We start from the raw sequence: 121,896 nt of genomic DNA on the forward strand, positions 1-121,896 counted from the left end.
CATCGGTTGACGAACAATTTATATTATTTCATTTCAAATGTTCCTTATTTTTACAAGCAGCCGCACAGTCTACGGGAAACGAACCTGCCTCTTACCCTGAGTCCTTGGACTCGATTCCCGGCCTGATGAGGTCCACTGAGGCTACGTTAGAATGACTGAGGAGCTATCTGACGGTGAGAAAGCCAAGAATAATGACCGAGAGGGTTCGTTATGCTGACAAGTCACCTCGTAATCAGCAGGCCTTTAGGCTCAGCAGTGGTCGCTTGGCAGGCACTGGTTGTTTAATTCTAGTTTAGATTCGAGGTATTTTACTCGTAAAAGGGATAGATTTGGAGTTAATCTATTGAACCCAAAATTATCTGGGTGAGGACATCCACGGTATCCACTCTCTGTTGTAAAATGCAACTAAAAGGGGAGACCAGGTGCTCGGAATTTGAAAACGTAGGTAGGTGACCACGGCTCCTCTGACAGAGTATGGCATGCTTCCACTTACTTGTGCCAGGCTCCTCACTTTCATATTTCCTATCCGACCTCCCTTGGTCAACTCTTGCTCTTTTCTGACCCCGACGGTATTACTGTAGGTTTGCGAGGCCTAGGGAGTCCTTCACTTCCACGCCCTTCGTGGCCCTTCCCTTTCTTCAATCTTCGAAGTGTAGGACGTTTTCGAGGATGATTGCCCAGTTGTACTTCATCTTAAAACAGTAATCATCACCACCATAGAACTACAAACCACTGCAATGAGTTCTAATATTGAAATAAGGAGTTTACGGGCCCGTCTGCATATATGTTCTTCTTTTACGTGTGAGGAATCTGTTCCGACAGTTTGGCCTACCTTTTTATTTTTATTTTTTATTCTTTCTTGGGTGTGACCTCCGAAGAGGCCTGGTACAAATCTTTCGAGTTGACGCCGTGTAGGTGACCTGCGCGTCTATGATGATGGGGCCCTACCTGTGATGAATTCTAATGATGAATACGGCATACACATCCAGCCCTCGAGCTATCGGAATTAACCAATGAAGGTTAAAATCCCCGACCCGGCCGGGAATCGTACCCGGGACTCTCTGGACCAAAGGCCAGCACGCCAAGTATTTAGCCATGGAGCCGGACACCTTATTGTTGCGTGCTGTATTTAAGAGCAATACGAGAAACAGTTCAGTTCTCAAGACCATAACACAGGGCAAGTTAGAGCCCGCACAGTGTTTGAGTGAGGTGTACCAGTACACGCACACAACTGTTGATAATTGTGTCTGTCTCAAGCCCGTTATATCAATCAGCAACAACAACAAAGAAACCAGCTCAATATTCGCCTCCTTGAGTAAGCGGCGTCGAAATGATCTTGTTAACCTTGGGAACACTACCTCTTCTCTGTACGTTCGAGCTGGCCGGAGGGCTAAGGAGTGGCTGTAACCACGCGATGCGTGTACTGCGGGCTCGAGTGGTCTTGCCCAACATTTATGCAGAATATTGTTAAATGGTCCGCCTCTGTGGTGTAGTGGTTAGCGTGATTAGCTGCCACCCCCGGAGGCCCGGGTTCGATTCCCGGCTCTGCCACGAAATTTGAAAAGTGGTACGAGGGCTGGAACGGGGTCCACTCAGCCTCGGGAGGTCAACTGAGTAGAGGTGGGTTCGATTCCCACCTTAGCCATCCTGGAAGTGGTTTTCCGTGGTTTCCCACTTCTCCTCCAGGCGAATGCCGGGATGGTACCTAAATTAAGGCCACGGCCGCTTCCTTCCCTATTCCTTGCCTATCCCTTCCAATCTTCCCATCCCTCCACAAGGCCCCTGTTCAGCATAGCAGGTGAGGCCGCCTGGGCGAGGTACTGGTCATTCTCCCCAGTTGTATCCCCGACCAAGAGTCTGAAGCTCCAGGACACTGCCCTTGAGGCGGTAGAGGTGGGATCCCTCGCTGTGTCCGAGGGAAAAGCCGACCCTGGAGGGTAAACAGATGATGATGATGATGATGATGATGATATTGTTAAATGAAGCAAGTCATTTTCCCAGGTTAGGACAGATAACGCTCGAAAAAACGAATTATACAAGCTGAGAGTAGAGATGGCGAGGGAAACTGCTGTTAGATTCAGACTGATTACCAAAAGTAAATACAACAACCGAGTGACTTGGCCGGCTCCTGCCTCCCGGCTGGGTTGCGGATTTTAACCTTAGCAGGTTATTTCCACTGGCTCGAGGACTGGCTGTGTGTATGTGTCATTCTTAATTAGAAAATAAAAAGGGAAAGAATGAGAAATAATAAGGAAAACAACAGTAATTCGAAAGAAAGTACTTTTTTTAAGTTATCGTCGCGCAGCTGTGAGCTTGCATTCGGGGAAATAGTGGGTTCGAATCCCACCGTCCGCAGACCTGAAGATAGCTTTTCTCGAAATCCACACAAGACTGTACATTAATTAAGGCCTCGGCCGCTACTTTAAAACTCTCAACCCTTTCCCATCTTCCCAATATGTAGTGCGACAGTAAACAAGTAACAAACATCCAACACAACAACTTTTTTCTTCTTCTTCGTTTAGGCCTACGATAGACCACGTGGTTCTTAACTCTAGTGAGCTTTTTTTCTTCTTCTTAGCCCAGTATTGCTTCATTCTAGCGCTATGGATGTCTTTTCTTTCGTGATTCCATTTCACTCCTACTCCTGGACGCAGTGATTTAGCTGTTAGTGGCTGGAGAGTCAGATGACTTGATAAACTTTCTGAACTTATCTTCTTCTTCTTAATCTCCTTACCCTCCAGGGTTGGTTTTCCCCTCGGACACAGCGAGGGATCCCACCTCTTCCGCCTCAAGGGCAGTCTCCTGGAGTGTGAGACATTGGGTCGGGGGATACAACTGGGGAGGATGACCAGTACCTCGTCCAGGCAGCCTCACCTGCCATGCTGAATAGGGGCCTTGGTCGAGGGTGGGAAGATTGGAAGGGATAGACAAGGAAGAGGGAAGGAAGCAGCCGTGGCCTTAAGTTAGGTACCATCCCGGCATTTGCTTGGAGGAGAAGTGGGAAACCACGGAAAACCACTTCCAGGATGGCTGAGTTGGGAATCGAACCCACCTCTACTCAGTTGACCTCCAGAGGCTGAGTGGACCCCGTTCCAGCCCTCGTACCACTTTTCAAATTTCGTGGCAGAGCCGGGAATCGAACCCGGGATTCCGGGGGTGGCAGCTAGTCACACTAACCACTACACCACAGAGGCGGACTCTGAACTTATCTCGGTTGTAAATGTCAATGTGATCAATGTTTAGGTATTGTAGGCCTTTCCGAACTAAATTCGTCCATTTGGCATTTGTTGCTTTCCCTCTAGATATAGTGTTGAAGATCCTTGAAGTGAGTCTCTGGCTGTCCATCCTGACTACGTGACCATAAAAAATTAGTCTTCTGTTTCTCATAGCTGTTGTAATGCTCTCTACTGTATTTTACTGTACAGTTCCTTGTCGTGCCTGATGTTGTAGCCATCTCCTTTAATGGGACCCATAATCCTTCTGAGGATCTTTCACTCTTTCAGTTCCAGTTTTCTGAGTTGTCCTTTACGGATCGTGTTTAGGCATTTTGAGGCGTACAATACAGATGGTCTTACTACGGTGCTATAGTGTCTAAGATTCAAGAAGAGGGATTTAGACATGTATATATTCTTACAGTCCGCCTCTGTGGTGTAGTGGTTAGTGTGATTAGCTGCCACCCCCGGAGGACCGGGTTCGATTCCCGGCTCTGTCACGAAATTTGAAAAGTGATACGAGGGCTGAAACGGGGTCCACTCAGCTTCGGGAGGTCAACCGAGTAGAGGTGGGTTCGATTCCCACCTCAGCCATCCTGGAAGTGGTTTTCCGTGGTTTCACACTTCTTCTCCAGGGAAATGCCGGGATGGTACCTAAGTTAAGGCCACGGCCGCTTCCTTCCCTCTTCCTTGTCTATCCCTTCCAATCTTCCCATCCCCCACCAAGGCCCCTGTTCAGCATAGCAGGTGAGGCCGCCTCGGCGAGGTACTGGTCACCCTGCCCAGTTGTATCACCGACCCAATGTCTCACGCTCCAAGAGACTGCCCTTGAGGTGGTAGAGGTGGGATCCCTCGCTGAGTCCGAGGGAAAAACCGACCCTGGAGAGTAAACAGATTAAGTAAGTATAGATTCTTACAAAGATGATAAGTTCTTTCTAATTTAGTGCTTCTACTCTTCATTGCAAGGTCGTCATTAATATTTGGGATTATCCAATCTCCAAGATATTTGAATGAGTTGGCCTTTTTTATTATACAAAAGACAATAATTTTGAAATGATCAATGAAAGAATAAATACTATTTGGCTGCGTGGTTTGAGTGTGTAGTATTATGAGCTTGCATTCGGTATCTAGTGGGTCTGGGTTCCACCATCATTAACTGTGAAGATGATGGTGCCTTAATGGAGACCACCCAACGTCACCATAAGTAGGTGAGACGTGAAAGAAATAGCAACACATGAAAGCGTGTTCCCTTTCATATTCCGTACACACATGTCAATGTTGCCAGGTCTACAAATAAAAAAATTAGGTCGATTGTAGGGTACGTAAAAAATTCGGGAGTTTTAATAAAAATGTCGGTAGTTTCTCGAGCACTGAAATGTTATGATATAACTAAGTTAAAGAATGCAACAGTCATTTGAAGTTATTATGAGAAAAATATACAATTTCACTCACCCGTACTCCTTGGCCACTCTATGCTTCTTCTTCTATTTCTCTTTCTCTTTCTCCCCTAATTTCCTGTAGATGTAGTTATTCATCAGGCGTAGAAGTGTGTGCCAATTCTGAAGTCGTAGAAGGATGTACGTATATTTGTATTCTACATGCGGGTCGGTGATTTCACTCCGAATGAAGCAGTCAAGCGTGAGTTTTGAGTTCAATAAGAGGGGAGAGATTACGTAATTCGGGGAAGTGAATGCGGGGAAGTACCTAAAGAGCGATGTTATCGGTAAAACGTCACGCAGTGAGACGAGGAAAGAGTTTTTCTGGCACATTTGCACCATTAATCATTTTCCTTTTAAATTTGGATTAGAAGAAATTTCGGTATTGTTTTTGTTTTTTCAGGTTTTCTGGTATGTTGCAAACAAATCGGAAAATCTCCTGAAATTTCGGGAGACCTAGTAACACTGACACAGGGTCTAAATCTCAACCGCCATCACACAACAGCGGCGCGCCGAAAGGCTAATTAACCGTCACTCCCCCTCCCATTCAATAAGGTTACCTTCCACTGAAACAACAGCCAAACAAAGTGACCTGATCTTGCTCCGGAAATCCACCTCGACCTCTATAGACATTGATGTCTTCCAACATCTATCACTTATTTACTGCTCAGTTCAGATAGACCAAGGAGTTACCCTTTTCCCGCCTTTCGCCCGTACTTCTGCCTTTCAGAAGGGTTCTTATTGGTGCTCCACAAAGCTATGGAACTCGCTATCAGGGGATGTCAAGAACTTGCGTCTTCCAAAATATCAGTTGCACATAAAGGAACTATCTTACTTCTTCTTCTTAATCTGTTTATCCTCCAGGGTCGGTTTTTCTCCTCGGACTCAGCGATGGATCCCACCTCTACCACCTCAAGAGCAGTGTCCTGGAGCTTCAGACTTTGGGTCGGGGGATACAACTGGGGAGAATGACCAGTACCTCGCCCAGGCGGTCTCACCTGCTATGCTGAACAGGGCCCTTGTGGAGGGATGGGAAGATTGGATGGGACAGGCATGGAAGAGGGAAGGAAGCGGCCGTGGCCGTAAGTTAGGTACCATCCCGGCATTAGCCTGGAGGAGAAGTGGGAAACCACGGAGAACCACTTCGAGGATGGCTGAGCTGGGAATCGAACCCACCTCTACTCAGTTGACCTCCCGAGACTTTTCAAATTTCGTGGCCGAGCCGGTAATCGAACCCGGACCTCCGGGGGTGGCAGCTAATCACGCTAACCACTACACCACAGAGGCGCACAACTATCTTACACTTAACAATATGCACAGTCCTTTACTACTACCGCTTGTCCCACACCCGTGGGGTTGCGGGTGCGAGCTATTCGCTGGCCCTATCTTACGACCGGATGACCTGTGTCGAGGCATGTAATCACTATTCCGTGTTTTCTGTGGTGGTTGGTACCGTGGTGTGTTGTCTGAATATGAGAGGAAAGTTTTAAGACAAACACAAATACCCAGTCCCCGAGCCAGAAGAATTAATCAGACGCTATTAAGACCTCAGCGCTGCCCGTTCAACAAAGGAGTCGGATGACCATATATATTTTAATGCTATAAAGCTAATTAGAACTTTAAATAATAAGAGCTAAAATATACAACTAACGTTTAAGACAAAAAACTATGAAACAACTGCCTGTCCATCTCTGTAGGCACGAGTTCGATTCCCGGCTCTGCCACGAAATCTGAAACTTGGTACGAGGACCGGAACGAGCTTCATTCAGCCTGGAGAGGTAAAGTAAGTAGAGATGGGTTCGATTTCCACCTCAGCCATCCTCGAAGTGCCTTTCTGTGGTTTCCCAATTCTCCTCCAGGCAAATGCCCGGATGCTACCTAACTTAGGGCCACGGCTACTTCCTTCCCTCTTCCTTGCCTATCCCTTCCAATCGTCCCGTACCCCACAAGGCCCCTGTTCAGCATAGCAGGTGAGGCCGCCTAGGCGAGATACTGGTCATTCTCCCCAGTTGTATCCCCCGACCCAGAGTCTCACGCTCCAGGACACTGCTCTTGAGGTGGTAGAGGTGTGATCCCTCGCTGAGTCCGAGAGAAAACCCGACCATGGAGGATAAAAAGATAAACAAGAAGAAGGAGAAAAAGAATAAGTAAATTCACCGTATTATGATATAAATCACTGTATGCAACAGCCACTTAAGTAATATGTTTACGTTACTCTTTTTGAAATTCCATGAACATCTCAGTCGTAGCGTAAAATATCTCTGTCCGTGGGAGCTGCGTAAATAAATATCGTGTTTTCCTGTGTACAGTAGAACACTTTCAATGAGGGAATATCACACATAGCTGTGGCTGGACGGAGGGGAATGTTACAATGTACTGCTTCACTTTCGGAGACATATACTGGAAACAAGAGAAGCTTCCGCAGCTCAGGTGGCAGCGCGCCGGCCTCTCACCGGTGGGTTCCGTGGTTCAAATGCCGGTCACTCCATGTGAGATTTGTGCTGGACAAAGCGGACAAAGCCCCAGAGGAGTGCGGCAGGCTCCGGCAGCCGGCACAATTCCTATCCTCGCCGCTGGATGGGGCCTTCGTTCATTCTATTCCTGACACAGTCACTGACTGGAAACAGGCTGTGGATTTTTGTTTTCGCTGAAAGCAAGTATGGAAGGGATGTCCCATTGCTTAGCTATTAACAGAAATTAAGTCATCATAGCTATTTCCTGGGATAGAAACCCGTGATCACAGGATTGGATTCGCATTGAAGGGGCCAGATCAGTCTGGAGATCAAAATCGATATTTTAGTCATTTTGGCGAAGAAATTTTGATGGCTGAAATTAAAAGGATTGAGTTTCTTCTTTCCTGCCACGAACTTATTCCGTTGAATTAAAACAATTTATCACTTTGAGATCCATGGCTAAATGGTTAGCGTGCTGGCCTTTGGTCACAGGGGTCCCGGGTTCGATTCCCGGCAAGGTCGGGAAATTTAATCATCATTGGTTAATTTCCCTGGCATGGGGGCTGGGTGTATGTGTCGTCTTCATCATCATTTCATTCTCATCACGACGCGCAGGTCGCCTACGGGAGTCAAATCGAAAGACCTGCACCTGGTGAGCCGAACATGTCCTCGGACACTCCCGGCACTAAAAGCCATACGCCATTTCATTTCATTTCATCACTTTGAGAATGTTTTGTGTGCCAGCCTGTATACAGCAGTAATGGGCGTAGTGTCTGCTTTCCTTTCAATTTCCCACCAATTATAATTTTATACATTATTCCCATCTTCTCCCATAAATTTCTGTCAACTATAACAAAATTTGTATGGTATATGTATCAGAGCTATATTAGGAAACCTGTGTGTGAAATTTTTGATTGCAGAATTTTTTCAAGTAATAGGGATCTTTGATCCGAAATTTTACAACATAAATATTTACACGAACTTTTGTACAAATATAAATTGGGTACAGAAAAATGAATACACAGTACTCTTAAAATGGCCATCCTGATTTGTGGAAGTTACCAAAAAACATACAATCTGGAAGGCGGAGGGGGATTGGGTATGGACCCTTATGGGTGGGAGGCGATAGAATAACATCCACCATGTCCCCTACCTGTCGTAAGAGGTGACTAAAAAGGAGGTCAGTGGAAAGATTACTAAAGCGCCTTAATTAAGGCACAATCCCAGCATTTGCGTGGTGTGACAGGGCTGACGAAAGTGGGGTTCGAATCCACCATCTCCCGAATGCAATCTAACAGCTGCGCGACTGTAGCCGTACGCCCAACTCGCTCGGTAGAAGAGAGAGAGAGAGAGACTCAGAATTTTTTTAAACTGTGAAAATGAAGATGAGCATGAGAGAAGAAGGTGGAGTGAGATCTAGGTACTGCCAAAGAACAGAGTTCATCTCAGGGGAGTGAAGGGCCATCCTCCCACATGCTCACCGTCGTAGGCTGTAGCAACGATATGGACACTTGGTTCTCAAGTGACAACATTCAAAAACAGCCGTGTAAGCTAAGGTTTGCTTTACCAGTACCTGTTAATCAAAGTACGTTAAAACATATGACTCTGGTCATGACATCACACCTTCCCGCCCAGTCAGTGTTTTCTACGTCGTGAGACTGTGGAGGTCAACATTGTTAACATACGACTTTCTCGTCAGAGGCCAGACCTTCTTCAGAGAAATCGTAAAATACAGGCCATTACTGTACCAAACTCACGAAGAAGTCTTCTGAACTCATGCTGCCATGTCCCACTCGGATGCTAGGTCTTCCGAGGATTTGCAGCACTGGCAAAGTGAGGTTCTGTTCACCTCAGAGGATAGGTGAGATCTGCCGTTCCAAGCGGACAGTCTGGACGTAAACAGATAGTTTTACCTAATGCATGGATTTTCACGAAACTTCGTGGGAATTTCAACTAAATAAAAGTACGGATATCACGAAAATGTATAGCATATACTTCTTCTTCTGCGTGAATGGGCCACTTAGGACCACGCGAAATCAACATTTATTGAGATTTCCTCCTTGCCCAATAGTTCTTCATTTTCATCGGCTGTTCTAACTTGTGTTCCTCCGACCAAGTACGTCGTGTTTGGTTCCTTCTCGTCTTCCTCAAATCCCCTTGTGTGAACAATTTCCCTGATTATATTTCTATCATGCAGATTTGAGGATCCTAATTCAGTGAAGTCTTTCTCTACTTGCTTACCGAGCTCGATAGCTGCAGTCGCTTAAGTGCGGCCAGTATCCAGTATTCGGGAGATAGTAGGTTCGAACCCCACTGTCGGCAGCCCTGAAGATAGTTTTCCGTGGTTTCCCATTTTCACACCAGGCAAATGCTGGGGGCTGTACCTTAATTAAGGCCACGGCCGCTTCCTTCCCAGTCCTAGCCCTTTCCTTTCTCATCGTCGCCATAAGACCTATCTTTGTCGGTGCGACGTAAAGCCAATAGAAAAAAAAAACTACTTGCTTAGCGTTTTGATCCCGTACGTTTGATATGTAAACATTTGTATATTCGATAAATAAGTCTGTTGTTATTCATTCTTCCCAAATGGATTATAAAATGAATTTGTCACAGTCTAATTGTATCAGTAAGTTCAAATATTTTAAGTATATTTCTGAGTTGGGTTTGGGGTAATGTATTCCATTTTTAATTCTTGGCGCTAAAATTTTTCTCATGATTTTCCATTACATGATCCCTAACTGTTCCTTTAAATGTTTTTGATGTCAATTGAGCGTTTCTGAAGCATGAAGAGCTTCATGTTTCATCACTGTTCAGTAATGACGAATTTTACTGTTCCACGAGAAGCATTTTTTGATATAAACATTTCCATTTTCTGAATTCTTGAAGCTAATGATTTATTTTCATTGCCATTTTCAGTAATCCATTCACCTAGGCACTTAAATTATTTTACTCTTGCAATTTTATTAATATCAATGATAAGTTCAGGTGGAGCAGTTTTGATATTTGTCATAAATTTAGTTTTTCATATGAGATTTTAAGTCATGCTTTTGTTGCTTGCTCTTCCAGTACAGCAGTCTGTGCATCAGAGATGTCTTTGGCAATTAATGACACATCATCAGCAAACGCTAGACAGTCTGGTCCTAGTCGCTGACATGGTGCATCTGCTTTTCTCCACTCTCTGACAACGTTTTCAAGAGCACAGTTAAACAGTAAATGGGAGAGCCCATTACATTGACGTGCACCTGTGTTTATTTCAAAATCATCACCACATCCACCCATTTTTTTTTTCAGTCAGTGTATCCTGACGACTGTTATATACTTTTTTCCAAGAATGATGTTTTGAAATTTTTAATTTCTTTTCATGAAATTCATTTGATATATTAATGGAAATTGTAATTAGATAGATGATACTTCTTTTAAAAACATTGGGTATTGATTTTTATGTTCATAATTTATATAAGGAGATATGTTGTACTAAAGTTTCTGTAATGTTTATCTTCTAAAAATTTGGATCAAAGATCCCTACTACTTGAAAAATTCTGCAATCAAAAATTTCACACGTTTCCTAATATATCTGTGATACATATACCATACAAATTTTGTTACAGTTGACAGAATATTATGGGAGAAAATGGGAATAATATGTAACATTATAATTAGTGGGAAAATTAAAGCATCAAACAGTAAGGAAAGAATTTCCAGTATGGTCAAGTGTCATTATCAAACAGTGCGGAAAGTAATTCCAGTATGGTAAAGTGTCATTATCAAACAGTGCGGAAAGTAATTCCAGTATGATAACGTGTCATTATCAAACAGTGCGGAAAGTAATGCCATTGTGGTAAAGTGTCATTATCAAACAGTGCGGAAAGTAATTTCAGTACGGTAAAGTGTCATTATCAAACAGTGCGGAAAGTAATTCCAGTATGGTAAAGTGTCATCATCAGACAGTTCGGAAAGTAATTCCAGTATGGTAAAGTGTCATTATCAAACAGTGCGGAGAGTAATGCCAGTATGGTCAAGTGTCATTACCAAACAGTGCGGAAAGTAATTCCAGTATGGTAAAGTGTCATCATCAGACAGTGCGGAAAGTAATTCCAGTACGGTAAAGTGTCATTATCAAACAGTGCGGAAAGTAATTACAGTACGGTAAAGTGTCATTATCAAACAGTGCGGAAAGTATTTCCAGTATGATAAAGTGTCATTATCAAACAGTGCGGAAAGTAATTCCAGTATGGTCAAGTGTCATTGTCAAACAGTGCGGAAAGTAATTACAGCACGGTAAAGTGTCATTATAAAACAGTGCGGAAAGTAATTCCAGTATGGTAAAGTGTCATCATCAGACAGTGCGGAAAGTAATTCCAGTATGGTAAAGTGTAATCATCAGACAGTATGGAAAGTAATTCTAGTATGGTCAAGTGTCATTATCAGACAGTACGGAAAGTAATTTCACTATGGTCAAGTGTCATTATCAAACAGTGCGGAAAGTAATTACAATACGGTAAAGTGTCATTATCAAACAGTGCGGAAAGTAATTCCAGTATGGTAAAGTGTCATCATCAGACAGTGCGGAAAGTAATTCCATTATGGTAAAGTGTCATTATTGAACAGTGTGGAAAGTAATTACAGTACGGTAAAGTGTCATTATCAAACAGTGCGGAAAGTAATTCCAGTATGGTAAAGTGTCATTATCAGACAGAGCGGAAAGTAATTCCAGTATGGTAAAGTGTCATTATCAAACAGTGCGGAGAGTAATTTCAGTATGATAAAGTGTCATTATCAAACAGTGCGGAAAGTAATTGCACTACGGTAAAGTGACATTATCAAACAGTGCGGAGAGTAATTCCAGTAAGATCAAATGTCATTATCAAACAGTGCGGAAAGTAATTCCAGTATGGTCAAGTGTCATTATCAAACAGTGCGGAAAGTAATTCTATTATGGTAAAGTGTCATTATCAAACAGTGCGGAAAGTAATTCCAGTATGATAAAGTGTCATTATCAAACAGTGCGGAAAGTAATTCCAGTATGATAACGTGTCATTATCAAACAGTGCGGAAAGTAATGCCATTGTGGTAAAGTGTCATTATCAAACAGTGCGGAAAGTAATTTCAGTACGGTAAAGTGTCATTATCAAACAGTGCGGGAAGGAGGCTATTACGTCATCGTATGACATAAAAGTAATTGACAGTACTACTGGAGGCAGTAGGTGCATTGATGTCAGAACAGCAATTCAGTCGTTCCTAAAGTAATTCCAGGGGAAGCAATTCTATTGTAAGGATTATTAAACGTACACTGGTATCTAGAAATTTCAGAATATCATATGTGGATGATAGTTTGAAGTCACCTTTACCGTTCAACTATTTGTCCTAATGCTTGTCTATACCTCCACATTGAAAGACAGTGGTTGCTGGTTGAAACTCCTCCACAGCATCAGGAACCGCTTGATCAGCGGTGAAACATTCTTCAGGACGCTCTTGTTGAAAACTTCATTTTTCGATAGGATCAACCGTTTGTTCGTTATTTTACTTGATGTAGGGCAAAAACTGTCCAAGTGTATGACATACCCCTGTAAAGTAGTTCGAAACAGTAAAATATATCAACATCAAAAGCATCCCTTGTGTGACTCGGGATTCCAAGCTGCACTTTACCAAATTTCATACAAATCGGTTTTGTATTTTCGTGCGTATGTAGAACAAACAAACAAAATCTTATTTGGATTAATACTATGGCGTCTGACCATGTAACTGTCACATCACGATTACTGTGACCAGTTATACAGAAATGTAACAATGGGTAGCCTGACTGAATACATTGTACTTGCTGTAATGTGTGCGCGAACTTACAGAGGTCCAGTGTGCAAGAAGTTTGGAAGCAACTGGTTTAAGGTAACATCGGCCACCGGTCGACCTCTCAAATGTTTTGCCAGTATTTTGCCGGAGCCCGCTTTCTATTGCTGGTTTAACATCAATGTAACACGTCAAAGGTTTTCGGCAACGGAACGATGGGAAAGGGTGAGGATTGGGGAGATAGCGGGAGTGATCTTCCAAACCTCATGGCGCAACAGCTCCGCTGCTCAGCCCGATGGACTACAGATTACGAGGTGTCATGTGGTCGGCGCGACGAATGCTCTCGGCCGTTATTCTTGGCTTTCTCGCCCGGAGCCGCTATCTCACCGTCAGATAGCTCCTCAATTGTAATCTCGAACGCTAAGTGGACTTCGAACCAGTCCTCTGACCCAGATAAAAGAAACCCTGACCTGGCCGCGGATCAAATCCACAGCCTACGGGTAAGAGGCAGGCAAGCTACCCGTACATCATGGGGCCCGCTTATTTATGGTACAGTCCCAGCATTTCCCTAGTGTGAAAATGGTAATCCACGGAAAACAATCTTCAGGGCAGCCGAAAATGAGATTTGAATCCAAGACCTTCGGGATGCAAGCTCACAGCCCCGCGCCTCTAACCGCACGGCCAAGTCGCCCGGTAAGTGCAGATGCGGACTGGATGAGGATGTTACTTTGTATATCCGTACAGGGCTCTAGTCATGGTAGTACTAGTAGTGATTATTCTTTAAGGGAAAGAGACACAAATGAGAGGGAGAAACGGTCGAGTTCGGACACTTCGCAGAATAAGAGTATCAGTAAAAACGGGTACTAAGGTCTCTAAACTAAAATACAATCCCAGGCTTCACAAACTAGGTCAGATAGGAAATGTGGAAGTGGAGCGGCAGGTACAGTTGAGCGGAAGCAATATCAGATTCCAAAGATCGGTGTCTAAGGGGTTACCACATTCAGTCACCTTTTAGTACAAATAGGGCATATACTAGGATGTGTTCCATCCACAGAACAATATGTACCTACTTCTTCGCATAAAATGTATGGCACAGACGGGAATCGAACCCGAACAAAATGCCAACGGGAGAGAGGTTTGAAGGTACTACTAAAAGTTACAGGAGAGCTAGCGTAGCGTTTTTTTGTTAACACAGGAAAGATGTTATTCTAGAACAGGAAACGAGAAAGCAGAGATGTGATAAACAAGCTGCACCTGAACTGCTGTGACTGCGCAATGGAACGGAGCGGCTCAGGGTTCAAACTGCTGGCGTTGCACACTCAGCGGAGAAACTACTTACACGCCAAGTATCCTGTTGTGGACAGGATGTTGGTTCAAGGCGACATGAGTGGCACTTCTCATGACAAATAATGCATACTACAGATTGCAATCCTCTGCGAGTCCACAACCCTATACCTCCAAGTACTCTAGGTCAGTTGAATCACTTCTGCACCTCTTATCTTTAAATTATTAAAATTGAGTCTAATGATCATCATTTCCGTCTGCCTGTGTTTGTCTTACCCTTCATGACCAAGTCTCTCATTCTCGTCGCACAATTGTAGGAACGAGCGAGGAAACAAAGCGCGTGCTCGTTATTCTTCAAAACAAACGTTCGTATTCTATCCGGCAAGGTCAGAACTAGAGCAGTATAGGGACATGTAACGCTGCCATTCCTTATTCACCACGGAGTGGCCAGAAGTCACGGGAAGGGTGTCCCATAAGAAAATGTGCCATGTATGATCCCTGAGCGTTGCGCTAGCTGCGGCGTAGCTGAGCAGACTGTCACAGACACCTGTGTCGTGAAGATGGCAACAGACTTTGAACGTGGGATGATCACCGGCGCACGGCGCATGGGTCATAGCGTTGTGGAGATTACACGCGAATTGGAGTTTCCGAGGTCAACAATGTCGAGGGTGGATTTACAATATAGCAGAGAGAATGTTACCATCCGCGTAAACCGCCGGACGGGAAGACCACAGGTGTTTAAAGAACGAACATCACTTCGCCTCCGCAGAACCATACTGGGCGCTCAACGGACTACTGTGAGTCAGATCACCGCCCACTTGAATGTTAGGAGTCAGGAACTCATTTTTACCAGGACTGTAAGGAGGCAACTTCACCGCATAGAGTTCACCAGCCGACGACCAACTCGTGTCCCTTTGCTGACACCTCGACCCAAAGCTCAACGACGTGCATGGGCCCGCAAACATCGACAATAGACCATGGAACAGTGGCGGCGTGTGGTATGGTCCGATGGATCCCGGCTTCAGTTGTATCGAGCTAATGGACGCGTGAGAGTGTGGCGTATGCCCCATGAAGTTATGGATCCTGCGTGTCAACAAGGTTGTGTCCAGCCAGGAGGTGGCTCAGTTCTGGTCTGGGCGGCGTTCTCATGGTCGTAATTAGTCCTCATTATCTGACTGCAGGGAGCGGTGAAAGGTGCACGTTATGTGGACATTCTTTCAGAACATCTCCATCCCTTTCTGGTCCTAGAGTACCCTGATGGAGATGCCATGTTTCAAAGGGGCAATGCGCCATATCACTGCTCAGCGGTGGCACGCAGGTGGTTTTAGGAGCACTCCAGTAGAGTTACGACCATTTATGGGATGCTGTTGATACTGGTGTACACTCCATGAATCTCACGCCAAATACACAATACCAACTGTGGGTAGCAGTGCAAGATGCCTGGGTCCAGACCTCGCAGAACAATTCCAACACCTTGTAGAGTCGATATCTCGCCGTATAGCTGCCGTTTTGAGGGCTGGCGGAGGAGCAACTCGTTATTAACATCACATTCAGGGTCTTCCCATGACTTTTGGCCATTCAGGGTATTCCAGCATATGATGGTTTATTAGTTAAGAAAACCATGCACCATGTACCGCAGAAAATAAGGGAGCCCGAATAACGGTGTTATAAAGCGATGGTATACGCAGGAACAAGAACAGTTCAGTCCGAATATTTGGCCGAGTACACCCGTCGCATTATATTCACTGACTGGCCAAAATTAAACCCAGTCTAAACTAGTTTGTGCAGGTGGATGGGGAATCAGTGAAGCACATTCATCAGTGATTTAACACTTATGCGCTCGCTTAAGTGCTTAGCCATTCTGGTATATTTACACAACTTATTAGAAGGTAGGTCGGTGATCTCTGAGTATGCATATGCGAATTCATCGTGATGAAGCTTTTCTGTGACCTTTTGTCTACTGTTTCAACGCAGATGTAGCTCCTTGTACGGATCGTCCACAACAGTATGTTGAAATTGACGAGACGTCAGCAGCGTAAATTGTGTCAAATCAAATACATGCACGCGTTAGCTAAGGTCATATTGGTATTAGCAGTATCCGGCTCCATGGCTAAATGGTTAGCGAGCTGGACTTTGGTCCAGAGGGTCCGGGCTTCGATTCCCGGCCAGGTCGGGGATTTTAATCTTCATTGGTTCATTCCAATGGCACGGGGCTGGGTGTTCGTGCTGTCTCCAACCTCCCTGCAACTCACAAACCACACACAACACTATTATCCACCACAAAAACATGCAGTTACCTACATATGGCAGATGCCGCCCATCCTCATCGAAGGGTCTGCCTTACAAGGACCGCACGCAGTTAGAAATAGCCCCACGAAATTAGTAGTAGTAGTAGTAGTAGTAGTAGTAGTAAGGGCGTGATTAACTCGGTTGCTTAGCTCCTGACTTCCCAACTGGAAGGCGAAGTTCGAATCGCGATCCATCTCGGGTTGAGAAATTCTTCTCAAAAAATACATGGCATCAGGAAGGACACTCGGCCCTAAACCCTGGCCAAAACCAAAATGAGCTTCATTGGTTCCAGTGACCCCAGAAATATCTGGGATAAGCTGAATAAATTATTATTATTATTATTATTATTATTATTATTATTATTATTATTATTATTATTATTATTATTATTATTATTATTATTATTATTATTATTATTATTATTAAAGTGCCACAATGATTCTCCATCTCCAGAATTATCCATTATGTTACCTGTTGCTCTCAATAATACAGACAGGTTAGAACATATCATACCGAGCTCGGTAGCTGCAGTCGCTTAAGTGCGGCCAGTACCCAGTATTCGGGAGATAGTGTGTTCGAGCCCCACTGTCGGTAGCCCTGAAGATGGTTTTCTGTGGTTTCCCAATTTCACACGTTAAATAAGGCCACGGCAACCTCCTTCCCATTCCTAGCCCTTTCCTGTCTCATAGTCGCCATAAGACCTGTCTGTATCGGTGTGACGTAAAGCAACTTGCAAAAAAATAAGTACATATCTTATTTGAGTTATACACATCCTACAGTTTGTATATAAAGTCCTTGTTGTCTATATCAGGGTTTCCACGTGTCTGAGAACCCCTCAGTCACAGAAAATAATTCAGAATTCAGTGAACAAGGAATAGAAGTTTGTAATGTTACCTTGTTTGATTGTATTCGTATACTGTAGGGCTAATACATTTCTTAAAAATTTCAATTTTGATAGTCTCAAAAATGTAAATTTTCGTTTATGAGCTTAACAAATTCTCCAATCTTTCTTGAAGAATTTGGTGTATCAGTTATTGTGCTGAAGTTATATCTGAGGCAATAAAATTAGTTTTGAACATAACTCTGCACACTGAATATCATTCGATGCCAGCTACCACCAGTCAAACATTCCTTTTGGACTTTCCGTAAGTCATACTTTTTAACTTTGTGTATTTTTTCCTCAGAAGCTATCACATCAATGTATTTGAAACTTGGTAATCTCTTAGACACTGTATAGATCTGCTTGAGGAAGTAAATTTAATCAGATATCTTGATTAGTTCACGGAGGTCAGCTTGAAGAGCACTGAAAATTTTACCGAAATTTTTTGCTTTTAACTAGGAAATACAAGTAATAATTTCTCAACTCCTGCCAACAATAGGATAATAATTTTACTTCAGCCGCTCAAAAAATATTTAAATATTATTCACGCAAAGTTTATTGCGTTTGGTTTGAGTATTTTATCAGAAAGAGGTAGATAAATAGAGTGAATTTTTAATAATTTTTTAAAATATTATTTTTATAATGTTCCTTCTGATACATAATATTAAACATGGAAGCTTCATATTCTACCCAAATAGTGATTAATGCATTCTGAATATATCTTTTTTTATTTTTTGCTAGTTGCTTTACGTCGCACCGACACAGACAGGTCTTACGGCGACGATGGGACAGGCAAAGGCTAGGAATGGGAAGGAAGCGGCCATGGCCTTAATTAAGGTACAGCCCCAGCATTTGCCTGGTGTGAAAATGGGAAACCACGGAAAACCATTTTCAGGGCTGCCGACGGTGGGGTTTGAACCTACTATCTCCCGAATACTGGATACTTCTGAATATATCAAAAGCTTATTAGTAGTATAATTGGATGGTTCTGCGGCACCTCCGCCGCCGCACGCCTCCGCCCGCCTCCTCCTCCGCCGCCGCCTCCGCCGCCCGCGGGAAATTTGAATTTTGGCGGGAAATTTGAATTTTGGCGCGAGATTTGAATTTGTAAACAAAGCCACGTGCTTTTTGACAGCTGTCATCGACAACAACGCATCGCTAACCTCACTGCTGCCATCTTGACGGGCCTAAACCTCACTAGTGCCAACTTAACCTAACTAGAATGAGGTAAACAAAGCCACGTGTTTTTTGACAGCCACGTGCTTTTTGACAGACAACAACGCATCGCTAACCTCAGTACTGCCATCTTGACGGGCCTAAACCTCAGTAGTGCCAACTTAACCTCACTAGCATGAGGTAAACAAAGCCACGTGCTTTTTGACAGCCACGTGCTTTTTGACAGATTTGTAAACAAAGCCACGTGCTTTTTGACAGCTGTCATCGACAACATCGCATCGCTAACCTCAGTACTGCCATCTTGACGGGCCTAAACCTTAGTGGTACCAACTTAACCTAACTAGCATGAGGTAAACAAAGCCACGTGCTTTTTGACAGCTGTCATCCGCCATCTTTAAACCACAGAGCACTGTGCTGCCCTCTTGCGTCACCTGTCATCGGCAGTGCTGCCATCTTGACGGGCCTAAACCTTAGTGCTACCAACTTAACCTCACTAGCTCGAGATAGACAAATCCACGTGCTTTTTGACAGCCACGTGCTTTTTTGATAGCTGTCATCCGCCATCTTTAATCTATAGAGCACAGTGCTGCCCTCTTTAGCTACTTACCTTTGAAATGTGGTGGCGGATAATTTGAAAAATGCTTTTCGACAAGCAGCCATCTTTAATCCAGAGAGAACAGTGCTACCCTCTATGTGGTGGCGGCAAATTGAAAAATTCTACGTGCTCTTGTTTGAAAACAAACTCACGTGCTTTTTTGACAGCTGTCATCTGCCATCTTTAATCTATAGAGCACAGTGCTGCCCTCTTTAGTTTGAAATGTGGTGGCGGTAAATTCCACGTGCTCTTGTTTGGAAACACGGCCATGTGCTTTTTTGACAGCTGTCATCCGCCATCTTTAATCAACAGAGCACCGTGCTGCTATCATGCGGGCAATTTCATCACCTATCACCCGCCATCTTTAATCTACAGAACACCGTGCTGCCCTCTTTATGGCTACTACCTTAAGCATGTAGTAGCGGGCAATTTGAAAAGTTCTGTTAGCTATCATCCACCATCTTTAATCAAGAGAGCACCGTGCTGCCATCTTTAGCTAGATACCTTTGAAATGTGGTGGCGGCAAATTGAAAAATTCCACGTGCTCTTGTTTGGAAACAAACTCACGTGCTTTTTTGTCAGCTACCATCCGCCATCTTTAATCAACAGAGCATAGTGCTGCCCTCTTTAGTTTGAAATGTGGTGGCGGCAAATTCCACATGCTCTTGTTTGGTAAACATAGCCACGTGCTTTTTTGACAGCTGTCATCCGCCATCTTTAATCCAGAGAGCACCGTGCTGCCCTCTTTATCGTAGTAGATGTAAATTCGTCACCTGTCATACGCAGTGCTGCTATCTTTAGCTAGATACCTTTGAAATGTGGTGGTGGATAATTTAAAAAGGAAAATTCTTCAGCAGTCCTCTCTCGACGCTAATTGCATAAGATGGCGGCTATACATGACTCCTTAAGTGTGCTTACGCAAGATGGCTGCTATACACAGGTTCTTATGTGACGCCCTTGGGATGCTTGCTCAAGATGGCGGTTATACAAGGCTCCTTATGAGACGCCCTAGTGATGCTTGCGCAAGATGGCGGTTGCTCTTATGAGGCGGCTTAAGGGTCCTTGCACAAGATGGCTAGAGACGCCCTAAGGATGCTTGCGCAAGATGGCGGACACAAGATGGCGGCTATACACGTCTCCTTATGAGACGCCTTAAGGGTGCTTGCGCGAGATGGTTGCTACTCTTAGCTTAGAGGCTAACGTGTCGTGATAGTTCGATTCATTAAATTTAGGGCTTAAATGCAAAATGTTAAATATATCGAAAACGGTGCACCGTAGAGCAAAACGGACAAAATTTTTCTGCCTAATACCTAGGTTCGCAGTATGAGGAACAAGAAAATCATAGTCTAATAATGGGATCAACGGTTCGGTTCCTACTTAGGCCCTTTGGCATTTGCTCTGTTTTAGCTTGTATTGAAGCGAGTCTTCGTAACATGATCAGGTCTAGCTATGGTAGAGAGTATAACGTACCGTGCAGGTTCGATTCATTAAATTTGGAGGCTTAAATGCAAAATGTTAAATATCTCGAAAACGATGCATCGTAGAGCAAAACGGACAAAATTTTTCCGCCTAATACGTAGGTTCGTAGTATCAGGAACAAGAAAAAACATAGTCTAATGATGAGATCAACGGTTCGATTCCTACTTAAGCCCTTTGCCATTCGCAGCTATCTATTTCTACAAGATGGTGGCTGCTCTTATGAGAAACAAGATGCCTTGAGACGTCCTAGGGATGCTTACGCAAGATGGCAGACACAAAATGGTGACTATACATAGCTCCTTATGAGACGGCCTAGGGGTGCTCGCACAAGATGGCGGCTACTCTTATGAAGAAAGCTAGCTTAGAGGCTACTGCGCAAGATAACAGGTGCTGTTATGCATGTGGTGGAGGGCAATTTGAAATTCTATGTGCTTAATCAAAAGAGCACCCTGCTGCCCTCTTTAGCTGAAATGTGGTGGTGGATAATTTGAAAAATTCCTTTGACAGCTATCATCTTTAAAAACAATGGCGACTATACATAGGCTGTTAAGGTCTTATCATTCTCCTCCTCCTCCTCCTCCTCCTCTTCCCCCTCCGCCTTCTCTACCTCCTCCTCCGCCTCTTATGTCAAGGCATAGCTTTATATCGAACAAGTTTAAACCTGCATCGCGAAGGCAAGCGTGTGCAGCGATAACATTATTGTGCATGTTTAGACTTTCGAAACATAAGAAGAGTAGAATCAAACGCTGTACTCGATACGACATGTGATCAGAACATTGATTGATGCGTTCAGAAAAACAAAATAAGTGATCAAGACTAGAATCGAACAATGTACTCAATACATCATGTGTTTAGAATATGTCAGGGGATACGCTTGTTCTAAGAAGATCAGATTGAAACATAACAAGACTAGAATAGAACACTGTAATCGATGTTGTTAACTTCAACATGTGATCAGAACATTGATTGATGTGTTCAGAACACAAAATAAGTGATCATGACTAGAATCGAACACTGTACTCGATACAACATGTGATCAGAACATTGATCGATGTGTTCAGAACACGAAATAAGTGATCAAGACTAGAATCGAACACCGTACTCAATACAACATGTGTTTAGAACATGTTAGGGGGTACCCTTGTTCTAAGAAGATCAGAATGAAACATAACAAGACTAGAATCGAACACTGTAATCGATGTTGTTAACCTCAACATATGATCAGAACATTGTTTGATGTGTTCAGAGCAAAAGTACAATTTTGATGATTTGCGCAGCTAACTCGCTCGGTAAACGATATAGCCAAAGTATATCTTCAAATTATTTACCTTCCATCATTCGTCTTGTGTGTAAAAATCAGTCGAACAAGTTATCGCATAAACATGGCTGAAAAAAATCGTGATAGGGTATGGAACCCAGGGGTTACATCTTATCAGAAGGGCAAAAAGGATGAAAGGACTCTTCCTCCTCCTTACCGCACATTCCTTGGCTAAAGGGCTAATGGGCTAAAGGGCTAATGGGCTAAAGGGCTAATGGGCTAAAGGGCTAAAGGTGCAACAACCTCATCGATCGCTATCAGCAAGAACGCTTGTACTTTGTTAAGTGTAGAAAATTAATCTTTATTGGTAAATGGTTTTATGTTCAGAACAAGGAATGGAACCTAGGGGTTACGTCTTACCTAATAAAATCCCCGAGGTGCGATGAGTTACGTTTTTCGAACTAGTGTTTGGAACACTGAACTTTTCAAGATGGCAAGAGTGAGGTTAGCAATGTTCTGTTGTTGGATTTTAAATTCCGCGCTACAACATGCATAAGGTGGCAGCCCTTGAGGTTTACTCCCGTAAAGATGGCAAGAGTGAGGTTAGCAATGTTCCGTTGTTGGATTTTTAAAATTCCCCGCTATAACATGCAAAAGGTGGCAGCCTTGAGGTTTACCGCCGTAAAGATGGCAGCAGTGAGGTTAGCGACGCTCCATTGTCCTTCAAAGTGAGGTTAGGGTTCGTCAAGAAGACAGCTGTCAAAAAAGCACGTGGCTATGTTTACCAAACAAGAGCACGTGGTCGTGACGTCACGGTCACGTAGTATGCTGCCTCAGCATGCAAAGTTCAATGTCTACACCTACGTAGTTAACACTCTGCTATGTTCACAAGATTTTTATACATCACTATTCTTTATGCTTTAAGTTCATTCACATAGGCTATGCTAAGATAGCAGCACAAACACATGCGAACTTTGTACATTCTAATGGAATAAGTTTAGTACTGTGTGCGTCATGGATACATGATGTGTGCACGCATTTAATCTTGACTATACGTAATGCTACTGCTTTGTTTACAAGATTTTTATACATTGCTATTCTTTATGCTTTAAGTTCGTGCACGCACAAGCGATACTCGTACGCTCTAGCAGGAGAAGTTTAGTACGATATTCGATACATACATTATCGATAGGTGATGTGTACACGCTTTAGAACATAGCTCATCTTTATGCTTTAAGTTCGTGCAAATGGGTTAGGGATACACAAAAGCGATTGCTACATGCTCTAGCGGAAGAAGTCTAGTACGATAGTAGATGCATGTAAAATCGATAGGTTATGCTAAGATAGCAGCACACTTACATGATTTTAGCACAATCTAGTGGGAAAAGTTTAGTATGATAGTCGTTTCGTGCAAAATCATTAGGTAATGTATAAACGCTTCGAAACAAGGCTATTCTTTGTACTTTAAGTTCATGCGTACAGGTTATGCTAAGATAGCGGCACAATCTAGCGCAAGAAGTTTAGTACGAGAGTCGATGTATGTAAAATCGATAAGTAATGAGTACACGCTTTAAAACATGGTTATTCTTCGTACTTTCAGTTCATGCATCTTAGTTATGCTAAGATAGCAGCACAATCTAGCGGAAGAAGTTTAGTACGATATTTGTTGCATGCAAATCGATAGGTGATGTGTACACACTTTGAAACATGGCTATTCTTTTTACTTTAAGGTCATGCGTATAGGTTATGCTAGGATAGCAGCACAATCTAGCGGGAGGAGATTAGTACGAGAGTCAATGCATGCAAAATCCATAGGTAATGTGTACATGCTTTGAAACATGGCTATTCTTTGTACTTTTAAGTTCATGTGTATAAGTTATGCTAAGATGCCAGCACAATCTAGCGGAAGAAGTTTAGTACGAGAGTCAATGCATGCAAAATCGATAGGTAATGTGTACACGCTTTGAAACATGGCTATTCTTTGTACTTTAAGTTCATGCGTACAGGTTATGCTAAGATAACAGCACAACCTAGCGGAAGAAGTTTAGTACAATATTTGTTGCATGCAAAGTCGATAGGTAATGTGTACACACTTTGAAACATGGCTATTCTCTTTACTTTAAGGTCATGCGTATTGGTTATGCTAAGATAGCAGCACGATCTAGCGGAAGGAGTTTAGTATGAGAGTCAATACATGCAAATTCGATAGTTGATGTGTACACGCTTTGAAACATGGCTATTCTTTGTACTTTTAAGTTCATGTGTATAAGTTATGCTAAGATACCAGCACAATCTAGCGGACGAAGTTCAGTACGAGATTCGATGCATGCAAAATCGATAGGTGATGTGTACACACCTTTTTACTTTAAGGTCATGCGTATAGGTTGTGTTAAGATAGCAGCACAATCTAGCGGAAGGAGTTTAGTACGATATTTGATGCATGCAAAATCAATAAGTAATGTGTACACGCTTTGAAACATGGCTATTCTTTCTACTTTTAAGTTCATGTGTATAAGTTTTGCTAAGATAGCAGTACAATCTAGAGGAAGAAGTTTAGTACGATATTTGTTGCATGCAAAATCAATAAGTAATGTGTACACGCTTTGAGACATAGCTATTCTCTGTACTTTAAGTTCATGCGTATAAGTTATGCTAAGATAGCAGCACAATCTACCTGCAGAAGTTTAGTACGAGAGTCGATACATGCAAAGTCGATAGGTAATGTGTACACGCTTTAAAACATGGTTATTCTTCGTACTTTCAGTTCATGCATCTTAGTCATGCTAAGATAGCAGCACAATCTAGCGGAAGAAGTTTAGTACGAGAGTCGATGCGTGCAAAATCGATAGGTAATGTGTACACGCTTTGAAACATGGCTATTCATTGTACTTTAAAGTCATGCTAAGATAGCAGCACGATCTAGCGGTTGAAGTTTAGTTCGATGGTCGATGTATGTAAAATCGATAGGTGATGTGTACACGCTTTGAAACATAGCAATTCATACTGCTGCTCTGTTCCCAAGACTTTTAAGAATAGCTAATCCTAATGCTGCTCTTAGCGACGTCGAGCTAAGGATTGATTACGTGACCGTGACGTCACGACCACGTGCTCTTGTTTGGTAAACATAGCCACGTGCTTTTTTGACAGCTGTCTTCTTGACGAACCCTAACCTCACTTTGAAGGACAATGGAGCGTCGCTAACCTCACTGCTGCCATCTTTACGGCGGTAAACCTCAAGGCTGCCACCTTTTGCATGTTATAGCGGGGAATTTTAAAAATCCAACAACGGAACATTGCTAACCTCACTCTTGCCATCTTTACGGGAGTAAACCTCAAGGGCTGCCACCTTATGCATGTTGTAGCGCGGAATTTAAAATCCAACAACAGAACATTGCTAACCTCACTCTTGCCATCTTGAAAAGTTCAGTGTTCCAAACACTAGTTCGAAAAACGTAACTCATCGCACCTCGGAGATTTTATTAGGTAAGACGTAACCCCTAGGTTCCATTCCTTGTTCTGAACATAAAACCATTTACCAATAAAGATTAATTTTCTACACTTAACAAAGTACAAGCGTTCTTGCTGATAGCGATCGATGAGGTTGTTGCACCTTTAGCCCTTTAGCCCTTTAGCCCATTAGCCCTTTAGCCCTTTAGCCCATTAGCCCTTTAGCCCATTAGCCCTTTAGCCAAGGAATGTGCGGTAAGGAGGAGGAAGAGTCCTTTCATCCTTTTTGCCCTTCTGATAAGATGTAACCCCTGGGTTCCATACCCTTTCACGATTTTTTTTCAGCCATGTTTATGCGATAACTTGTTCGACTGATTTTTACACACAAGACGAATGATGGAAGGTAAATAATTTGAAGATATACTTTGGCTATATCGTTTACCGAGCGAGTTAGCTGCGCAAATCATCAAAATTGTACTTTTGCTCTGAACACATCAAACAATGTTCTGATCATATGTTGAGGTTAACAACATCGATTACAGTGTTCGATTCTAGTCTTGTTATGTTTCATTCTGATCTTCTTAGAACAAGGGTACCCCCTAACATGTTCTAAACACATGTTGTATTGAGTACAGTGTTCGATTCTAGTCTTGATCACTTATTTCGTGTTCTGAACACATCGATCAATGTTCTGATCACATGTTGTATCGAGTACAGTGTTCGATTCTAGTCATGATCACTTATTTTGTGTTCTGAACACATCAATCAATGTTCTGATCACATGTTGAAGTTAACAACATCGATTACAGTGTTCTATTCTAGTCTTGTTATGTTTCAATCTGATCTTCTTAGAACAAGCGTATCCCCTGACATATTCTAAACACATGATGTATTGAGTACATTGTTCGATTCTAGTCTTGATCACTTATTTTGTTTTCTGAACGCATCAATCAATGTTCTGATCACATGTCGTATCGAGTACAGCGTTTGATTCTACTCTTCTTATGTTTCGAAAGTCTAAACATGCACAATAATGTTATCGCTGCACACGCTTGCCTTCGCGATGCAGGTTTAAACTTGTTCGATATAAAGCTATGCCTTGACATAAGAGGCGGAGGAGGAGGTAGAGAAGGAGGAGGAGGAGGAGGGGAGGAGGAGGAGGAGGAGGAGGAGGAGGAGGAGAATGATAAGGCCTTAACAGCCTATGTATAGTCGCCTTTGTTTAAAGATGATAGCTGTCAAAAGAATTTTTCAAATTATCCACCACCACATTTCAGCTAAAGAGGGCAGCAGGGTGCTCTGTTGATTAAGCACATAGAATTTCAAATTGCCCTCCACCACATGCATAACAGCAGCTGTTATCTTGCGCAGTAGCCTCTAAGCTAGCTTTCTTCATAAGAGTAGCCGCCATCTTGTGCGAGCACCCCTAGGCCGTCTCATAAGGAGCTATGTATAGTCACCATTTTGTGTCTGCCATCTTGCGTAAGCATCCCTAGGACGTCTCAAGGCATCTTGTTTCTCATAAGAGCAGCCACCATCTTGTAGAAATAGATAGCTGCGAATGGCAAAGGGCTTAAGTAGGAATCGAACCGTTGATCTCATCATTAGACTATGTTTTTTCTTGTTCCTGATACTACGAACCTACGTATTAGGCGGAAAAATTTTGTCCGTTTTGCTCTACGATGCATCGTTTTCGAGATATTTAACATTTTGCATTTAAGCCTCCAAATTTAATGAATCGAACCTGCACGGTACGTTATACTCTCTACCATAGCTAGACCTGATCATGTTACGAAGACTCGCTTCAATACAAGCTAAAACAGAGCAAATGCCAAAGGGCCTAAGTAGGAACCGAACCGTTGATCCCATCATTAGACTATGATTTTCTTGTTCCTCATACTGCGAACCTAGGTATTAGGCAGAAAAATTTTGTCCGTTTTGCTCTACGGTGCACCGTTTTCGATATATTTAACATTTTGCATTTAAGCCCTAAATTTAATGAATCGAACTATCACGACACGTTAGCCTCTAAGCTAAGAGTAGCAACCATCTCGCGCAAGCACCCTTAAGGCGTCTCATAAGGAGACGTGTATAGCCGCCATCTTGTGTCCGCCATCTTGCGCAAGCATCCTTAGGGCGTCTCTAGCCATCTTGTGCAAGGACCCTTAAGCCGCCTCATAAGAGCAACCGCCATCTTGCGCAAGCATCACTAGGGCGTCTCATAAGGAGCCTTGTATAACCGCCATCTTGCGCAAGCATCCCAAGGGCGTCACATAAGAACCTGTGTATAGCAGCCATCTTGCGTAAGCACACTTAAGGAGTCATGTATAGCCGCCATCTTATGCAATTAGCGTCGAGAGAGGACTGCTGAAGAATTTTTCTTTTTAAATTATCCACCACCACATTTCAAAGGTATCTAGCTAAAGATAGCAGCACTGCGTATGACAGGTGACGAATTTACATCTACTACGATAAAGAGGGCAGCACGGTGCTCTCTGGATTAAAGATGGCGGATGACAGCTGTCAAAAAAGCACGTGGCTATGTTTACCAAACAAGAGCATGTGGAATTTGCCGCCACCACATTTCAAACTAAAGAGGGCAGCACTATGCTCTGTTGATTAAAGATGGCGGATGGTAGCTGACAAAAAAGCACGTGAGTTTGTTTCCAAACAAGAGCACGTGGAATTTTTCAATTTGCCGCCACCACATTTCAAAGGTATCTAGCTAAAGATGGCAGCACGGTGCTCTCTTGATTAAAGATGGTGGATGATAGCTAACAGAACTTTTCAAATTGCCCGCTACTACATGCTTAAGGTAGTAGCCATAAAGAGGGCAGCACGGTGTTCTGTAGATTAAAGATGGCGGGTGATAGGTGATGAAATTGCCCGCATGATAGCAGCACGGTGCTCTGTTGATTAAAGATGGCGGATGACAGCTGTCAAAAAAGCACATGGCTTTGTTTCCAAACAAGAGCACGTGGAATTTACCGCCACCACATTTCAAACGAAAGAGGGCAGCACTGTGCTCTATAGATTAAAGATGGCAGATGACAGCTGTCAAAAAAGCACGTGAGTTTGTTTTCAAACAAGAGCACGTAGAATTTTTCAATTTGCCGCCACCACATAGAGGGTAGCACTGTTCTCTCTGGATTAAAGATGGCTGCTTGTCGAAAAGCATTTTTCAAATTATCCGCCACCACATTTCAAAGGTAAGTAGCTAAAGAGGGCAGCACTGTGCTCTATAGATTAAAGATGGCGGATGACAGCTATCAAAAAAGCACGTGGCTGTCAAAAAGCACGTGGATTTGTTTATCTCGAGCTAGTGAGGTTAAGTTGGTAGCACTAAGGTTTAGGCCCGTCAAGATGGCAGCACTGCCGATGACAGGTGACGCAAGAGGGCAGCACAGTGCTCTGTGGTTTAAAGATGGCGGATGACAGCTGTCAAAAAGCACGTGGCTTTGTTTACCTCATGCTAGTTAGGTTAAGTTGGTACCACTAAGGTTTAGGCCCGTCAAGATGGCAGTACTGAGGTTAGCGATGCGATGTTGTCGATGACAGCTGTCAAAAAGCACGTGGCTTTGTTTACAAATCTGTCAAAAAGCACGTGGCTGTCAAAAAGCACGTGGCTTTGTTTACCTCATGCTAGTGAGGTTAAGTTGGCACTACTGAGGTTTAGGCCCGTCAAGATGGCAGTACTGAGGTTAGCGATGCGTTGTTGTCTGTCAAACAGCACGTGGCTGTCAAAAAACACGTGGCTTTGTTTACCTCATGCTAGTTAGGTTAAGTTGGCACTAGTGAGGTTTAGGCCCGTCAAGATGGCAGCAGTGAGGTTAGCGATGCGTTGTTGTCGATGACAGCTGTCAAAAAGCACGTGGCTTTGTTTACAAATTCAAATCTCGCGCCAAAATTCAAATTTCCCGCCAAAATTCAAATTTCCCGCGGGCGGCGGCGGCGGAGGTGCCGCAGAACCATCCAATTATACTACTCTTATTCAAGGAAATATCTCTTTTAATTTTTTAGATATGTAACAAAACATCGGAAGTTACATTTTTCTATCGTGTCATACTTCCCGGTTCCCGTAACTTCATGTATATATATACTTTATATATGCATAGAAATTAATGTGATACTTGGCTAACAATGACAACAATCTGGATCTCAAAAGTCACTTGGTGCAGTCGTTGGATCAATGAGATGGACGGTGCTGTTTTCCAAAGACCAAGCGTTTAACAAGCGAACTCACCCGAACCGAAGATCAGTCTCAACATTAGTTCCGTTTCTGTACTTTGTTTTCATTTATGTGAGAGCAGGAAAGGTACACTCACACAGGTATGTTGTCATGAAAGGCATTAAGTGCAGTGTTTCCTTCCTAGAAATTGTAGGGTATAGGGGATATCAAGGATCCAAAAGTCGATCACAGACGTGGAGTTGCATTACAAGGTCTTCACAAGATTCTGCCAACCTGTACCATTTATCGACAAAGAATTCCATATACTGCATGTACGTTGCACAGAAGTGAAGACATATATTCCTAAAATTAGAATAATGATCTATGAATTGTCTGTGTACAATAAAAATTCACTCTTAAAAATACCTAAACCCAAACCAAACTCCATGGCACTACAGCTCTTGAAGGTCCTTGGCCTACCAAGCGACCGCTACTCAGCCTGAAGGCCTGCAGATTACGAGGTGTCTTGTGGTCAGCACGGTGAATCCTCTCGGCCGTTATTCTTGGCTTTCTAGACCGGGGCCGCTATCTCACCGTCAGATAGCTCCTCAATTCTAAGCACGTAGGCTGAGTGGACTTCCAACCAGCCCTCAGGTCTAGGTAAAAATCCCTGACCTGGCCGGGAATCGAACCCGGGGCCTCCGGGTAAGAGGCAGGCACGCTACACCTACATCACGGGGCCAGCCTCCAAATACCTACAAGGCCTGATTTGTGGGTGGTCAAAGCGTCCCAAATGTTTATTCCCACATTTTTTCATGGTTCCAGCATATGTAAAATTGCGAGAAAAAAATAGTTCCGATTCGTTGACATCACTATAAAAATACGTTTAGTTTCCAAATGATACCGGGCGATTTGTCCGTGCACTTAGGGGCGCACAGCTGTGATCTTGCAACCGGGAGATTGTGGGTTCGAACCCCATTGTCGGCAGCCCTGAAGATGGTTTTCCGTGTATTTCCATTTTCACACCAAGCAAATGCTGGGGCTGTTTCTTAATTAAGGCCACGGCAGCTTCCTTCTCACTCCTAAGCCTTTCCTAACCATCGTCGCCGTAATAAGACCTATCTGTGTCGGTGCAACGTAAAGCAAACTGTAAAAAAAAAAAAAAAAAAAGTTTCCAAACATTCGTTTCCAAATAATTTGGCCAGGAAAGGGTTAAAGCCACGGTCGCTTGCTTGCCTCTTCCTTGCCTATCCCTTCGAATCTTCGTATCCCCCACAGAGGCCCTGTTCAGCATAGCAGGTGAGACCGCCTGGGCGAGGTACCGGTCCCCCTTCGTAATTCTATTCCCCCACCGAATGGCTCACACTCCAGGACACTGTCCTCGAGGCGGTAGAGGTGGAATCCTTCCTTGAGTCCGAGAGAAAAAAATCAACCCTGGAAGGTAAACGGATGAAGAAAGGATCACAAAGAATGCTGCTGCAATTGGGATGAAGATCATGTCTGTCTGTCTGTCTGTCTGTCTGTCTGTCTGTCTATTAGGTCATCAGCCCAGAGGCTGGTTGGATCCTCAAATAGCACCACCAAAGGTTATGCGGTTATAAGAAAACCCCAAAAACCAATGGCAGCACCAAAATGAGGCGTACTAGGCAAGATGAGGAGTGAGGTAGTTTGCCATTGCTTTCCTCACTGGGTCAGAAAGTACTATTGCAGCACGACTGACCCTATGAGCAGCACCTTTCATAACGCGCAGATGCACTAGTCATGCTCTGAATGTCATTACTCGGCATTACCCATACCCCAGCAACTTCCATATTGTCACAGCCATGGATGTTGACTGGGACTTCGGTGGAAGCTACACTTTACTCTGGCCTGTGCCAAGAGATGGATGCAAAAGTACTGTATCCATCAAGAAATGACAGCAGGAAAATCGAACACTGTAGGCTATTAGAAATCAACGAGAAGCCGTAGTACTGATAAGCACTTCACTCGCTAGGAAATAGAAAGTTTCTACTCCAACAGAAATGAAGGTGAAGGAACCGAGCTCGCCTTGGGACACGGAGGAGAAATGAAACCGCCGCAGCTCTCGTCTCTGTCCACAAGATCGGATATCCTCGGGTGCCCAAGCGTAAAACAGTGACTCAAATGGAATTCGCTAAGAAGAAACCGCTCGTAACATTGATGTATACCTCTCTCCTTTCCCCTGACAAATGCCACCCGCTACGCTCGCGGGGCAGCCGGTATGTCAGTGGGCTACTATTCCTAGACAACGGGTTCGATCCTGACTGAGGATATCCATTTGCCCGGAATCTTCTTTCGATGTTAAAGTACGTTATCGATCTTCAGAGGAAGTCAGTGTAACCGTTTCGTTACGGACAGTGATAACGTTAGTGGTGATGATGATTGTTTTAAGAGGAGGTACAACTGTGCAACCATCCTCTATTAGTACTAATCACTTTGAAAAAATGGCGTTACGCTGTCACTATTTGACGGTTTCGTAGACTTATTAGAAGTACAGTAGAATCTCGATTACTTGAATTTTCAATATCTCGAAGTAACTTAAATTTCCCGGTCGTTTGTCCCATTCTTCCCGTGTATTTGTTTCTCTATTATTCGAAATTCGTTTACTGGAATTTCTCGATTTCTCGAACCAAACATTTCCTCCCTTGAAGCAAAATAATACTCTGTAACTCGAATTTTTTGCAACATTAACTGGACCATAAGGCATTTGTGGTTTGTGAGGAACAGTTAAAATGTAAAGAAAGGGAGCTCAAATGACGGGAACCGAAACACTAAAACTTCTAATGACGGAAAATCGGGGAAGCCTCGCTGTTTCTCGGGTGTGAATTAAGTACCGGTCACGTACGAAAGCAACCCCCCAAAGTCGCAGGTGACAAGCTTCATTTACGAATCTCGGCTGCGTGGTATTGACGAGAAGTTTGAACGTGAAGGGAGGAAAGGTTAACAGTAACAAACAGAAGAGACTAACGGATATTTTCCAATGTTTCTCGTTTCACTACTGTATGTACTGTGTCCTGTCTTCTAAAAAGTTACTATAATAAGTGTATAATTAAAGTGATGCCGTAAAATAGAGTTTGTTTGTATATTGTTAAGTACTGTTAAACATTCAGTATAAACCCGTAGACACATATAATTCAATTATGAGCTATACATTCTCAAAAATAGTATTCTCTATATCTCGATATTTCGATAAGTCGAAATAAAAATTTAGCTCCCGAGGTGATTCGAGGTTCCACTGTAAGAGACTATTATTATTATTATTACCAAATATATCGCAATTGGCAATGATCCCTTACAGTGAAATGAAATGTCGTATGGATTTTAGTGCCGGGTTATCCTAGGACGGGTTCGGCTCGTCAGGTGCAGGTCTTTCTATATGACGCCCGTCATGATGAGGATGAAATGATGATGAAGACAACACATACACCCAACCCCCGTGCCATTGGAATTACCCAATTAAGGTTAAAATCCCCGACCCGGCCGGGAATCGAACCCGGGACCCTCTGAACCGAAGGCCAGTACGCTGACCGTTCAGCCAACGAGTCGGACATCCCTTACAGTGATGTAATAATAAAGTTAAGTTAAAACAAAATTACCCAACAACAACAACAACAACAAGCAATTCCATGAACAGAAATGATTACGAGAAATACTACTACTTTGACATTCTAAATCCAGCATCATCATATACAAATTCACACACAATTTAAGTAGTTCTAGTTCTTAACACTGCGGCTTACAATACTATAGGTTGAGCTTACTACTAGCTTAACATTACAACTCTGCCATATACAAATTTACACGTACCTTAAATAATACAGATGCCTTAATTCTACAATTTACAGTGGATTGAGCGTTGCATTAAAATATGACTCCATCACATAGAAATTTGCACAAAATTTACAGCATGCTGGAGTCTATTCTTAAAGCATCTTACATTTTGGGGAAAAGGCTCTAAGACAGCTGCAGGTAATGTATTTAAGTCATCAATTCCCCGACTTACAGACGAATATTTACCACAGTTAGTTTTCCACGATCTATCTTTTACTTTATGAGGATGATCCGTCCTACTTATGTAATAGGAATAATAAATTTTATTCAATAGAATGCCATGGACTTGGAATGTGAGTGACAAGTCGATATAGTATGGGTCTGTGAGATAAGAAATAAGAGACATCATTTATGTTTCTTTGAAAGTTGCTTTACGTCGCACCGACACAGATAGTTCTTATGGCGACGATGAGAGAGGAAAGGGCTAGGAGTGGGAAGGAAGCAGCCGTGGTCTTAATTAAGGTACAGCCACAGAATTTGCCTCGTGTGAAAATGGGAAACCACGGAAAACCATATTCAGGGCTGCCGACAGTGGGGCTCGAAGCCTTTATCTCCTGAATACTGGATTCTGACCGCACTTAAGCGACTGCAGCTATCCAGCTCGGTGAGGCATAATGTAAGAGTTCGGAATTAGTATTACGAGTAAACTTTTCTTAGCTTCTAAGAAAGTCGCACTTGATGTAGATGCATCTTCAAGGTACTGTAGTTGCTTATTGTAAATTGTTTTCGCCGTTTCCGTTTCTCATGGCAACGCCTATTATGCTCCTTTCGTCCTTCATCACTAGAGTCCGGATTTTTAGGTACTGATAGGTTAAAATGCAAATTTACTTAAGCGGACAACCCCGTACAGCGGTTATGCTAGGAGATTTGCATAGATATATAACTATATAACTCCTTGAATTTATGTTACTCTTGCTACATTGTGGTACAATGGGTTGCATGACACTTCCTATAAACCAAATTACTTTGCATTCTAACCTATTGCCACCTAAAAATCCGAGGTCTATTCATCACTCACTTTTCTCTTTTCAACTGTTACTTTTGCACATTTTTGCCGAATTCTAATCACATTTTCTCTTCCATTATTAAATGTGTTATTCTATACAATTGGCCACGATGTATTCACAACCTCCAGCTGAGTGCGCGAGTCACCACAGCGCCATCTTATAACAGAGTATGCGTGTGACGTTACATATTTAGCACAAATTTTGCCTTACTTTGAACCGCTATTTCATAAAAGCCACGTATCAGGTTTTCAATTTTGTTCTGGCAATAGGTAGCCTGCTCTATTATCTGTCAATGGAGTTATCAAACATAATCGTAAGTTTAATATTCTCAGCGATATACGCGTTCTACCCAAACACTAAAAGCGTATTAAAATTGTTCTTTCCATGTGCCCGTTGTCGAGGAACCTAAGTCTACGTTAAAATGTAAAGATCGTTAAAAGAAGGGGAAGGACCACGAGGGTCGCAAAAGAACAAAAGTTGACCAAGGGAGGTCAAATAAGATAGATGAAAGTGAGGAGTAAGTGGAAGCAATGACAGACTCACCTGGCCGCCAGTCCATGGTCCCTCGGTCCCCTTTCAGTTACCTCTTATGACAGGCGGGGTATACCGTATACCGTCTCCAACCGAGTCAGAGAGGCTGACTTGACCGTAGGAAAAATAAAATTAAATGAGATAAGAATAGACATGGAAAAAATCCACAATCCCTTCATGCAATCAAGTCAATGTTGAAAACATCCTAGGGATATGATCTACGAATTTTAGATTAGTAAAATATAATAAAGTATGAGCATATATTCTTAACTATTCCTAAAAATACAATCCTTTTCTTAATCATCGTTATCCGATCGATTAGATTAGCAAAGCAAAGCAAAGTCATCTCCGTACAGGCCATGAAGTCTCTTGGAGGGGTAGAAGGTAAAGGCTTCCACTATCCGTAACCTCGGCACTTGATGGGGTAGAGTGGTTAGCTCTACGCCCGGCCGCCTTTGCCCCCAGTAATTACCCTGGTACTCATTTCTGGTGTAGGCTGAGTGAACTTCAGGGCCATATGCACCTCCGGAAGTGGAAATCTCATTTCTAAAATTTTACGACTTCCTGACGGGGATTAGAACTCACGTCCTTCCGGGCGAACCGAGCACGCCTTTACCGCCTCGGCCAGGCAGCCCCTCGATTAGATTAGCAGTTTGCCTTTTTCTATCACAACGAGCCCTAATGTTAGTCAATGCATTGTTTCACTTAATCACCACCACGAGCGCTAATATGACTCAGTGCAGAGTTTCACTTAAGCCCTTATAACTACATTCGGTGTGGACATTTTTCAAAAATAAAAAAAAGCCTTAGAGTATTGAACAAAAGAGCACATTAAAAATAATTGTGTTAATAATTTAATTTGGCTAGAATTTGAATCGAAAAGAAAACGAGTAAAGGAAGAAGCGATTTTATACTGTTTCTTCCAGAACATTTAGGCCGGAAGTTATTTTCGAAATTGGTTTTTGTAGTTTGACAGAGCTTTCCAAATCTCACAATTTGAAATCTTTCCGGGCCGTTTAACCCCTCAACATTCTGCACAATTTAGGAAATTGCTTAAGTTCACGTCTTTCGCAGTATGGGGATCCCTACTTTGTCTGCTAAGAAATGTTTTCAACGTTAAAACAGAAATCAAGAAGAACACAGAGAACTCTCAGGTAACTCGGGGGACACCTGTTGGTCTGTCTCTACACCGAGGACATTCCAGCATGGGTAAACCTGAGCTGACACAAGTACACACTCTTCCACATCGACGTCAAGGTTATGATGATGATGATGATGATGATGATGATGATGATGATGATGACCTTCTTCTTAGAGGATGGTTGCCTAGTTGTGCTTCCTCTCTAAACAATAATCGCACGAACCTACTACGCTGGCGTAGGAGGGGGAGAGGTGATACTCTCACGTGGCGCGCCCCAGGTGGCGGATAGGGGGTCCTAACCGGCTTGCCGGCGGACTTGAGCGGAATAAAATAGCCCTCGCGGACCAAACACACACCACCCTGTGGGTGGGGGACGCAGACGAAGAATACATCCCACGATATTTCCTGCCTGACGTAACAGACGACAAAAAGGGGCGACCAAGGAATGATCGAATTAGGACCATGAGACTACTTGTAATTAGTTACCATCACGCGAGGCACACCATGGCTCGCCTTTACTTGCGAGTAATACCACTATGTTGGGTACACAGTAGGTTTGTGATTGGTAGCGACAGTGTGTCAATCAGGACGGGCTTTACAGTCCCCATGATTACTAGGCCCTATCACTACATGCGGAACACCACTGGCTTACGTTGTCTGTAATTAGTACCATTATGTGAGAAACACCATAGATCTGCGTTACATGTGCGCATTACATTACCTGTGAGCAGTACCATAATGTGTGGAATACCGCGAGTCTACTCCACTTTTGATTAGTACCGCAACATAACAAATACCATGGTTCTACTTTCCTAGCGATAAGTACCATTATGAGGGGCAGATGACCTAGATTTTGGACCCGTTTAGACTACAAGCATCATCGATTCAGTATAGTGCTTTAGAAGCAGTCCCTTGGTCAGTAATACTATTGGTTAACGCTAGTTCCTGAGAATGTGGGGCATTGCGGGTCGGATCCACTGATTGTTTTAACTTCATATCCATCCATTCATTCTTCGTCCTCACGTTATGAATTCTGGTCAGTGGATGATTTCGGACTTTTAAATTGTCATTACATTTTGTCTCATTTCGTATCATTAGGGGCCGATGACCTCGATGTTAGGCCCCTTTAAACAACAAGCATCATCACCATCATCAAAACAATAATCATCACCACCACCTTGATCTTCTTCGTGTATGTTTTCTGTTCCCGCAAACGTTGGCGGCTACTACTTCTACCGCTTCTTCAGTCTTGTGCCAGGTGAAAATATACTGAGCATTGTGGGTGTTGGTCCATTCCTTCTGCTTCTAACTCCATGGCTACCCTCGAATTTCCCTCGTAATGTAAGTTATAGTATTTTACTCATCATGAAGGTAATTTATTGTAATTATTTTTCTACCGCTTTTCCCACACCTGTGGGGATGCGTGTGCGAACTGCGTCGCACATGTTGATTTGGCCCTGTTTTACGGCCGGATGCCCTTCCCTATGTGGAGGGTTGTAATCACTATTGCGAGTTTTAGTGGTGGTTGGTAATGTAGTGTGTTGTCTAAATATAAATATGTCTCCGGGCCAGAAGAATTAATTAGAGGCGATTCAAATCCCCGACCCGGCCGGGAGTCGAACCCGGCACCCTCTGAACCAGGCCTCAACTCTGAGCATACAGCCAATGAGTTGGATAAGCTAATGTATTATAATTAATGTTATTATTTGTATTCATTTGTATTTACTGTATTATTATTAATTATCGTATGGCTCTTAGGCCGCGTGCACACCGAGCGCGCTTCACAAAGTGCGTCGCATGTTGCTCACCGCTAAGCATAACCAGTGCTTTGTTCCTAAGCCAGTTGTTCACACCATACGCGCTCTGCTACGCACTACGCCTACCTTAAAGCTAAGCCAAGCGCCAGATAACGAGCAGTGTTGGTTAATTGCTTAGCGTTACTTAGCTGTTTCTGAAGCTATGAAAGAAGAAATTGTCCATGCAGTGTTTCAAAGAGAATATATTTGGAACCCAAGTCACAAAAACGATAAAAATGTAACTGTTTTGCAAAATAAGTGGACTGAAGTATCTACTACAGTTTTATCGCATTACTACAGTAAAAATATACAGTAATATCACTTCTTAATCAATGTGAATGTTTCAATTTAGGATGAAATTGCGTATGGCGCTTAGTGTCAGGAGTGTCCGAGGAGAACTACGGCTTGCCAGGTGCAGGTCTGCAATTGACTCCGTAGGTGACCTGCGTCGTGATGAGGATGGAATGACTATGAATTCTACACATACACCCAGCCCCCGTGTCAGCGGAATTTACTAATTATGGATAAAATTCCCAACTCTGCCGGGAATCGAAACCGGGACTCCTGTGACCAAAGGCCAGTACGCTAGCCATTTAGCCATGGAGCAGGACACTTTGTGACAAAGTACATAGAATCTACCAGACTCTGTCATATCGGCTTATAATTTTGCCAACGGAGTTTGGTAACATGAAGAATAATATCACTCTGCAGGCTAGTAGTGGGCTTGGAAGTAAATATTTCTATTTATGGATTATTATATTAGTCACATCTTTACTCCACTTTTTACGGTGATAAGAGTTTATATGCTAAGTGTAATTATTCTGCCAAGCTACTGATCCAGTGCCATTACAGAAATCGCAGATGACAAAAGAAGCGATATCCTGAATCTGTGAAAGTTCTCGTGCTGGTGGAATATTTAGTGTGTTATTTTCCGATAATTTGTGTAACTAGGTAAATCTAAAATTTCCTCCATCACTTTAACTTCCATCTTCCCCAATATCAACAGCCAGCAGCTTGGAATCTGCATCAACAAGAGCTGGTAACAATATGGAAAAATACTATTTATTATAATATACTGAGTGTGATTTAACCGGACATTTAATTTCCCTGTGTTTGCTGCCCGGTGCTCCTAGACAATCGGGAAAATTCAATTTCTCCCCATACTTCTCTGCTACGTGTTGCCACATGTCATAATATTATTGGCTTTACGTCCCACTGACTACTTTTACGGTTTTCGGAGACGCCGAGGTGCCGGAATTTAGTCCCGCAGGAGTTCTTTTACGTGCCAGTAAATCTACCGACACGGGGCTGGCGTATTTGAGCAGTTTCAAATACCATTGAAAGCCTGGATCGAACCTGCCAAGTTGGGGTCAGAAGGCAGCGCCTCTACCATCTGAGCCACTCAGCCCAGTGTCACATTTCAGTTTCAGGGTTTGGAAGGTCAAAGGTACTTTTGTCATTCTTAGGTAATCATAAAATTTACTGCGATAAAGTCTTGTATCTCTGTACAAACGATAGAAATCTCCAAGAGTAGTTCGTTCTTCATTAAATTCATGAACCCACTTTCGATTCTTCTTTCTATTTTCAATTTTAAGAAACTGTTTCTAGTGAACTTGGATAACGGGTTAGTTTGTAACCACCGTAAAACGCCTTGCGCCAAACTAAGCTGAGTGCGCGGCGTATAGATTTCTACTCGTATGCATAGCAATTCACGCTACACGCTATGCGAAGCGCATTCGGTGTGCACGCGTCCTTAGTTTTGGGAGTGTTCAAAGACAATTTCGGCTCGCTAGCACTGTAGCTGCTTTTCCCGATATATCCCATGCGGGTGAGCTTTAAGTACCGCTGAGTGAGGATGTTGTATGTACAGTAGGTGTAATTGTACGGGCTAGAAATGAGAAGGAAGCGACCCTCGCCTTGAAAACGTTACCATGCCGGGTTTAGTCTGGAGAGAAATGGGAAGCAACGGAAAACGATTTATGGAATTGCCAACGGGAGATTCGAACCCACATGTGTCCCGAATACAGGGATAACAGCCGTAATTGGCCGTGCAATGAGCTAACGTGTTCGGTATAATAATAATAATAATAATAATAATAATAATAATAATAATAATAATAATAATAATAATAATAATAATAATAATGAAATGAAATTTCGTATGGCTTTTAGTGTCGGGAAATCCCAGGACGGGTTCGGCTCGCCAGATGCAGGTCTTTCTATTTGACGCCCGTAGGCGACCTGCGCGTCGTGATGCGGATGAAATGATGATGAAGACGACACATACACCCAGCCCCCGTGCCATTGGAATCAACCAATTAAGATTAAAATCCCCAACCCGGCCGGGAATCGAACCCGGGACCCTCTGAACCGAAGGCCAGTACGCTGACCGTTCAGCCAACGAGTCGGACATAATAATAATAATAATAATAATAATAATAATAATAATAATAATAATAATAATAATAATAGCGTGCAGTTGTCTTATTCCAGAGATAATGAATGTTAGTCTCAAAACTCGCAATTTGCAACCCCTCGTCTATGTTTATGAATGAATATGTGTAAGCGTATTAATCTACTCGCAAAAGCCTATCAGCCATATAGAATGACTCATTGGAGACTGATTTTTATAGAAAAGAAGTCTGTCGCCTTAGAGAATATTATGTATCGATATTTCTAGAAACACGTATCGAAGAGGTTGGCGACGCTGTGGTTGAAGACATTGACTACAATGAAAGTTAACTGAAGTACTAGGCTACTCGAAGCGACGGGAGTGAAGACACTCACTGAGTCATGATCTGTAGCAAGTGAGATTCATGCGCCTCTTGTGCTTGTAACTATAGTTCGTGAACATGAGGCCATTGTGGTGGTTATGATTATTGCTTAAAGAGGAAGTACAACTAGGCAATCATCCTCTATATAACACTAATCAGGGGAAATGCAAGGGATCTGACACTTCGAAAAATGAAGGTATCGGCCAAACAAAGATAAGGGTCGCGATGGATGTGAAAATGAAAGACTCCCCAGGATTTGCAAACCAATACGTCGGGGTCGAAAAAGAACAAGAGTTGACCAAGGAAGATCGGATAGTATAGATGAAAGTGAGGAGCCTGGCACTAGTAAGTGGAAGCAATGCTAGGATTCAGCTAAGGGCCCCGTGGTCACCAACCCACTACTACTACTACTACTACTACTACTACTACTACTACTACTACCCCCCCAAGTTGAGAGCCCCTGGGGCACATTTTAGTCGCCTCATATGACAGACACGGAATACGGTGGATGTTATTCTACTGCCTCCACCCACAGGGTATCACAGTCACTCTAGTGGAATACAAACTTCTGAGCAGACGTAGAAGAAATTCGGATTTATTTAATACCTGAAAATAGAGCCACGATATTATGTAATACCTAATTTTGTTATTGTGCCATGCTTGTTTGAACTTCTGTTGCGAAAGTGACTTCAACGCACGTGTCACAACCGATCTTTTCCTTGGCAGACTGTTTTCAAACATTTACAGACACAGCATTATAAATAAATAAATAAATAAAAATAATGTAAATAGGTACGCTTAGCAACATTTTTCTATTTTTAAATACATGGATCATTTTCTTAAAGGTATAAAGTGGCAGACAGGGATTCAATTAGGTGTAAATGTAGTAAGAAGTGTGGCCTAAGCCGATGACTTGGTCTTAAATGGCAGATTGTACCGAAAGCCTGCAGTCTGATATCTTAGAACTTGAAAATTGGTGCAATGAGAATGATATGAAAATTAGCTTTTCAGAGTCTAAAGTGATGTCAGTAGGTAAGAAAGCTAAGAGAACTGAATGACAGACTGGGAATACAAAGCTGGAACAGGTAGACCATTTCAAGTATTTAGGATGAATATACCCCCAGGATCATAGCAAAGTACGTGAGATTGAATCAAGGTGCAGTGAAGCTAATGCAGTGAACTCGCAGTTGCTACTAACAGTATCCTGTACTAAAGAAGTCAGCTCCCGGACGAATCTATCTTTGTATCGGTCTGTTTTCAGTCCAACTTTGTTTTAAGGGGGCGAAAGGTATCTTATTCTTATTCATAAGTTAGGAGTACCAGACATAAAAGTAGCGATAATGATAGCTGGTACAAACAGGTGGGAACAATGACAGGAGGGTACTAGGAATGAGGAGATAAAGAATAATTCATGAATGAACTCGATTGATGAAACTTTACGCAAAAACCGGCTTCCGTAGTGGCATCATGTGAAGCGAATAGAGGAGGACAGATTACCAAGGAGAATAATGAACTTCGTAATGGAGGGTAAGAGAAACAGAGGGAGACCAAGACTCAATTTTAATGATTTAAGACATATGGAAGAAAACCTTGTTACAAATAAAGGATTGTGGCGATGTTTAGTAAATTCACAGAGACTTGCAGACTGAACGCTGGAAGGCGTAACAGTCTATAATGGAGATGTATGTATGTATGTATGTATGTATGTATGTATGTATGTATGTATGTATGTATGTATGTATGTATGTATGTATGTATGTATGTATGTATGTATGTATGTATGTATGTATGTATGTATGTATGCAAATATTTGTACATTTAACTTCGACGGAATATGCAATTGCTCTTCCTGTAAAGTCACCCTGAGTCCTTTAAAGTCACCATTAGTCTTCCTTCAAAGTCACCCTCAACCCTCTACAGTCACCGCTGGTCTTCCTCTAAAGTCACCCTGTCCTCTACAGTCACCGCTGGTCTTCCTCTAAAGTCACCCTGTCCTCTACAGTCACCGCTGGTCTTCCTCTAAAGTCACCCTGTCCTCTACAGCCACCGCTGGTCTTCCTCTAAAGTCACCCTGTCCTCTACAGCCACCGCTGGTCTTCCTCTAAAGTCACCCTGTCCTCTACAGCCACCGCTGGTCTTCCTCTAAAGTCACCCTGTCCTCTACAGCCACCGCTGGTCTTCCTCTAAAGTCACCCTCAACCCTCTACAGTCACCGCTGGTCTTCCTCTAAAGTCACCCTGTCCTCTACAGCCACCGCTGGTCTTCCTCTAAAGTCACCCTGTCCTCTACAGCCACCGCTGGTCTTCCTCTAAAGTCACCCTGTCCTCTACAGCCACCGCTGGTCTTCCTCTAAAGTCACCCTCAACCCTCTACAGTCACCGCTGGTCTTCCTCTAAAGTCACCCTGTCCTCTACAGCCACCGCTGGTCTTCCTCTAAAGTCACCCTGTCCTCCACAGTCACCGCTGGTCTTCCTCTAAAGTCACCCTGTCCTCTACAGCCACCGCTGGTCTTCCTCTAAAGTCACCCTGTCCTCTACAGCCACCGCTGGTCTTCCTCTAAAGTCACCCTCAACCCTCTACAGTCACCGCTGGTCTCCCTCTAAAGTTACCCTCAATGCTCTACAGTCACCGCTGGTCTTCCTCTAAAGTCACCCTGTCCTCTACAGCCACCGCTGGTCTTCCTCTAAAGTCACCCTGTCCTCTACAGTCACCGCCACTCCTCTACACACGGCTGGTCCCCACTTGAAGTCGCCCTCTGTGATAGTCATTGTTGTACGTTCCTGGCAGTGACACTGACGGGCACTGCTCTACGACGATCGGGAAATGAACACGAGTGCGCCGGAGATTACTGATAGCGCGGAACCTGTCGTGGTAACAGTGAAAGGCTTGGAGTGGAAGGTTCTGGAGAGAGTGGGGTAGGAAGTATGTCGGCGCTCCAGATCGCCGCTAAGCCAGCCAGCTCTGTGCAGCCAGTAAGCTTTTGGCGCGAGTACCGCGAACATGAAGACCGCTCTGGTGTGCTTCGATACCGTCGACTAGTGGCGCACGTGTCTCCCGCAGTATCTCCGCAACTGTGCAGTGCTAAAAGTGATTCCTTGGTGCTAAACTATTGGTCAAACAAAAGTCTGATGGTGCTCAGTGTGACTGTGTGTGTAGCTATCTAGGTTTGCTGATGACAGTCTTCAAGTCCTATAAAAGGATTGCTTGTTGATTCCTAGAAACGCTTTCTAGTATAAGTAAAAAAGGACAATGAGTGCCGCGGCAGAGAAATCTCCGCGAATGGACGCTCCGACAGACATGTTGATTGTCAAGACGCCGTCATCTGATTCACCACCGTCCACCCTCAAGTCTCGTTCCTCCGGAGGTGGCAATGTCGGTGGGGGCGGCACCACCACCAGCGGAATACTGGACGACGAGGAGAGCGCTGTGCTGCTTCTGGGTTGTGTCCAGGTGGGTACCAGACAACTTATTGGGGTACCTCATTATTATTATTATTAGTAGTAGTAGTAGTAGTAGTAGTAGTAGTAGTAGTAGTAATAATAATAATAATAATAATAATAATAATAATAATAATAATAATAATAATAATATCATTGGCTTTAAAACTCACTAATACTTTTATGGTTTTCGGTGATGCCGAGGTGCCGGGACTTTATTCCTCAGGGTTCATTTATGTGCCAGTAAATCTACCGACAGGAGGCTGGTGTATTTGAGCACCTTCAAATACCACCGGTCTCAGCCGAAATCGAACCCGACAACCTGAGCTCAAAAGGGGAGCACAGAGTATCTGATCCACTCAGACCGCCTCTTAAAAAGTATCCATCCTAAAGGTTGTTTGGATCATTCCGATGAGCTGTTTACAGCAAGGGAGTTTATTATTCATGTCAAAATTGTAATTATTCTGTGGATAAGGTAGTCTTGTCCTTATTGAAAGTTAGCAGATAAAACATGTTTGCTGATGTTCAAACATTTTACTACATGTGCCATATGGGCTATGAACGCACTGGTACATTTCGGAAGCTTTTGCCATAGTTACTACGCACATGCGTGTAAAATCTTTTCTACAATATGACATCTCATGACACCTGTCTTTCCGCTTTCCAATTATTCCCCTACTCGATAGAACAATACTTTTGTGTCTCTACGGCTGTGTCCGTGAGTATTTTCAAGTACTGTGTTTTGTAAACAATAGCGGCGTGGTCAAGTCGCTCGCTCAATGAAGAAGATATATATTTTAGTGCAGAGTCAGATATCCATGAAATTACAGCAATATGATAGAGAATAACTCTTCTTCAGTAAGTAGTAGTGAAATTTCGGGAATTAACACTTTATTTATTTATTTATTTATTTATTTATTTATTTATTTATTTATTTATTTATTTATTTATTTATTTATTTATTTATTTATTTATTTATTTATTTATTTATTTATTTATTTATTTATTTATTTATTTATTTATTTATTTATTTTGCATAACATAGATATTATTACTAAATGTAGGCATTACAAGATGTTTAGACATACAGAAATAAGTTACAGTAACAGAGAAAATATATAAAAAGAAGAACCAATTACAAATTTTTGAAAACTAGTTCCTAAAGTTTTAAATCAAGAGTAAATTGCGTAAATATGAAAAATAAAGAATAAGACATTCGTACATGTTCTAGTTGTAAGTATCTTAGTCGATAAATATGATAATCTTATCGTTTTTACCGTGCTTCTGACTACCCTCTAGAGTGACCCTAAGCCCTCTATAAGAGCCATTAACTTTCTCGAAAAGAGGTCCTCAGCACTCTTGTTTTTTAGCTCAATGTCCATGGCAACGGTATTCCTTTGTTCGGAATACTGAACATCTATATCGCTTTCGGCGACGCCGTGGTGTCGGAATTCTTTTTCATACACGGGTTGAACATAGCACTAACTCAGATCATTTTCGGCGTCGATGACATTAGGAAAGGGTTGGAAGAACTGCGAGGAAAACAACTGTGGTCTTAATAAAGGCGCATCCTCATGATATTCCACATGAGTAATAGGAAACCACGGGAAAAAAATCTTCAGGGCTGCCGATGGTGAATTTCGAACCCGCACCTTCATAGTCACTACCACTCAGTATTGTCTTGAGGGTTGTTTGGATCTTCCAGGAGCTGTCAACTGGAAGTATATTTTAATAGTTTCTTTCTTATTTCAAAATTCTATAAAATTATAGAAAATATATTATAGCGTACATTTTGTTCGGCTCCTCAGATGTATGGTCAGTGTTCTAATCTTCGTTTCAGAGAGCCATAGATTCGACTGCCGCGCAGACTGGGAATTTTCATCCGTGTGCGGTCAGTGGGACTGAGTGCTCCTGTTTGCGTCAATACATCTTCACTTACATACAAGATGTCACCACAGAAACACGCACTAATGAATGTAACCGTCCATATCGGGTTGGAGTCAGAAAGGGCATCCGGTCGTAAAACTGTGCTTAATCCACCACCCCAACAACAGCAACAACAAGATTTTTAGCAAGGAGGTGTTCAATCCAACATAAGAACACGTCAATATGTAGAAGGTCATTGATTGAGAACTGTACTAGTAGATTAAGAAGGCATAATGGGCCGATGACCTTCGATGTTAGGCCCCTTAAAACTACAAGCATCATCATCATCATCATCATCCTCATCATCATCATCATCATCATCATCATTTTATCTCACCTACGCGCAAATGCTTTTTATATAAATTAATGAGAATAGCGCACTCAAACATCTTCAATAATACAGTTGTCCAGGCACTGTACAACCAACAGGACGTAACTGAGTCATTCTGATAAAGTTCACAGCCGACATATTGAGAGACTGCGGCCCAAAGATTTTAAATGCAGAAATAAAGCCGTATACTTTCCTGCTGAACGTTTTGCTCTCTGAATAGGTTATGCATACCTATGTATTTTATTTTGTTTTATATTATTTATGAATTGTTATTATCATTACTACAGCCCGGATGTTCGGACAGTAATAGGTTAGAATGCAAACCAAGGTACCTCGTAGCAAGTGTCGACTACCCGCTCTTCCGTACTGTAGCGGGAGTAGCATACATCGTAGGGGTTCTAGCAGGCCGGGCCCCTAATATTCATGCAAATCTCGTAGCTGAACTGTTGTCCGGGTAGAGTACAGGGCTACCTGTTATTTGCTTTAGTATGTTTAATTTTCTAGTCATTCACTAAATAGCAAAATAAATACAAGATTATCACCAGATAAATTCTGAAGCTTTCTTTATATTAACACAGATAATTCTTTTAGTAGTCTAAGAATTCATAAATGTCGAAAAAGGAAATATCAGTGATCCTTTTTACTATCTTCTTTACACCGCACCGACACAGATAGGTCTTATAGCAGGGATGGGATAGGAATGGGTTAGGGGTGGGAAGGAAGCAACCGTCGCCTTAAGTAAGGTACACCCCCTGCATTTGACTGGTGTGAAAATGGGAAACCACTAAAAGCCGTCCTCAGCGTTGCCGACAGTAGTATTCGAACCTACTATCTCCCGAATGGAAACTGACAGGTACATGACCTAACAAGTGTATCATTGATAAGCGTTCTGACACATTATGCATGTTAAGTATTCAGCCCGAAACAGCGCTATCAGCTGTCATAAATCGCGTAGGCGTTACTTGAACAGGCGACTAGGGAGCTGAGGTGACTGAGGGAGTTTCCCGTTGTCTTCCTCATCGAGCCGGAACTTGCTATTACATATCAGTTTGCCAGGCCCACTGAAATGCACACACCAAACGAGCCTATGAGTGATATTTTCACACCATTCATAAAAGAGACTGGCTGCGTAAGTAATGGCTTTGCTAGCATCACTCATACCCCAGCCACTTCATATTGTCTTTTTTCAAATGGTTTAACGTCGCACTAACACATCCAAGGTTTTCGGCGACACAAGGATTGGTATGGAAGCGGCTGTCGCCTTAATTAAGATGCAGCCCCAGCATTTGCCTTATATGGAAATTGGAAGTCATGGAAAACTATATATTCAGGTCTGCCAACAGTGGGATTCGAACCCACTAGCCGCTGCATAGAAGCTGAGAACTTCGCCATCATATTGTCAAAGTCAAACATGAGACTGAGACAGAAAGAACGGGTTACGCTGTTTCGGAGAGACAGTGTGATACTTCTCTCACGATGGGATGTTAATGGATTCATCTCAAGCTTCAATTAAAATGTTTTCCCTCCTTACGGAAGAAGACATTGATCCGTACGTTATAAACAGCTCATGTCTACAAAGTATCATAATTCTGATAACATTAACAATGATGGTATTCTCAGGATGACCCAAAGGTCACCCCACTCCTCTTGAAGTCATCACTAACGAACTTCCACAGTGTTTCGAAATCCCATGATCTCTGGAATTGTACCTCACAGTCTATCCTATCGCGTTCCCTAGCTTGGAGTACAGTGATATACTCGTCCACATCCAATGACTCCCGCAGAAAAGAGCTGTCGCCGTAGTCAACTCGCTGCGCCGCATCCAGTTTCTTTCGCCTTTGTACCTTATGCATCTCTCAGCATTTGTTCTCTTCACCGAGTACGGTAGCTTCGACTTATCGGTGGCCAGAGGTCATGGATTGGCTCCACCTTTGGCTGTCTGGAGAATGGTTTTCTCTTTTCTTTTGTTCTCCTCAATAAGGCGAATGCCAGGACAGTTCATTTTATAGAGCACAGTCTTTGCTCCCCTCTCATTTTCTCCGCACCTCAAATCACCGCAACCGGGCGAGTTGGCCGTGCGGTTAGGGTCGCTCAGCTGTGAGCTTGTATCCGGGAGATAGTGGGTTCGAACCACACTGTCGGAAGCGCTGAAAATGGTTTTCCGTAGTTTCCCATTTTCATACCAGGCAACACATCTCCTGACCTGAGAGATTCCGTCACCCTCTTAAGAGTCACTTTTTTACAAGTTGCTTTACGTTGCACCGACACAGTTAGGTATTTTGGCGACGATGGTAAAGGAAAGGACTAGGAGTGGGAAGGAAACAGCCGTGGCCTTAGTTAAGGTACAGTATTTTCCTGGTGTCAAACTGGGAAACCACGGAAACCATCCTCAGAGCTGCCGAAAGTGAGTTTTGGTATTTTTAAGGCATACGTTCGTGCGTATTTCTAGAGAGTAAACTCTCTCACAGAAATCCAACCCTAACTAGCAGTACACAGTCGAAATCGCTTATAACGACATCACTTTTAATGAGGTATTGTATATAGTGGGTAGATCTATCGGTCCCATCTAAATCCTACATAAACACTGTATTTAAAAATCGCTTAGTACGACATATCGTATAAAACGGCGTATTTTCGTCACATCTTCGGTGAAATGTATCGACTAAAGCGACTAATGTTCATTTTTGTTCCTTACGCATGTGGGGATTGTTGACAACAACGTAGAGCTTATTTTCAAACTCTTGATTTCAGTTGATTGTAGGTTTCAAATCAATCTGTCTATTAATTAGTCAAGGCAAGCACCGGTGTGAAGATGTCACAAAAAAGGGGAAGTGTTCAATACTGAAGAAAACTCACAAATAATATGGCGATTACAAACGTCAGCGTGGCCAAGGAATTGGGTGGATCACACTCAACGATTTCTACAATTTACATTCTTGATATTTTTTTCTCACTTATTATTTTATATTTTGTTGACATATTTATCATCATCATCATAGGTTGTTCTGCCATCGGACAGGTGCAGTCATGGCTATGACCTCCACATCTCTCGATCTTGTGCCCTTTTCTTCACTTCTGCATAATCTTCCTTTCTTTTTCTAATAAATGATATCATCTCCTTCCCCTATCTCGTTTCCTTTTGTCATCCCTTCCATTGCTACTCGTACTAAAGTGTTGTGTCTTAAATTATGCGCTAATTAATTTTTCTTCCTATTTTGGATTACGGTCATCATGCTCCTCACTTCTCCCACTCTCTTCAGAACTTCCTCATTTGATATTCTATCTTCCCAGCTTACTCCTTCAATTCTTCTCCAAATCCACATCTCAAATGCCTCTATTCTTCTGTTCTTCCTTCCTTAATGTCCATGTTTCAGCGCCATATAGAGCTATACTCCATACGTAACACCTTGCAAGTCTCTTCCTCAGATCTTTCTCTGGCGGGCTACAAAACAGTTTTTTCTTTTGGTTGAAGGTTTCCTTCGCTAAGGCAGTTCGATCTGTTATGTCTGTTATAGAGTGAAGGTCTTCAGTCACAATACTTCCAAGATAGTTAAACTTATTCACCTGTTCAATAATTTCTACCCATACATTGATTTTCGTTTTTCACCTTTGCCTCCAAGTATCATGAATTTAGTTTTGCTTTTGTTTAAGCTCATTACATACTCTTCACACTTTTAGTTTAATTCTCTCAGCATAATTGCTGTACGTTAATTGTAAACATTACCGGGCGAGTTGGTCGTGCGCGTAGAGGCGCGCGGCTGTGAGCTTGCATCCGGGAGATAGTAGGTTCGAATCCCACTATCGGCAGCCCTGAAAATGGTTTTCCGTGGTTTCCCATTTTCACACCAGGCAAATGCTGGGGCTGTACCTTAATTAAGGCCACGGCCGCTTCCTTCCAACTCCTTGTCCTTTCCTATCCCATCGTCACCATAAGACCTATCTGTGTCGGTGCGACGTAAAGCCCCTAGCAAAAAAAAAAAAAAATTGTAAACATTAGAAGATGAATTCCTCTCATCACCCACTCCAAAAACACTGTATTGCAAATACAGTACTTATGTCACTTACATTTTTTCAAGTTTTAACTTTTTTCTGTTAATTAACCATGTAAGTTTGCAGCCTAAAACTTAGAGATATGTAATTTTTATTAAATAACAGGATTGTTCGACTATAGCCGTTAACTACTGTTAATTTGCGGTCACTTCGGAGTCGTTATAACAGGTTTCTACTGTATTTTCCATTTTTTTTATTCTCACAGTATTCGCATTGTATTAACAAACATAACTATTGTATTAATGACTAGTGATGATCGTAACAAAATAGTTTCTCACTCATACGGAGTGAGTCGGGCGTACGGTTAGGATCACGTAGCTGTGAGCTTGCATTCGAGCGATGAAGGGTTCGAATCCCACCGTCGGCAGCCTGCACCAAGGCGAGTGCCAGGACAGTTCCTAGTATAGACCACAGATGCCAAACACCTCACCTTTTCCGAGCATCTCCTTCACTTTCACCGTAACAAATCCGTGGTTTCCCATTTTCACACCAGGGCTGCACCATAGTTAGTTCCCCCCTGCGGAGGGGGGCGGTAGAATAACACCCACGGTATCTCCTGCCTGTCGTAAGAGATACCAAAAAAGGCCCCAGGGACTCTGAACTTTGGAGAGTGAGTTGGTGACCACGGGCCCCTTACCTGAGTCCCTATATTGCTTCCACTTACTTGTGCCAGTCTTCTCATTTTTATCTATCCTATAAGACCTCCCTTGGTCAACTCTTGTTCTTTTCCGACCCCGACGCTATTAGGTTTCCGAGGGCTAGGGACTTTCATTTTCACGCCGTTCGTGGCCCTTGTATTTCTTTGGCCGATGCTTTCACTTTTCGAAGTGTCGGATCCCTTCCATTTTTCTCTCTGATTAGTGTTATATAGAGGATGGTTGCCTACTTGTACTTCCTCTCAAAACAATAATCACCACCACCTGTACCATAGTTAAGGCCACGGCCACTACCTTCCCATTCCTAGCCCTTTCACAACCTTTGATGTGTTAGTGTGACATTAAACCAGTAGCAATCATTTTCTCTCTATTTCGCATGATGCAGGTCTTTTGATTTCACACCCGTAGGCGACCTGCACGGCGTGATGGAGATGAAATGATGATGCAGACGACACATACACCCAGTCCCCGTGCCAGAGAAATTAACCAATGATGGTTAAAATTCCCGACCCTGCCCTGAATCGAACCCGGAACACCTGTGACCAAAAGCCCGCACGCTAACCATTGAGCCATGGAGCCGGACAAAGCTCGTGTCCTCATCCCGAGGTAGTACAGCTCTTTTCAGGCACACCCCCAATGGAGCTGAGCTGCATGTACCATTTGAACCACATACCAGCCCTCCTGCCATTCTTATATTTCTGCAGTACCGGGAATCGAACCCGGGCCTCCGAGGATGGCAACTAATAGAACTAACCGTTACGCTGCCGAGGCGGACATAAAAAGCAGAAAGATCTCCATTTCTATGACTTAAGCCCTGGGCGAATGGTTATCCGCGGATATTTTAAATATTTAACTACAGTATATTACACCCAAGGTATTGAAACTGATCGATCTGTTAACATAATACAATAGGCCTGACACCTGGCACCAGATCCCCTACAGTGACAGGTTTATGTGTGATTTCCTCTCACGACAACTACCGACGTATTGACCTGTGTTCCTCCCTTCCACTAATTGCGGGCAGGGGCTAGTTAAGCTTACGTCAGATTTACGACTTTTTGGACTCAAAGCTCGTTATATATCACCATTCTCCCATACAAATGTCAAGGGTCGCCTAACCACAAGCAAAAATAAGTGTAACCCAGTTGAAATCAATAAACCTCATTAGTTAGAAATTATCAGCAAAATTATCCGTACTGCCTTACAGTTTGCCTCCGCCAAGACACTAAATCGGCGGATATCCGCATCCGTGCAGGGCTCTACCTATGACTAAGTTGTTGTTGTTGTTGTTGTCCGTGGTGGTAGTACGATTTCACGGCCAATAAGGGAAAGCAGAAGCAGTACATTTCACGTAGATAAAATGAACCGAACTTAGGCCTATATAAACTTGGCAGGTAGGCAAGGCTCTACCGTGGCTCTACGCGTCTGCATTCAGGAGATGGAGACGGTCTGATCCCCACCGTCGGCTATCCTCAGAGTGGTTTTTCGTGGTTTTCCGTTCACCTGCACTAAGGCGAATGCCGGGACAATTCGTAGTATAAGCCACGGTCGCCAACCTCCCCATCTTCTCTGAACATCTCCCTGGTCTGAGAGACGGCGTCACCGTATAAGACGCCCGCTTCCCCCTTCAGGGGAGGAATGAAAACATTTGGTAATAGACTTGGCCAGATATTTCATATTGGGTTATAGTATACAATACCGCTTAACAGAAGCGTTTGGCGGTCAGCCGATATAGCCGGGCGTCTGTTTCATTACCCTGCTCTTCATAGTCGATCATTCAGAACTCTGATTTCCTGCCCCTTACGTATACCGAGCTCCTGTCACTCTTATCTTCCCCATTCCACCTTGTTTGGTCAACTCCGTCATCCTCCGACCCAGACGTATTGGGTTTGCGATGCCTAGAGATCAGTTTCCAGCCTTCCATGGCCCGAGTTACATTTAGCCCACACTCTCATTCTCCGAAGAGAGAGAGAGAGAGAGAACTCTCTCTTTTTTCATTAATTTTAAGAGAGAGCATGGTAACTGAGTGAGGCTGTCACTGGCTTCCTACCAAGACGGCCGTGGTTCGAATCCTAATCAAATCGTATGGGAATTTTTAAATTAAAAATCACACCCCTGTTATAGGGTCATGGAAATCTCTTCGTTTCTTTGTTTCTTTTTTTTTCCTCTCCTTGAAACAACAATTACCAAGTATCCACAACGTAGCAATCAGCTACTCGATGGATCATCTTAACAGGTTACTCCCCTTGGCTCCAGGCCTGCGTGTTCGTGATGTTTCGAACATTCCTGTAACTCACACATAACATTAACCTCCCATTCTCGTCGGAGTTCCTGTCTTACAAGGACTGCAATTAACAAACAAAACACACCATGTGTCGGTGCAGCCCTCGTGGCCTGCCAAGCGACCGTTGCTCATCCCGAAGGCCCGGAGATAACGAGTTGACGCGTGATCAGGGACACGAATCTCTCGGCCATTATTGCCACCCTTCTAAAATGGGGTCTCTATCTCGCCGTCTGGTAGCCCCTCAAATGTTTTCATGTAGGATCAATCGACTTTTAACTAGCTCTGGGATCATGGTAAAAATGCCTGATCTGGCCGAGAATAGAGCCCATGTCCTCCATGAAAGAGCTAGACTGGCTGTCCGTCGACCACGGGACCGGCGGGAATTTAATCGTACACCGTCACTTCCCTTGGCTCGAAGCCTGAGTGTTCGTGCTGCCCCCAAAATTCCTGCAACTCACCCAACATCAACACGCCGTTTCCCCCACGCAGCACACGCTACCCACCGTAATCAAAGGATCTAACTTACAAGGGCTGTAATAGCTACACGAAATTTCTACGACATATCGTATTTCTAACCCGATCACTTTTTACAAATGTAAGTTAAATTAACCACATTAACAGCGCGTTCGTGAACACAATAAGACAGCTTTTATTGGTCATATGTCAGTGTCTATGGCCTTCTGATCTTTGGTCGACGGGTCCCGGGTTCGATTTCCGGCCTGGTCAGGCTCTTGGGTTGGATGTGTGTGCCGTCTTCATCATTAGAAATCATCTTAGGTAGGGCCCCATCCTGGCATATATACAGGCCGTCTACTAGAAAAAGAATTATTAAATTAAATGAAATTAAACGTATTTATTTATTAAATTACTAATGTAGTCACTGATATCTGTACAGGTTTACAAAAATATTGGAGCCGTTACAACGACAGCTGAGACGAAATAACCTTTCTTGGTCTAACATGAGAACTTCTGTAGTTTAACGCAAGACGTGATGCTGTTGTTCGATTGGTGAGGGTTTCTTGATAAAACATGGAACGTATGCCATCTCTCTATCCAAAGTGTCGTCGGACTGTGGCGTCCAACAACACAGTGCATTTCCAGACAAGGATGTCCCCATGTCGTACTATACTACGTACTCGCCGTTCTCGGTGTTGCAATAGCAACGTCCACAGGATTTTGACAGTGGTCAAGAGAACGTCGCAATGTGTTTGATGAGGATAGCAGTCAGCTTTCTTTGATTATTCCTTCAATGAACTAGAAATTTAAAAAATTAAAATAATGAGATGTTCAAAGTGTTAACACAGATTAGGGCCTAATTCGAATTTTTAACGCATAAATCGTATTTCTTAGGGGTATTTATGAAAGCATGCTCTTCTGTCAGGGGCAATAACTAGCACAAAAAGGAGAGTAGAAGCTTTTGAAATGTGGTGTTACAGAAAGTGAATGCTGCAGGTGAGATGGATAGATACAATCACAAATGAAGAGATATTCAATCGAATTGGTGAGAGGAGAACGGTTTGGTGGAATTTGATCAGAAGAAGAGACAGAATGACAGGACACATCTTAAGACACCCAGGTCTTGTGCATTTGGAGGAAAGTGTATGCGGTAAGAACGGTAGAGGTAGACCAAGGTATGAATATGACAAACAGACTAGATCAGTAGTTACGTAGAAAAGAAACAACAACAACAACAACAAGAACAACGCCGGGCGAGTTGGCCGTGCATTTAGGCGCGCGTAGCTGTGAGCTTGCATCCGGGAGATAGTGGGTTCGAACCCCACTGTTGGTAGCTCTGAAGATGGTTTTCCGTTGTTTCCCAATTTCATACCAGGCAAATGCTGGGGCTGTACCTTAATTAAGTTCACGGCGCTTCCTTCTCAGTACTAGCCCTTTCCTATCCCATCGTCGCCATAATACCTATCTGTGTCGGTGCGACGTAAAGCAAATAGCAAAAAAAACCACAAGAACAACAGCAACAACTCTTACACTCTGTTCACAGTCCAGTCATTTTAGGTGAAGAAATGGGGCCCTTCAGTGTTGGGAATCAGGAGCGGATGCATAATTGTTCACGGTGATGGAAACAAAGAGGACAAGCTCACCTTCGTCTGTATAACATGCACATACATAAATAAATAAGCAGCCTCGGAGGGCGGGTACGTCCAGGCTTTCTGAGCACAAGTTGAAATACGCCGACCTCGTGTCGCTAGATTTTAGATTTACTGTGACGTAAGGGAACCCTCGCGGGTGAAAACTCCGGAAGTATTTCATCTGCCACCAGATTGACCTGGACTAACAAGTGGGTTTCAATGCGTTTGATGATGAGATGTTTCTTTAAAGGCTAATTTCCTCATGCAATGGTCGAGAGAAAACGTCCAAAAATCGTAAAAAAAAGTAGGTATTAGGGTGCAAAATAAATAAATAAGTAAATAAATAAGTGAATGAATAAATAAATAAATAATTTCGTGAGGCTTTTCCTCGCCTAGTGCAACCCTTTTAAGACAGACCCTTAGACGAGGGTGGGCGGCATTTGCTATGTGTAGTAAACACGAATTAAACTGCATGTTACTGTAGTAGAGGATAGTATTGTGTGTGGTGTGTGAGTGCAGAGATGTTGAGGACAGTTCACCCAGTATCCGAGCCAGAGGAAATAATCATTTAAGGTTAAAGTCTCCGACTCGGCCGGGAATCGAACCCGGGCCGGTGCCATGAGCGACTTGCACATCTGCATGTGTAGTGATCACAACGAAGTAGAAAGAGGATGAAACACGGTGTCGGCACATACCTACTCCTGTCAAATAGCACCAAGGGGTCTATTCAAGGCTTGAAGTCTCCATCCGACTGACGAATCACCATCAACAGAGTAATATGTCCTCACTCCATACGAACATTGCGGAGACGTTTGGAAATGAACCCAGGCTTTCCGCATGCGATCCAGTGATTATAAATCGCGTACCACCACCTCTCCTGCCAGTCAAGATTCTGATGGTGAACGCTTCTTCCACCAACTGGACTCGAACCCCCTAACCACGCTGTCAAACCGTAAAGATTTGACTCCTTAATGGTCATGACCGCCAGATTGGAATAATAATAATAATAATAATAATAATAATAATAATAATAATAATAATAATAATAATAATAATAATAATAATAATAATAGATAGCATCGGCTGATGAAATGCACATCTTTTGACTAGACATCAAGTGGGAAATTTGCATGTTCCATTTTGACTAACAGTTCGTGCTACTGTCAGCAGTGTAGTAGCGAAACTTGATATTCTATGAAGACCACGCACACCCAATTATTTTCTACGTGTACAGCCAGTAATTAACACGAGCTAGTGGCCTGCCGCAGCAATGGCTGCCAACAAAGACTATAAATGAAACTGCTAATGAAGGAAGCATGAGAAAAATAACGGAAAATATACCGTACTCTGGAAGACCATGTATTTGCCCTTAACCTTGCACTTCCGTTCTAATTCTACATACGCAAATTTTGAACTTTGGTAATTTATAGAATTTTCACTACGAATTCTGTTCGCAAGTCTTGAATCCATCACATAAAGTTGGCCGTATAATGCCCGACAATTTTCAGTAGCCAGTAAATCTGAAATATACCCATGAATCATCCCACAAATCTTAAAACATAAAAGACCTAATTCTGAAATATGGCTACGCTTAGTAGAGAAGGATGCAAAAAATTTTGTACTGTTATACTGCCTTATATGGTTCATGAAATCATTACCATACAGCATCACACCTTTAAGTACGTCGTTTACTTGAGGTTGTACGAGATATACCAAACCACTGAGGCAACCCAAATTAAATCGTCCATTTACCATTTCCGCAGCGAAATGTCGTGCTTGACAGTGCATACAGATTTCATTTAATGACCCAACAGTGAATAATTCACTTTTAGTTTCATAATAACAGACTTTTGAAGGATGGATTTCTTTCTCTTTCTTGCTTATCAGAACCAGCATGGAGCAACAAACAACATTCTGGTGATAACTTGATTTCACAGAGCCATCCAGCGGTGAATACAGTTAACTGCAGCGACCTAAGCATCGTATTATTCGAATCATCGAATAAATGACTAATAATTAATATTTCTGTAGTAATCCTGAAATAGATGCCTTTCATTTGATGTATAACACATAGGTGTTAGCACAATATTGTGTTACACGTTCAAATTATAGATGTAGATAAATGATTGGTGAGCGGTTGTATGTACAGTTTAATAGAATAATATTAAATGGAAAATATTATGGATTGCCTTAATGGAAAAGGAGGCTGTAACTACTGGGTTTTAATGAATTTATGTGGTGGATTTACCAGTTTGACAAACCTTGGAGCTGTACGTGTAAAGGCCTATGAAAAATTACTCACCTAATGAGAAGTACGGAACTGGTGTTGTGGAACTTGCTGATGTCGTGCGACGTAATTTATCGTGCAGAAGTAAGGTGACGTTATAAATCATGGTCAAACGTCAGCAAGGTCTGCGTGAGAAAATCACCAAATATCTAAGGTGAGGTGGTAATTACTGTTCCGAGAGGAAGTAAGGAAAATCTCAAAAGACTAATACCATCGAAGGTGGAAGAGAACAAGAGATGACAAAGGGAGGTCGGATAGCAAAGATAAAGGCGACGATCCTGATACAAGTAAGTGGAAGTAATGCCAGACTCAGCTACGGGAACCGTGGTTGCCATTCCATGCTGCCAAGTTGACAGCAACTGGTCCCTTTTTCAGTCACCTCTTATGACAGACAAGGGACACCATGGATGTATTCTACCGCCCAGGGTATCCCCTGCCTTTCGTAACAGGCGACTAAGAGGAGCCCCAGGGGCTCTGAACTTTGGAGCGTGGGTTGGCGAGCACGGGGACCTTAGCTGATTCCTGGCATTGCTTTAACTTACTTGTGCCAGGTTCCTCGCCTTTATCTTTGCTATCCGACCTCCCTTGGTCACCTCCTGTTTTCTTCCGACCCCGGCGGTATTGGGGCAATCGAGGCCTAGGGAGGCTTTCATTTTCACGCCCTTCGTGTCCTTTGTCTTTCTTTGGCCGATACCTTCATTTTTTCAAGTGTCCGATCCCTTCAATTTTTCCTCTCTGATTAGTGTTACAGAGAGGATGGTTGTCTAGTTGTACTTCCTCTTAAAACAATAATCACCACCACCACCATCACAGAGGGTTGCATTGTTAGGATACCCCGACCGGTTGCCCTGCCTGTCATTTGTGATTGTCATGGCTAACATTCGATGTTACAAGTAAAACTTATCAATAATGCGTACAGTGCAGTTACATCATTTCAGGCGAAATTGAAGACGTGCATTATAACCACTAGAAATAGGGATGCCACATCACCAACCTAAGAAACGAGGACACAGTCTACTGATGATATCCCTGCACCATTATCACTTTTATTGGCTTCACCTTCAGCACAGATCATTGGCCTTTGTCATAAATGGTTTTTATCCCTGACCCACTCGTACTTTTCTGAAAATTGACGCAACTGTAATATAACATATCTTGGAAACAATATTCTTTATCCTATGGGCAAATAATGCAAATACCGATTATTATTATTATTATTATTATTATTATTATTATTATTATTATTATTATTATTATTATTATTATTAATTCTTGGTAGGTGTGGTGGCTATGCGTTATTATTATTATTTACGTAGTTGTGTACAAACATGATTTGGTATAATCATGATCGTATTATTTGTGAGGTTATGACATGAAACATCTCCTGTACATATATTAGTATGAGTTTATTAATGTAAGAACACGGAATTAATAGTATATAATTTATTATTTCCTGCATATATGATGTATAATTCACTGCAATATTATACAACACACTGTAATAAGTCCAGAACAGCGCTATGTGCGACTAGATTTGTGTAGAAAATTCTTTACATTGTAAATAGGCTATTGGAGACATTCGAATTGGCGAGAAAACATGTTGTTTCATACTCTTCTAGAAGCCTGCCCAGACACCGTATATAAAAGACAGTCTTGACGGTGGAGTTGAGTTGTTTTAATGAGACTTGTATGGAAGTCGTGTATGCGGTGAAACACTTCATAGCGGATCCGTCTTGCCTCTGTGTGCACCGTCGTTGAAGGAACAACACTGCGTAACTCTCAGAAAACAGCCAAATGTAGCGGTTCAGCGTCACGAAACTAACAAAGACAAATAGCGAATGTGCATAAGTTATGTTTTCCTTATCATGTTTTTCTTAACTCTTACTCACAAACAAGTTGAGCTACTTCGTTATAAGAGATCAATTCCTAATATTTCCAGTCAGTATTTACATGTGTATATGTGTGTTCTCCTGGTGTAAAGTTTGCATCTTGTCCTTACGCGATGCTGTCTCTTAGGTCCACATGCTTTTGCGATTCGTAACTCATAACTACGAAATTAATGTTACAACAGAGGAGAGCTACTCGCTTTCTAAATTATCTCTAACTGTTAGGTTTTTAATTTCATTATCCGTTTAGCTTACAGGATTTTTTATTCGAACTCACCAAGGGATCCCACCTCTACTGCCTCAAGGACAGTGTGTCCTGGAACGTGTGAGACATTTGGTCGGGGATACAAATGTAGAGGAGGACCAATACCTCGCCCAGACATCCTCACATGCTATGCTGAACAGGGCCCTTGCCGGGGATGGGAAGATTGGAAGGGATAGACAAGGAAGAGGGAAGGAAGCGGCCGTAGCCTTAAGTTAGGTACCATCCCTGACATTTGCCTGGAGGAGAAGTGGGAAACCACGGAAAACCACTTCCAGGATGGCTGAGGTGGGAATCGAACCCACCTCTACTCAGTTGACCTCCCGAGGCTGAGTGGACCCCGTTCCAGCTCTCGTACGACTTTTAAAATTTCGTGGCAGAGCCGGAAATCGATCCCGGGCCTACGGGGGTGGCAGCTAATCACACTAACCACTACACCACAGAGGCGGACAATGACACGATAGCTCATCTCCATTGGGGATGTAACTGAAAAGTTCTGTACCACTTTGGTATTCGGACACGATAGATATTCGATAGAGCATGAAAATTCAAAGCGGACTGCATGTTAGAAATCATCACAGCATTCGCCTTGAGTTGCGATAGGAATGCACTTGTTTGATGGGTGATAGTGGGATATACACTCTGACGCTGAATGCACCTCATTACAGTCCCAGAAAGCAATCTCAAACACATGGTTCCGCCGGGAATAAAACCGAGATAAATGGACATGAAGCTACTATTATAATCCCTAGACCATGAAGTTATTTTCTCCTCTGTACTTCTACCTCGTTAACTGCCTTTGAAATGATCGTTCTTCAATAATAAATTTAAAGGATAAAATTGAATCATAATTATCCTATCTAGTGTGACAATTGCAATTACGTGATTTGATCAGCGTCCTCGTTCGCCGCACTAAGTAGTCTTCCTACCTCACGGTTCAGTAGTCAAGTTTCACTTCGACTATTCCAGGAATTCACGACTCAATCAGCTTCTTTGCTGCCGACCTGACACAAATCCTTTATCGGCGAACTGCAGTTTCCACATCACATTGCATACAACTTCTTCCGTACCTCAAATGATGAAAGGTGTATTGGAGCACACTTGGTGATCACATTTAGGAGTTCCTTCCTTTATATCACTTTTATTTGCTACTTATAGCTGCCACAATGTCGTTTCTTATAAAATTCCATAAAAATTGCTTATGAACACGTTCCATTTATTCATTTACTGCAGGTACTATTATGTTGAACAAGGAAGAGATTGCACATCTCAAATAGCAACAACAACAATAACAAAAAATATCATAATCAAATATCTGATCATAATAATATTAATAATAACCCAAAATATTTACATCGAACGTTTTCCTCGATACTTAGATGAACAACCTCTGGTAACTCTGTTTGGCAAAATCCCTCAGGTACCTGTAAATAATTGCAAATACTTAGGGGAACCAACCATCCATATTAAATTGTGAAGAAAAGAGGGAGAGAATTTCTAAATTACAAAAAGCCTATTGAATCACATGGAAAAGGTACAAGAAAAAATCAATATCTGAGTGACCTTCTGACCCCAACTTGTCAGGTTCGGTCATGCCTTAGTCGGGTGATATTCGAAAGTGCTCAAATACGTCAGCCTCGTGTCAGTAGATTTACTGGCACGTAAAAGAACTCCTGCGGGACTATATTCCGGCACCTTGGCGTCTCCGTAAACCGTAAAAGTAGTTAGTGGGGCGTAAAGCTAATAACATTATATTAAATTAATATCTCGAAACGCTAAATTAAAACACTATAACGCTGTACATAAGCCTTACTTATGCAATGGCTAAATGGTTAGCGTACTGGCCTTTCGTCACAGGGGTCCCGGGTTCGATTCCCGGCAGGGTCGGGAATTTTAACCATAACTGATTAATTTCGCTGGCACGGGGATGGGTGTATGTTTCATCTTCATCATCATTTCATCCTCATCACGACGCGCAGGAGTCAAATCAAAAGACCTGCATCTGGCGGGTCGAACAGGTCCTCGGACACTCCCGGCACTAAAAATCATAAGCCATTTCATTTACTTGCGTATCAGAAACATTGATTATTTGAGGTAGATCACTAACTAGTAGGCCTTTATGGTGTAGTGGTTAGTGTGATTAGCTGCCACCCCGGGAGGTTCGGGTTCGATTTCCGGCTCTACCACGAAATTTGAAATGCTGTACGAGGGCTGGAACGGGGTCCACTCAGCCTCGGGAGGTCAACTGAGTAGAGGTGGGTTCGATTCCCACCTCAGCCATCCTGGAAGTGGTTTTCAGTGGTTTCCCACTTCTCCTCCAAGCAAGTGCCGGGATGGTACCTAACTTAAGGCCACGGCCGCTTCCTTCCCTCTTCCTTGTCTATCCCTTCCAATCTTCCCATCCCCCGCAAGGTCCCTGTTTACCATAGCAGGTGAGGCCGCCTGGGTGAGGTACTGGTCATTCTCCCCAGTAGTATCCCCCGACCCAGAGTCTGAAGCTCCAGGACACTGCCCTTGAGGCGGTAGAGGTGGGATCCCCCGCTGAGTCCGAGGAAAAAGCCAACCCTGGAGGGTAAGCAGATTAAGAAAGAAAGAAAGAAAGAAAGATCACTAACTAAAAAATTAGAAAATTTGAGAGGAAAACCTTAGGCCCAGTATGCATAGAATGAATATTACTAAAAATATATTTAATTATGTTGCCATTGATGCTTTCAGGGCCCGTAATTATAGACACGATACAGGTAAAATTATTTACGTTTCGCAGAAAACTTTGTTCTGCGTCTTCAGAAGAAAATCTCGCCTGTTCACGAGAAGAGAAAGGCTTCTCAAGGAATGAGATTTGAATTTAGACGTTATAACAGAAGTGAAACTGGTACGTTCATTCGTCACCAGATGGCTCATCAGACGTGGTACAGCGCTAGCGTTCGAAGCGGAAGGTGACGGGACCGTCAGAATCGGTCGGAGAGGGAGTCACGTAACATAACAGGAGTACACACGTATATGAAAGTATGACATTGACACAAGCCTGGAAAGGAACATCTGGCGACGAGGAACGTACGAATTTGCGAAACACCGAAACGAAATAACAATAGTGAAGGGACAGGGAAGAGAACTACCTACGTAAATCCTTAATGGCTGGCAACCACGTATTATTTAATTGATAGCCAGTGTCCCTGTTGAAATTGTTGCGATTTCTACGTATATTTCCACAGCTACCCGTATAATCTTGGACCTGTAGTGTCTAGTGTGGCTACGAGCTCGAGAATTTTGGAACATGACATTATGACCCGACGATAGAGTGTGTTCAGCTATTGCTTATTTGCCTAGCTGGTTGAGACGAATAATTCGGTCGTGTTCCTTGATACGACTACCAATGGACCGGCATGTTTGGCCAATGTATACCTTGCCGCAAGTACAGGGACTTTCGTATACCCGAGAATGTAAAAGTGAGGACAATTTGTCCTTGGTTTTACTCATACTGTGAGCAAGTTTAATTACGATGCCAGTGAACAGTGGAGATATTCTTTCAGAAGACGCAGAGCTAAGTTCTCTACGAAACGTAAAGAATTTCACCTTATTTTCTTGACATGGCATAAGCCCAAAAGTCTATATCATGTCAATATTTTTCCTCACTAAAATTCAAGAATAATAGGATAATAGAAATTGAAAAAGACCATCAAGTAATCAGCATAACAGGTGAAATTATACGGGACAGGCTAGCTTTACAACGTTGGTGAAGAAACTTCATTTTGCTTAAAAATCCAAGATAAAAACCACCACTGTATGGGAGGAAGAAGAATCACAGCGAGAGCTTGAAGGGATTCTGGGACGAGAAGAAAGCAAATCCATCTGCTAAATAAGTTAAATCACACTCCTTGTTGTGGAAAAAATAATGCAGAAAACGAAACCCCGAGGCGCTACAGCCCTGATGGACTTGGCCTACCAAGCAAACACTGCTCACCACGAACGCCTGTAGATTACGAGGTGACGCATGGTCAGCGCGACGTATCCTCCCGGCCGTTATTCTTGGCTTTCTAGACAGAGGCCGCTATCTCACCGTCAGATAGCTCCTCAATTGTAATGACATTAGCTGAGTGGACCTCGAAGATCCAGGTAAAAATCTCTGGCCTGGCTGGAACTGGTACCTGGGCCTCCGAGTAAGAGGCAGACTTGCTACTGAGGCCGGCTGATATGAATAATTGGCCTCATCGGTGCATCGACAAGTCGTCGTTCTACTGTTTCCAACATAGTAGGTCGATCTTAACAGAGATCACTAGCATTTGAGGTTGTTTGAATGTGACGACTCTCTACGGTTAGCTGCTGCCGCGTTTTGGAACTACGTATACACCCTGGTGTTTCTTAAATTCTACAGAAATCAAAAGAACGTTAAAACAAATACGATTTTTCTACCTAGGCAATTGTTTACGTGAATACATTCCAACAACCAAGAAAACATTGAGGGACAGTATGATTGCCGAGTAGTATTAGGACTGGCTTCTTACCAAGGCGATCGCGGGCTCGAATCCCGCAATTCACGTGGGAGCTTTGAAAGGAAAAGTAACTCACCTCCCCATGGATCGGTACCTTATCTGCGATTTTTTCCTCGAAAATTGCATTCAATTTCGAAAGTAGTAAAATATTACGAATTAATATTTCCACTATAGAAAATGTATTCCTAAAAAAAATCACGCATGCTTAAGATCATAAGTGCGTATCTAAATTTTTGCCATCTTGAGAAAATCAGAAAAATCATCTTATTTTTAAAAAAGCTTGATCCCCAGTAAGAAATTAATTATAAATGATAAGATGATTTTGCTGGCTTTTTTTCAAGATTGTAAAATGTAGAGACGCTCTTATGATCCTAAGCATGCGAAATGTGGAAGTTGTTGGTTTTACATCCCATTAACTTAAAACATTTATGACATAAAAATTTGTCTCGTGTAAATCAGCGTCATCTTCAGCAATTTGACTGTTCGAATACCGTCTTTTGGATGTGGTATATTTGAAATGTCACGTTACTGAGCTTGGGATTCCTCAAAAAATGGAGGTGCCGTTGCTATGATCACGATATGAACAGTTATATAAAACTGCAAACTTCCTTGCTCTCACAACGCTGAGTCACAGTGGAAGTGGCCGGTAGGCAAACCGCACTACAAGGACGTAAGTGTGGTTATATATCTACAGGATTATCGTTCGTGAGAGATGCAGGTCAGGGTTGTGCCGGGTATCATGAACCACTAAACTACGTCCGTACACCCATGTCAGGTTTATTGTCAATATGTACATAAAAGTATAAATGTAATTTTATTCCTACTTTATTTCCGCTCACTCCGTAGAAATTACAGTTTGCTTCTTTCAGAATGTCGTTAAATTACACAGCATTATTGCAATGATAGGAATAATGTACACTGACTGACAGAGCAAATGCAACACCAAGAAGGAGTGGTCAGAACTTTATGCCAATTGCAGGGTAGACTGACGTCACTGAGGTATGCTCATGATGTGAAATGCGCCGCTGTGCTGCGCACGTAGCGAACGATAAATGGGACACGGCGTTGGCGAATGGCCCACTTCGTACCGTGATTTCTCAGCCGACAGTCATTGTAGAACGTGTTGTCGTGTGCCACAGGACACGTGTATAGCTAAGAATGCCAGGCCGCCGTCAACGGAGGCATTTCCAGCAGACAGACGACTTTACGAGGGGTATGGTGATCGGGCTGAGAAGGGCAGGTTGGTCGCTTCGTCAAATCGCAGCCGATACCCATAGGGATGTGTCCACGGTGCAGCGCCTGTGGCGAAGATGGTTGGCGCAGGGACATGTGGCACGTGCGAGGGGTCCAGGCGCAGCCCGAGTGACGTCAGCACGCGAGGATCGGCGCATCCGCCGCCAAGCGGTGGCAGCCCCACACGCCACGTCAACCGCCATTCTTCAGCATGTGCAAGACACCCTGGCTGTTCCAATATCGACCAGAACAATTTCCCGTCGATTGGTTGAAGGAGGCCTGCACTCCCGGCGTCCGCTCAGAAGACTACCATTGACTCCACAGCATAGACGTGCACGCCTGGCATGGTGCCGGGCTAGAGCGACTTGGATGAGGGAATGGCGGAACGTCGTGTTCTCCGATGAGTCACGCTTCTGTTCTGTCAGTGATAGTCACCGCAGACGAGTGTGGCGTCGGCGTGGAGAAAGGTCAAATCCGGCCGTAACTGTGGAGCGCCCTACCGCTAGACAACGCGGCATCATGGTTTGGGGCGCTATTGCGTATGATTCCACGTCACCTCTAGTGCGTATTCAAGGCACGTTAAATGCCCACCGCTACGTGCAGCATGTGCTGCGGCCGGTGGCACTCCCGTACCTTCAGGGGCTGCCCAATGCTCTGTTTCAGCAGGATAATGCCCGCCCACACACTGCTCGCATCTCCCAACAGGCTCTACGAGGTGTACAGATGCTTCCGTGGCCAGCGTACTCTCCGGATCTCTCACCAATCGAACACGTGTGGGATCTCATTGGACGCCGTTTGCAAACTCTGCCCCAGCCTCGTACGGACGACCAACTGTGGCAAATGGTTGACAGAGAATGGAGAACCATCCCTCAGGACACCATCCGCACTCTTATTCTCTCTGTACCTCGACGTGTTTCTGCGTGCATCGCCGCTCGCGGTGGTCCTACATCCTACTGAGTCGATGCCGTGCGCATTGTGTAACCTGCATATCGGTTTGAAATAAACATCAATTATTCGTCCGTGCCGTCTCTGTTTTTTCCCCAACTTTCATCCCTTTCGAACCACTCCTTCTTGGTGTTGCATTTGCTCTGTCAGTCAGTGTATATTAGTTTTCTTTAAACGAAAAATAACGGATCCTGTGAAAATAAATGTTCAGTACCTGACATTCTCTTAACTTGCAGTGACAGTAGATGTTGACCTTACTTCTGTCATTGCTCACTACCTAAGTAAAATTATTCCTAATCGAATATTTCCTGCATTACCTGCTTTTCTCAATTGCATTGCTGTTTTGGATTTTAACATTTTATTTCCATCTTATACTCCTTCTCCAAGATTTCCCCCATTCCACTCGCCAGATTCTCCAGAACTTCGACTCATATAAACTAACAATACCACCGAAGCTTTGATTTCCTCTATATGCACTTTGATTTACATTAAATTCCTTTTTAATTTCCTTTAGCACACGTTCTGCATAAACATAGAAGAGACCGAGCGGTTAGGGGCGCGCAGCTGTGAGCCTGTATTCCTCGAATCCCACTGTCGGCAGCCCTGAAGATTGTTTTCTGTGGTTTCCCATTTTCACATCAAGGCCACGGCCAGTTCCTTCCCACTCCTTGCCCTTTCCTATCCCATCATCGCTATAAGACCTATCTGTGTCGGTGCGACGTAAAGCAACTTATAAAAACATTGAATAGGAGGGGGGGGGACAAAATGCAGCCTTCCCTCACTCCTTTCTGGATGGTCGCTTCTTTATCATAACCCTCTATTGTTATTGGAATAAGAATACTCCCTTCATCTCAGTGTTGTAGTTAGTGATTAGTTCTATTCTTTTCACAGGTTGGTCTCGGCGTGTTGATGGCCGCCTGTGGCGTGTTGGCGCTGGTCCACGAAGCTGCTTTAGCCCCTGTGGGCGCTGGCCTGTGGGGCGGCGCTGTAGCCATGGCAGCGGGAGTTGTTGGAGTGCTGGCAGGTCTAAGAGGATGCTACTCTGTCCACGGCGCCCCTGCCCCCACAGGACTGTCGTCTGTAGCCACTACAGCCTTCCTGGCACTATGTCTGCTATCCCTGGCCATCAGCAATCTGGTGCTGGTACTGGCTGTCACTGGACTGGTGAGGGACACGCAGCGTCCACAGACAGCCCGCATTCTTCTCACCGACAAGGTAATTCTCCCTCAGCGCTTTACTCAATACTGTAGTTCACTCAAAAACCTAAGACAGTCTTGGAAAGAATACAAAGATCGCTGTCAATAAAGCAGTCTCTATTGTTCATCCTTTTCGAAGAAATATATTGCGCATGCCAACTAACGTTCGTGTGAGGGTTTGTTGCATAAACTTTATTTTTCAATTTTTTCCCATAAATAAAAATCGCAAACCGTAAGATCTGGCGCACAATGGTTTACTAATTACCTGTTATCAAAAATGTCCTCAATTAAACGTAATGACCCGTTAACCGTATTCGCGGTTGCCGAGTCTTGCTGGAAATATCCAGACTAGTCAGTTGTTAAAGAATTGTACGAGAATGTCCTTCCTATATCTCTGCCCGGTGATTGTGGTTTCAAAAACTATAGGCCCTATCATCCTGTCTGGGGTTACTGCCGTCAACACTCCCGTTTTCACACTCTAGATGAACTCAAACAAAATATCACGAGGGAAATTGATGTTATCTCGATAATTGAACTAATGCGTATGAATGAAAATTTCCATAGATGAAGCCAGAAATGTGTAGATGCAGGTGGAGGACATTTACATCTTTTGTGACAAGATGAGAAGTTGTTTTACTTTGATTATGCGTGATTGTGTGTGCTTGTTGTTTACAGACACTCTCCCGGCCCCAAGCTCAGCGAGTTGTCGTGTGACCAGCTCGCTGAGCTGCGCCGGCCAACTTCACTTTGAATGAAAGACCCTGTAGAAGCATTGCGAGGCGCAGCTAACGGGACTGTATTAGCGAATTATCCCTAAAAATGTATACCCCTTGATGGTCCCTTTTAACGTGGGTGTGACTTTGGAATGGGAGTCTATCTGGAATTAGCGAGAACAGAAATCTGACACCCTGAGAACCAGTGTTTGTTACCTGTCTGTACTGAGTCTCCGTCATCTTCTTCCTCACCTTAGTACCGTATACCAGAACACATATATACAGTATGTATAAATAGCACCATGTTTTAAACGAGTTTCCACTGTCTTTGACTGACTACGCTGCGCCGGCCGGCCTCACTTTGAGTGAAACACCCTGTAGAAAAGAATTTACCGGGCCACGGTCTTTCAAAGATTGAAATCCACTTGCTTAGCGCCACAAGATGGAGGACTAATGATGTCTTAGTAGCATATAGTTGCAGCAATAAATGACAGTGAATTGGACTACACATCCTAGTTTTCATATCTTCCTTATCACCTCCTTATTTGAAGAAGGATACGTGTTACGTCTCACTCCTGTACTGTGTCCGGCGTAAAATTCTTTTTTGGCTAGTGGTTTTACGTCGCACCGACACAGATACGTCTTATGGCGACGATGGGATAGGAAAGGCCTAGGAGTTCGAAGGAAGCGGCCGTATCCTTAATTAAGGTACAGCCCCAGCATTTGCCTGCTGTGAAAATGGGAAACCACGGAAAACCATCTTTAGGACTGCCGACAGTAGAATTCGGACCCACCATCTCCCGGATGCAAAGCCCACAGCCGCGTGCTCCTAACCCCACGGCCAACTCGCCCGGTCGTAGAATTTCGAACGTCGCCCGGGAATGTCTAGTAAGCTCCCTATCATAACTTTGCTACTATAAATTATATTTAAATGGTTAACATACGGTTATAAAGGTGAGGAATGAAAATACTCTCTGAACTTATTTTCAGAGTCACTGACATCATTGTTGAAATCCAGATTGTCGCGATGCAGTAAATTTTGTATAGTTCGCGGCTGGAGTGTTGCAAGTAGAATCATTGGTCTTGTAAAACACTGACAAAAAAGTTAAACACCCATAAGGAGTGGTCAAATATTATTCCATTTCGGTATACATTCATACCATTGATGTGTGAGTAAATAATTAAATTTACAAGGATCTGTAATTTGTAGAACGCCCACCAGAGTGCATTCGTGATGGCACCGTCCTGTTGTTGATAAATTGTTACCAGTCAATTGCTGTGAGCCAGACAGTTAAGCAAGACGTGCAGAGAGGACTACGAACAGTACGAAGCATCCACGATGCCTCGCAGACGCGTTAGACAGCCTATCCACCAATTGAAATCATTTGTCAGAAGCCGCATTGTGGGGCTGCATGGGGCTGGTTGGGCGTATCCTGCAATTCCCAGGCATGTGGACCAATCAGATGTCGCAGTGGCCCGATGTTGGACTCAATGTGTACATGAGGGCACCCAGTCACGTCGTGCAGTTTCGAGTCGACCAAGAAACACCACCCCGTGGGAGGACCGTCGTATGGTGCGCCAAGCATTACGGGATCCCATAATTTCGGCACTTGCCATCCGCGAACATGTACTGGAGACTCTACAACATCCTGTGAGTTCCCGCACAGTGTCTCGACGACTCACATCCGCCGGATTGGGGTCCTACCGCCCCGTGCGTCGGTTGCCATTGACACCAGAACACCATCGCCTGCGTTTGGAGTGGTACCTTGCCCGGAAGACATGGACAGAGGACGACTGGAGTCGCATCATGTTCAGTGATAAGTCCCGCTTCTCCATAACCTCCGATGATCTTCGTGTGTGTGTTTGGTGTGTTTGGTGGCGACGAGGACAGAGAGCAGATCCTGCCCATATTGTGGAAAGACACACGGGCGTAATCCCTGGCATCATGGTGCGGGGACCAATAGGATATGCGTTCGGGTCACTTCTAATAGTGCTTCGGCAGACTTTGACGGCACAGCGATCCGTCACAGACATTCTGCATCCGCACGTACTGCCCCTTATGGCACATCACCCTGGGACAGTGTTCCAACAAAATAATGCACATCCACACAGAGCACATGTGTCTATGGACTGCCTAGAGCATGTTGAGGTCCTCCCGTGGCCAGCAAGATCCCCGGCCTGCCATCATTGAACGCGTGTGGGATGACGTTGGAAGGGTAGTCCATCCCAGTAGCAACCTGCGGGATCTGGAGAGATACCTGCAACAACTGTAGATGAACTTTCCTCAGGAGAGGATCCAAAGGCTGTTTGACACCATACCGAACCACATTGCGGCCAGGGGTGTGCGACACCCTACTGACCTGGAGCCAACATTCCACCTGTAACTGCCAACGGCCTTGTCTCTTTCATTTCATATTGTAACCAGTTCAACAACGACACATGGTCTTTCAGCATATGTAGTTTCATTCATTTTCAACCACTCCTCCTGGGTGCTTGACGCTTTTTTTTTTGTCAGGCAGTGTAACTATCATTGGACACAGCGACTTCCTTAACTTCGCGAACATGTAAGTTGAACATTTAAAAATTGTGCTTCATTTGCGTAATGTCTGGATATCTTCTGTCTAAATCCATACGAAACTATCGTAAATGCGTCCAGAGGAATATAATAAGGGCTAGAAGTCCGTAAGGGGACGCCTGGCCGAGGCGGTAGAGTAGTGCTTCGGTTCACCCGGAAAGTCGTAGGTTAGATTTTCGGTTAGGAAGTCGAAAAATTACTTCTTCTTCTTCTTCTTCTTCTTCTTCTTCTCCTTCTCCTTCTTATTTTTCTTCATCTTCCCAAGCTTAACGGTAGTAGGTAACCTGCGTGTCTTCCAAGCGTTTCCTTTTTTTGGCCAGCAGCTTCAAGTGGCAATCGGTATGCTTGGCTTTAATGTTGGCTATAAATTGCACTTTAGGTCTTCTTTGCCCCTTCTATCTTCCAGTTTCCCTTCAGTCAGAATTACGAAACAAGTGACAAAGTAAGCTATTTCTTCTCCTGTTCAAGGTTTCAACCAACATGGGTCTTTCATTTGCTCTGTTGAGAACCTTCTCGTTCGTGACTCAGTCAGTCCAAGGTATACTTACCGTAATAGTCCACATCTCAAAGGCCTTGAGTTTCAGCACTTCCGCTTTTCTCACCGTCCATGTTTCTGACCCATAGCTTACGAAATTTCCACTTCCGGAGATGCACATGGCCCTGAACTTCACTCAGCCTACACCGAAAATGAGCATCAGGTTAATTCCTGGGGGTAAAGGTGCCCGGGCGTAGAGCTAACCAAGTGCTGAGGTTACGAATAATGGAAGCCTTTACCTGCCACCCCTCCAAGGGCCTTCATGGCCTGTAAGGAGATCACTTTTTGCTTTTCCCAAGAAGTCCGGAGCAGAAAGTGCCAGAGAGTTCCAACAGCGCAAGAAGGTGTAAGCGTCCGCGCAGAGGGGCGTACAGTGCGACATTACTACCGCCTTCAGATTGGACAAAAGCAGTAATTACACATATTTATAAGCAAACGAACAGGAAGGTTTACAACAACTATCGAAGTATCTCACTGAATAGTATACCAGGCAAAGTATTCACTAGCATCTTGGAAGGGAGGGTGCGATCAGTGGTTGAGAGGAAGTTGGATGAAAACCAGTGTGGTTTCAGACCAAAGAAGGGCTGTCAGGATCAGATTTTCAGTATGTGGCAGGTAATTCAAAAATGCTACGAGAGGAATAGACAGTTATATTTATGTTTCGTAGATCTAGAGAAAGTATATGACAGGGTACCGAGGAAAAAGATGTTCACCATACAGAGGGCCTATGGGTTTCAGAGCAGATTAAATCAATCAAACGCATTGATGTTTACAATATGGGCTGCAGTGAGAATTGACGGTAGAATGAGTTCTTGGATCACGGTACTTACAGGGGTTAGACAAGGGTGTAACCTTTCACCATTGTTGTTCGTAGTTTACATGGATCATCTGCTGAAAGGTATAAAGTGGCAGAGAGGGACTGAGTTAATTGAAAATGTAATAAGCAGTTCGGCCTTCGCTGACGACTTAGTCTTAATGGCAGATTGTGCCGAAAGCCTGCAGTATAATATCTTGGAACTTGAAAATGGGTGTAATGAGTATGGTACGAAAATTGTCCTTTCCAAGACTAAATTGATATCAGCAGGTAAGAAATTGAACAGAACTGAATGTGAGATTGGCGATACAAAGCTGGAACAGGTCGATAATTTCAAGTATTTAGGTTGTGTGTTATCCCAGGATGGTAATATAGTGAGATTGAATCATGCTGCAGTAAAGATAATGAAGTGAGCTCGCAGTTGTGATCAACAGCATTCTGTGAGAAGGAAGTCAACTCTAGGACGAAACTATCTTTACATCGGTCTGTTTTCAGACCAACTTTACTTTACGAGAGCGAAAGCTGGGTGGACTCAGGATATCTTATTCTTAAGTTAGAAATGACAGACATGGAGGTAGCGAGAATGATTGTTGTGCAAACAGGTGGGAACGATGGCAGGAGAGTACTTGAAATGAGGAGATAAAGGCTAAGTTAAAAATGAAGTCGATGGATGAAGCTGTGCGCGTAAATCGGCTTCGGCGGTGGGGTCATGTGAGGGGATTGGAGGAGGATAGCTCACCTAGAAGAATAATGGACTCTGTTATGGAGGGTAAGAGAAGTAGAGGGAGACCAAGACGGCAATGGTTAGACTCAGTTTCCAGTGATTTAAAGATAAGAGGTATAGAGCTAAATGAGTCCACAGCACTAATTACTACTAGAGGAGAGTGGCGACGTTTAGTAAATTCAGACTGAACACTGAAAAGCATAGTGATGTATGTATGAATAACATTCAGTAAACATTTATTACTTCATTACTGTCAGAAAGACGTATACTACACCATAAACCTTACGGCCGTATCTTCGATATAGTCAGTCTGTTTTTGCCACAAAGGAGAGTCTCACCCTATTCGATTCGGTGCTGTCTATAACGTATTTCACTGCCTATCGCCTTGTTCCTCATTCGTGTCAATCAGTCATCAATGACCTGTCGCCCAGGTAGCAGATTCCCTATCACTTGTTTACCTGGCTTTTTCTTAAACATTTTCGAAGAACTTAGAAAGACTCCTCGTCCTTTTTTTTTTGTTATTGGCTTTACGTCGCACCGACACAGATATGTCTTATGGCGACGATGGGACAGGAAAGAGCTAGGACTGTGAAGGAAGCGGCCGTGGCCTTAATTAAGGTACAGCCTGGTGTGAAAATGGGAAACCACGGAAAACCATCTTCAGGGCTGCCGACAGTGGGGTTCGAACCTACTATCTCCCGAATACTGGATATTGGCCGCACTTAAGCGACTGCAGCTATCGAGCTCGGTACTCCTCGTCCTATAAATGAATGTTTGCGCCAATTTGTCCTCTTAACTTCCAACTTTATCTTCATATAATTATCTTTCCTACTTTTAAAAGCTCCACTGAAGCTTATTCATCTACTAATATTCCACACCAACTCTCCACTGACAGCTAGAAACATACTGCATAGTCAAACTGCTCGTCTCCTTACTCCCAAGTCTTCCTAGCCCAAATTTTGCAACATTTTCGTAACAATACTCCTTGGTCGGAAATCACCCAGAACAAATCGTGTTGCTATCCTTTGAATTTTTTCCAGTTCTCGTGTCAAGTAATCCTGGTGAGGTTTCCATACACTGGAGCCATACTCTAACTGCGGTCTTACCAGAGACGTATACACCCTCTCCTTTACATCCTTACTGCAACCCCTGAATACTCTCATAACCATGTGAAGACATCTGTAACCTTTTTCAACTACTTTGCTAATATGAGTACCCCAATGAAGAACACTCCTTCTATTAACACCTAGGTACTTACATTGTTCCCCATGAGGTACTTTCACCCCATCAACACAATAATTACAACTGAGAGGACTTTACCTCTTGGTGAAACTTACAACTTGAAGTTTTCATACCATTGTCTGTTGTCCATCTCACTACATTGTTTAAGTCCCTCTAGAGTCGCTCACAATCCTGCAACTTATTTACTACTCTGTAGAGTATAACATCATCCGCAAATATCCTTATCAGTTATTCCAGATCTTTACTCATATCATTTATATATAAGAAAAAATAAAGGTCCAATGACAGTGCCCTGCGGGACCCCGATCTTAATCATTACAGGATCAGATAACGCTTCATCTTTTCTAACTCTCTGAGCTCTGTTTTCCAGAAATGTAGCCACCCATTCAACCACTCTTTTGTCTAGTCGAATATCCCACATCTTCCTCAGTAATCACCCACGATCTACGCTATGATAAGCCTTGGACAGGTCAATAGCGATACAGTCCATTTGACCTCCTGAATCTCAAATATCTGATACAACTTGGTGGATTCGTACTCAGCATCCGTTCCCATAGTGATTGATGTCGTGTCGCCTCCGGTGAGATCTGGTTCGGGTCTTTCTAGTAGGCGCCCGTGTGCGTGTGTGTGTGTGTGTGTGTGTGTGTGTGTGTGTGTGTGTGTGTGTGTGTGGTAGGGATGGAGATTCGTGTCAGTGATGTGATTTTCGGAAAAGTTTAGCTGGGTGGGGCCGCGGCTTATAATAGGAACTATCCCAGCATTCGCCTTAGAGCAGGAAAAATGGAAAAAATTATCGGGGCAGCTGACAGTGTGGACCAGCTCCTCCGTCTTCCGAATGTAGAGCTGGACAAAACTAATCGCTGTTAACAGGAGACGTGCACGAAATTCTTCAAAACTATGAAAAAGAACATTTTTGCCGAAATTTCAGGCTTATTATGTTGGGAATCTAGTCCCACAATAATTTAGTTGCAATTATTTTGCAAGTTGTGACGATGAGACAGGAAAGGGCTAGGAGTGGGGAGGAAGCGGCCGTGGTCTTATTTTAGGTACAGCCCCAGCATTTGTGTGGTGTTAAAATACAGTAGGAGACGACGGAAAACCATCTTCAGGGCTGCCGACAGTGAGGTTCGAATCCACCATCTTCCGAATACTGGATACTGACAGCTTAAGCGATTATAGCTATCGAGTTCGATAGTATTTACTAGAATTCAGTACCTAAGTACGTTAAATTCCTAATACATACGCGTCAGGTGCTACGCGTCCTTTTCTAAGCATTTTTATTTTTCATTTTCGCTGAACCCTTTACGTCTGTTTCGTCAGACAGTTGACGGTATCATACTTAGTAGTATTCATTCATTCATTCATTCATTCATTCATTCATTATTTATTTATTTACCATAAACCTTTACAGCATCCATGGAAGGTCAGGGGAAAAGGACAAGCCCCCTACACGTAGTGCCCCCTGACCTTTGAAATAATTACCTAAATCCTAAAGTAAAACACTCATATACACTATTTACAGGTAAAGTAACAAAGTATAGCCTAATGTATACATATTTCTCATTTATACAACCTTTCACTCCCTCATTCATTCTTCCACATATTCACATGCATTTTCTCACCGTATGTGCTTCCTAACACAACATTTAACTATATTTACATTTCTACATTTAATGTTGGCGGGTAGATCGTTCCAAAGCCGCGCTGAACGAGCAAAGAAACCTAGTTTGTAGGACTCAGTTCGCGCAAAGGGGGTATAAGACACACCCCTTTGCCTCTACGGACGGAGCTGTAAGATAAGGAGAGCCGAGGGAATGGTGAAAGGTGAATGGCCGCTGTGAGGGACTTGTGTAAGAAGGTGATGTCAAGGAGGCAATTGACGGGAGGGAGGTTCTTGTTAATTAGTCGTTCAGCGCGACGTTGGATTCCTTCTAGTTTGTGAAGGTTAGCTGCAGTGATAGGGTGCCAGGCAGGTAGTATAGGTCTCACTAGTGCCAGGTAAGCCGTCCGTATAGCATTCGACTTGCACCCACGGAGGCTTCTGTGCATAAAACCGAGCACCCTGGCAGCTTTGCATCTCACTTCCTCTGTTTGTGCGTTCCATTTTAGTTGTTCAGAAATGGTTATTCCTAACAAATGCATAGTTTTAACTCGCTCAATATGTACATCATTAATGTTATATATACATTGTACTGGGTGTCGAGACCTACTTAACCTAATGTATTTACATTTGCCAGCATTAATGCTGAGACCGTTGACGTAACACCACACCTCTATAGTGTCCAAGTCCGACTGTAACCTCAGACAATCCTCTGCACATTGTATATCCCTGTACATTACTGTGTCATCAGCGTACTGAGCTATGGTTGAGGTCACACATTTAGGTAAATCAGAGACAAATGCACTAAATAATAAAGGTCCGAGGACGGTGCCTTGACATACTCCTGAGGTTACTTTAACGGTCGATGATCGAACTCCATCAAACACAACACGTTGTGTTCGACCCTCGAGAAATGACCGCAACCATGCCAGTACACTTCCCCTAACATTCATCTGTCTTAATTTTAACAAAAGTCGTTCATGAGGGATTTGATCAAAAGCTTTAGCCCAGTCCAAAGCCACGCAGTCAACCTGAACAATTTTAGATTTCTTCAGAGAGAACTGCCACTCATCAATAACCTGGAAGAAAACCGTACTGGCTTTCACTTAGCAGATTACCTTCCCGGAAGTATATTAGAGGCTACCAGTCGTTCCATACATTTACATACGTGGGATGTGAGAGACACTGGCCGATAGTTGTCAATGAGTGCTTTGTCCCTTTTCTTGAAAATTGGAACTACATCAGCACACTTCCAATCTCGGGGTAGTGATCCACAGTGAAGCGACAGGTTGAATAGTTCGCAGAGAGATAGTGCCAGTGACTCAGCGCAGTCACGGAGTATACGGCTGGGTATTTCATCAGGGCCGCTCACAGCATGGGGTCGAATCCTCTTCAAGCTTGCTAGTACCTCAAGTTCCGAGAAGTAGAGGCTGGTGAGAGGGAGGGGTGGTACGGGTGTGTTGGTTATATACATGTCCCCAGCAGATTGTGCCTGTCACTGAAGGCTGAGGCAATGTCTGCGGCCGTGGAGATGGATTTCCCGTTAGCTTGAAAGGAGCTTGGTGCAGCGCTGCCACAGTTCCTTTTTAGCAGCTTCCACAGCTCTTTGGTATCTGAGCAAGCCTTGTGAATGTACTGATCGTAAGCCTCCTTGATCCTATTCTTAGTGTCTTTGCGTGCGGATTTGTACTTTTCCCACGCTTGTTCCATTTGGCACTGTTTCCACTTTTTGTATAGATTGTTCCGTTTCCTTATTAACTTCAAAAGTTCTTTCTTAATCCACGGGGCTTTCTTCTCTCTTTTTAAAGTGCATTTCAGTACAGTTTGGTCAACGCACCAGAAAAATGTATTTTTCCAGGTGAGCCACAAAGAGTCTACGTCCCAGTTGATAAAGAGGTTGGACTGGGTAGGTGATTCAGTAGTAAGGTGGAGAGGGATTTCCAGTCAGCTTTCCTGAAGTTATATTGAGGCCTGGATTTGTTTTTGACAGGTTTTCTGCAATCTAGGGTAGCTAGAGTCGCTTGAATGGCGTGGTGATCACTGAAACCGGGTATGACTTCAACTCGAGATACTGAGGAGGGATGATTGGTAAGAAATAGATCTAATATAGAGCGGGATGTTTTAGTGATACGTGTTGCTTCTAAAACAAGCTGTTCTAGAAAGAGATCATAGAACGCGGTTAGGAATGTGTCTGCCAATGGATTTCCAGGGATGGGAGCGGAATCACGGGTCCATATTATGTCCAGATTAAAGTCGCCTGTGAGGTAGACGGCATTGTACTTGTGCTGAATGAGTTGCATTCGTCTTAGAGATTCCAGTAATCCTTCATTTATACAGGGCTTGGATTTCGGAGCCCGATATATGCTACCTATCAAGAATTTGTTGCCCCTACATGTCACCTCCACCCATAGAGCTTCACTGTCAGTTTCCAAGTATCCAAGTCGGATTGGTTGTAATTCTGGTCGTATAGCCAGGAGAACACCCCCTCCAGATGTCCAGGTTCTATCCTTCCTGAATAACAAGTATGGTTGTGGAAATACTTCACCGTCATAACTAGCACTGCTCAACCACGTTTCACAGACACTTACGATTGAAGGTTCAATACTTGCCAGTGATGTTCTTATCTCCTGCTGTCTCCTATAACCCATTATACTACGGGCATTGAATGAGAGAATGGTGACGTTTCGGGAGCCCTGTACACTGGTAACTGAGTCATTACTATTTACAGAGTTATTTACTTCGTCTGGAAGTTCGAAGAACGAGCCCGATGGTACCGGGAGACAACACTTCCAGCACTGCCAAGACGAAAGGCCACGTTTAATTTTATGGTAATCAGATGGAGAGATTTTCGCGCAGGTCTTATGCGTCGACATTTCACACGACACACACTTCACGTACAGCTGATTGATGCGGCCATTAGAACAGCAAATATGACATTCTATGTTACTCACATTTCTGTTCGGAGGTCCTGGATTTGTTTCTACATCTCCACACGCAGCTATGGTAAGGAGAATGAGGTGAAATGTAGAAGAGGGTGGTCTGGCGACCCTGCGCCTCGCTTGAAGCGCACTGCCAGTACCAGCGGTCACGTACACATTTTCACTGGCGCACCATGTTAAGCACGATATTTGACAATTTTTCACAATTAGCAAGTTCTCTTGGAGGATTGAACTGCTAGGATACTCACTGAACACCACACCATTAAAGATCACTTTGTTATTTCCACACGTGACACGTTTAACCACTATAAACAACAAGAAAATACGGAGCACTTGGAACACTACTTGTCGACCCGCCGCCATCGTGGTCCAAGCCGTGAAGCGTGAACATGGCAAGCAGTGGAGAAAGTTTGTTTTGATTTGAGAGATACAGTGCGAGGTTTCGTGTTGTGAAATTCAATTCTCATTTCCTGAACTTCCTTTTTCCATGACAAAAGTACCTTTTTCTCTAGAACTACTGAAGGTATCAATCTGAAACTTGACAGACAGGCAGGTTAAACACTTTCACACATTTTCCTGCAAGGGAATTACAAAATATGGACTTGAGAGTTTAATATATATGTATCTTTTATGAACTGCTCAGGTACCATGTCCCCTTTTCCAAGCGGTTTTTTTTCATCTTCGCTAAACTCTTTACGTCTGTTTTGTCAGGCAGTTGACGGTATCATACTTAGGAGTATTGAAGAAGGCTGCGAAGCATGAACATGGTAAAAACTGCGGAAAGTTTGTTTTGATTTGAGAAATACAGTGCGAGAATTTTCAAAAATCTAAATAGGCACGAAATGAAAAACGGCTACAGACATTAAATCATCAAGGTCTTAGAAATGACTAAACAAATTACAAGGTTGAAGAACTCAGCGTTGCTGATGAAAAAATACATCAATATGACAAAATTCAAATTTAAAAATCAATTTTAATTTTTAAATTATTTTTATCTAAATTAACTGATTAATGTTTATAGCTAAGAACAATGTATTTTAAATCAGTGTGCAAAGTCTGAGTTACAGAGAATTTAGAAAATACATGAATATTTTCTTCGACATCTCCCCTTAAGCAGAAGCTTACTCTACTCGGAGACAAGATTTTACGTCCGCATCAGACGGACAAATCATTATCAACAGCGTCATATGCCCTCACTTCATACCAACAGTGCGAATAGTTTCGGAATATAACCCAAAATTTTGTTATGCAGTCTAGCGGTTAAGAATTGTTTACCACCACCTCTCCTACCCAACATTCCGATGGTGATTTATTTATTTCCGCCATCGGAACTCCAAAAGTTAACCATGATATGGGCAACAGCCGAGCTGTTCTGCTAGTGAGCAGCCCAGACCCTGACACACACCAGTTCCGGCCCGAGTTCCCCACGCACCAGTTTCCTTCCTGCTGAGGTTAGGTAATGACAATGACACGTACGTCCGCGTTCTCTCACGCTCCAATGTTCCCAGGAGATTTAACCTTATTACACAGAACTTGGCCGCGCTCGCTCTACATTACTGCAATTAGTAGTAGCTCAGACGATAGAAACCTAGTTGACAGGTTCGATCCTTGATCGGTGCGGTTGCTCGTCAACTAAAGTCAAGCTGGGTGCTTCCATCCTGGCTCAGTCTAGCGGTATCTCAAGGTACTGAAATACGTCACTCTCGTGTCGATAGATTTACTAGCACGTAAAGGAACTCCTGCGGGACAAAATTCTGGCACCTCGGCCTCTCAGAAGACAGTAAAAATAGTTGTGGAACGTAAATCCATTATTATTATTATTATTATTATTATTATTATTATTATTATTATTATTATTATTATTATTATTATTATTATTTGTGAGTGGACCGAGCAAGTGGCTGTGCGGTTGGGTCACGTAGCTATCACCTTGCATTCAGGAGATAGTGGGTTCGAACTCCACTGTCGGCAGCCCTAAAGATAATTTTCCGTAGTTGCTCATTTTCACACCAGGAAATTGCTGGGGCTGTACTTTCATTAAGACCACAGTCGCTTCCTTCCCACTTCAAGCCCATTTCTGTCTCATCGTCGCCATAGGACCTGTCTGTGTCGGTGCGACGTAAAGTCACTAACCAAAAAAATTGGGAGCACGAGTATGCAACCACGGTTTCCCTAGCTGAGTGTGAGATTGCTCCTCATTTTTATCTTTCCTCGTCTAAACCAATTATTACTTTACTTGCCTCCATTTAATCATCATCATCATCATCATCATCTGTTTACCCTCCAGGTTCGGTTTTTCTCTCGGACTTAGCGAGGGATCCCACCTCTACCGCCTCAAGGGCAGTGTCCTGGAGCTTCAGACTCTTGGTCGGGGGATACAACTGGGGAGTATGACCAGTACCTCGCCCAGGCGGCCTCACCTGCTATGCTGAACAGGGGCCTTGTGGAGGGATGGGAAGATTGGAAGGGATAGGCAAGGAAGAGGGAAGGAAGCGGCCGTGGCCTTAAGATAGGTACCATCCCGGCATTCGCCTGGAGGAGAAGTGGGAAACCACGGAAAACCACTTCCAGGATGGCTGAGGTGAGAATCGAACCCACCTCTACTCATTTGACCTCCCGAGGCTGAGTGGACCCCGTTCCAGCCCTCGTACCACTTTTCAAATTTCGTGGCAGAGCCGGGAATCGAACCCGGACCTCCGGGGGTGGCAGCTAATCACGCTAACCACTACACCACAGAGGCGGCGTCCTCCATTTAATTCTGTAGTAAAATTGCGAGTTGATCTCCAGTTGATCTGTTTCATGACGGCAGCTATCATTTTTGCGACACCCGACATGTTTCACAGAGTGGGGCAGCACACCACAGTTATGTAAGTTGTATACAGGGGGGGGGGGGGGGGGAGGCTTAGAAGACGAGACAGCGATTTCATATCTGCAATTCTTTTCTGAAAGTTAAGAATACAGCGGATGTACCCAGCTGACGGATCATCACAAACACGTCCTTCTTCCTCTTCATCCAGTATGGTATCGAGTTGGGAATCGATTTGATGAACGAGAGATTCCGCTCGAAACAGGCCTCTATAAATGGCTTGTCTTCTACGTCAGTGCGAGTAAAGTTTGCTATATCACCTGTGGTCTTGAGTCAACATGTCATATTTTACTTCATTATGTTATTTCCATGGAAAATACAAGTTAAGCATAATTTTATCGACGGTGACAAAACGTATGCAATTTTCACGGATCATATAAAGTCATATTTTGGCTCTTTTAACGTTTTCGTCATTTTCTGCAAATTTGTCGTAATATGGTCATATTTTCCCGTGAATGTTCGTCTCTTTGTCATGTTTTAAAAAAAATTATTCAATCTTCGCATACCTGCTTGCACTCGTCTCAAAGACGCATTTTTCACATCTCCAAATTTTTGTCTGCAATTTCTTACAATTATCTTTCTTAGACATGTATATTTATGTGAATTAGGAGGTTAAGATATATAGAAAGAGACATATGCGTATAAAGCGACAGAACAGTGGGCTTCAATTGAACTCTAATGATTTGACTTATTTCAAATATGCCCCTATAACATACTGCAATCTTGAGCGGTCTTCATCCATTACAAGTCAATGTTACGTAAAAATGGGAGACCGTTTCTATTTTAACTCTAAAATATATGTAATTTGCTATTGTAATTCTTTCTGATCGCCCATCAAAATGTGACATTTATTTTATTGTGTGCAGAGTCGACTGAGTAATTAAATGTTTGTCGAACTCTTGTCCCGTTTCTCTACGGGGTCGGGTATGAGGTGAGGTGAGGTGAATCTGTCGTGGTGGGATTTTATGACCGGATGCCCTTCCTGACTTCAACCTCATCAGAGTAGTTAATGAGATGAAGTGAATGACGTGATACATGATAGTAGGTAGGGAGGGGGTGAAATCCGGTGCCGGCACATAGCCTACACCTCTCGAATATCACTAAGGGGTCTGCTCAGCGCTTAATGTCTCCATCCGACGGACGAATAACTATCAGCAGATTCATATGCCCTCACTCCATATGAGCACTGCAGAGAGGTTTGGAATTTAATCCAGGCTTTTGGCACTCAATCTAGTGATTAGATATTGTATACCACCACCTCCCCCTACCCTACCGGCCAACATTCTGATGGTGAAAATGTTTTCGAACAACGGGATTCGAACTGGCTAAGCTCGGTGTCAGACCGTTTGGACTTCAACGCCTTTACGATCATGGCTACCAGGCGGGCTCGACTGAGTAATTAAATAAATTCAAAATATAAAAAATAAGTAATAACGTTAGTTTTGTTATTGTTATTGAATGTTCTAGATTTTAAAAGTATATTTTAAATATAATGTTAATTTAAACAACGGCCGTAGCCGTGTTGAAACACCGGATCCCTTGAGATCTCCGAAGTTAAGCAACATTGGGCGTGGCCAGGAGTTGGATGGGTTGCCACGCGCTGTTGGTGGGTTGTAAGGGAATGGAGGAGCGCAAAGGAACTGGCCACCCTACCGCACGTAAACTCCGGCTCAGGAACACCTCTGCGGAGGTTCGGACCTGCCTTCGGGCAGAATAACCCTTACCTTACCCTTTACACAGCGGCAAAATTTTTAAGATTTCGAAAATGTGACCAAAAACTTTGAAGTCATATTTATTGTCATATTTTACTACATTTTTCGATCATAAACAACCGGAACCTATTTATCACCATGTAGAGGACATGCTCGGGTTTCACCGCACGGAGTGATGTGATCGATCTTGAATGGACGCGGTTTACCGAGGTGTTAGTTGGGAATGAAGGCTCTTCGGCTTACAACAAACTAATGCCTGGTGTGAGATCTGTGTTGTTTAGCGAGAAGTAACTCGTTATCGTCTGGAATCGAACTAAGAGCTTGCGTTCTTATGGCGCTACTGACCTAGCCCTTTCAGTCCCTGACCACACAATTGTGTGGGTACGTATTTTTATTTTTATTTCTTACTGAATGAAATCCTAAATCACACAATTGTGTGGGTCCTATTCTGAGAGAATGACAGTCATGAGAAATTTTTTACCATTTTCACTTAGCTATTTGATCATATTAGCCAAATAAATTATATGATCCATTTATTTGGCTGAAAAAAATTGCTCAGGATTGAAAGGGCTAGAAGACTGGTTGTCATGGTTGCGACGGTGTCGGGGAATTGATGACGTTAATTCCAAACAGACAGCAGCCCAACAATGTGTCCCAAGTTGATATTGTTGTAAACTATATGACTGTATCTGTGACCTACAGTGTTTTGTAAACATTTATGGCGGAGCTAAGTCGCCCGCTCAATGAAGAAGTGCCGAGTTCGATACCGATAAAAATTACAGCAACATATTAAAGAATGACTCTTCGTCAGCCAACAGTAATGACGGAAAAGAAGGTGAAGTTGACGAGGACGATAATTCTAGTGACATTCGATCGAAACGCAGGCGGATTATACATCAACACAGGAGGGATTTCAACTGGAACTCAGGATCTGGTGTATATATTAAAAGAGTTTATCAGAAACAGACTTGGCAAATACGTCCGTCCGTTGCACTGGGCCGATATTCTGGATTTTTGTTTTATTCTCTCCGGCATTGCCTGCCGGTGAATCAAGAGACATTCAGAGGTCTCTTAAGTTCAGGAGTAATCGTAAAATTAAAACATTAAATGATCACTCCAATAATTGCAGGCCTAGCCCGCAATACATTCTGTAATTAGCAGGTTGCTACGTGACTAACACTTTCATTAGGATTCTGATATTTATATGATTTTCTCCTTAGTAATCCCATTTCATGCAGCCATGTTTGATTACTACCTGTCAGGCCAGAGAGTCAAGGAAGAATACTATTCCCTACTGGATACTCTTTGATTCGATAACCTTTCCCAGCTTCCAAATATATTCAACAGATGGCAAAGCCTACCTAATAACTGCTGCTGAGAGAAAAAGTCTGCGTACAAACAGACCCCATCCTGATGTTCGCCTTACACATTATCTGGGAACTCCTATCGAAAGACAACCTCGCTACACTAGAAAGAGAGAAGGCCATGTCTCTTAGAAAAGTTCTCTGCCTGGAAGAAAACGCTTCTTCTAGACTAACCTATAAGCTCACAAGACAACCGTTCTATGTAGAACAACTGCAATTAAAGATACCATTGCCTTCTTGTCTAAAACAAGATTGCATTTAGGGTATCTTTCGCAAATAGCGTTATTATAACATTAATATAACCAGTACTATATCGACACATACAGCTTTCTTCACTGTAACGCGCCGTCTTTTGTTACATATTAAGGTCCAGGGCTGTTTTCCTCTGCCGCCTGTTCCATGTAAACAATGAAAAGGAGAGGCGACATACTTCACTTCTTTCCGTGCTTCTGTTTCATTACGTTCGATTCTTATCTCTGAAGATTGATTTTTGTACAGATTGTAGATAATCCTTCTTTTCTGGTATGAGAATCTCAAATAGTTTGGCCTAATCAACATTATCGCATACCTTTCCTAGATCTAGATATCTCAGTGATGCAGATTTCAGAGAGATATCGCAAGGAACACATTTGTTTATATACCGTACATCTCATTACAATTATTGAAAATTCTTTATTTCACGAAAAATATAACATGATCCCTGCACCAATAGTACTACTAAAGCTTGTATGTCGTCATTTCGAGAAACGATTAACAAAACTAAAGCAAAGAAACGTGTAACAAAACATACGGTAAAGTGCAGTGCCTGTAAGAAAAGTCGTTTTCGATGTACGTAGGCCTATCAGGTGGCCCGCCAGCGTCATACTTTCTACTTACAAGTGTCCTGCATGCACTAATGATGAATGGGATATCTAATAACAAGGGTATTATTGTCTGCAGGTAGACTACGTGAGAATACCAAGATATAACAACAGGGCAGCATGTTCCACAGCGCTACTTCCCCCTTGCGTTAGTAGGCATCGTTTACGAGAGCTCAGTAGTGGGCTGGTAATTGGTAGAGTTGCTGACAACATACCGACAATGGCTTGTGTGTTCAACTACGACGAATACACAGGCATGGTTTTAATCTGTGGAGCATGTGGTGAGAATACAGCCGAAGCTCGCAAACGGTATGCACAGGAGTTTTTAAATGGCCGCCTGCCTTCTATACACGTATGCCGCCAAACAGAGTTGCAATTAAGACCTTCTCAAATACAGCACGTTGTAGCGCTCCTTTTTAACCCGGCGATTAGGCATCCCGTTCACTATTATTGTATGCGGGACATTGCTAGTCCGTGGTATATTGATGTTTTAATACTGATGTTCAAACCATAATGATCTTCTATTTAAGAACACAGAAGTATAAAATTTTATCAATACTTATGTGTTGCCTACCCCTAAACATCTCATCCGCAAGCGTGGCCTTAACTCGAAACTCTTTGGTGTGTAGTGAAGTGGTATGTGTTACCGGTGGTGCTTTATTAAACACTGAAGGCTTCATGCAGGCCTTTAAAGTGTGAATGTCTCGCAGAATATTGAAGATCCCATCAGTAGAGCACCTCACGAACGAACTGGTAGACCACCGCGTTGGGAAATTATAGCAAATAGAAGCTGATACAACTGATCGCAGAAGGGTGGAGAAGGGAACCTCCGACTCGACATAATGATTCAGAAAAGGCTTAATAAACCAAACCAAACCTCATAACACAACAGCACCGAAGCCTACCAAAGGACCGCTGATCAGCCCGATAGCCTGCAAATTACGAGATGGCGTGTGGTCGGCACAACGAATCCTTTCGGCCGTCATTTCTGGCTTTCTCGACCACTATCTCACCATCAGATAGCTCTTCGATTCTAGACAGTGGCGATTCGTGTATGAAGGACTTTTTGACGCCGCCACACAGCCTTTTCAAAAACATTTAACGTTATTTCACTCTGTAATTGATTACGCAAAGAGATGTACAAATGTGGCGAAATCGAACTTATGTGGTGTCCTATTCAGTTATACAATATCTTTATTATTTCGGCTGTGAACATTTTGCTTTTCAATTTTCAAGAAAATGGCCTTTAGCCTTTAGCCGGAATGTGGCAGGGGAGCCCTTAGTAGGTCCCTAGACTTTGCAAGTGTACAGGATGCGGGAGTCGCCTGGAAGGGTATTATGGGCTTATCAGCGGAAGGAAGAGTGCAGGCGGGTGTACGGTCTGTCCGGCAGAGCTCTCAATAGGTCTCTAGCTATTTGCTTTACGTCGCACCGACACAGATAGGTCGTATGGCGACGATGGGACAGGAAAGGCCTAGGAATGGGAAGGAAGCGGCCGTGACCTTCATTAAGGTACAGCTCCAGCATTTGCCTGGTGTTAAAATGGGAAACCACGGACAATGGGTCGCTAGACTTACAAGTGTGTGAAGTGCGGGAGGAGCCTGGAAGCACTGTGTGGGCTTGACAGCGGAAGGAAGAGTGCAGGCGGGTGTATGGTCTGTCCGGCAGAGCCCGCAGTAGGTCCCAAGAGTTGGCAAGTGTGTGAGGTGCGCGAGGAGCCTGGAAGCACTATGTGGGCTTGACAGCGGAAGGAAGAGTGCAGGCGGGTGTATGGTCTGTCCGGCAGAGCCCGCAGTAGGTCCCAAGAGTTGGCAAGTATCTATCTATCCTTTTTTTCCCCACGTCTTACATTAATTGTTGTTGGAGATTAATTCCAAAACATTTTACAAAACAATGAATTCTATTATACCGACTATTTAAACAATTCAGTTCTATAAAGAAGCTAAAATAAAGATTCAAAATCTAACCATAACGTGACGGCACCATTTGTAGGGTAGTCAAATTGTTAAATACGTTGTCATGCTTTGAAATTTGAGCAAGGAGAGAGAAATTCAGGAGTGCACTGTTTATTTGTTTTTACGAATGTTTTTATTATCACTTGCGAGTGTGATATGTGAAACAGTGCAGTGCCATAGTAGTCGGGATTGCATTAGCCTGTTAATGTGTGTGCATAAATACCATTGTAGTGTAGTTAATTATTTTGTAGAAGTCTATTAATCTTTTCCCATTTCTGTTTGTTCTGTTATGTGTTGGATATAATCCTACTATGCTCCTACATTTCTTTTCTTTACCAATTTGTGCGTTGAAGTCTCCTAACAGTATGTTGACATGGTGTTTTGGTATCTTATTTGAAACTTCCTCCAGCAGTTCCCAGAATTCATCTACTGTACTATACGGGACGGGGATCTTTCCAATCGTGATTATTTGTGGGAGCATGGGCACTGATTAATGTGTACGCCTTGTTTCCCGATTTGATCGAAAGGAGTGAGATTTTTTCAGAAGGAGACGTGAAATTGAATACGCAATTTCTTGACTGCAAAGGCTGTGCCAAACTGCAATGAAGTTTTGGGAAAGGGTATTGGTGGCTTCCCTTTATAAATTCTGCATTTCCCCGATTCCATGTGATTTTCGTCTGCATATCGAGTTTCTTGTATTGCAATAATTTCAATGTCAAGTTTATCCAATATGTCTGTTAGTTGTTTTAATTTTCCAGTTTTAAGTAATGTGTTAAGGTTTAACGTAGCTATGAAGTGTTTTCGCTTCGGTGGAAGAGATTTGGGAAGCTCCGATTCATTCCCGTATGATGTTCTCGGTCTCCCAGAATCCTATGACCGAGATAAACTAGTACTTTAGGGCCTGGGGTGATTGTTTTGTCAATTGACATTTCCATCATACTAACAAGTTGAAGATAGTGGGGAGATCGATCGAAGTCGTTCTCAGGGATACAACTAAGGTATTGAGCTTTAGAGGTTGCCTCAAGATGTTTCCTGGCTTTTCTTCTACGGCTTTAAGCCAACCCTCCTCCTTTATCCGGGCTTGGGACCGGCAACAGCAACCACTGAGCTACTCAATCCACCCAGTGACAACTGCAGGCGGATATTATTATTATTATTATTATTATTATTATTATTATTATTATTATTATTATTATTATTATTATTATTATTCATCTAAAAGTATCGTGGTGCTAGCCAGTGAAAACGGGACCTATTGGGGAGGGGAAAGAGATGGCGGTACAGCCCTACCAGAGTAAAATATCACGAACCGCCACTGTTCTAGACGTCAGAGGTAAACTATCATAAATGCAAAAATGACGATTTACCGAGCTCGATAGCTGCAGTCGCTTAAGTGCGGTCAGTATCCAGTATTCGGGAGATAGTAGGTTCGAACCCCACTGTCGGCAGCCCTGAAAATGGTTTTCCATTTTCACACCAGGCAAATGCTGGGACTGTACCTTAATTAAGGCCACGGCCGCTTCCTTCCCACTCCTAGCCCTTCCCTGTCCCATCGTCGCCATAAGACCTATCTGTGTCGGTGCGACGTAAAGCAACTAGCAAAAAAAAAAAAAAAATGACGATTTTGAGGCTTTTACCGTATGTGACTTGTTTTGGTCGTTTCTTCTTATGGGTGAATTATAGTATGTTTCGCAGGTATGAAGATAAGTTTTGTGATACAATGGTATGTGTAAGGAGAACCCAACGATAAACAATGACTATAGTTCAACCTTATGCAGTCTACCGCACTCCTTATCGTACTGGCTCTTTACTTCTTTCTTTCTTTATTTCTTTCTTTCTTTCTTTCTTTCTTTCTTTCTTTCTTTAGTTTTTTTTTTCCTTTCCTCCTTTCTTTATTTCTTAATCCGTTTACCGTCCAGGATTGGTTTTTCCCTCGGACTCAGGGAGGGATCCAACCTCTACAGTCTCAAGGGCAGTGTCCTGGAGCGTCGGACTTTGGGTCGGGGGATACAACTGGGTAGGAGGACCAGTACATCGCCCAGGTGGTCTCACCTGTTATGCTGAACAGGGGCCTTATGGGATGGGAAGTGACAAGATTGGAAGAATAGACAAGGAAGATGAAAGGAAGCAGCCGTGGCACCATCCCGGCATTTGGCGGGAGGAGAAGAGGGAAACCACGGAAAACCACTTTGAGGATGGGTGAGTTGGCGATCGAACCCCTCTACTCAGTTGACCTCCCGAGGCTGAGTGGACCCTGTTCCAACAAATGTCGTGGCAGACCCGGGGGTGGCAGCTAATTACACCTCAGAGGCGGACGTTTTGTTTACCGTGGTCAGGTGGCAAAATATATGCCTCATCAGCTTCTTTCTGCTCTCCTGCTCTCGTCCAGAATTGTAATCACGTAGGATACACCGCGGGGCCGGCGAAAAAGCAAAATAGGAAATATTATACCATAATGAACGCCAGCCTTCTGTATTAAGAGACAGCAAGAATCCAGATGATGTTTTTTTAGTAGTTTTGGAACCGGTTGTGATCAAGTTACGCGATGCCGATGGCAGTCAGATATTGTGCCACTTGAGCACCAGTGAAACCTAGCTCTGGTCAGGTCTTAAACTCGTAGAGACCACCGGTCACTTTCTCCGACAGGCCTTTCTATCTGCGGCACGATTAACTCACTATCACCTTCAACAGTGAATTCAGGCATCTATAAATTGTAGGGTATACTCTAACCTATACCATGAAGGGACGTACTCGCTGGTGACCCGTCTGCAGAATGCAATACCTCGAGCCAAATTCTCGAAGCCCAACAATTGTGTTACATCAAACCTGCTCGTTATCTGCGGTCTAAATTATCCGTGACGAATTCGAAGGCACGGCTGTATAAAAGCTGTCCATGCAGTATGGGAATTTTTGTTCGTCATTTCCTACATTCTCATCGTGTTAGGAGTAAAATAGCTGGACATAATACAAAGAATAGACTTCATTTGCAATATCATCCAGTCGTATGTGACATCACTTCCTAAATCTAGAGCACGGCGAAGTAAAGTTTACTCTATGATCAGTGTCTCGACAAATTTGGTAACAATATCAACAATATTTTGTGCATACGTCCCATAAATTGTGAGCCCTGAAGAGTTAAATTTGCGTAGAGTAAATTGTAAAAAATCTGAGTAAAAAAGCATTTAAAATACCTGCTCCAACTTCAGAATCAGAACCTACAAATTTTGAATGGCGTAACTTCCCAATCTTGTCCTGGATTGCACTTAACTGTTCGTCTATCAACGAAAGTTCGTTACAGAATCGCTGAATTAACAGAAGAAAAGACAGTAAGATAGCGCATCAGATAGCTTCATCGAGACCGACTCCAATACTCATACCGTAATATTAAAGAAAGCATGGCGGCCGAAGTAGCCGGACTGCTCGTGAAAATATCACGTACGTATTATACCAACGGCGGTAATTTGACATGATACATGTAACATCATAGGAAAAATCACTGTTTCTTCGCGAAGAACTACCCATCACATATATATATTACAAGTTGCTTTCCATCGCACCGACACAGATAGGTCTTATGGCGACGATGAGATAATAAAGCCCTAGGAGTGAGAAGGAAGTGGTCGTGGCCTTAATTAAGGTACAGCCTGGTATAAAAATGGGAAACCATGGAAAACCATCTTCAGGGCTGGCGACAGTGGGGTTCGAACCCACTATCTCCCGAATACTGGATACTGGCCGCAGTTAAGCGACTGCAGCTATCGAGTTCGGTCACATATATTCTACTAGAGTAGATGCACAGCCCTGCAGTAAAAGGGAACAAGCTGATTATTTAGAAATGTCTCTTAGTCAAATAACGTCTTTGAATGTTTAAAAATAAATTAAGGTACGAAATTCTTTAATATACTCACTCACATGAGAACTATGAGACATAATTTGTTGCCTTGGTTTCGAAGTGTGGGCAATTTCTGATGTTCATCACCCAATGAAAGGGAAGTGACCTACACCCGAAACGATTATGCTAACACAATGAACGGCCCTGGTGATTCTAACATAATTATGTTGGCGTATGGCTTAGCAGCACCTCACACAACGATGGTAAACGTAGTAATGAAGCATTCAGACACTAAAGATATAATGGGCTTTTACCCATTGAAGAACATGAGCGCAAAAAACTCTAAACACTGATATCTTTAACCTTCATGGACAAGTTTCATTTTCAATCGGAAGGTGTTGGTGTATAATTTGATAACTTTGCCTGGTATAAATTGACAGGTTACGCTGTATTTAGACAATCGATCCCCAGAACTGACTGGAGACAAATTTGCAACCTCTGTAATTCCGTTGACGATCTCTTGATATTGCAGGATGGTTCAAGTGTGGTTGTGAAAACGACCGTGATCGCTCCTTTAAGGCGAAAAACTTCGAGGATTCTCGAAATTTCCCAGAAACTACTACAGGGTCTTTCACTTAAAGTGGGGCCGGTCGACGCAGCGCAGCGAGCTGAAAGTCAGACGAGCACATAGCAACTCGCTGATCTTGGGTCCGGGAAAGCGCCCATATAAATCGCATGTAAATAACAAGCACACATAATAACGCATTAGTCAGAGTAAAATAATTTCTCATCTTGTCACAGAAGATGTTGAAAATGCCCTCCACTTGCATCTACACATTTCTAGCATCGTCTAAGGAAATCTTCATTCGCACGCCTTAGTTCATCTACCGAGATAAACAAAATATCACGAGAGAAATTTACACTGAGTTCAACTAGAGTGTGAGGGTTTGTTGCATAAACCTTATTTTCAAATTTTCCCCATATATACAAATCGCAAACAGTAAGATCTGGGAATCTTGCGGGCTACAATGGTTTACTCATTACTCTGTTCTCAAAAATGTCATCAATTAATGACTCGTTAGTCGTATGCGCGATTGCCGAGTCTTGCTGGAAATATCCAGACTAGCATTCGTTGTCCATCAATTGTTAAACAATGGTATGAGAATGGCCTTCCTATATCTCTGCCCATTGACTGTGGTTTCAAAACCTATAGGCCCTATTATCCCGTCTGCGGTTACTGCCGCCAACACTCCAATTTTCACACTCTAAAATGAAATATCGTATGGCTTTTAGTGCCGGGATATCCCAGGACGGGTTCGGCTCGCCAGTTGCAGGTCTTTCTATTTGACGCCAGTAGGCGACCTGCGCGTCGTGATGAGGATGGAATGATGATGAAGACAACACATACACCCAGCCCCCGTGCCGTAGGAATTAACCAATTAAGGTTAAAATCCCCGACCCGGCCGGGAATCGAACCCGGGACCCTCTGAACCGAAGGCCAGTACGCTGACCGTTCAGCCAATGAGTCGGACTTCACACTCTAGATGGACTCAAACAGAATATCACGAGAGAAACTGAGGCTCTCTCGGTAGATGAACTAATGCGTATGAAGGAAAATTTCTCAGATGAAGCCAGAAATTTGTAAACGGTGGTGGAGGGCATTTTTAGTATGTTCTGTGACAAGGTGAGAAATTATTTTACTTTGATTATACGTTATTATGTGTGATTGTTATTTACATACGGTTCATACGGGCGCTTTCCCGGCCCCAAGCTCAGCGAGTTGCCATGTGCTCGTCTGAGCAGCTCGTCCATCTACCTCCTGCTCTGCGCCGACCGGCCGGCCGGTCCCACTTTGAGTGAAAGACCCTGTATTATTTTGTGCAGGCAACTTGGATATTCAAAAATGTATAAACTAAAGTATTTACCGTGGCAGCAGTAAAGATCTTCTTTCTTTGAAACCCTTTGACTTCTCAAAATAATAGCGTCATTTACCTTGCGTATCTTGTATGTTCTACTTTACTCTATGCAATCTTTATTTGTTTCTTATGTAAGTGTTGTTGTTGACATTTCCTAACGAATGACAACTGGTCACCCCTTTTCTAAGAAATCAGATATAATATGGTTCAAATAATGTTTGGTGATTAAGATGCAGCATGAGGAAGTTGTGATTGTGTATATATCGCCATTGCGCCTCCACATACCGTTATGCGGCAATATGAGGGCAGGTATACTGACCCGCAGCACATATTCTACTTAGAACGAATATTCGTTGATGCAGGTCATGCAATACTGAACCTTGGATGACAGAACCTGTCACCCTCTTTAAAAACTCAGAAATGATTTTAAATTAAACAAGTAGTCAATAATGAGCGCAGGTAAACTTTTCTCAGAAACTACTGAACCTATGGATATAATGTTTCTTGTGGGTATCCGCAGGGTTTGTACCTACATAGGAAGTGCAGTATTAATTAATTTAACCTTGATCGGTCTCGTACCCTTCACTTTCCTCACTCTATTTGCATCGTCTATGTCCACCTCACTAAAGTTTATCTTCATTTTACTCTGCATTACTTCTACCACTTTATATACTATTTCCACCTTGCTTTCGTTGTCTCCTTCCGGCACGCCATAAATTAAAAGGTTGTTCCTCCTGAGCTGTTGGTTAGTCCTGTTTTCAGACCACTTTACTTGAATCAGTTCCTTCTCTAAATCCCTGACTTCAGTCGTCAGTCGGTCTACTTCCTCCGTGTTATGAGCCACTCTCTCTTTTATCATATTCATCTCCTCTTTAACACACTGTTTTAACTCTTGTATTTCCTTATTTATTTCATTGTCTTGTTCTCTAATTAGGTCTCTTGATTGCTCATCCTGACATGCTTCTTTGATCAGTTCCTTAATCATTTCGAATTCTTCCCATTCGATTACACCAACTGGTCCAGGCCCCGGGTTTAGCTCAACTCCACCAATTTCCAATAAGATTGCTATCACTGCGGCTACCATCAAGGTTGCCAATATTCTCATTTGCTGCCCATTTTTCATCTCTCCTATCACTTTTTTACATTTCACTCCTCCATTCCACCTTCCTACAGCTGCCCTGTACTGCACTAGTGAATCGCCCATATTCAGCACTCTACTCAGCACATCCGCTCACTCCACTGTCTCAATCACGACTGGATACTGCAGTATCACGCTGTTCATTTCTTCGCTCAAACGATCAGTATCCAATTCTTTAACTGGAGTTTTTTACGTCGCATTGGCACAGGTAGTTCTTTTGGCGACGATGGGGTAGGAAAGGGCTAGGAGCTGCAAGAAAGTAACCGTGGCCTTAATCAAGGTACAGCCCCAGCATTTGCCTGGTGTGAAAATGGTAAACCACGGCAAACTATCTTCAGGGCTGCCGACAGAGAGGTTCAAACCCACTATCTCTGCAACCTAATAGCTACGTGACCTAAGCCAAGCAGCCACTTACTCGGTCTCTTGCTCAAGTCAGCACAATTCTGGATTATACAATTGCCCATTTTAACTGGAATTTCCCCGGCTCTAGCGTATACTGTAGTGTCAATTAAAATCAGTTAAGCTTCTATCATTATTTTTTTTTGGCTTATTGAGACATTTTATAGCCTTGTTGCCTTAATAATCTCGTCAACAGGTAATGTTTCATTACATTAAGCTGATTTTAAAATCTTGATGAAAGCAAACATTTGGATGCCTCAAAAGACACTTAATTCACAACGTTGGCACTGCTATCTTCGTGAAATGGTGCCAGAAATATACCTGCTCTCGTACATTCTAGCGCAAAAGTAGGTATTATCAAAAATATAGAGAGCCAAATTTTCTACGAGTCCTGCAAAAGTGAAAGATTTTCTTTTCGTTCTTACAAAAAGTACATTTTTCATAAACATTCAATGTATGTTTTAATCAGACGGCTCTTTCTTATTTTCTGCATCTGATAGGATTGCGGTCATGGTGGCATGATGATGAATGAGGAGGTTTGTCTTTGCTTTCCTCTCTGAGCCAGAAAGCCTAGTACGACTGATCCTATGAGTGGTTCCTTTCATAACATCCAGACGCACTTGTCGTGTTCTAAATGTCACCGCCCATACCTATGTAGCTTTAATATTATCACAGCCATAATTGAGGCCTAGACTTCGGTGGAAGCTACATTTTGCTATGGCCTGTGCCAAGAGACAGATGAAACCAACCCTGCATCCAACGGAAACTAGCATCAAGTGGGTTCCTAACACCACCGCAATTACACAGGCTATTCAACACACATTATGTAGACTACAAGTAATAAATGGCCACGGTTGGCTTAGCGACTAAACTAGTCAACAGTTAGAGAAAATACCGGTTCCGTGGAGTAGGGGTAACGTGTCTGCCCTTTACTTGGAGGACCCGGGTTCGATTCCCGGCCAGTACAAGAAAGAATAGGGCCATAAAACGCGGGAATGTGAAAGATATTCTAGCTTCGCAATCATAATACAGGAATGTGGAAACAGAACAAGAGTCGATGAAGGTAGGTCGGATAAGAAAGACGATATGATGCGTCGGGCACAAGAAACTGTAAGCAATTTTGAGCTCAGCTAGAGACTCTGTGGTCGATACGGTCGCTCCGAAGACGAGAGTCCTAAGAGGGGATGGTCTCTTTCAACAAGCCGAGGATACCCTCACCCATAGGGAGAGTAAGCCGTTTTGTTCTGAATTTTGTCTGTTTCTAAATGTCGAAATGAAATTTAATAATAATAATAATAATAATAATAATAATAGCGTATGGCTTCGGGAGATGCTTGGTGCAGGTCTTTCGAGTTGACGCCCACGGGAGACCTGCATGTCCGTGAGGATGGAGCTCTACCTAGGAAGACATCTTATAAATGTTGAAAATGACAGAGACAAAATACTTTAATGATGGTTAAAATGCCTGACTCGGGCGAGAATCGAACGCAAGAACCTTTGGACCATTTACCCACGGAGTCGGATGTGAAATTTAGTTATCGTGTTGTAATATCTGCTTATTTATTTTCCGAACACTTAATGTTTTCTGGCAACTGTAGCCTTGTTGTGAGTTATTGCACCTTCTGGTGACTTTGTCTACCCCTACAGCGGCAGCAAGATGCAATGACCTTCTTCTCTCGCTAGTTTCTATCTTCTCGTGTATAATTCAGAGTCATGTTCAATAAAACGAGGTAGTTTTCTATTAATATTAACGAGTTTCCTAGATGAACATTTCTCGCCGTGCCGTGTTCTACTTCCCCAAGTTGCTCATCATTATACTTAACCAACGATCGTATAACGAGTTAGTCCGCCGTTCCGGTCATTTTACTTCATAATGATCTTCATGTCCATCGTGTCTTACAAGTTTGGACTGGAGAACTTCCAGTCAAACGGGGTGAATCATCAAATAATATTATCCTACCTGTAATTGCTACAAGCGTTTTGTCGTTAAATTAACGGCAGTGTCATGATTAATTACTGCTGGGTGCAGGGCCGTGTGAAAGGTTTATGACGCCCTGGCAGACTATGAAATGTCATTCCCTACTCTCGGCCTACTCATTAATGAAGAGTAATGTGAACAGATAGGTCTTATGGCGACGATGAGATACCAAAAGGATGCAGTGGCAAGAAGAAACTGCGACCTGAGTAAGGTACGGCCCCAGCATTTGCATTTGAAAATGGGAAACCACGGAAAACCATTTTCTGGGCTGCCTACAGTGGAGTTCGAACCCACTATCTCCCGAATGCAAGCTCACAGCTACGGGCCCCATACCGCACAGCCACTCGCTGATTATTTAGTCGTAAGCCATTTGTTGGCTGCATGATATTTTGTAAACAAAGCCACAACGAACCCATAAATTTTTAAAGAACACCATTTTTGACACTCCCTGTTTCTCAAGTCCTCTCTTAATGTAAGAGTAAGCCGAGTAAGCCTGGCTATTTTTATCAGAGCTTGCTTAAACTGCTGGCACCACCCCCACCAACGCTATTATTTCCACGACTCTTTGAACAATATGCTCTTCACTGATCTGATATCAGTACAGTAACATTCCCACATATGCGGTTCATTCATCGTAATTGAGGCTTTTCATATAATAAAGGAAAATACACTACCGCCCGTAGTTCCGCTTATAGCAGAACTTCCTGTCCTTCGTGTGTCAGAAGGGAAGATTGCCGGAAGGTCCTGTCCGTGTCCTAGATGTGTGTGGACACGGCGATGAAAGCCAAGATTACATGAGGACGTCAGGAAGGTCAGGTATTTACGCATTCTCATCGACGTCCGGCATTTGGCACTCGCCTGTACCGCGAGCCTTAGCAAAATAACAATCCAAACAACTTATACGTGTGGAGTGCGAACTAATGTTTGTAAGCCTCATTCGGTAGGTGAATATACAGTATTCATTTAATGTCCGCAAAATGTCTCAAGAGCACATTAAGTCACAGAGGATACCGCAATTTTGTTGAATTGGGACAGAAAACTAGCCACCATCTCTCAATTTCTGATCGAAAAGATCATACTACTACTAAAATATTTTCATTCCTCCCCTGAAGGGGGAGGCGGGCCTCTTAGACGGTGACGCCATCTCTCAGGCCGAGAGATTTGTTACGGTGAAGGAAATGCTCGGAGAAGGTGAGGGGTTTGGCGGTCGTGGCCTATACTAGGAACTGTCCCCGGCATTCGCCTTAGTGCAGGAGAATGGAAACTACGGAAAACCATTCTCAGGACAACCGACGGTTGGGGCCAGCCGTGAGGTCCAGCCCTGTCCCGTCTCCCGAATGCAGAGGCGTAGAGCCTCAATAGAGCCGTGGCCACCCCTCCTCTGCTCGGTTGGCCGGTCGGAGTGCAGAGCTGCTGGACCACGGACCAGCCGTGGCGACTTGTGGGCCGAGACCCACCCTACATCCACCGACGGAAAAGATCATGGGTAAATAAAATGTTAAAGAATGACCTTAGTGTTTATTGACTGAAGGTGAAATACGATCCATATCCATATCCCATTAATATCTATCTATTAAATGTTTTCATTCCCCACCCTGAAGGGGTGGGGCGGGCCACCTAGAGGGTAACTCCCTCTCTCTGGCCAAGAAATGCGGGCGGGTTGGGGAGATGTGACGGAAGAAGGAGGTGGGTAAAGAATGTGAATATATATGAGATGGGAGAGGCATTTGAGTATTGAATTTCGTTGAGTGAGTTTATTAGCATAGATGGTTACAAAGTAGTGAAAAAGATATTACAAAGATTTAGAAGTACACTGACTGACAGAGCAAATGCAACACCAAGAAGGAGTGGTTCGAAAGGGATGAAAGTTGGGGAAAAAACAGAGACGGCACGGACGAATAATTGATGTTTATTTCAAACCGATATGCAGGTTACACAATGCGCACGGCATCGACTCAGTAGGACGTAGGACCACCGCGAGCGGCGATGCACGCAGAAACACGTCGAGGTACAGAGTCAATAAGAGTGCGGATGGTGTCCTGAGGGATGGTTCTCCATTCTCTGTCAACCATTTGCCACAGTTGGTCGTCCGTACGAGGCTGGGGCAGAGTTTGCAAACGGCGTCCAATGAGATCCCACACGTGTTCGATTGGTGAGAGATCCGGAGAGTACGCTGGCCACGGAAGCATCTGTACACCTTGTAGAGCCTGTTGGGAGATGCGAGCAGTGTGTGGGCGGGCATTATCCTGCTGAAACAGAGCATTGGGCAGCCCCTGAAGGTACGGGAGTGCCACCGGCCGCAGCACATGCTGCACGTAGCGGTGGGCATTTAACCATTTAACGTGCCTTGAATACGCACTAGAGGTGACGTGGAATCATACGCAATAGCGCCCCAAACCATGATGCCGCGTTGTCTATCGGTAGGGCGCTCCACAGTTACTGCCGGATCTGACCTTTCTCCACGCCGACGCTACACTCGTCTGCGGTGACTATCACTGACAGAACAGAAGCGTGACTCATCGGAGAACACGACGTTCCGCCATTCCCTCATCCAAGTCGCTCTAGCCCGGCACCATGCCAGGCGTGCACGTCTATGCTGTGGAGTCAATGGTAGTCTTCTGAGCGGACGCCGGGAGTGCAGGCCTCCTTCAACCAATCGACGGGAAATTGTTCTGGTCGATATTTAAACAGCCAGGGTGTCTTGCACATGCTGAAGAATGGCGGTTGACGTGGCGTGCGGGGCTGCCACCGCTTGGCGGCGGATGCGCCGATCCTCGCGTGCTGACGTCACTCGGGCTGCGCCTGGACCCCTCGCACGTGCCACATGTCCCTGCGCCAACCATCTTCGCTACAGGTGCTGCACCGTGGACACATCCCTATGGGTATCGGCTGCGATTTGACGAAGCGACCAAGCTGCCCTTCTCAGCCCGATCACCATACCCCTCGTAAAGTCGTCTGTCTGCTGGAAATGCCTCCGTTGACGGCGGCCTGGCATTCTTAGCTATACACGTGTCCTGTGGCACACGACAACACGTTCTACAATGACTGTCGGCTGAGAAATCACGGTACGAAGTGGGCCATTCGCCAACGCCGTCTCCCATTTATCGTTCGCTACGTGCGCAGCACAGCGGCGCATTTCACATCATGAGCATACCTCAGTGACGTCAGTCTACCCTGCAATTGGCATAAAGTTCTGACCACTCCTTCTTGGTGTTGCATTTGCTCTGTCAGTCAGTGTATGTAGTAGGATGATATAATGGCTGTTGGACAAAGGAGAGTTTAGTGCTACAGGTAAGGGAAAGGGCTAAGATGTGAAAGATACAGGAGAAGTTATGCAGGGAAGTGAGTAAGTTGTGGAGGGGGTTTGTTGGGGATGGTATTGGAGGAGAAAAACCAGGTGGAGGAGGGTAAACACGGATTTGTGGACTCGGTGGAAGGAAAGGAGGAGCCGGCCGGGGATGGCGACGGGGTGTATGAGATCGGTTAGAAGGTTGGGGAGGAGAGCGAGATGGTTCAGTGTGATGATGGCGGACTTGAAGATGGATGCCGTTGTTGATGAAATGTTGGGCGATGTCCGGAGTCAGCAGATGAAGGCGAACGAGGTGGGTAGGTCCTGTAGCGTTGAAAATCCGAGTTGCTCGGCGAACTGGTGTTCCTGTCTGGCGGAGGTCTTGAAGTATGGCGTCGTTGGATAAGAGCGGGTCCACTCCTCGGATGACGCAGGTGCAATCGGTCGATGGTGACGGCATTGTGTCGGTGGTAGTGTCAGTTGCAGGCTCTGGTTCTCAACTTGATGAGGTAGGGGTGGGAGGCGTGGTGATAGTAGTGGTCATGATAGGGTGGGTTGTTACCGTAGTCGTGAGCGAAGTTGTGAGGGAGGTGTGAACTGGGGAGGTTGTGAGGGTGGTAGTAGTGGTGGTGGTTGTAGTGGTGTAAGAAAAGGACAAGGGTCGTGGCGGGGGTGTGTAAGGAGGTGGATCAGGAGAATAGTCCGAGAGTTGCTCTAAATATTGCTGGGAGTGTCTTCCATTTGATGGAGGCGTTGGCAGATTTGTGCACCAGTGGCGAGAAGATGGTCACGTTCGGTGGATGTTTTGAAGAAAAGCAGGACGTCGTTTGATGGTACGGAACCTTCATGAAGCCTTGTTGCGCTGTATACTCCAGACTTGCGGAGTTCGGATAGGATGGTTTCTTCAGTGATGGATTGTTGGACGTCCAGGACAACACAGGTGTACATGTTGGGAGGCCGACTTCCAACGTGGTGTCTGGCCTATGTGCTTTGTTGGGTCGGCTGGGTGCGAAGATATAGTTGAGCCGACACCCGGCCGAAGCAAAAATAAGTGAGCATGTGTGATGTACTTGTGTGTTAACACTAATCAATCCTGTAGCTTTACGTGTCTGCTGTTATCGTGATGTTATGAGTTTTATGTGGAGTCAGAACCACAGTGTTGCGACTTTTTATCTTAGAATACGTTTTCTCGAAGGACCTAGTTGGTGAGAAAGACGCACTGCCAGCGTTATCAACACTTGTACAGCGCATGCGAGAACACTGCTGTGGTCAGAACTTCAGAACATGAGAGGACTACAGTCGAACTTCGATATCTCGAAGTGCTTGTGGAGGCTGAAAATAATTCGAGTGATCGGAAATTCGAGGTATAGAAAAATGCACATACACATTGGCTCCACGAAGAAAAAAATAAACTGTACCTTTATTAACGTTTGTCACCAATGCTATCATTTTCTTTTTTTACGCCTATAGTTTTAATATGACGTTTAGATGTCGTACTAAAATTCAATATTTTAAAGACCTTATTATGCCTTAATACGGATATTTCTTATTTTAATGTTATTTCCTTTGGCGTTTTCGCTATAACACTATGCTCTCTACCAATTTTTCCAGCAGATTAACAGCAAAGAACACGTCCTTACCAACTGTTGACTGTCCTTGAACAAAGCTGCGAAATGTGGTCAGTGCTTCAGTGACCCAGCACGTGAGGAACCTGCAAATTAACACAGCACCCCGTACTGTAAACAGCTTCTTTAAGGGTGCGAAGTAGCCTAGCTAAAGTACGATTTAAGCTGCCATGGTATACGCAGCGGCTGAAGCTTACAAAGTGCTATGGTAGCATGTGCCTAGTAAAACAATACTCTTTAATTAAAATTTAGAGAATGCGTATAAAGAGACAACTTAATTTATGGTTTCTACTACAGGAACTAGTTTTATGCGGGGATAATGAGTACGCATATGGAGAATGTTCCGCATAACTTCGAGCTACGAAATCTTGGCTTAAAATATTCCTTGAGATATAGAAAACATCGAGTAATAGAACTTCGAGTTAAAGAAAATTTATATAACATGTAAAATGTATACGATCAGGTCGGGAAACAAAAATGCCTTCGAGATATCGAAATTTCGAGTTATTTGTTTGGGCCAAGACCGACTCCAAATACTCCAGTATTGTAATCGGTCTTCAGTGGGCGCACGAGAGACGGAGTGTGACATTTGAGCGGCGAAAGCAGTAACTACGAAGTACGCTGCGTTGTCATAGTTACCTCCATCTGCGGCATATCACTCTCTCATACAGGCTGAGTATTTAATCAACTATGTTGGCCTAATACAATTCAGTAAACTTTGATCCGCTCCTAAGCTCGAGCTAATAATTCCAGCATTTAAGACAAAACACGTCATTGCCGATAAATATGAGATTTCATAGATTATAACTGACAATAACCTCAACAAATGCACATGTTAAATAGAGAATAGAACTGTACAACTGACCACTGATTAACTTACAAAAAAAACTAAGAAAGAAAATAATATTCAGGAAACAAACACGTAAATAATTACATTAACCAGCAACAACTAACACAGTACAATTCCGAATAATATCACAAAAGCGACTGTGGTGATGGTGGTGATTATTGTTTTAAGAGGAAGTACAACTAGGGGACCATCCTCTATTAACACTAATCAGAGAGAAAAAATGGAAGGGATCCGACACTTCGAAAAATGAAGGTATCGGCCAAAGATAGCCAGGGGCCACGAAGGGCGTGAAAATGAAAGACTCCCTAGGCCTCGAGTGCTGTAATACCGTCGGGGTCGGAAAAGAACAAAAGTTGTCCAAGGGAGATCGGGTAGGATAGATGAAAGTAAGGAGACTGGCAGAAGTAAGTGGAAGCAATGCCAGGACTCAGCTCAGGGCCCCATGGTCGCCAACCCACGCTTCCGAGTTAAGATACCCTGGGGCCCCTTTTAGTCGCCTCTTACGACCGTGGGTGTTATTCTACCGCCCCCACCCACAAGGGGTACAAAAGCGACAGAGAGAAAGGCAACCCGCGTGGCGATAGTTTCCTTAAATGCGGCATCTCTGTTATCGTTGCCATAGCAACAGGCCATTTTCGAGCAGCGTTAATCAACTTTTTCTCGCCGGTGGTGTTCAAACTCTCGTGGGCTCAACTATAGACGTCCGATTTAAGAAGTTTGGTTGTATTTATATCACCGCCGTCTCGATCCTCCTATACTGCCTGCTCTATGCGAGCCTTTTTGCGACTACGCTGCGACAACATTTCTCCGCTAGATGGCAGACATAGACGCACAATGTTCTAAACTTATTCTAATGACGGCAGCCTACAAAACACTATGCAGTATGGTCATATGTTCACTGAAGATCGTAAATTACATCAGTAATATTAAATATCGGCAATATTACCTGTATGAAGTCGCAGTTGGCCTCTTCATGCACAATTTAACGATTTGCCTGTACGAAAGCTTGGCGTGGTACCGTACTTTTTGTGTTCTTGCCAACGCAATATCAAATAACAGGGGTCTTACGAACTTGGTTAGGATAATATCACTAACAGTTTGCTGATGTTCTTTGACTTCACACTCTAACAAAACATATTCTGAAAGATTTTTTTTTTTTTTTTTGCTATTTGTTTTACTTCGCATCAACACATATAGGTCTTATGGCGATGATGGGATAGAAAAGGCCTAGAAATTGGAAGGAAGCGGTCGTGGCCTTAATTAAGGTACAGCTCCAGCATTTTCCTGGTATGAAAATGGGAAACCACGGAAAACCATCTTCAGGGCTGCTGACAGTGGGGTTCGAACGCACTATCTCCTGGATGCAAGCCCACAACTGCGCGCTCCTAACCGCACGGCCAACTCGCCCGGTATTCTGAAAGGGAAGACGTTGCAACTCCTCACATTACGCTCGTACGTTTGAAGGAGTTCGACAGTAGGGCACAGCAGCTTAAACGAACTCCTGCAGATGCTTCACCAGAGCAACAAAATAAGGTTTCGGGCATCGAACTCCTCCTCTGTCCTGATGCATAATCAGTTCCATTTAGCGGTGTCGAAGCTCTAGGCAGTGAGATGTTGCTGACACAAATGTCACACTCCATCCTCTCTTCAACAACACGAACGTATAACCCGCAAATTACGATTTGATTTCCTGTTTCTAGCTTGATTGGAATATTATTGTTTGGATATATGAGGTTGCCCAAAATGTCTAAACATGAAGACGTTTGTTTTGTGATTGTCCGTCACAATTCTTATCACAAGGAATCCACTATCCTCCACGGCTTTAATCACTTTCTGAAAAAAAATCCGCAGCCTGTTTCCAGTCATTCGACCGGGCCAGGAATAGAATGAATGAAGCCCCCATCTAGCAGTGAGGATAGGAATTGTGCCGGCTATCGAATCCTGTCGCACTCCTCCGGGGCAATGATTAATGAATGACAGATGAAATGAAATGATATTCGAGAGTGTTCCTGGAATGAAATATGACATGGAAAACCGGAGTATCCAGAGAAAAACCTGTCCCGCCTCCGCTTTGTCCAGCACAAATCTCACATGGAGTGATCGGGTTTGAACCACAGAACCCAGCGGTGAGAGGCCGGCGCGCTGTCGCCTGAGCCGCGGAGGCTCCATCACCTTCTGAAATAAGGTGTAAAGGCACAGATACGAGGGTAATCTGAAGATATCCAATTACTTCCTTTATTAGGTCCTTGCCTAGATAAAGCCGACAGCCGCTTTTCTCCCAATTCCCTTCTAGACGGTATTTCATTGAGTCTTATCTTTTCTGGCTGCGAACCACCTTGCCGAGATTGGCAAAATGGTACACAACAATTGAATATTTCGGGGAAAGAATCTGAAGTTTCAGTTCTGCGAAAAATATACCTTGCACAAACGGAAAGAAACAAGTACCAACACCTTAAAATCACTTTTGAAATGTCTATAAGCATAACATGATTAATTCATTTCACAGTTCTATACAAAATATCTCTTGTACGAACGAAATAACTCAGGTTTTCACACACATTCATGCACCAATAACACAATGTTACACCCACACTGATAGCGAAGATTGTGCGTCTACTGCTGCACTCTTACGGCGACTTGGAGAAATATTGGTAGTCGCGCCTTCCTGTGTTAAACTAGTGGCATAGAGCAGGCAGTATAAGAGGATCGAGACGGCGGTGATTTATATAAACGAATGTGGGTGTCCTTTATATATTTCATTTTCATTGGAGTTTAACTGGTGTAAAATAGGGACCGGTCTCGCATGATTGTAAGGGTTACGAGGACCAGCTAAGCAGTGAATTTAAATGTTTTGTTTGGGAAGGGGTTGCTTATTGTGAAATAGTCGAGTGTTGTACTTGATTTATGTTGACATGGCAATAACTCTCAAGTTTTTAATTAATATGTTATTTGTAGTCGATATACTTTGTGGCAGCCTCCACATGAGCGAAGTTGTATTAATCATAATTTCTGGCGATTTTGAAACGCAAGCAAAATCGATGCTGAGCTTTTAAATGTTTTCATATTAATTAAAGTAAGATATACATGTTGCTGAGGATGATATTCATAAGGAAATTCATGCCCTAACGAAAGTGAGTGTTAGCCTTAACTGATATCCAACAAACTCCTCTGTTGCCGCCCCGAGGTGGTGCAACTGCTTTCAGGCCCAATGGAGGTGAGCCATGCTGTACAATAGTATTTTACCATTCCACAGTTTAGAAGAGAAAGTGTGATCTCTTCTCCGCGCGCTCGTACACTTGCGGCAAGTACCACGATGTCTGGCCGAAACTGTTGGGTGGCGGTGGCTAAGCGTTTTACTTGCTGCGCGCGTAAGTTCAGTTTTTTTTTTTTTTTTTTTTTTTTTTTTTTTTTTTTTTTTTTTTTTTTTTTTTTTTGTAAGTTCGTGGATCTGTGAGTGCTTATGTGACATTTCCTTGATTCAAAATATGCTTGGGACCTCCACACAGAATAAAAAACGAAGGCAATTAGAAGGTCATTGTCGTACTGTTTATTACAGTGTGAACAGCTGAATCTGTTATGAAAACCGAGCAAGCAGCCGCGCTGTTTGATTCACGTTCAGGTGTAACAAAGGTTACCTCGGAGTTGCAAACAACGGTATTCTGTAAGAATCTGTAAGGTCGGATAGGATAGATGAAAGTAGGCTAAGGAGTCTGACACAATTAAGTGGGAACAATGCCAAGACTCAGCTAAGGGCCCCGTGATCGCCAACCCACGCTCCCATGTTAAGATCCCCTTTTAGTCGCCTGTTATGACAGGCAAGGGTACCGTGGGTGTTATTCTACTGCCCCCACCCACAGTGGGACTTTTCTGTAAGGGAATGAAAAGTAGTGGACCCTGTAACAGACATGAAAGTATAGCAAGAATGAATACTGGCACAGACAGTCGGAAAAATGGCGGGAGAGTACCTTACACAAAATGAGGAGATAAAGGCTAGAATGAACTCGGCGAATGAAGCTGTATCGTACGCGTAAACTGTCGCCGGTGGTGTAGTCATGTGCGGCGAAAAGAGGAGGATGGGTAACAGTAGCGGTGGTTGGGAATTAGAAGTGGGAGGACGAAAAATTATAGACAACAAAAGGTACCGGTGGTCCCTGGGATATAGTTCGAGGGGGTAGGGGGTATACACAAATACTGAAAAACTAAACAGTTAAAAAATGGTAGGTTTTTGAAGCTCTCTGAGCGAATCTCGACGGAGAAGTAAAAGTTGACAATTTACCAACTTAACTGTGGTAATAATAGTTTTTTGAGATGTTGAATCAGTACAATGAAACTTTCACCGAAAGAGCAATTACACATGTGTTACATTGAAGTTCGGCGTGATTATACAATAAAAAAGGTATTTAGTAATTTACTGCACACTAAGAGAGAACTACACAGACACTAAGTGAGACTGACAGACTGACGAATGGGTGAATCATACCTCATTGTCCATGACCTTGGCAAAAATATACCCCTGCTTCCCTTTTTCACAGCACATGCTCGAACATGCGCGAAGACGAGAGCTTGGAGGGGAAAGATGGGAAAGAAAAGTAGTGGAGGGGGTAACTATTGCTGGGCTATTGGGAATGAAATGCTTGATGATGATGCTTGTTGTTTTGAGGGGCCTAACGTCGAAGGTCATCGGCCCCAATGGGAATGAAATGAAGCCTTGGCACCTAACATAATCGCCAGGAACTGATGTGAACACTTCTGTAGCAACTAACGAAGTGCTATTCAATACCATTAGATTAATGTTGTGATCTGCACATATCTTCATTTTTCAAAGTGTTGGATCCCTTCCATTTTTTTCATCTGATTAGTGTTATATAGAGGATGGTTGCCTAGTTGTACTTCCTCTTAAAACAATAATCACCACCACCACCTTACAGAAAAGTTGTGCTCTGCACGCTGCTGAGCAAATCCCCACTACCTGCTGTGGTGCTGTGCGAATCAAGTGACATTTTGTGCATATATCCACTAATATTTTAACATTGAAAGAAATTAAAGGAAAGAATTAGGTGATAAACAAGGTTTTCATAAATTGTTTTCTTTATAATTCCTAGTTTTAGGTGCTAAAATGGAATAAAAATTATTTTTTCTCTGCAAAGTGAGGGACAGCTTCCCTCATTTCCCCCCTGCCCCTGCCCCCGCTTCTAATTGTCACCATTGGATAGGTTAGTTTACAAAGGTAAAATTATGTGTATCCTCCTAATTCATTACATCATATAATTCCATCATTAGATGGAGTAAACAAATTCAAACATATTCTTCGGTGAAAAAAAGGGAGGGGTTGAATTAATTACATTATACAAGCTAAAACTGTGCCAATAAACATAATGAAGAAACAAATGAAAAAACAAAAGAGAGACATGACAGAAGTAACAACAACCCAATATATAATATTTACATCATGTGGAGCATGAAACAACTCGCTGCGTTAAAATTCAGTGAAAACAGGGGTTAATACAAAACATAATTGAATCTAGAAACTGTGTTACCTAAGAAGAAAAGAAAACAAATCAAATGATATAGATGGAAACGAACAATAAGTGCACATAGCGAGGTTGCAGACCTCTTAGTTTACAAAATTTGGTTTCATAACAATACAAAACAGGATGAAATCACTGTGTCGAAAACTCAGGTTGAAAGTCTGCCTTTGTAGAAACACCATCACATTGAATGGCTAGGAGGGTAGCGGGAGCGAAAAAGTTTGAGAAACCAAGCCTGAGATAATGTGCAGGCGAAATGCATGTGACAAGTGTTGGAAAAACGCCAATGAAATTTAAAAACTTAGAACAGCAGCATTCTCAATATCTTCTCAATCTAGCAGTCCCGTTCTCGATTATTGTTTCACTGTGTTGGCTGGTTTGTTTGCCTTATTTTAAAAGGTCGGGAGGGCTGCGACAAATTTTGAGAAGCTGTGTTAGAGCAGATGACAGATGCATGATAAACTGTAAGTGACCTAGTGGAAACCGTCAATGAAGTTTCAATCTGTAATGGAAAAAATGAGGTTGTGTGAGAAACTTGGGATGATAAGTAAAAAGTGTAAAATTGGTGTGAAGAAAGCTTTAAATTTATGGTGTTTAGAAGGTGTTTTTCACTGAAGATAGCTCAAACGAGCTGAAACATGTTTGAATTTGATTACTCCATCTAATGATGGAATTATATGATGTATTGAATTAGGAGGATACGCTTAATTTTACCTTTGTAAAGTGAAAAATGTCAATGCGGAATGATTCTAATATCTTGTATTGGATAGGTTACCTAGGAAACTAATTAAATCAGCTTTAGAGGATCAGAGAAGTAGAGAGAGATGAAGGCAACAATAGTCAGACTCATGTTTTTAAGATATAATGATAAGAGGTGCAGAACTAAGCAAGGCTATTGCAGGTGTTTCGTTAATTGTAGACCAAATGCTGAAAGACATGGCGGTCTATAATGAAGATGTGTGTAGCTATGTATGCTTCAATCAGGTATATTGCTGTTGTTTGCATTCAATTTTGGTTGTGTTACAAAGTTCTTGTTGTTTTCAGGAGGAACTCATCGAGTCTGAAGAAGGCATCGACTGGCCTCCTATCCTGTCCAACTGTGGTCTGCTCGTGGTATCTGCCTTGCATTGCCTCATAGCCATCGTGTCTATTCACCGCTGCTACAGGAGAGTCTGTCCCTGTGCTTCTCGCAGGCCTCTCAGTTCTCACTCCGACGAGTCTCTTGAACAAAGTGGATCCTTCTACAGCACCAGCAGCAAGGAGAGACTTATCAGTAGCTGGCTTGGTCAACAGCCAGGCTTCCATCGCAGTAATATGGTGCTCATCCCTCAGCCCACTGTAAGTATCCTTATGGTATTCAGTTCAGAGGGTCCCCAGTTCAGTTCCCAGCCAGGTCTGGGATTTTAACACGCCTAGCTCGGGCCTGGGCGTTTGTATTCATCTCAATATACATCTTCCTTTACACACAGTACAACAACTCATCACACTATCCTCCTGTGGGTGGGGCCAGACATATAAAATCTGCTGTATCTCCTGCCTGTCATAAGAAGCGACTACACAGGAGACCAGGGTTCTCAACATGGGAGTGTAGCATAGCGGCCACGGGTCTCTTGTCTGAGTCAGGCATTACCTCCACTTACTTGTGTCAAGCTCCGTGCCTTTATCTTTCTTATCTAACCTCCCTATTTCTTTTTTTTCAGCCCTTATGGTATTAGGTTTTGCGAGGCCTAGGGAATCTAATTTTCATGCCCTTTGTGGCCTTTCCCTTCCTTTACAAATACCTTCAGACCTCTTCCAATTTCCATCTTATTAGTGTTAAGAGAGGACTGTTGTCCAATTACACTTCCTCCATGACTACAAGCCACCACAGAAACACACAACAGGATTGGCATCAGGAAAGGCATCTGGCCTTAAAACGAAATGGGCTAAATCCATACGGAGTGCTGAGAAAAAGCTAGGAAGAAGAAGAAAAATAATTAATTCAAGGAATGTTGTGAACATTTTGTGGCCCTCTGTAAATCTCATCTGCTACGTGGTTACAATACATCATCCGACCAAGAGGAAGATCAAAGGTTAGGTGGCTGAAAGGAATAGAGGAGAGTGCTCAGAAGAGAGGAGAGGACTGGACAGCGGTGATAACAGAGAGGAGGTGGGAAAACAGAAGGTGGAGAGTCCTATGTTCCGAACAGACCCGGCCCATGGGTGGAAATTGTTATGTAGACAAGATAGCTCTCATCAGCACAGATCTAAACAATCTGCAAGATATATTAGATGCCTGGTGAGAAGCTCTGGGTTCCCAAACTGTAGAAATGGTGCAAGCAGTGTTCAACAACTGCGGCAACAGTGTACAGACTCCGGTTGGAAAGACAGAATGGTTTAGAAATTAAACTGGACTAAGACAGGGGAGTGTGCTGTCACCTCTTTTGATTTTAATGGTTATGGACGAAATTGTAAAGGAGACAAAGGAAGCATATGGGAATTAGTATTTGCAGACGATATTGCAGTCTGCGGAACAAATGAACAACTTGATGCACTGAACAAAAAATTGAAATGTATGGTATGAAAATCAGCACATGGAAAAGCAAGACCATGGTGATATCAAGAGGAAAAATATAAGTGAAATGCATTGTGAAAATTGGTGATCAAAGCCTTGAAATTGTGAGAACTTTCAAATGCCTAGAGAGTGTATTAATGTAGAACATAAGGCTGGACTTGGAGATTAGCCAGAGGGTGGAACAGATCAATGGATTCGACCAGAGAGGAAGAAAACTTGTCTGGAATAAGGAAGTGTAAAGAGATAATGTATAAAATGTATTACGCACCCGTATTGACCTGGACAATGACAAGCAGGGAGGACAGTAACATTCAAGCCAGTAAAATGAAATACCTAAGAAGTATGATAGGAAAGACAGAGTGAGAAACAAAGATGTTAGAAAGGAAGCAGGAATAGAAAACCTAAATAAGAGAATTTATAGGAATAATCTAAGATGATGTGGAGATGTAAAGAGGATGGAAGAGGAAAGAATACCAAAACAGATCACGGAGATGAAGAGCGAGCGAAAGAGTCCGAGAGGGAGACGCAGAACAAGGTGGATCAATTTGATAAAGAGCAGTGCAAGCAGAAGAAACCTGTACTGGGACAAAATGGTGGAATAAGAGAGGATGGGGAGAAGTGCCATAAGTGCCCCGACCTGGGAAGAGCTGGATAAGGGGAAAGGAGGATGAAGATGAAAATGGGCACACAAAAAGAAAATATCTTTATGCTAAAAATTTTGAGGTGGTTAGAGTAATACTACTTATATTTTAGGGATAAATATACTTTTTGTAAGTATTTTTTTAAAGCATTTAATTGGATCTGTATTGGAGTAATCACATAAATGGGATTGTAAATAAATGTTACAGTTCTCTTCATATGGTTATGAGGATATTTAAGGTTGTAGTAGAGATATAAAGTAGAGGGCATATAAGTCTCTGGTAAGACCCCAATTAGAGCATGGTTTTAGTGTATGTGACCCACCCATCAGGATTACTTAATTCGAGAACTAGAGAAAATTCAAAGGAAAGCAGTGCTATTTCTTCTGGATGATTTCCAACAAGTTTGCCTCTATGGTGTAGAAGTTAGTGTGATTAGCTGCCGCCATGGCTCCTCCATGAAATTTGAAAAGTCCACTCAGCCTTGCGAGGTCAACTGAGTAGAGGGATTTTGATTCCTACCTCAGCCATCCTCAAAGTGGTTTTCCGTGGTTTCCCACTTCTTCTCCAGGCAAATGCCGGGATGGTACCTAACTTAAGGCCACGGCCACTTACTTCCCTCTTCCTTGCCTATCTCCTTTAATATTCCCATCCCCCATAAGGCCCCTTTTCAGCATAGCAGGCGAGGTACTGGCCCTCCTACCCAGTTTTATCCCCGACCTAAAGAACTCAGAGAATTAGCGTACCTGTGGGCGAAGCTTTATCTGTCCCTGTAATAATTAAGTGGAGAATTCCTCAAGGCAGTATTATTGGTCGGTGGACCTTTATGTTTTCTTATATATATCAATCATATGTGTAAAGAAGTGGAATCAGAGATAAGGCGTTTTGCAGATGATGTTATTCTGTACAGAGTAATAAATAAGTACAAGATTGTGAGCAACTGCAAAATGACCTCGATAATGTTTTGAGATGGATAGTAGGCAATGGTATGATGATAAATGGGGTTAAAAGTCAGGTTGTGAGTTTCACAAATAGGAAAAGTCCTCTCAGTTTTAATTACTTCATTGATGGGTTGAAAGTTCCCTTTGGGGATCATTGTAAGTACCTAGGTGTTAAAATAAGGAAAGACCTTCATTGGGGTAATCACATAAATATGATTGTAAATAAAAGGTACAGATCTCTGCCCATGGTTATGAGGATATTTAGGGGTTGTAGTAAGGATGTAAAGGAGAGAGCATGTAAGTCTCTGGTAAGACCCCAACTAGAGTATGATTCCAGTGTATGGGAACCTCACCAGGATTACTTGATCCAAGAACTGGAAAAAATCCAAAGAAAAGCAGCTTGATTTGTTCTGGGCGATTTCCGACAAAAGAGTAGCGTTACAATAATCTTACAAAGTTTGGGCTGGGAAGACTTGGGAGAAAGGAGATGAGCTGCTCGACTAAGTGGTATGTAGGATGCTAAAGTGGTATGTAGCAATATAAATGGTCCGTTATTGGTATGTTCCGAGCTGTCAGTGGCGAGATGGCATGGGAGGACATCAGTAGACGAATAAGTTTGAGTGGTGTCTTTAAAAGTAGGAAAGATCACAATATGAAGATAAAGTTGGAATTCAAGAGGACAAATTGGGGGAAATATTCATTTATAGGAAGTGGGGTTAGGGATTGGAATAACTTACCAAGGGAAATGTTCAATAAATTTCCAATTTCTTTGCAATCATTTACGAAAAGGCTAGGAAAACTACAGATAGGGAATCTGCCACCTGGGCAGCTGCCCTAAATGCAGATCAGGATTGATTGATTGATCACTCCAATAAATATTCATATTCATAACGTTCCCACACTCCAGGACACTGCCCTTGAGGCGGTAGAGGAGGGATCTCTCCTGAATCCGAGGGAAAAACCAACCCTGTAGGGTAAACGGGCTAAGAAAGAAAGAAAGATTTCCAACAAATGAGTAGCATAATGAAAAAGCTGGAAATTTTGGGCTGGGAAGACTTTGGAGTAAGGAGACAAACAGCTCAACTATGTGGAATGTTTCAAGTGTCAGTGGAGAGAAGGCTTGGAGTGACATTAATAGACGAATAAACTTGCATGGTGTAGGAAAGATCATAATATGAAAATAAAGTTGTAATTCAAGAGGACAAATTGAGGAAAATATTAATTTATAGGAGGAGGAGTTAGGGAGAGGAATAATTTACCAAGCCAGATGTTCAATAAATTTCCAACTTCTTTGACATCATTTAAGAAAGACTAGCAATAGAGAATCTGCACATGGGTGACAGCCCTAACTGTAGATAAGTCGTGACTAATGATTGATTGATTGATTGATTGATTGATTGATTGATTGATTGATTGATTGATTGATTGATTGATTGATTGATTAATAAAGACGTGTGCCAAGTTTGATGGTTCTAGGTCTTATGCTTCCTGAGAAAAGTGCACAAAAGATTTTTAAAATGCCACTTTCTTGAATATAATGTTAGATGGGGAGGGTCAGTGGTGCTGCCATATTTCAACAGCTACTGTATTTAGAATACACTTGTACTTCAGGAACATACACATTATAATTTCTTGGACTGAGGAAAGCTTTACTCTATTAAATTAAGTGAAAAAAGAAAGATAGAAAAATAAGACGTGTCCAGATACCCTTAATATCATATTTGTTCTTCTCAGAAAGTTAGTACTGTTATAAAGTAATTTAATGAGGAAATAATTACTGAGTGCATTGTTTACATTTTGCTCCAGCTGTCACTAATGTGAAAAGCATACAGATGACTCATTAGGATACATTATACCACTCACGCACCATAACCAAGGCCACACTTTAAATTACTTTCACTGCTTCTTGTATCATCCTCTATGGTAACGCTTGGCCTGAAAGTGAAAGAAGAAGCCTTTCATTTTTGGTATAGCAAGAGGAGACTTCTCTCTGTAATTAGATATAATTACATAGGAATGTACATCTCACAAAGTGTCCATTGAAACTTGTTATCTTATGTCATTTGATTATTCTAGCTATTTTTTTCATTCCTTATCACTTCCTGTATCTTGGAAGCATTGGGGCCCTGGCACATACACCCAGCCCCCAAACGATCAGAATTAACCAATGAAGGTTAAAATCGCTGACCCAACCAGAAATTGAACCCAAAAGCCCTTAGATCAAATACCAGCATGCTAATCATTTAGTCATGGACCCGGACAGAACTTGTGTCCTTGTCCCGAGGTGGTACAACTCTTTTCAAGTACACCTCCAATGGAGCTGAGCTGCATGTACCGTTTTAACCACATACCAGCCCCCCTGCCATTCTTAAATCTTTGGCAGTACTGAGAATCGAACTTGGGCCTCCAAGGATGGCATATAATAGCACTAACTGATACGCTACGGAGACGGACGACATTAAAATGAAAGAAAGTTTTAATAATGTTTCTGTTTTGTTTGTTTTTTCTTACAGCTTCCAGGGCCCATTTTTACTCTACCTCATCCACCTCAGACTATTCCAGCACCATCGGTAATCAACTACCATTTTCCAGGCCCAAGATACATTAATCCTCTTGCTCAACCGAGGTACGTGGTGAGGAGGCCGACATCACATCTTTATGGTCACACGGTGAGTAGAAAAGAACTCTTTACCAGATATATTTTGTGGGCAGGAAGAAGATATTTTCACAACAAAAAGCATTTTAAATTAGCAACTTAATGGCAGGATCCTGAAGGGAAAGGGTATAACTTGTTGCCAATAATAATAATAATAATACTGAACTGCGAAGAACCTGAAGAAAGATTAGAATTCAGTCAACCACAAACAAATGTTAAACCCTCGGACCCACCAGATGAGAAAGAAATATATGACATAATCCTAAGTCTGAAAAATAATAAGGTTTCAGGGGAAGATTTGATTGTTGCAGAACTCTGGAAAGAAGCAGGCAGCAAGAAATATAGTGAATGGAGAAAATCCCTGATGATTGGAAAAAAGCACTGATACACACATTATATAAGAACAGTGATAAAACAGATGTGAACAAATACAGAGGAATTTCCCTTGTAGCAGTTACATAATATATACTGTCAAAAGCTCTTCATGATAGAATTGAACCAATAATAGACAAACAAATTGCAGAATACCAAGGTGGGTCAGAAATGGCAGATCATGTGCAGAACAGATTTTAAACCTGAAAACTATAATACGAGACAGGGTTACAAAGAACAAAAACTATGTCATAGCTTTTGTGGCCTTCAAAACAGCATACGATTCAGTAGACAGAATTTCACTACTGAACATTTTAGAGGAATTTGGATTTGACACAAAATCAATCAATATAATTAGCCAAACTCTGACTGAAACAAAATCCAGAGTGTAATTTATGGGACAGATCTCAGATGAATTTGAAATTAAAACTGGTGTCAGGCGGGGAGATGGGCTTTCCTCGATTCTTTTTAATATCATCCTGGAAAAGGTAATAAGAGTATGGGAAGAAAGACTTAAAGAAAGGGGACTCCATCATGAGATAAGATTAGGTTCAAAGCACAAAGGGGTTGGTGTAAACTGTTTGGCCTTTGCTGATGACATAGCAATCCTCTCTGGAAGTATAGAGACTGCCTTAGAGCAAATCAATCTTTTGAAAGAAATAGCAGGAAAAGTTGGACTTCAGATATCTTTTGAGAAGACTAAATTCATGTCAAATATTAGGGATTCACCCACAGTGCTAAAGAGAGAGTACAGGAAAATCAACAAGGTTAATAAATTTAAATACCTAGGAGAAATAATTCAGGTTAATGCACTCGATACGGAAGTAAACAGATCAAGAGCAAGACAACTGGAACTAACATACCAACTCACGAAAGATACCTACAATAAGAAGAATCTCTCAGAGAAAACTAAAATCAAACACTACAACACAGTAATCAAACCAGAAAGTCTGTATGCCATACAATGCATGTTCTCAATGAAAGCTGGTGAAATAGAAGAGATAGAGAAAATAGAAAGGAAAATATTGAGGAAAATTTGGGGACCATTGAAAACGAAGGAAGGAGAGTTTAGACATAGGAAGAATTAAGATCTATACAAGGATGAAAATAAAAGGTTCTTAGACATGATCAGGAAGAGGAGAATTTAATTTTTTCGTCACATAATGAGGATGGATAACAGCAGATTGAAAAAAACGAGTGTTTAACCATGTTTATAAGAACAGGAATGGCAACCAGTGGATCCAGGGAGTAAAAAAAGATATGACAGAGATTGAAAAAACAGAGGATGTAATACAAGATAGAACAACTTTCAGAAGATTGATACAAAATTTCAAAGGTTTCCAGGAGAAGGAAAAGAGGAAAGGTAATAATAACATCTGGACACAAGAGAGAAGGAAACAGCAAAGTGAAAGGATGAAAAACTATTGGAAGTTAAGAAAAGAAGGATTAAGATGAATGCATAGGGTTACTTTCTGTTGTCCTCAGGTGGCCAAAATCAAAGAAATAATAATAATAATAATAATAATAATAATAATAATAATAATAATAATAATAATAATAATAATAATGTCCTTAATGTGCCAACAGTTATGACGTGGCCTATCTCAGATTCTTACCTCTCCAAATATCAACTTCCTCTGATGGGATCAAATTTCTCAAACTTGAGACCATGATTAAGAGACTCTTCCATCTGATCCACCGAGGAAACTTACGTATTCAACTTAATTAATTAAAGTATTGATGCTTTTTGAAATACATTCACAATGAGCATAGCTCATAAGAGCAGTGACATAGATGAGATGGTTTGCATATTTTGAAAGTATTCAGGAAAGAAGTAAATTACAAGCAATTTACAAATTTGTTTTAAAAAGATTGTAATATCATTTGCTTGTTTTTTTGTAATTGGTTTAACATCGCACTAACACATCAAAGGCTTTCAGCGATGCAAGTATGGGAAAGGGTTAGGATTGGGAACCAACCAACCGACCAATCATCAGTGATCTGCATTTAGGGTGGTTGCCCCGGTGGCAGATTCCCTATCACTTGTTTTCCTAATATTTACATTCATTTATAATTATTTACCTAGCTTCTTCTCAAATATTTTCAACGAACTTGGAAATTTATCGAAGATTTCCCTTGATAATTTATTCCAATCCCTTACTCCACATTCTATAAATGAATATTTGCCCCAATTTGTCCTCTTAACTTCCAACTTTATCTTCATATAATTATCTTTCCTATTTTTAAAAGCTCCACTGACAGCATGAAACATACCACATACTCGATCATATTGTTTCCTTACTCCCAAGTCTTCCTAGCCCAAAGTTTGCAACATTTTCGTAGTAAAGAGACAAAGTCTCTCATAGTGCATTGACCCTGCTGGTGGCTCCAAGTAGCCTGCACAGTGGCCACCACGGTATGCACTAGCCAGCGTCTTGGTAGGTGTGCTAGGTACCAACTGATGAGCCCAACCTAGCACATGAGGGCAAAACGCTGGCAACCAGGAATGAGTTAGCTGGAAAATTTATAATGTCCAATAACGGACCATTTATATTGGTATTATAAATTTACTCATTTGGGACAAATATTTCAGATTCCCTATGGGAATCAACATCTATATCATAATACTCCTTTGTCGAAAATCACCCAGAATAAATTGTGCTGCTTTCCTTTCAACTGTTTCTAGTTCTCGTATCAAGTAGTCCTGGTGAGGGCCCCATACACTGGAGGTATACTCTAATGGTGGTCTTACCAGACACATATATGCCCTCTCCTTTACGTCCTTACTACAACCCCTGAATACTCTCATAACTATGTGAAGACCAGGGGCGTATTCTCCTTGAATGCAAGGCATTCATTGCATGCGTTATGATAACACAAAGAACTGTCTGATTTACGATTTTAGGTTGTTTCAGGTCAAATATTAACGATTTCATCTCTCAGGAGTTCAAAAGGTCCGCGCAACTGTACTAGTTCCGTTGCTTGATTACGTGTGATGCTGGTGTAGTCTCGCCGTCTACTCCACTCTCGGAAGAAAGAGACAGCAAATGGAGGAGTTAACGATGTAAGGCATTCAATCTTAAAATTGCATTCAGTGGCAGACGTAGTTCTGAAACCCTCCGAACGATGTCGCTGCAATTGAAACTTGGTCAGAATTTGTCACCCCATACCCGTGCTACTCTCTGCCATCTGTTAGCAACTTGGAGAAAGTCGACATGTTTACAGCGAATGGGACACACAGATTACCCCCTAGCGAGAACCCAGAGTGACGAAACTGACCAATGCCACTGGGGTGACTTACCTCCAGTGCTTGAGTTGTGGCTAACTAGTGAGTTAATTCATTGTGTGTTTTGCTGATTAGTGAGTTCATTCTGTGTGTGCTGTTCCTGTGCTATTCGTCATTTTCGATGTTTTATTATATTTTGCGCAATGTGGTATTAACGATGGATGAGTCTAAAACAGATATAATTGTAAATCAGTTTGAAAAGCCATTTACTGGCCGTTCGTTTGATGAAAAGATGCAAATAGTTAAAGCCGCGAGACCTCTACCTTCCCTCGTAAATTTCTTCTTCTTCTTAATCTGCTTACCTCCAGGGTTGGCTTTTCCCTCGGACTCAGCGAGGGATCCCTCCTCTACCGCCTCAAGGGCAGTGTCCTGGAGCTTCAGACTCTGGGTCGGGGGATACAACTGGGGAGGATGACCAGTACCTCGCCCAGGCTGCCTCACCTGCTATGCTGAACAGGGGCCTTGCGGGGGATGGGAAGATTGGAAGAGATAGAGAAGGAAGAGGGAAGGAAGCGGCCGTGGCCTGAAGTTAGGTACCATCCTGGCATTTGCCTGGAGGAGAAGTGGGAAACCACGGAAAACCACTTTGAGGGTGGCTGAGGTGGGAATCGAACCCACCTCTACTCAGTTGACCTCCCGAGGCTGAGTGGACCCCGTTCCAGCCCTCGTACCACTTTTCAAATTTCGTGGCAGAGCCGGGAAGCGAACCCGGGCCTCCGGGGGTGGCAGCTAATTACATTAACTACTACACCACAGAGGCGGACCCTCGTAAATTTAAAAAGAAAACAAGAATTGTGTACGCACGTTCAATCCAGAAACTTACAGTAAAACTGTTTGGCTCAAGTTCACCTACATGTAATTAGGGTGAGTAGAATTGAAATTTCCTTAATACATTGTGTTAACTGCATGGTTACTAGTTGCATGCCTCAGTGGAGATTCCAGGATACGCCACTGGTGAAGACATCTGTAACCTTTTCTAACTATACTTCGTTAATGTGATTACCCCAATGAAGATCACTCCTTATATTAACACCTAGGTACTTACATTGTCCCCCATGAGGTAATATCACTCCATCAACACAATAATTAAAACTGAGAGGACTTTTCCTCTTGCTGAAACTTACAACTTGACTTTTCATCCCATTTACATTCATACCATTGTTTGCTGTCCATCTCACTACATTGTTTAAGTCCCCCTGTAATCGCTCACAATCCTGCAACTCATTTACTACTCTGTACAGTATAACATCATCCACAAATATCCTTATCTGTGATTCCAGTTCTTTACGCATATCATTTATGTATTTAAGAAACCATAAAGGGTTAGCTCTATACCCAGCTGCATTTACCCCTAGGTATCACTTTGGTGCTCATTTCTGTTGTAGGCTGAGTGATCCCCAGGTCTATGGGCCTCGTTGGAAGTTCTTTTTTTCTATATTTGTTAACTTCCTGACAAGGAATCAAACCCACAAGTGTGGAAAAACCAAGCTTGTAGTTTTACATGACCATTGTTGTCATGATCATAGCCTTGAGACCTCTGGTTTACATGGAATCTGATCCACAAGGCCATGATTTTCGTTTAGAAATTCCCACTTATTTCAGCCAGGATTTGAACTTCGCGAATGAGTATGCCTTCAGTTGCAATCAGTTTTAGAAACAATAACAAATAATTTTCATATCCCATCATCATTGTCAATCAGGTACATCCATTTAGACAATGCCATACAGGAGTGGAAGTCGTGAAAACTTCAGTATCTATTCTGTTACATATCACAAATGCAGTGTTGAATCTTGTGAGCTACACCTAAAGTTACTGAAAGAGCCATTTTATCAATATATAAAACAAATATAATAAATAATACAATAATCAAAATAATGTGTAATTTTCTTTGCAGGGCCGATCAAAACGCAAACAATATGCAGCCGACGAAAGGCGAAGACGAAGGAGCCGGGAGAACAGACCTAGCCAGAAAAGGACTGTCGACGAGCGACCTGTGACTGAAGAAGAAGTTGCCAAGACGTACACCGGTCTGGACCGTGAGATTGCAGAAGAGTTCATTGCAATAGCTATGGAGCCAGGAGTGGGCAGAGAGAGGCAGGCACGGACAAACAGTGATGCTCTATCGGATGGCCAACGGGACACTCTCTGAATCCCCAGGACAGTGAAAGTAGGGTAGGATTGATGAGGACAACTAGTGCTTTATACCAATTTCATTAGTGTGAAGTGTTGCTATTCATGCCTTACTTCAGTGCTTGCCATAAGACTTAAGAATTCAATATTGAAAATGGACAAAGCATTAAAATAATGACACTGTTTTCAGATCAAGTAAGGAACTAATGTACTAATGTTACACAGTGTGCAATCCATCCAACATCCTTACAGGGTGCAGTTTGGTCTTAAGTGTGTATGATGTGAAATTTCCTTATTTTACAGTTCAGCTATGGAAAATGCTCTGAGCCATAACAAAGCAAGTTGATTCTCTCTCTGCTTGCTCCAGAATGTTGAGAGTACTTTAGTACTTACATAATTTTAAGGGAGACTGACAGGCAACAGAAAGATAAATGAGTAGGTAAGTGAATAATGTGAGACATCAGATAAGACAGCCCAGTTGTGGAGGGGTAGCATAGTTGCCTCTTACCTGGAGGTCCCAGAGTTAGTTCCAGCCAGTCCAGGGATTTTAATTCTGGACTGAGGGCTGAAACACAGTTTACCCAGCCTGAGGTGCTGTTTGATATAAGAGGCAGTAGACTGAGTCAAGAATGCTAAGCATATGGCTGACAGACTCCAGTACCCGCAGTCCCAATGGTCTGCTGCACCATGGGAGATTTTTGGCATCAGATTAAAAAAGTAACTGTGTATACATATACACAGATATGAAGTAAATTATTCTTTAAACTCTCTAAAGCTCAGGCAGTTTGTCACTAATAAATTTGAGTTCAAAGCTTGGTGAGTATCAGTGAATTTTTTTCTGAACAAAGCAGAAGTGGCACAGACTTTCTCTCAGATATCTGGTTTTGTCTGTCACATTCATGACAGTAATGATCCATTTTTATGCTATTTCACAGCCCCACAGAAATGAAAGCTTTGACAATATTGGCATATTTATACACCTCATCACTAGCTAGTATTTATTCCCAGGCATTTAACACAAATCAATATAGATTATTATTCCAGTCGTGACCAAACAGAACACTCCTTGATAGGACTTATCTGAGACGTGTGAAGAGACCAAAAATATTAAAAATATTGTAAAAACATTTGTAACAAAGGTAGGACTTTGAGCCTTTCTTAAACTACTGTAAATCACCAGTATCTGATTATAATACTACAAAATTTAAGTAATACCACAACTAATAATAATGATAATA

At 42.9% G+C, this 121,896-nt stretch overlaps 1 protein-coding gene across 1 annotated transcript; it reads left to right on the plus strand.

Annotated features, from left to right (window-relative positions):
- Nucleotides 1-43,424: 43,424 nt before the first annotated feature.
- Nucleotides 43,425-121,090, plus strand: LOC136876069 (uncharacterized). The gene is made up of 5 exons (XM_067149705.2): nt 43,425-44,006; nt 67,322-67,645; nt 109,125-109,418; nt 114,727-114,882; nt 120,423-121,090. Exons 1-5 carry the CDS (start codon nt 43,806-43,808, stop codon nt 120,675-120,677), a joined length of 1,230 nt encoding a protein of 409 aa, XP_067005806.2. The 5' UTR covers nt 43,425-43,805; the 3' UTR covers nt 120,678-121,090.
- Nucleotides 121,091-121,896: the final 806 nt, after the last annotated feature.

Source organism: Anabrus simplex, chromosome 6, assembly GCF_040414725.1.
Source record: "Anabrus simplex isolate iqAnaSimp1 chromosome 6, ASM4041472v1, whole genome shotgun sequence".
Lineage (NCBI taxonomy): Eukaryota > Metazoa > Arthropoda > Insecta > Orthoptera > Tettigoniidae > Anabrus > Anabrus simplex.

Bases quoted from the DNA above. Each gene is read 5' to 3' on its own strand.
- LOC136876069 (XM_067149705.2), top strand. From the start codon at position 43,806: ATGAGTGCCGCGGCAGAGAAATCTCCGCGAATGGACGCTCCGACAGAC. The intron at 109,419-114,726 runs GTAAGTATCCTT...TTTTTCTTACAG, and splicing joins TGCTCATCCCTCAGCCCACT to CTTCCAGGGCCCATTTTTAC. The intron at 114,883-120,422 runs GTGAGTAGAAAA...TTTTCTTTGCAG, and splicing joins CACATCTTTATGGTCACACG to GGCCGATCAAAACGCAAACA.